General features: G+C 34.4%; 17 protein-coding genes, 2 long non-coding RNA genes and 1 pseudogene across 30 annotated transcripts in view; 8 read left to right on the top strand and 12 right to left on the bottom strand.

The window, feature by feature from the left end:
* Nucleotides 1-7,393, bottom strand: part of LOC118053928 (mediator of RNA polymerase II transcription subunit 15a) — a 16,592-nt gene extending 9,199 nt beyond the window's left edge. The window contains exon 1 of the mRNA XM_073406117.1: nucleotides 7,295-7,393. The gene's annotated coding sequence lies outside the window, so the exon portion shown is untranslated. The remainder of the gene's footprint in view (nucleotides 1-7,294) is intronic.
* Nucleotides 7,394-9,664: 2,271 nt separating this feature from the next.
* On the bottom strand, nucleotides 9,665-12,008 carry LOC118053987 (uncharacterized; annotated as a pseudogene).
* Nucleotides 12,009-12,664: 656 nt separating this feature from the next.
* LOC118053925 (uncharacterized) lies at nucleotides 12,665-18,034 on the top strand. Its single transcript, XM_035065326.2, has 6 exons — nucleotides 12,665-12,951; nucleotides 14,985-15,057; nucleotides 15,146-15,239; nucleotides 16,529-16,648; nucleotides 16,750-16,807; nucleotides 17,127-18,034. Exons 1-6 carry the CDS (start codon nucleotides 12,919-12,921, stop codon nucleotides 17,655-17,657), a joined length of 909 nt encoding a protein of 302 aa, XP_034921217.1. The 5' UTR covers nucleotides 12,665-12,918; the 3' UTR covers nucleotides 17,658-18,034.
* A 941-nt stretch (nucleotides 18,035-18,975) lies between these two features.
* Nucleotides 18,976-20,169, top strand: LOC118053986 (putative disease resistance RPP13-like protein 1). Its single transcript, XM_035065416.1, has one exon. It carries the CDS (start codon nucleotides 18,976-18,978, stop codon nucleotides 20,167-20,169), a length of 1,194 nt encoding a protein of 397 aa, XP_034921307.1.
* Nucleotides 20,170-20,310: 141 nt separating this feature from the next.
* On the top strand, nucleotides 20,311-22,626 carry LOC118053984 (putative disease resistance RPP13-like protein 1). Its single transcript, XM_035065415.1, has one exon. The coding sequence runs from the start codon at nucleotides 20,311-20,313 to the stop codon at nucleotides 22,624-22,626; it is 2,316 nt and encodes a 771-aa protein (XP_034921306.1).
* Nucleotides 22,627-23,359: 733 nt separating this feature from the next.
* On the bottom strand, nucleotides 23,360-25,407 carry LOC118053927 (cysteine proteinase inhibitor 12). The gene is made up of 4 exons (XM_035065327.2): nucleotides 25,226-25,407; nucleotides 24,934-25,153; nucleotides 24,226-24,371; nucleotides 23,360-23,732 (listed from the first exon to the last, which is right to left on the bottom strand). Exons 1-4 carry the CDS (start codon nucleotides 25,325-25,327, stop codon nucleotides 23,598-23,600), a joined length of 603 nt encoding a protein of 200 aa, XP_034921218.1. The 5' UTR covers nucleotides 25,328-25,407; the 3' UTR covers nucleotides 23,360-23,597.
* Nucleotides 25,408-26,316: 909 nt separating this feature from the next.
* LOC118053924 (cytochrome P450 71A16) lies at nucleotides 26,317-31,410 on the bottom strand. 2 transcript variants are annotated; one of them, XM_035065324.2, is made up of 7 exons: nucleotides 31,052-31,407; nucleotides 30,471-30,670; nucleotides 29,216-29,863; nucleotides 28,701-28,848; nucleotides 27,898-28,074; nucleotides 27,235-27,395; nucleotides 26,317-26,813 (listed from the first exon to the last, which is right to left on the bottom strand). In XM_035065324.2, the coding sequence occupies exons 1-7, from the start codon at nucleotides 31,284-31,286 to the stop codon at nucleotides 26,733-26,735; spliced, it is 1,650 nt and encodes a 549-aa protein (XP_034921215.1). In that variant the 5' UTR covers nucleotides 31,287-31,407; the 3' UTR covers nucleotides 26,317-26,732. The 2 variants fall into 2 exon arrangements, with proteins under 2 accessions (XP_034921215.1, XP_034921216.1); XM_035065325.2 differs by lacking the exons at nucleotides 26,317-26,813; nucleotides 27,235-27,395 and adding an exon at nucleotides 27,516-27,750 and having other exon boundaries at nucleotides 31,052-31,410.
* Nucleotides 31,411-33,178: 1,768 nt separating this feature from the next.
* On the top strand, nucleotides 33,179-35,934 carry LOC118053923 (65-kDa microtubule-associated protein 5). Its single transcript, XM_035065323.2, has 3 exons — nucleotides 33,179-33,474; nucleotides 33,947-34,030; nucleotides 34,791-35,934. The coding sequence occupies exons 1-3, from the start codon at nucleotides 33,397-33,399 to the stop codon at nucleotides 34,938-34,940; spliced, it is 312 nt and encodes a 103-aa protein (XP_034921214.1). The 5' UTR covers nucleotides 33,179-33,396; the 3' UTR covers nucleotides 34,941-35,934.
* Nucleotides 35,935-36,294: 360 nt separating this feature from the next.
* LOC118053983 (uncharacterized) lies at nucleotides 36,295-39,672 on the top strand. Of its 2 annotated transcripts, XR_012169008.1 has the most exons (6): nucleotides 36,295-36,400; nucleotides 36,766-36,858; nucleotides 37,851-37,938; nucleotides 38,197-38,718; nucleotides 38,809-38,884; nucleotides 39,333-39,672. It is a non-coding gene; the product is annotated as an uncharacterized lncRNA (long non-coding RNA). The 2 variants fall into 2 exon arrangements; XR_012169007.1 differs by having other exon boundaries at nucleotides 38,197-38,884.
* A 4,320-nt stretch (nucleotides 39,673-43,992) lies between these two features.
* LOC118053922 (WAT1-related protein At5g07050) lies at nucleotides 43,993-46,472 on the bottom strand. The gene is made up of 7 exons (XM_035065322.2): nucleotides 46,159-46,472; nucleotides 45,997-46,059; nucleotides 45,754-45,870; nucleotides 45,377-45,626; nucleotides 45,104-45,265; nucleotides 44,843-44,994; nucleotides 43,993-44,494 (listed from the first exon to the last, which is right to left on the bottom strand). The coding sequence occupies exons 1-7, from the start codon at nucleotides 46,359-46,361 to the stop codon at nucleotides 44,218-44,220; spliced, it is 1,224 nt and encodes a 407-aa protein (XP_034921213.1). The 5' UTR covers nucleotides 46,362-46,472; the 3' UTR covers nucleotides 43,993-44,217.
* Nucleotides 46,473-63,513: 17,041 nt separating this feature from the next.
* LOC118053921 (strigolactones hydrolase CXE15) lies at nucleotides 63,514-64,896 on the top strand. The gene has a single exon (XM_035065321.2). The coding sequence runs from the start codon at nucleotides 63,660-63,662 to the stop codon at nucleotides 64,680-64,682; it is 1,023 nt and encodes a 340-aa protein (XP_034921212.1). The 5' UTR covers nucleotides 63,514-63,659; the 3' UTR covers nucleotides 64,683-64,896.
* A 3,525-nt stretch (nucleotides 64,897-68,421) lies between these two features.
* Nucleotides 68,422-70,990, bottom strand: LOC140956046 (uncharacterized). Of its 2 annotated transcripts, none has more exons than XR_012171007.1 (2): nucleotides 70,867-70,990; nucleotides 68,422-68,660 (listed from the first exon to the last, which is right to left on the bottom strand). It is a non-coding gene; the product is annotated as an uncharacterized lncRNA (long non-coding RNA). The 2 variants fall into 2 exon arrangements; XR_012171008.1 differs by lacking the exon at nucleotides 70,867-70,990 and adding an exon at nucleotides 68,794-68,896.
* Nucleotides 70,991-71,507: 517 nt separating this feature from the next.
* Nucleotides 71,508-75,649, bottom strand: LOC118053919 (WAT1-related protein At3g28050). Its single transcript, XM_035065320.2, has 8 exons — nucleotides 75,338-75,649; nucleotides 75,184-75,249; nucleotides 74,981-75,094; nucleotides 73,571-73,805; nucleotides 73,333-73,491; nucleotides 73,076-73,227; nucleotides 72,826-72,992; nucleotides 71,508-71,897 (listed from the first exon to the last, which is right to left on the bottom strand). Exons 1-7 carry the CDS (start codon nucleotides 75,517-75,519, stop codon nucleotides 72,830-72,832), a joined length of 1,071 nt encoding a protein of 356 aa, XP_034921211.1. The 5' UTR covers nucleotides 75,520-75,649; the 3' UTR covers nucleotides 71,508-71,897; nucleotides 72,826-72,829.
* A 3,225-nt stretch (nucleotides 75,650-78,874) lies between these two features.
* Nucleotides 78,875-83,065, bottom strand: LOC118053918 (probable choline kinase 2). Of its 3 annotated transcripts, none has more exons than XR_012169722.1 (9): nucleotides 82,880-83,065; nucleotides 81,827-82,263; nucleotides 81,291-81,412; nucleotides 80,965-81,157; nucleotides 80,171-80,288; nucleotides 80,030-80,077; nucleotides 79,522-79,622; nucleotides 79,047-79,300; nucleotides 78,875-78,978 (listed from the first exon to the last, which is right to left on the bottom strand). XR_012169722.1 is itself a non-coding variant. In XM_073408776.1 (9 exons), the coding sequence occupies exons 3-9, from the start codon at nucleotides 82,178-82,180 to the stop codon at nucleotides 79,157-79,159; spliced, it is 1,080 nt and encodes a 359-aa protein (XP_073264877.1). In that variant the 5' UTR covers nucleotides 82,181-82,263; nucleotides 82,561-82,625; nucleotides 82,880-83,065; the 3' UTR covers nucleotides 78,875-79,156. The 3 variants fall into 3 exon arrangements, 2 of the variants coding, with proteins under 2 accessions (XP_073264877.1, XP_034921209.1); XM_073408776.1 differs by adding an exon at nucleotides 82,561-82,625 and having other exon boundaries at nucleotides 78,875-79,300; XM_035065318.2 differs by having other exon boundaries at nucleotides 78,875-79,300.
* A 1,841-nt stretch (nucleotides 83,066-84,906) lies between these two features.
* LOC118053982 (protein MIZU-KUSSEI 1) lies at nucleotides 84,907-85,668 on the bottom strand. Its single transcript, XM_035065414.2, has one exon. The coding sequence runs from the start codon at nucleotides 85,588-85,590 to the stop codon at nucleotides 84,907-84,909; it is 684 nt and encodes a 227-aa protein (XP_034921305.2). The 5' UTR covers nucleotides 85,591-85,668.
* Nucleotides 85,669-87,100: 1,432 nt separating this feature from the next.
* LOC118053917 (protein LNK3) lies at nucleotides 87,101-91,853 on the bottom strand. The gene is made up of 6 exons (XM_035065317.2): nucleotides 91,616-91,853; nucleotides 90,532-90,906; nucleotides 89,850-90,126; nucleotides 88,440-88,556; nucleotides 88,223-88,362; nucleotides 87,101-87,675 (listed from the first exon to the last, which is right to left on the bottom strand). Exons 2-6 carry the CDS (start codon nucleotides 90,894-90,896, stop codon nucleotides 87,390-87,392), a joined length of 1,185 nt encoding a protein of 394 aa, XP_034921208.1. The 5' UTR covers nucleotides 90,897-90,906; nucleotides 91,616-91,853; the 3' UTR covers nucleotides 87,101-87,389.
* A 3,746-nt stretch (nucleotides 91,854-95,599) lies between these two features.
* LOC118053915 (THO complex subunit 1) lies at nucleotides 95,600-106,013 on the bottom strand. Of its 3 annotated transcripts, none has more exons than XM_073409355.1 (22): nucleotides 105,771-106,006; nucleotides 105,357-105,440; nucleotides 105,164-105,238; nucleotides 104,966-105,059; nucleotides 104,825-104,869; nucleotides 103,666-103,811; nucleotides 103,454-103,525; nucleotides 102,877-102,949; nucleotides 102,724-102,789; nucleotides 102,566-102,612; nucleotides 101,911-101,979; nucleotides 101,688-101,813; nucleotides 101,530-101,595; nucleotides 101,362-101,403; nucleotides 99,672-99,788; nucleotides 99,475-99,557; nucleotides 98,711-98,777; nucleotides 98,307-98,378; nucleotides 98,132-98,182; nucleotides 96,951-97,010; nucleotides 96,716-96,865; nucleotides 95,600-96,201 (listed from the first exon to the last, which is right to left on the bottom strand). In XM_073409355.1, the coding sequence occupies exons 1-22, from the start codon at nucleotides 105,771-105,773 to the stop codon at nucleotides 95,938-95,940; spliced, it is 1,872 nt and encodes a 623-aa protein (XP_073265456.1). In that variant the 5' UTR covers nucleotides 105,774-106,006; the 3' UTR covers nucleotides 95,600-95,937. The 3 variants fall into 3 exon arrangements, with proteins under 3 accessions (XP_073265456.1, XP_034921207.1, XP_073265464.1); XM_073409363.1 differs by lacking the exon at nucleotides 95,600-96,201 and adding an exon at nucleotides 96,208-96,438 and having other exon boundaries at nucleotides 105,771-106,013; XM_035065316.2 differs by lacking the exon at nucleotides 104,825-104,869 and having other exon boundaries at nucleotides 105,771-106,004.
* Nucleotides 106,014-106,228: 215 nt separating this feature from the next.
* LOC118053980 (cytochrome b561 and DOMON domain-containing protein At5g47530) lies at nucleotides 106,229-107,410 on the top strand. The gene has a single exon (XM_035065413.1). It carries the CDS (start codon nucleotides 106,229-106,231, stop codon nucleotides 107,408-107,410), a length of 1,182 nt encoding a protein of 393 aa, XP_034921304.1.
* A 279-nt stretch (nucleotides 107,411-107,689) lies between these two features.
* On the bottom strand, nucleotides 107,690-111,387 carry LOC118053914 (GPI mannosyltransferase 1). 2 transcript variants are annotated; one of them, XM_035065315.2, is made up of 5 exons: nucleotides 110,970-111,387; nucleotides 110,579-110,761; nucleotides 109,215-109,756; nucleotides 108,616-108,926; nucleotides 107,690-107,965 (listed from the first exon to the last, which is right to left on the bottom strand). In XM_035065315.2, exons 1-5 carry the CDS (start codon nucleotides 111,238-111,240, stop codon nucleotides 107,815-107,817), a joined length of 1,458 nt encoding a protein of 485 aa, XP_034921206.2. In that variant the 5' UTR covers nucleotides 111,241-111,387; the 3' UTR covers nucleotides 107,690-107,814. The 2 variants fall into 2 exon arrangements, with proteins under 2 accessions (XP_034921206.2, XP_073265469.1); XM_073409368.1 differs by having other exon boundaries at nucleotides 107,727-107,972.
* Nucleotides 111,388-114,526: 3,139 nt separating this feature from the next.
* On the top strand, nucleotides 114,527-122,296 carry LOC118053913 (retinoblastoma-related protein). Of its 4 annotated transcripts, none has more exons than XM_035065314.2 (19): nucleotides 114,527-114,831; nucleotides 115,253-115,398; nucleotides 115,506-115,610; nucleotides 115,713-115,855; nucleotides 115,944-116,040; nucleotides 116,182-116,228; nucleotides 116,717-116,915; nucleotides 117,311-117,377; nucleotides 117,489-117,668; nucleotides 117,826-118,019; nucleotides 118,130-119,015; nucleotides 119,098-119,254; nucleotides 119,357-119,429; nucleotides 120,612-120,791; nucleotides 120,885-121,004; nucleotides 121,082-121,211; nucleotides 121,334-121,446; nucleotides 121,730-121,845; nucleotides 121,936-122,296. In XM_035065314.2, the coding sequence occupies exons 2-19, from the start codon at nucleotides 115,261-115,263 to the stop codon at nucleotides 122,081-122,083; spliced, it is 3,093 nt and encodes a 1,030-aa protein (XP_034921205.1). In that variant the 5' UTR covers nucleotides 114,527-114,831; nucleotides 115,253-115,260; the 3' UTR covers nucleotides 122,084-122,296. The 4 variants fall into 4 exon arrangements, with proteins under 4 accessions (XP_034921205.1, XP_034921203.1, XP_034921204.1 ...); XM_035065312.2 differs by having other exon boundaries at nucleotides 115,237-115,398; nucleotides 121,082-121,226; XM_035065313.2 differs by having other exon boundaries at nucleotides 114,528-114,831; nucleotides 115,271-115,398; nucleotides 121,082-121,226.
* Nucleotides 122,297-139,503: the final 17,207 nt, after the last annotated feature.

Here is a 139,503-nt window from a genome sequence, read left to right as displayed (position 1 = left end):
GGCAACTTTGAGTTGGTACATGAGATTGGATAACACAAAAATTCGCAACTGGAAAGATCTTGTGGATGCTTTCGTCAAGCAATACAAGTACAACATGGACATTGCGCCCGACAGAACCAGTTTGTCCAATATAGAGAAAAAGGATAAAAGAAGCATAAGGGAATATGCTCAAAGATGGCGAGAATTAGCTGCTCAAGTACATCCCCACTTCTGGACAAAGAGATGGTCTCTTTATTTGCCAACACACTTAAAGCACCATATTACGAACATATGATGGGTAGTTCAGCCCCAACAATTCACTGATGCTGTGATTGTGTGTGAACGCATAGAGCAAGGTGTCAAGAGTGGTAGAATTGCTTGCACCAACCGCGAAAAGAGGCGTCGAAAGAAAAGAGGTTCACCATGTTGAACATGGCTACAAGGGTAAAACAAATACATCCCAAAATTACCATACTCCATCCCGAATTGCCAACATCAAAAAACCTGAACCCCAAAACTTTCAAGCCAAAAGCCAAATTGGAAATTTCCAAAGGGTTCAAGAACAACTACCTCCACTACCGTTACCCTGAATGAGATGTATCAAAAGCTTTTGAGCATCGGGCAAATAGCTCCAGAACCTCTAACACCTCTGCAGCCACCTTATCCTAATTGGTACAAGCCAGAACTCAATTGTGAATACCATGCCGGTATTACTGGGCATAGCATCTATACCTGCAACGCCTTCAAGAGAAAGCTTCTGCAATTAATCAAGGCTGGTTGGATAGAATTGGAAGACGCCCCCAATGTGAACACGAACCCGCTGCCTAATCATGCTTGAAGCATATTAAGATGGAATGTTTGGGGAATTGGAAAGCATCAATGGTCCAGCATGATAGCTTGAATTTTTGACCGTGGTGTTATTCCGCATTGTCTTTGAGTCCTCTACGCAGAGCTTTTTCAGAGGAGTTTAGCCTATGAACAAATTCGCCAAAATAGAGGAATGAAGCCTGCCTTGTTATTTCCTTTTATTAATGCTTTTGAATAAGACTTTCTCTGTTAATGAGCTTCTCTTGTGAAATAAGATCATGTGTTTTCTTGTGTTCACATCACTCTTCTTTGTTGTTATTACATGTAAATAACATTTTGAGCGCAACTTTGCTCACAACACTACAACATGAAGAATCCTTTGGTGTTCCTTTCTTCCAAACCCATACATTAATCTCATATGTTTTCAAGGATATTTTTTTGGGACCTTCAAAGTGAGTACAAAAACAAAAATCGTGTTGATATTTGTCCAAAACAAATGCATTTTGAAAATTCAAGTGATTCCTGAAATAGGTACACATATACCTAGAAAACTTGAAAGAAAAAAAAAGACAATAAACACTATGAGGTGACTCAAAAGCTGAGTTTTATTTGACTGAATAAATCACTTTGCATATGCGCATGAAAGCAAGACCTATCGATCCTCACTGCAGTACATTTGAGATGAGGAAAGGCCATCTTTGATAATCCTTTCACAAGACTGAAATATATCATTTGCAGTCCCATGTTGAGCCCAGTAGTGTTTTTTTGGAAATAACCCTGGCTAGGATCACACCCCTACACTGGGGGGCAAGTGCAAAAAAATACATAATGATTGAAAGTGCCCAAATAACTCTTGGGGGCATGAAAAAGTCTTCAAACAATGAAAGTGCCCAAACAATACTGGGGGGCATAAAAGAAAATTCTCAATCATCAAAGGTGCCCATACAAAGCTAGGGGGCATGAAGAAAAATCCAAAGGATCCAAAAATTTTGAGCAAAAATTACAAGGCCAATGCAATGATGCTCAAAATCAAATGAAGAAAACAAAAACAAAGAGAAAGAGCCCAAGCCCAATACTGGGGGGCACCGTGGACCATTTTACAAATCAATTACAAGGTCCAGGAATGTATGAACAAAAGAGTTTGGGATATAAGCACTTGTGATCCTTAGTCTTAAAGTCCCTTAAACACCTTTTGAGCCTACATATATCATTTTCTTCATAGCCAAAAGCCCAAGCCTACATTACGTGCCTAATCAAGCCCTTTCTGATCAAAGGCAAGCAATCTGGATAGGTAGGCAGTGCTTTCTCGTGCGGGTCAAATCATTATTCATGCAAATAAAATAAATGCTTTGAATCAATTCGGTTCTCAATAACCCTCAAATTGACATTTAAACCTTTTGTGACCAACCAGATGTCACCTTCATCTTTAACCAAAAGCAAAAATCTTTCATCACTTCAAGAAACCTATCCATAGGAATCACTTGAATTTTTTAGAACAAGTTTATTTTGAACCAATGTCAAAATAATTTTTGTGATTGGAATAACTTGGAAAGTTCCAAAAATTTTGCATGAAAACATTTCATTGTACCAAAAAACCCAAACTTACTTTCACATATCCTCACCCCAAACCAAACCCAAGTTGAACACTTGGGGGGCATGATCAAGCTGGGGGGCAATCAAATACACATGGTAGGGCTGGCTCCATGATTCCTTTTCTAAAGAAAATGTCGGGCAAAATTGGCAACTCTTGAGATAAACGGTGAAGGACAAAGATGTATGATGACATCAAACTCTTCCCAGAGGTCAAGATCACAATATGTAACCCGAGTAAGCAAAAGTGGAAAAGCCATCGACGTTTACTACCAACACCACAACTTTTGAGAGAAAACAAAGACACCATGAAGAAATGGGGGCCTATATTTCTCAGGTAAGTATACATGCATATCAATCATAATGCATTTGCTTTTCAACATTGACAATCATTGTTTCAACATCAACTTTGGTAGTGCGTTTTCTAACCCTACCTCCTTTTGAGTGCGCCTTTGAGCCCTCACCTACATTTTGAGTGCGCCTTTGAGCCCTCATCCCTTTGGTAGTGCGTTTTCTAACCCTACCTCCTTGTGAGTGCGCCTTCGAGCCCTCACCTCCATTTTGAGTGCGCCTTTGAGCCCTCATCCCTTTGGTAGTGCGTTTTCTAACCCTACCTCCTTTTGAGTGCGCCTTCGAGCCCTCACCTCCATTTTGAGTGCGCCTTTGAGCCCTCATCCCTTTGGTAGTGCGTTTTCTAACCCTACCTCCTTGTGAGTGCGCCTTCGAGCCCTCACCTCCATTTTGAGTGCGCCTTTGAGCCCTCATCCTTTGGTAGTGCGTTTTCTAACCCTACCTCCTTTTGAGTGCGCCTTCGAGCCCTCACCTCCATTTTGAGTGCGCCTTTGAGCCCTCATCCCTTTGGTAGTGCGTTTCCTAACCCTACCTCCTTGTGAGTGCGCCTTCGAGCCCTCACCTCCATTTTGAGTGCGCCTTTGAGCCCTCATCCCTTCGGTAGTGCGTTTTCTAACCCTACCTCCTTTTGAGTGCGCCTTTGAGCCCTCACCTCCATTTTGAGTGCGCCTTTGAGCCCTCATCCCTTCGGTAGTGCGTTTTCTAACCCTACCTCCTTTTGAGTGCGCCTTTGAGCCCTCACCTCCATTTTGAGTGCGCCTTTGAGCCCTCATCCCTTCGGTAGTGCGTTTTCTAACCCTACCTCCTTTTGAGTGCGCCTTTGAGCCCTCACCTCCATTTTGAGTGCGCCTTTGAGCCCTCATCGCTTCGGTAGTGCGTTTTCTAACCCTACCTCCTTTTGAGTGCGCCTTTGAGCCCTCACCTCCATTTTGAGTGCGCCTTTGAGCCCTCATCCCTTCGGTAGTGCGTTTTCTAACCCTACCTCCATTTTGAGTGCGCCTTTGAGCCCTCACCTCCATTTTGAGTGCGCCTTTGAGCCCTCATCCCTTCGGTAGTGCGTTTTCTAACCCTACCTCCATTTTGAGTGCGCCTTTGAGCCCTCACCTCCATTTTGAGTGCGCCTTTGAGCCCTCATCCCTTCGGTAGTGCGTTTTCTAACCCTACCTCCTTTTGAGTGCGCCTTTGAGCCCTCACCTCCATTTTGAGTGCGCCTTTGAGCCCTCATCGCTTCGGTAGTGCGTTTTCTAACCCTACCTCCATTTTGAGCGCGCCTTTGAGCCCTCACCTCCATTTTGAGTGCGCCTTTGAGCCCTCATCCCTTCGGTAGTGCGTTTTCTAACCCTACCTCCTTTAGAGTGCACCTTTGAGCCCTCACCTCCATTTTGAGTGCGCCTTTGAGCCCTCATCCCTTCGGTAGTGCGTTTTCTAACCCTACCTCCTTTTGAGTGCGCCTTTGAGCCCTCACCTCCATTTTGAGTGCGCCTTTGAGCCTTCATCGCTTCGATAGTGCGTTTTCTAACCCTACCTCCATTTTGAGCGCGCCTTTGAGCCCTCACCTCCATTTTGAGTGCGCCTTTGAGCCCTCATCCCTTCGGTAGTGCGTTTTCTAACCCTACCTCCTTTTGAGTGCGCCTTTGAGCCCTCACCTCCATTTTGAGTGCGCCTTTGAGCCCTCATCCTTTCGGTAGTGCGTTTTCTAACCCTACCTCCGTTTGAGTGCGCCTTTGAGCCCTCACCTCCATTTTGAGTGCGCCTTTGAGCCCTCATCCCTTCGGTAGTGCGTTTTCTAACCCTACCTCCTTTTGAGTGCGCCTTTGAGCCCTCACCTCTATTTTGAGTGCGCCTTTGAGCCCTCATCCCTTCGGTAGTGCGTTTTCTAACCCTACCTCCGTTTGAGTGCGCCTTTGAGCCCTCACCTCCATTATTGAGTGCGCCTTTGAGCCCTCATCCCTTCGGTAGTGCGTTTTCTAACCCTACCTCCTTTTGAGTGCGCCTTGGAGCCCTCACCTCCATTTTGAGTGCGCCTTTGAGCCCTCATTCCTTTTGTAGTGCGTTTTCTAACCCTACCTCCTTTTGAGTGCGCCTTTGAGCCCTTACCTCCATTATTGAGTGCGCCTTTGAGCCCTCATCCCTTAGGTAGTGCGTTTTCTAACCCTACCTCCTTTTGAGTGTGCCTTTGAGCCCTCACCTCCATTTTGAGTGCGCCTTTGAGCCCTCATCCCTTTGGTAGTGCGTTTTCTAACCCTACCTCCTTTTGAGTGCGCCTTTGAGCCCTCATCCCTTTGGTAGTGTGTTTTCTAACCCTACCTCCTTTTAAGTGTGCCTTTGAGCCCTCAACTCATTCCAAGTGTGCCTTTGTGCCACCACCAGCCAGGTAGAGCGTTTTGTAACCCTACCTCCATTTTAAGTGCGCCTTTGAGCCCTCACCAACATTTTTCTGGGTAGGTCACCCATTACAATGAGACCACACTTCACATTCTTTCCTTTTTTTCGGGTAAAGGGGATTGGCGAAAGGAATCTCAGTTTAACCCAACCATACACAGGACTTTGGGTCCGGTTGAAGTTTTAGGTCAATCAAATTTTGAGACGACCAGTTTTGGAAGACCAATGTTTTTTTTCTTTACAACACTTACTATGCACAAATCTCTGCTCCGTAAGCATTGTAAAGAGGGGGGCAACTGTTGTAACCCATTTTTGGGTCCCCATAAAAAAAATAATAAATACAAAAAAAAAAAAAAAAAGAAAGAAATTTAAAAAAAAAAAAAAAAAAAAAAAAAAAAAGCTCAAAACAGTGCCGTTTTGAACGGCACTGTTCCCCTTTCTTCCCCGCCGAACACACAGCAGCAAAGAAGGAAAAAGAATGCATATTTAATGACGTCGGTCCCTCAAGCCCACCGACCGTCGGTCCCTCTAGCCCACCGACCGAAGACATTGGCCGACCACCTACCGCACCGCCGAAACTGAGGTAGGCACGCCTGGACAGCCGCGCCCGACCAGCCGCCGCATGACCCGTTCCTTGGCTCCACAATGAAAAAAACATGCTCACGGGCTCTATAAATAGAGGAGAGGAGACCCGAGAGAGGGGGAAGAGAAGAGGAAGGAGGACGGAGAGAGAGGGAACCGAAGAGGTAACAGAAGGGAGAAGAGAGTGAGAAGAGAGGAGAGAAGGCAGAGAAGAAGAAGGGAAGAAGCAGAGAAGAAAACAGGAAAAAAAAGAGGAGAGAGAGAGAAGGAAAACCGCCGGCCACCGCGAACCGCCAGCGCCGCCGCCGCCACCCCTGCTGCATCAGCTGCTGCCAGCATCAACACAGCTCCAGGTAACGTCCTACCTTTCCCGTCGTTTTTTTTGCTTCAGTTCATGCAGAACGTTTACGTTCTGCAGAATTAATTAGCTAGTTACTGTGCTATGCACAGTAACTGGCTAATTAATTCACTTTACTGTGCATTTGCTAATTAATTCTTTGGTCACTGTGTGTACAGTACCCCCGGTTACTATGTGCACAGTGACCAGCCCATGCATTTGGGCCAGGTTCGGCCCAGCCCATGTATTTGGGCCTGACCCGGCCCATTTCAAAGAAAAAAAATCAAAAATATTTGTTTCAGCATTTTATAATTTTTCCGTGTAGTTTTTATGTCGTTTTGATTAATATTGGGTGGTATTTTATGTTGTTAAAAATACAAAAATCTGATATTAAAAATACCCGGTTTTCATCAAAAAAAACTTCCAAAAATACAAAAAAAATTGAGAAAAAAGAAAAAAATGTTTTTTGTGCATACGGCCAAGTGTCTCAAAGCTAAAAATTCATATTGTATTTTTTTTCATACACAAAAAAATGTTTTAGCATGCATTTTGGCTTTAATAACCAGTTTATTAAAGTCAAGAGAATATTGGCCAATATTTCAAAAACAACAAAAATTTTTGTTTGGCTCTTAGTATCCGGGGTATGACTTTACACGTAATGCATATTCCGGATATTTAATTCTTTTTTTTGGACAATAAAACCTGGGGTATGACATTACACGTAATGCGTATTCCAGATATTTAATTCTTTTTTTGTTTGGACAATAGAACCCGGGGTATGACATTACATGTAATGCATATTTTGGACAATAGGAAACCACAACATGACTTAGATTTTATTAGACAAAACAATGCAGCCTACCTTAGGTAGGGCGTAGTTGGGGTGCTAATACCTTCCCTTTACGCAACCAGTCTCCGTACCCGATCTCTAAAGACCAGTTAAGGTTCCTAGTAACCAGAATACTAGGTGGCGACTCCCAGTCCATATTTTCACATGTAGAGACAAGAATTCCTTGTCTCTCCCTTTTTGTCAGGAATAAATATTCTGATTTTTTTTCCTTGAGGGTGGACGATCGCCGCGCCGCCGCACACGTGCGACAACAACCATGTAATTGGTGTGCAAATCATCATATTATTTCTTCCCAGTGAATTAAAATCAAGACCAATTTGAAGACGCTAAAACCACAACCAATTAAACCCCACGGTTTAACCGATACAAATATCAATAAAATCTCTTAATTATTGATAAAATGGCATCTCACTTACATATCATTGACAGCATCTCGACGAAATTCTGCTGATAAATCACTTCTCCAGTCACTGTCTTCCATATGTTGACACCTCCAACTCCAATTTTCCTAATCCATAACAGGAGGAAGCAAAAATCATCAAGATTCATACACTCATTTCAGATTTACAAATGAAAAATCCATAAGAATTGGTTGTTCTCAATAAATCAAGGCATAAAACAAATAAAAACATCAAACCATACATTTTTTTTCTTTGAAAAACACACTCACACGTATTATAAACGTCTTTTAGTGTCCTGTTACTTCCTACCCATACATTTTCACGTAATAAACCCTATAAAGCCCACAAAAACAGAATCATCCAAAACCTGAAAATCCATTTTTGAGGCATACCGTTTCCACGTGAAGAAAATGTCGTCTGTTTCGAAGCAACAGAAGCAATAAGATTTTGAAGATTTTCGCTTGAAAGCAGAAGAGCAGAGACGATATTGCAAGAGACTTGTGAGTCAAGGAAACGAAACAGTACTCACCTTTTCTTCTTCTTTTTTTCTCCCGCTCGCTGTGAAGTGTGAACTGTGAAGAGGAGGGAAAATGGCCGGCTTTTATAGCAGGAGCCAGTGAGGGTAAGCGTGTAGATATGGAAGCTTGGGCCCATTGATTAGGCTGTAACCTCTGTACTTATCCTTGCTCTTTTGTGCTGGAAATGGGATCACGCCAGGGGAGATTGAGATGACGGTGTTCATCCCTCTCGAAGCCAATTGTAACTTCCTTATTTAAATGTTAATATTCGTGTGAGATTAAGTCCTCTTTCAATTAAATTTTAGATGATTTAACGTTATTAATTACGTGTTACTTTTTAATTGCGAGAATTAATTAAGTAGTTAAGGAAAAATAAGTATTTGGTATCCAAATTGTTAGTATTTGTTTACTGAAATTTTTAGTTGTTCTACTATTTTATTTTATTTTATTTTAAAATTCTATCATAATCTCAATTCGAGCGGAAAAGGCATAATGCTAAGATATCTTTTCTTAAATAAACCATATATGTATTTGCTAGAAATTGCTTTTCTACTACTTTCCTTATATTTAAAATAATACAAAAAATAAATTCACTTATCATTTAAATTATTATGCAAAAAGAAATTAATTGTGCTTATCCTAACTCCTTCAGGCTTGAATTTGAATTACAATGAAAGAGATCGAGTTGATTATGTTAATTCATCATGAAGTATTTTATTTTTTATTTTTATTTATTTTATTGATCATTAAATGTGTATTTGCTAATACGGATCGCGTTGATTAATAAATTTCAACTTAATTTTTTGTACATCAAAACTATATTTTTATTCATGAGGTTTTAGATGATATATATATATATATATATATATATATATATATATATATATATATATTGGTATATTTATGAGGAATTTCTTTTTGCAACCTTCCATTATATTTGAGTTCAAGATGAGCAAATTCATTTAAGACACCTTGAGGATATATAACTTTTTTTTTTTTTTAATGGATAATATTGGATTAGTTTTTTTTGCATATGGAGTCTAAGGTTTTATTTGGAAACATAATTTTCACCGCAATTCCAAACAGACACTAAATCTACTCTTTGATCCGGTTAAATGCATGCTAAGATTAACCAAGACGGAAAAATCATGAGAGTTTCTTTCTGACTTGACCACGCGGAAGCACATCCTCCTAACCATCGACCTAATTCCCTCATGATTTGGACCATCTAAAGAATTGCAGTAACTTTCCAGTGGGTGCTAGATGGTAAGTCCATGATGAGCAGTCTAGAACAATCCATTACAGAAAAATATTGCCAGTTTTAGAATGCTCGACGAGGTTGGATTGGTTTCGAATCATGTGGGAGCACCACCCTTCAGCCACCAGCCCAATCCTGACTAATTAAGAGAATTATATATGGCAAGTTCTTGATGAGAATTGTCAGAAACAATTCAATGCAGAAAAAACCCAACTCAGAATGCTCTGTGTGATAGATTTGGATTTCTGATGCGAGGTTGGTGGTTGTGTAGTAATGGGGACTGTTCTGTGAATTGTTCTTTTGTTACTGCAGTTAGGGAGAAATGAATGCGAAGAAGGAGAAGAGGCTGCAATGATATGAACGCAACCATTGACGGTGGGTGGGTGGTATATGGCGAGTTTTTTATGAGAATTTTCAAAAATAATTCCACACAGAAAAGAAAAAAGAAAATCAGAACACTTGTGATTGAATTAATTTTATTTCGAATTAGCACGTATTTTCTTTCGTTTAATGGTTATATAATGAGCCAACTTTTGAATACCTATGGTTTGACAGGCTTGAATTTGTTCTGTCCATTAAACAAAAAAAAAAAAAAATCAACCCTAATCTTCAGTCTCCGGCAGTGGCAGCAGCCCTATTCAGAACACTGAAGTGAAATCTCGAGTGATCACCGTCCCAATAGAGTCCAGTTTCATCACCTTCAACCAGATTCCTCCTTTTAACGAAGAGCTCTGTCCAGCCATTATTGAAAACATTGCTTTTAGAAGTTCTCCATCTTTTGAAGACCAGCTGATGCATAGTTTCAGTATTCATATCCCGAGCCCAGATCTTCTAACCATTGCTCTCATTGTTTTCTTGATTCGCTCCATCAGCCTGTTTGATTTGATCTTCATTCAAAAGGCAGGGCATGTTTCTCCGCTGAATCAACAGACACAGGTAGCCAGCATAGATAGCTCAAGTCACTTGGTTTCATCTTCTTCTTGATCTTGAATGGATCATGATGATAAGAACTTAGTTGAGTCGATACCCTACTAGACGCCTCCTCTAGCAAATCCCCAAGGCTATAATTCTGCAGACTCTTTGTTTCTTGAATCAGGACCAGAAGAATTATTGGGAATCATCAAAAAGCTTTAATTCCTTTGAAACCCTCCCTGGAATTCTTGAATCAGCAATGGCACTAACTGTGGCGCTTGTTTCTGGCTTCTTGACCCAGCTAGGGTTCTCGCTGAAAGGTGGCAGCAACCCAAGTAACACTACTTCATTACTTCTCGAATCACGACCGGCAGAGTTAACCTCCTGTTAACCCAATTGTCATTAGAAAGCCTTGGTTCCTTCAAAACCCTCCCTGGAGTTCTTGAAGAAACAATGGAACCAACTGCGCTGCTTGATTGTGACCGTAACCCGGTAAAAACTTCACTCTCGGCTTCTTGATGGTCACGTTCTTTTCTTTTATTCGAATCCTGTATTTTCTTGGCAGCAAAACGAGAACGAGAAACACAAAATCGTTGCTTTTTCTCCATTGAAGCAACAGGAAAAACAACGTTACACGGATAAGAACTGATCTTTTCTCCTCGAATGTTTGAGTTTGTGGGTGCGAGTATATAATGAAGTTATCCAGTGTGGTATCCAGATTGAAGAAATCAATATGGAAATCAAAGTCGAAATGTTTTCAGACAATTCAACGGTAACTAACGTTTCGGTTTCCTCGCGCTCTTTCCCTACTCTCTGAATGAACTGTCCATTAATTGGGTTCCCCTGCATCGCGCCATATGCTCTGCTCATCTTAGGTTTGGTCCTCTCCTAGAAATCGTCCACTCGCTAATAGTTCACTAATATCAACAGGGCAGATTGTAAGATTTTGAAGAAACAACCGTTCAGATATCTGGAAAAAGCTGCCAAATTAATATACCTTTGTTTGGAATTTATTTGAAGAAAAAATATGGGGAAAATTGAAGTCATGGGTGTTAGCAGAATTGACATGAAAAGGGATCTGAGTCAACCTCCAGATTAACCGTTTTAATTAAAACGGCAATGTTCTATTCTTTTTCTTCTTCTTTTCAATTATAACGAGTTTGAGTTTGAATTAGATTTGGCTTGGTTAATTAAATAACTAAAAATCATGCCAGATTGAACAGGCTTGATTATATTAATATTTTTTTGCATCCTTTACCTCTTTAGTTCACTACATCTCGCATGAAGATCAAACTCGAGTGAGAATCTTTCAACTATTTCAGAAACTCACTAGTTAATTAATTTAATTAATGAGAAAAAAAAGAGGCAATGTCGACGAAGAAACACCAAAGTTGCGAAATACGCCATTAATGTCCTCAAGCCTTGAGGAAGAAGTGGAAGCAGAATTTCTAAATCCACCATTAAGAGCATTCAAACTCTCCAATCTTAGCCTTTCAGTGGAAGGTTGTGTGTTCGTCATGGTCTGCTTCGACGACCACCCACCAAGGCCAAAACGATGGATAAGATGATGGCTTGTGATTCAAGGAATCCATCCTCACCCCCAAGTGACCTATTAAATGATCCATAATAAGGGTGTGTTGCAAGGCTTCAATATGGAAAGCATGGAAAATGCCCAGAAGCATCCGCATCCAGCCCTTGATCCTTGCAGATGAAAACCCTAGATTCGTCTGGTTTCAGATTCTCATCTGTTGACTCATTTGCATGAGAAGAGACTCCATTACTAGGGCAAAAAATATTGAGATCTAGCTTTGATCCACGAATAGAATCATCACTAGAAGGCTTCAAATCGAGCAAGAGACGGGAACATAAAGCTGATAAATTCTAGATTCTGATAAATATATGGACACGTTCTTAAAACTAGGGTTATTACCATAAATGCATTATTTATAATAGAAAATATATATACTAAGATATTCCAATTACTCAGTCCTTCTTTTTGTTAAAAAAATCTTTAACAATATATATGATTACTTAATGGCATTATAATCATAGTATCTTCAAGTTACACAATATTAAATATCTTTATTTATTTTATCTTATTATTCAATAACTTAACTAATTATTCATAATATTGTACTAGTTATTAATAATATTGTACAATTATAGTTCACAAAGTATTAATTTTTTATATTTATAAAAATAAATACTATTCATTTTATAAATAAAAAAGATTATAAAATTTAAGATAAATTTATCTAGTGAACTATAATTTTTTTTTTATCTTTTTATAGTTTAGTTTACTGCTCTATAATTATCTTTCTTCTTGTAAAAATTCTCTGTTATTTGACTCTAATTGGATCAACATAGGATGTGAATAACAGTCGGAGGACTAAAGTAAGCATTATAAAACTATAAGGGCTTAAATCTCATCTCTCTCCTCTGCGCTACCCGATATACCTTTCCTTTGCCTTTCATCAAAATAAATTAATCAAAAGAAAAGGTCAAAAAAAAAAAAATGTTTACTTTTCCCTCCCAATCACATCTCCCCATGTCAAGATGAAACAGTTTGGAGCAATAGAAAGTCAAATAAATGATGTTATTTCAGACACGTGGCGTTTTCGTGTTTGTCCGTCGTACACTACAAACACCAACCACGTTACCTTATCCTCCAATTTATTATTTTGCCTTCTATTTTTCATCACGCACGGACGGATATTCCATGGAAATAAGACAGCTGTTTTTATAAGGTTTCGGATCTAAACAGAGATCGATTCTACTTAACCTTGGAGTAGTTGTTTGTAAGATCATGTCAGCTCAATCATGAGAGAAATGATTTTGCTTTGAATTAAAAAGAATCATTTCCACTCTTTCTCCCTCCCTCTCTTTCTCTCTCTCTTTGTGTTTTTTTGGCTGTTTTTGTTATTATTTAATGCTTCAAATCTGACAAAGCCATGAGGAAGAAGCTTGATACTCGTTTTCCAGCTGTAAGTTCCTAACTTTGCTCCTTTTGTGATCTGGGTTTTGCTGTATTTGTTTAGTAGTTGAGCAAACGAAAGGAAAGTTTGACACTTTTAGATTGATTTATTGGTTGTTCTTTTTTATGCTGGTTTGACTATTGGCTATTAAGTATTATTTTTTCTCTTCTTTGCTGTTTTTGTGATCTGGGTTTTGCTTTGTTTGTTTAGCAGTTGGGAAAATGAAGGGAAAGTTTGAAGTTTTTTGAATGATAGATTGATTGGTTAGATGTTTTGTAGATGTGTTTTTGAACAGTTTGGTTTTGTTTTAGAGTTGGAATCAGCTTAAAGACAGATAATATTTGTGGATTTATGATCTGGGTCTGGTTTTGTTCTTGATTTGGGATTGTTTTACTGAAAGTGTCATGATTTTAGGTGAAGTTGGCTGGTGGATACTTTGTTTTCTTGAGGGATTAGTTTTCTTTATGATTAATGAGAATAATTAGTTTGTAACTGTGTCGATTATGGAGCTATTACGTTGATATATGGCGTGGGATGTGTTTTCTTGATGGTTTAGCTGATTGTATGATTGAGTGATCAGTTGATGGGTTTTTGTTTTTCTGGGTGTGTTATGAGGTGTCTGGCTTAGTAAATGCTAGGTGTAGATAGTGTTGAGCAGGTTCTTCCTTCGGTTTTGGTTGTGGTCAATGTTTTCTTTTATTTGTGGCATAGACCTGACATGTGGGCTTGTGAGATTGTGTTTCAAACTAGTGGGTTGGGATTTTGTTATTGCAAGGGACGTGGGTTTTGGATTTTGTTTTCTAGATTTTGCTGTTGGTTGTGGTTGTTGGTTACTGTTAAAAATAATCATTCGGTATATATGTATTTTGGACCTTAGGATGATTTAAGATCCACATTTTATTTAGATTTGGTCTACAATTATCTTTGTTTCTGTGATTAGGGCCATTTCTACATGTTCATCTTCTTTTGCCTCAAATGGCTAGCATGCCTTTCATATTAATACGGAAATGGGGATTTTGGATCTGGTCGAAATGTGTGTTTTGAGTTTCCTGTTTTCAAGCACACTTGATCAATTATAATGTATTCTTTTAGCACGGGGCTCCATTGTAGTTTATGCTTCTTTGTCCTTGCCCTTGCAAACCCTTGCTATAGTGGCCAGCACTTGCCTCGTATACTGACACCCAACACCTGCATGCATTTGATGAAGGAAAATCTGTTCATATCTCTAAACCTTTCTTCCCAGATATCATTTGCCCTTTTCTCTTGACAATTCCAAACATCTCTACATCATCATGTAAGAATATTTTAATAAATTGTGCTTTTCAGTGCACCCACTAGGTTAGTCTGCTCTAGTCACTTCCATCAAAGATTGCAGAATGGCCAACAAATTAGAGTATGGCAGAACTTTTCACTTGTGGCTCTTAATTTCCCCCCTTTCACAAAATTTTATCAGAAGCATAACATTTTGTCACAAAATCAAGAAGGTCTATTGGATCCGGTTTCAATTGATTGTCAGGCTCCGCATGGCAGTTTGAAGAACTTGGAACAAGCTGTGGCATGGGCCTTGTGATATTGAGGTGTTTATAGACAAAGTTGCCTTTTTGTGGAGCATTTAGTTGGTGATGTTAGTTTTCTCTTGAGATGGCATATAGAACGTAATCAAACCTCAATTTCACTTTTCACACCAATTACTAGTCATCAACTCCAATTAGAATAAATAGTTTCAAGAAATTTGAAAGTGTAGTGCAGCTATTCAGAAAAGGGAAAAAAACACTATTTCTTTGAGATGTTGATGCTTTTAAGTCATGCTGGAATCTAGGCAGCTCGTGCAGAAATTATTTTTTTCCCTTATGAGAGTTGCTTAGATTAATTTTTGCTTCTTCAACTCGAGATTCATATAACCGATTAAAACTGTGTGTGCTATTGTTGATGTTTCCATTATTGGAAAATTGACAGAAAATTCTATTTGAATTTAAAGTTAATGCTTTGTTGAAATTTTTTCAAATAGTGTTTTTATATAATGGACGAATTTTATCTGGCAGGCTCGCATAAAAAAAATTATGCAAGCTGATGAGGATGTTGGGAAGATAGCACTGGCAGTGCCTGTTTTAGTTTGTAAGTAGCTGTGACTATTTATGATTTAGCCTTCAATCTTTCTCAAAAAATGTTTGCTTGCTTATGCTTTACTTGGATATAAATGCAGCCAAAGCGTTGGAGTTGTTTCTTCAAGACCTTTGTGACCGTACATATGAGATCACCCTTCAGCGAGGAGCAAAGACTATGAATTCACTGCATCTGTAAGTCTGAAATTGCTCTTATTCATTTAAGAGTCGTGCTTGTATGAGCTAATGGACGAGTTCATGCAACCTGATATGTTCACCATGTTGATTTGCATTATGCGCATGGATTCTCCATCCATCTATTTTCATTGGGGTTTAAGTTAAATGGTAAATTTTAGTTCAGCTACGATGATTTTTTTTTAATGCCAAGGGAAGGAGAAGAAAGCAAAGGGATAGCCTTTTTTCTGGTGGTTTAGTGGGCTTAGGTGATGAGACTGTTCCAGGCCCACCATTGAATTTTCTCTATTTTTTAGTGTAGGAAAAACCACCCAATTGTTTGAAACCACGCTGGGTTGATCAGTTCACGGTTCAATCACCAGGTGCGGTGTTTTCACCAATATCTATGGCCAAGGAGGGTTTTGGGGCTGAACCAGAATGGTTGTCCAACTGTCTTGTTGATTCTCTTTTTAAACCATAAATTTTAGCTTACCGCTGGATGAGTCTGTTCATGAGACCAAGTGAATTCTGCATGGTTTTTGTTTTTTGGGAAAGTATTATGTGCATGAGTTAATGGAACAGTATGAGATAAATAAAATGAAATGTCTGCTTCCAGATTTACTTTATTTTTACAAGTTTTCATAGTGCATGTAGCTTGGCAATCAGTGCGTGTTCCAGGCCCAGCATTGAATTTTCGCAACTTTTTTTAGTCTGAAAACAAACCACCCTGTTGAAAACACTTATGGGTTTGTATTATCCGAACAGAAGTTTTTTGAAATTCTGAGAGAAAATAAAATCATCTGATTTCCATCTATAATAGGTGTAGAATATATGGTTTGTCCTCCTAAAATGCTCTGATCAGAATGATTGTCTTTGATTTGTTTACTGTACTTTGGTTGGAGCAAGTCTTTAGCACCACCATATACATGTGCTCGCATGCATGTGTGTTTGTAGTTAGGAGTTGCTACCACCACCAGAAACTTCTTTTGCAACCTTCATTGTGGAGACTAATTATGATTGAGTTTAATAGTCCTCAATTTGCTCTTATCAACCATGTATGCTTTGTTGAGCAACATATGTGAAGCTGATTGCATTTGTTTCTCCTCTCTTCTCACTTTTCAATGGCAGCTCTCCTGTTGGTTTAGAGTGTGTGTTTCAGTTTTTATTTTTTAGGGTGGTTGGGGTGGGTTGTCATTCTTTGTTGCATGGTCAATTTTCTCGTTTGTAATTTTTCTTCTTATGTTTCCCCAGCCCCTTCTTACCTTTTTATTTTAGATATGATCTAATTGAATTGCTTGTTTAAACTGCAGAAAACACTGTGTACAGAGCTATAACGTGTTTGATTTTCTAAGAGAAATTGTCAGCAAGGTTCCTGACTATAGTCATGGTCACTCTGATGCTGCTGCAGATCATAGACCTCTTCAAAAGAGGTGGTTATAGAGATCATTTTATTTATTTTTCATTTCCTTTTTTTTTATGTGGATCTTGGATTGACAAATTAGGTTTGCTCACTTGCATGTAATTCTTCCAGAAAGCCCACTGTAGATGAATGCAATGACAGTGATGAGGAGCTGAAGAGAAGCAGGATGGTAGGGTACCCCTTAAAATATTTCTTGTATAAACATTTTTCTGCTCTGTTTTCAATCATCAATCTGTTGGTTTTTTTGTTCTTTCTAAGTTATTTGCAAGGGTAGTAACATTATGCTCAATCATAGTTCAACTCCAATTTAATCATTTAGAGTGTGAGTTTTGCAGTGAATTCACACAATTAGTTCTACTGGCTACTATTTTTCATCCCAGAAGGCACCGGAAACATAGGAAGATGTTATGTTCAGCAGTTTAAGTTTGGTACATCTTGTTCTTTATTGGAGTGGGATTTAAAGAGATTTTTTGACATTGTTCTTGCAGCATGAGACGAGCCATGCTGGCGGCAGTGGCAGAGGGAGAGGTCGAGGACGGGGGAGGGGTCGTGGACGAGGTGCTCGACATATAGAAAGAGAGCCTTCTAGTCGTGACCTTGAACCTGAATCCTCCCCAACCGTTTCGCAGAGTGTTAAAAATAACTCAAATCCTGAAGTAGTGGTGGACAATGGTTCAGAGTCAAAGGAGTCTGTGAAGGAAAATAACATAGCCAGTGATGCTGCCAGTCAAGCAGAACGAAACTTTGATCTTAATGCAGAGGTTAATGATAGTGAGGATGCAAAGGCTGCAGCAGCACCAGCCGCCACCGCCGCTGCAGCAGCACCAGCTGCTGCCACCACTTCGGCCACCACTGCAGCCCCTAGCTTATCAGCAGAGCCTGCTGCAGAAACTAATCATGAAGAATATCCGGGTTGGTCACTTTCTGAGATGGACAAGATGGCTATTGACCCTCTTCAGCTTGCACAACTCAGCACAAGATTAGATGAGGAGGAGGAAGATTATGATGAAGAAGGATGATCATGCTATTAGCTGAGGCTCTTAGAAAAGATTGGTGGTCAGGATCCAATTAATGAGCATGGATACTAGGAGAGGAAAGAAACAGCTGGGTAAGAACCCCTAGGTGGAGAACGGAAATATGCTCAATCCTTTCTCCATATAGAAACGCCGATTCTGAACCTCTCCTTTTCTTCTGTGTGAATCTTTATGCATCTTCTGTCATGCCATTCTCTAACAACTTCCAGTAGTAGTAGATTTGCTGACAATATGAGATTGTTAGTTTGTGTAACTTAACTATCTGATACAGGAAGGATGGGATAGCCGTAGTAGAAGTTGCCATTTGAGAATGCTGTGTGTGAACTCTTTTCTGTTTTAGTTCAGCCATATTCCATCAGAAAGTCTAGCTGTAGTTGGTTTGATACTTTTCACGTTACACCGAACAGCCCCTTTACTGGTTTACCGGATCTGCACACTTACGAGTGACATATAATAGTAATAGATGCAAAGATCGGATCTTGTTCGATCTGCATCTGCACGCTTTCTATTAGTGAAAGGCTCTAACCCAACTGTCGAAAGCTGTCGAATTCAAATTGATAACATGCTAAGACTCGAATAGATAGAACCGCACTACCCCTTTACTGCTCTATATTTCAAATCCCACATTGGTAACGAAGGCTATACAAGGCCCCTGCTACAAGTGATGTATCGCGGAGCCATCTAGGTTGCGCTGGCTTATGACCCAAGTTGGGGGATTAAAGTGGTGGAACGTTGGCTGAACTAGAGGGTGTGGTTCGCCGGCACTCAATTCAGGACCTGTCCTGCTTGCAGAGCCAGGTGCCGTTGAATTGTGACATTAATTCATGTTTTTCGTGCATCGTCTTTGCATACTAAGAATGATTCCTTTTGTAGTCACGAAGGTGTAACTCAATTAATAAAAATTTAAGTTTGCTTATCAGTCGTTGAATGAATGTAAAATTAGTTAAGATATATGCAATCTAACCCGAATATTTATATTAATTAAAAAAATAAAGTAAAGAGAATGATTCCCGGTCAAGGTTGTTACATTGTTTATACGTGTTTCCTAACCGTAACCATGTGATTTCTTCATTGAATTGAAGTTTAATGGCTTTGTCAGTTTTATATGGTGCAGTTCAATGCCAATCTTCAAGGTGACTATTATATTTTCGAAGTCAACTAATTAGCACATTAATAATTAAGGAAAATTGTTAAATCAAACTCTCGATCATCTCATCCTTTCTCCTTCTCTACGATTCCTTTGCTTTTGCTTAATTTCACCATCTTTCTCTCTACGCTTGCACCCTTTTTGAAGATATATTCCATGGAAGCTGTGATCGGGGGAGGTATGCTCAACGGTGCTGTTGACCTTTTGATCCAGCACCTGGCTTCTCCTGAGGTACGAACCTTCTTCAAATGTCATAAGCTCGATGATGGATTGTTGGTGAAGCTGATAGGGACACTGAATGCTGTTAGTGAGTTGCTTGGTGACGCTGAGGAGAAGCAGCTGATCAAGCCAGATGTGAAGAATTGGCTCGATGAGGTTAAGGATGCTGTCTATGAAACCGAAGACTTGTTGGATGAGATTGGTTATGAAGCTCAGCGATTAAAGTTTGAAGGCGACTCTCAAACCAGCATGGATCACGTGTGGAACTTTTTGTCTTCCAAACTCAATCTTCTTAGCAAGAAGGAGAAGGAGACGGAAGAGAAGTTAAAGAAGATTTTTGAGAAACTTGAGCGTGCAGTAAGACACAAGGGTGATCTTCGTCCGATACAAGGTATTGCTGGAGGAAAACCATTGACAGAGAAAAAAGGTCCTCTGCTGGATGAATTTCATGTTTATGGAAGGGATGCTGATAAGGAAGCTATAATGGAGCTCTTGAAAATGGACCGTGAAAATGGCCCAAAATTAGTTGCAATTCCTGTAGTGGGTCTTGGTGGGGTTGGAAAAACCACTCTTGCTCATACTGTCTACAATGACAGGAGAGTAGAGCAAATGTTCCAGCTGAAAGCATGGGTTTGGGTTGCTGAACAATTCGATGTGTCCAGGGTAATTAAGGACATGCTTAAGGAGGTCAATGCAAAGATTATTGCTAACAAGGAAGCAGATGAGCTTCTAAAGGAGGCGTTGGAGGGGAAAAAGGTTTTCCTTGTTCTAGATAATGTTTGCAGCATTGATTATAATGAGTGGCACAAGTTATTGCTATCTTTGCAGGATGTGGAGAAAGGAAGCAAGATCATTGTAACAACGCACAGTGAAAATGTGGCAAAAGCCATCGAAACTGTCATCCCCCCTCATCCCGTGGATGGAATTACAGATGAGGAGTGCTGGTTTTTGTTTGCTAACCATGCATTTGGTGGCGTAAATTCCACTGCAGAGTCACAAGTGGAAGAACTTGGTAGAGAAATAGTGAGCAAGTGCAAAGGACTTCCTTTGGCTGCAAGAACACTTGGGGGTGTTTTTCATTCTAAAACAGATTATAAGGAATGGGAGATGATAGCAAAGAGCAGCATGTAGAGTCTGTCAAATGAAACAATTCCTCCAGCTCTAAAACTGAGCTATTATCATCTGCCTTCCGATGAAAAACGGTGCTTCTCCTACTGTGCTCTTATCCCCAAGGGAAGCACATTTCGAAAGGATCAATTAATCATGTTATGGATGGCAGAGGGCTTCCTCGGAAAGGAGGACATGGAAGATAGAGGCAACGAGTACTTCGATGATCTTGTATCAAGATCATTATTTCAACAATCAAGAGATGATCCATCAAGTTTCATCATGCATGACCTCATAAATGACTTGGCTCAGTATGTGTCTGGAGAGTTTTGCTTCAAGGTAGGGGAATTTGGTTCGTCTAAGGCTCCGAAAAAGACTCGTCATTTCTCACATCAACTTAGAGATTATAATCATGTCTTGAAGATTTTTGGGGATATTCATGAAGTCCCACCTTTGCGCACCTTTGTATCCATGTCAGATGAAAGTAAATTCCACATAGATTTGGATGAAAACGTATTGCATGATTTATTGCCAATGTTGAATCGTCTACGGGTGCTGTCTTTGTCTCGACAGTACTGGGAGTTGTACACCCTTGAGAAAATTGTACGGATAACTCCATTGCTGGATTCAATTGGCAACTTGAAACATCTGCGGTACCTGGACCTTTCTGCAATGAGCATGGCGAGGCTACCCGAAAAGGTCAGCGCCTTGTACTATTTGCAAACATTAATCTTGAGAGGGTGTCGTCATCTCATTGTGCTGCCAACCAACATGTCAAACTTGATAAACTTACAACATCTCATTATAGAAGGGACATACTTGAGAGAGATGCCATCACAAATGAGTAAGTTAATAATGCTTGAAAAATTGACAGATTTCTTTCTAGGAAAACAGAGAGGATCCAATTTGAAAGAGCTCGGGAAGCTTGTGAATCTACGTGGAACACTCAGTATATGGGATCTCCAAAACATTGTGAGTGTTCAAGATGCTTTGGAAGCTGGTTTAAAGAGCAAGAAGCACCTTGAGAAGTTGCGTTTTTCATGGGATGGTCGCACTGGTGACTCACAGCGGGAGAGAGTCATATTTGAAAAACTAGAGCCTCATTCAAATGTGAAGAGTCTTGTCATTTGTGGTTATGGAGGTAGACTGTTTCCAGATTGGGTAGGAGACTCTGCCTTCTCAAATATAGCAACATTGACACTTAATCAATGTAAAAATTGCACCTCCTTACCACCACTTGGGCAGTTATCATCTCTCAAGCAGCTCTGTGTCATGTCCCTCGACAGAATCGTGGCTGTTGGTTCTGAGTTCTATGGACGTTGCCCGTCCATGAAGAAACCATTTGCCTCTCTCCAAAAGTTAGAGTTCCTATTCATGCCGCGATGGCGTGAATGGATTCCTTATACAGATAGTGATGACGAAGGAGGAGGCGCTTTCCCACTTCTCAAGGAGCTTTGGATACAAGATTGTCCGAACTTAACAAACGCTTTGCCTATTCTTCCTTCCTTATCAACACTTGGAATTGAAAATTGTCCATTGCTTCTTGTTTCAATTCCAGAGAATCCCATCTTCACTACAATGAAATTGAATGGAAATTCTCGTTACATGTTTATAAAAAAATCGTCTCCAGGGTTGGTTAGTCTTGAGGGAGATTTCCTGCTCAAAGGAATGGAGCAAATAGGTGACATCTCCACATTTTTACAGGCAATTGAAGTCGAGAAATGTGATTCACTCAAGTGCTTAAACCTGGAGCTGTTCCCCAACTTACGAAGTCTTGAGATCAAAAGGTGCGCAAATCTTGAATCACTATGTGCAGATGAGGAATGTCCTGTGGATTTCACTTCTCTCGCTTCTCTGAAAATAATACAATGTCCTAATCTAGTACACTTTCCTGAATTACGTGCTCCGGAATTGAGAAAGCTTCAGTTACTTGAGTGCATAAACTTGGAGTCGTTGCCTAAGCACATGCATTTCCTCTTCCCTTCCCTTGTGGATCTGTGTCTATATGCTTGCTCAAAACTTGAGTTGTTTCCAGAAGGGGGTTTTCCCTCCAAATTAGAGTCGCTAGAGATCATTGAGTGCCACAAACTCATTCCTCATCGCATGCAATGGCATTTGCAATCACTCCCTTCTCTTTCAAATCTTAAAATTGGTCCAATACAAGATGCGGAATTCTTCCCAGAGAAGATGATGATGCTGCCCCCAAGTCTTACATCGCTTACAATATGGGGTCTTCGAAATCTGAAATCCCTGGATTCAAATGAGCTTCAACACCTCACCTCTCTGAGAAAATTGGAGATTGTGGCTTGCTCTGAGCTTGAATCCATGCCAGAAGAGGGGCTTCCCTCCTCCCTTTCTTCTCTTGCAATCTGGGGATGCCCTTTGCTAGAATTAAGGTTGAAAAAAGGGGAAGATTTGGACAAGATTTCCCACATCCCCAACGTAGAGATTAATGGGTGCAAGACCATCTTCCCAGCTTGAGCAAAAAGACTCGGTGAGCAAGAGTCTGTCTTCTTTCATTCATGCAGCATTCTTTGTATTATCAATCACAATTCAATATCTTTTCCTTTCCTTCGTCCAGCATCCTTTTCAATATGTTCTCTCATTCTTCCTGTTGCGTTGGTATGATACGAATTTCTTCCGACAGTGATGATCGAACAGAATTGGCGTCATGGCTCCTCCTCAAGAACAGGAATTCACGAGACTTGAAGTAGAGCTACTCCTTGATGATTACTCTCCAGATTCCGAGATGGAAGAACTTCACGTAATGGGCCATCACTACAACGAGATTTTAGCTGGGTCTGCAAGTCAAAAATGAAAGATTTTCATTATAAAAAAAGGAGATAAGAAAGATAGTCTTTAGCAGATTTCTCTGTAGAACAAGGCCTGCCTTGCGCTGAATTAGCAAATGCAGGCATCAGATATTGAATGTTTCTTCATGGAGAAAAATATATAAATAAAGAGTTAATGGTATTTTTGGTACGAGAATTTTATTTTTGTTTTTTGTTTTTTCTATTTGAGTATATGCTAACTTTTAGGGTTTTTTATTTGAGTGTGAATTTTAATTTTTTCTAATAAAGTATTTATATTTAGATTATTTTATTACTAATGTGGTTGCTAAATTGATACGTCAATGTATTGTCCCCCTGTTTTTGTTGAAACCTGGTTCAGTTTAGATCTTAAGTCAACCCGATAGATAAGGTTTCAAAAGTGGTAAAAACAACTTAGATCATCATTTTTATATATCTTCCTGACAAAATCGGGAAGTGAAAGTAAAATTGATATTACATGTAGAAAGTAAAGTCTACATGTCAAGAACAGTAATGCATATATACAACACATAAAATAGATAATATTAGCATCAACATTCAGTGCATTCAGCCATTCGCAACATAGGAAGCAAGAGTTGCATGGGTATTCCTAGTTTATTGCCATTTTAACAAGTCATGGAGTTAGACATGTGGCTCCATCCGATTGAGATGGTAGCTGCCCTCACTGTTCTTGTGCACCACTACCTTGAGCTTCTCTTCAGCGCTTCCTCTCTTCACCTTGAGAAGCATATCAAATTTCGCAGAATCATCCTCTACCTGTTGATTGACAAGTATAATATTCATCAATTCATGTTTATACTCTTTGTTTGTGTTTGAATATGATACTTCACCCATGGCCATGGCTATTATGTATCTCTGCTCTTAAGAAAACAAAAGTGGATAGATCATTTACCAAGGAAGCAGGGAATAAAATACCACCTGACTACTATCATGCTCAAATCTACAAACTAATGGCTTTGTGTACCAGGCACATTTAATCGAGATTAAACGTAAATTGGATCAACACAACAATTCTAACCCCGCCCATATTAGCCAGACATTGACTGGTTGTTGTTGAATTGAGTAGAGTCTCTCATTGTCATAAAGTTGTTCTGCAAATGTTTTAAGGCTCTCTTTCTACATGTAAATATAGATGAAAGCATGGGCTGCATTGAACAGATACCACAGTTCGAAAAGCCATATCCCAGTTCAAACCCAACAGATAGCAAACAGGCAAAACAAAATTGATAGAGGAACAAAAAGAACTGACCTCAGCATTTGCATCAACGACTTCTTGAAGTTCATAAGGGAATAATGAGTTGGACCTCTGCTGGATGGACTTCAGAGCATGATTTGCCGCATCTTGGACTGAAGGATCATGCACTGGCACTGATTGCCATCCTGGACCATGGCCATCTGTTTACAAATCCAATAATCAGCACAATACTACCACTCAAAATGCAGAAGAACTCTAAAGCTTAGTGTTCCAATCCAATGTGATATCGAAAAAACATGACTAGTAAAACATTGAAAATCCATTTGCCTACATTCTAAAAAGAAATTGCCTCACAACATGCCATATCCGTATAATATAAACACAGCAACACTCACTAGCAATAACACTCCTCCTCCACAAATTACACCCAACAAATAGATTTTCACGCACATTCAACCATGATTTCGAAATTCCTATAACAAGTACCAAGCACCAATCGCTCTACATATTAAGCCCAGTAATGAAACACAGAGCACTCACTCTACTATCCTTCTAGTGAATTCAAAAGCAAACATCATGATGCGTTACAAATATGCTCAAAATAGACGAAAACGAAAACGAAAAAAAGCAACTTTCCTTGACAAACACAAACTCCAAGCATCCAACATAAACAAACTTTGTTAAAATCGGCAAACAACATAGCTTTTTAAACAGTTGGTCACATTCATAATAGCTTGAACCAAATGGTGATCATTAATCAACCTCTCTTAACACCGAGATCGGAAGAGGTAAACACAGGAACATCCCCAGCATGCTTAAATTCCTTCAATTCCATAAAATTAAGCCATGGCTTAACCCAAACTTCAGCTTCATAAATCTTCTTCTTCCCCGCTTCAATCGCTTCAATTGTAAGATGATGCATCGTGCCTGCCACCACTTGCTCTTTCGCCTTCACTACCCTCGCAAACTCCAATATCGCATTCTATAATTAAAATCAAATCCATTAATTTAAAATCCGAGATTATCATATTACTATTACGTTCACTTTACTTACCTCTTTCTTATTGTGTTCGTCGACAGCAAAGCGAGCGAGGTTTTCAATCTCGACGCTATTTTGGGAGGCTTCGGAGTCTTTAACGCCGCCGAGGGTGGCCATTTTGTCGTCGGAGAAATGATCTGGGGTGGGTGTAGTGGTGACGGTAAACGTGAGTGAGGGTAATAAAAAAGGAGATATGATAAAAAGATCATGGGCTTTATATTTATAGATTTGAAAGGACACGGTAGAGGGTGGAGATTTTGACGCGTGTCGATACGTGGTCATCTATAGGTTTCTTGGGATGCGTGGCGTTCGAATATATCCTCTGCGTCGCGAGTAAGTTAAGCTTGCAGGGGACTAGTGGGGTCCATTTAGATATTTTTTAATAAAGAAATTCAAAAGGGAGAAAGAGGGATGATGCTCCGTATGTACATTAATTACCTAGGCACAGTTACTTTTTGCAGCGAAAAAACGCCTTCCGAATTTTTTAAGAAACAATTAATTTTTTTTATTTAAAATTTATTTATTTATTATTATTAAAAATAAAATTAAAAAAAATAAATTTTAGAAAGTAACTACTACTATAATAGTAAATAAGTTTTAAATAAAAAATAATGAATAAATTTACAGTAAACAATATTTTTAAAAAAGAATTTAATAGTTTAATATGCATTTATAGTTTTCAATTAGGAATATATATGAATACTAGTAGTTACCCTATAAAACCCAGCAAATTCAAGTAATGTCAGTTTCCAGGTTTTTTTTAAAAAAAATATTATCGAAAACACCAATTTAATTTATATATTTTTAGTTTTTTAGTTGTTTTAGTAATAGTAATTGGGTTGATCCGTCTAGCAACTATGGTCAAAATTGTAGACAACCCCATCCAGTGGAGAGTCCCTATTCAACTCTGCAGTGTAAAAACAAGATAAAAAGATAAAAAAAACTGATGACAAGATCTGCTTACAACCAGAAATTAAGAAAATAAAATGTCTCTCCTCCGGAGGCATCACCAGCCTCTGTACGCAGGTTAGGAGCTGTGAAGATCTTAGGCCGCAATACATATTTAACGATACCGCCCTACAAATTATGCAGGAAGGACAGAGCAATACCAAATCATTAGCATGCAAAACATTTATTCAACCAACCAACATGCTAAAAGCCTTATACAGTTATACAGTATTCTGTAAGCGTCAAGATACAACATAAACTCCCACTTTTGAGAGAGTAAAAAACGTTCAAAATCGGAGGGAAGAATACGAGGAACATACGGGGAAGAAAACCATATGGCTCGATAGCAAATAGAGGCTCAGAGTGCTTCAGAGACATGGGAGAAATAGCATGCCGCTTTGACAGCACTTGAACTATTTAAAACAGGGAGAAGAAAAAACAAGAGACCACAAAACATACTCATGTAACATCCTCTCCCCTCGTAGCTAATGACCGAAAAACAGGAAATACAACAATTGGAGTTGTAACAAGAAGGACAAGTATTCACACCACAACCTTCACATTTTTTCGTCTTTCAGCTGTTTCTTCTCACAAACACTATCTGTGGTCCAGTTGTTGATTTGGGGTTGTTTGCCAACTGGGGTTCGAGCCTTACCTGTGATTTGGTATCAAAATAAGAAAAGAATTTTAGATCAAAGATCATGTGCACAGAAAATGAGAACATCAAAGCAAGAGAAATTATTATTCCCATCAAATATGTCTACAAACTAAATAACATTTCAAATCTAGGGAACTCGGTTAAAAAAGACTAGTCAAACAAACCAAATGCATCGATTTTACACAACTTTTTGCTTGCTACAGAATCTTTAACATTTGGGAACCAAGTTACTACAGCCTTGATTATGGTGTCAACTGAACTACCGGATGGCCTAATCATCCATGTATATAATAGATGGTAACCCAAGGTTAACATATTGGAATACCAAATTGAAACAGCATGCTATCAATGACAACAAAAGGGTGAAGGAGAGTTTTTCTTCTATGAAATTGAAGAATAATTGCAGTTTAGCACAAACCTCATAACGTTGAAGCAATGAAGCAAACAAAGTGGCAACTCCATGGATTGCAAATTTCTGACCCACACAGGCCCGCATACCAGAACCAAAGGGAAGAAACGCTGCATTATCATTTGGATCATTCAAAATGAATGAACACTGAATTGGATCCACAGCTTCATCTGCAGCATATAGAACAGTTGGTGCCAAAGTATATTTAATAGATTTGATGTTATTTAAAACACAACATTCCATGCAATGTTTGCAAATACTGCCTTCAACAATATTTGACACAGGTGAAAGAAGAGAGTCTAAGGGCCATTCTACTCCATTACTTTCTACTAACAAGTGTCACAGCTGAATGGCTCTGCAAAGTGCAGTTGTCTCACTTTTTATGAGCAGTTAAAAAGGTTTAGATGGCAAAATATGAAGGATGCTACAGTAAATTTTCTAATCCAACCATGTCTCTTCTGTGAGCTAGACAGGAGCAGGTAAATCACCTAATCTGACCCGTACGCCTACGGGTACATGGCTCACCTATAACAAGTTAACTACAATTAACAAAAAACTTCAGAAATCAATGAACAGTGATTATCAAAGATATTACAGGAGTACTTGAAATGAGGTACATGGAACTCCTTTATATTGGGAGCAATTGTATTTGGAAATAGATAGAAGTGACACCTGTAAATGATGTATCCTGCACCAAATCATAATCCTTTCTGGCTTTTGACAAAAATCGATATGGATTAAATTTGCTAGCATCACTGCCCCAACTAGAATCATCCATCTGCAGCAACTGTGCAGGTACAACAAGTACCGCTCCAGCTGGTATGACTAGACCACTTTTAAAAGTCAAATCTTGCAGTCAAAAGAAGGAAAGAGAAAGAATCAGTAACGATGTAAGATAAAAATCTTTCAAAAACCAGAATAGGAAAGAATGCCCAGGAGTAGAAATCAATGCTGTATGGTAAATTAAGCTCTACAGATACAGATAGGTTAAGATGAAACTACAGCAACACAAGACCAATGAAATATTGGTTGAATTCAGCCACAACACTATCATCTCCAATGAAAGAATAAACACTATTAAGTCGTGTTGATAGCATTGCAAGTGGAGTGATAAGAGCAACAACCACTGTTTACTTTCCTTTTAATCCCTAGCCTGATATAAATGGTATGTCAATTTACAGTCAATGCATGAACATCTTTAGATAGACTTACTATAGCTCGCTCACGTAATTTTAAAAAATGATTTTCTGAATTCATGAATATAGATAGAAATGAGTAAAGGACCCACCACCCCAGCTTTAAGACATTTGGGTTAAAGCCTGCCTAGTTGATGTTGAGATGTACAAGCAGGAAGAAGCAAAGGGCTTAAACAATTAGGTTTGAAACAGGCAGCTCATCATGATACTGCAAGCAAGCTAGAAATCTAAGAAAAAAAACAAAAACCTGCACTGGCAAACAAGAAGGCAATCTCTTACCATCTTTCAAAGAGCACCTCTGCAGCAATGGTCCTGCTGGCAGAAGACGGGCTGATTCATAAATAGTTGCCAATAACAAAAGCATCTTCTCAACATTTTGATCTTCTTTCACAGACCCCTGCTTTCCCTTTATTATCTCAGAGTATATCTGTAAAATTTCAAAATTTGAATTACATGTATATTGTTGTATAGACCTCAAAGGAAATCACAGTCTATCCTCTAGGGGTGAAGAAGATGGAACAGTCAAACTATGAAAGCTTAACAATTTTCCATCAACCTATTCAGTGATACCAAAGATGTGCAAGAAGCAGGAATCAAGCACATGTGCACTGCAGAAAGCATCCAACAGTAATGAGAAATCCTATTTAATTCAGACGAGTTCCCCTAGCCTTACATGAAATTCGAGGAAAAATAAAAATGGCAGAGAATTCAAAAAATAGTGACCAAAGGCAGAAATCAAGGTCCACGTAATTGGGTCTACTTTGCCCACCTTAATAAAAGAAGAAGGTCCATACCTTATCCTGTATCTCCACATCTGTAACAAGCCTCTCCAGGATACTACCAATCAAACTTGCTGTGGCTATGCATCCATGAAACATCACGCCCATAATGTTTCCACATGGTTCTTCTCTTTCATTAAGATGGCTATCAAGCTCCGGTGTGAATAATTTATCTTGCATCTCAACACCATTAGAAGGTGGTGCACCAGATGCAGCCTTTATTCCAACCTTTTCTATTCCAATGTGAGAGTTTTGATCCGTATGGGAAAATAGTCCATAATTTTTCCCACATTGTTGAACAATGTCAAGAGTTAAGCATTTCAACTTTGTGCACAATGACTGGTACCTCCAAAATCCCCGTTTCCAGAAAGGTGTAACTCTATATGAAGCCCAAAAAGAGGCATCTTTAGCAATCTTCATCAGAAGCTCCTCATAAAAAGTTGCCTTGGACCAAGCCAGGAATGTATCCCCAAAAAGCGTGGTTCCCAAAATGGTAAAAGCCATATGCTGTGAAACTGATTTACAATCAACACTTCCTTTGCTCATAACAGCATCATCTACTCTTTCCATGATACAGTCCACAACATTTTTAGGGATTACATTTGCTCTTCCAAGCATTTTACCATTCAATTCCAATGCCAGTGATTCCCTCCTCTTTTGTGCCTGCAGATGGAAAGAAGTTGTGCATGGGAGCTATTGGAAGCTAATATATGTAAATTGGTCACAAAGTTTTTTTTTTAAAAAAAAAAAAATAGAGGAAAAGAATATTCTATGATTAGTATCTTCCAGTATCCATTGACGGCCATCTTGATTAACAATAAAGATGTTGAGTTGTTTCTCTTTTCTTTGTGCTCTTTTCAACCAGAAAGAAAGAGACAGAACCTAGGGGCTCTTGCCCCTCCTAAGTGAAAAAGAGCCCCCTCACTGCAACTTTTTAATCCATATTCTCTCTAAGCCCCCACAAGACCCATCACACTTTCCCTAATTCCAAAAGCTACCAGTTTCTTAACATGTCATTTTCTGAACTATAAAGTGCATGCCTCATCGTGTTGCATACAATGCAGTCACTAGCAACACATGAGTTGTTCCCTGCAAGATTTGAGTTTTTGTTTCTTTTGTTGTTGCCTATCAACATTTTGTATTGCAAGAGAAATCACTAGTAAAACTCAGCCTTTACATACATTCTTCAAAGTTCAGTAACCTTGCAAATCTTATGCCAATACTGAAACATAATTAAACTCAAGGGCAAGCAGCAAAGAAAAACTTATACCTGGTCATACGAACAGAAGAAGAGACTCGATCGTCCAAAGGCCAAACGAAATGCCTTCCCAATGAAAGGCAATTTATCTTCAGCCTTCAAAAGCATCTCTTTGATTACGGTTGGATCTTTTATAGATACCAAAAGCTGAGTTGGTCCCAGCCACAACTTGAAAACTGATCCATATTTATCATGCGCCACCGATAAAAGATCTAACAGCCAAAAATATAAGAAAAAAATCATTCTCTAAACAAATTATATCATTGAATCAAAGAATTGCAAGCTACCATAGCTTCGAAAAAAGCAAAAATCAATCTCAAATTCAATCATAGCAAGCACAAGGGAACAGAAACTAGACATGGCTAACTCGTTCTCTCACGAATTAAAAGAAAGCCCAAATTTCCCTTCATTTCCTCACCAACCAGACAGAAACCAAAAGGCAAGATCAAACTTCAGTCAACACCATTACCCAGCTACTCACTAAACTTCAAAATTTAAACCCACATAAACAAATAGGCAAAATTAAGATTTTCCTTCATTTTCTCATAAACCAAACAGAAACCAAAACACCGAAATCAACAAGCCACACTCACCGATGAAATTCTCGCGAGAACCGAGGTTCCCGTGTCCGAAAAAGGAGTTGCAAGGCGGACCGGGGATCTGACTAGCTTTAGACCACAATCTAAAGAGCTTAAAAACCTTTTCAAGCGAGAAAACAGTAATCGTAATCAACGCAACCCATAGAATCGCATTGAGTTCCTTCTTCGCATACTCTTTGGTCGATTTCGAGGAAACGAAATCATTAACTGAGTTCAAAACAGAATTCATTTTCTCATCGAGAGAGAGAGAGAGAGCACTCGAGATTAGAGAAATTCTTTGACTTTTCTTTATTTTTTTAATGGATTCTGGGAGTGACAGACTGCTTTACTTTCGAGTCGTAATTATTGTTGTTTTGTTGGCGTCACTGTCTGTATTATTTTTGGGATTCTATGTCTTTCTTTTCTTTTCTTTTCTTTATGTCCGCGGTTACATAAGGACACGTGTATGTTTTAGGGTCCATCAGCTGTGATGGAACTGTTCAATGGCGGGCGAGTCCCTATCTCGATGTTCAGGCTAAACTACATGACCAGTAGTTTTACTTAAAATATATATATATATATATATATATATATATATATATATATATATTACTTTTATATTATATTGATTGGACTTTACAACTTAACTGGGAAAATTAACTATTTAGATCATAAACTATACTAGGTTTTTTTAAAATAAATTAAAATTATTTTTTATTTAATAATATAATATAAAAACACATTTGTTAAAATTAAATATTAATTAAATATCAAAATATTTATTTAAGAGTATAATATTTTTATAGAATTATCCTCTTTAAGTTACTACTAGGTTTAGAAATCGCCAAAAACCTCTAATGTGTTTATCCTTTTGCATGTCTACAAAAGGTAAGAAAATTAATAAATGCATCCCAGAACAAATAGCGTAAAAACATAACTATGTTAAAAACTATTGATTAAATATTAAATGTCTGATTTTATATATGTGCTGTTGGCTATTCTTTTTTCTTTCTTTTTTTTAAAGTCCACGTTATTGGATATTTATTTTTATATTTTGTAATTCTATAATTTTTTTAAAAAAATAAATGAAATGTCGTTAATTAAAATAAATAATATATCATTTGTTGATAAGATTTTCGAGATATTTTACAACTTAGATTCATTTTTATTATAGGTAGGATGAGAATAATTTTACATCAAATGAGAATAGTACTTTGATTTGGTTAATTTTTATTATAAAAAGATTGAATAAATATATTCTTGAATTGAGATTCAATTCACAAATCAATCCTTCAAGTTATTTAGATTTCATCAAGACAATATTAAAACTAATTTAAATTAAAATTTAATTCAAGCCAAGTTTTTATTCATAAATTTATTAAATTAACATGTCTAGTCGAACTAAATTTAATAAATTTAATATTTAATACCAAATTAAACATGCAAATAATAGATATGTAGTTCTAGGTTAAGTATAACAATAGATGTTTTTAATAACACATTAAAATTTTAAAAATTGATTATAAAATAAATATGCATTACCAATGATATTTAAAAAATAATAAAAATATCGAGTTCAATGAGAGACCAAAAAAACCTTTCATCCACCCTTGTACTTGACTTATATGAAATTGAATTGAGTTTCTATCAGATAAAATCTTGTTTATTTTTGTGTTTTAAAAATATTTTTGAAAAAATATGAAATTTTTTTATTTTTTTCTTTGCTTTATTTTAATATTTTTTGGGTGTTTTTAAATTATTTTGATACGTTGCTGTTAAAAATAATTTTTTAAAAATAAAAAAAATATTATTTTTATATATTTTCGAATAAAAAACACTTTGTAAACACAATTGCAACAAAACTTTTACATTGTCATCGGGTATTAAGTTTGTTTGATGATGTGGTTACGGTTGTTTTTTAAATAATTTTTTGTGCTAAAATGTATGCTAATAATATATTTTTTTATTTTTTTAAAAATTATTTTTGACATAAGCATATTAAAATAATTTTAAAAAATAAAAATATATTAATTTGAAATTAAAAAAAAAATTAAAAAAAATAATTTTTTTAAAAATATCTTTAAAACATAGAAATAAACAGGCTGTAGGGTAAAAGAAAATAATAATAATAAAAAAAATAAAATAAAATAAAATTTAGCGCGAAACTAAATCCGAAAAGATCCGTACATCTGAATCAACAACACAAAAATAAGCAAATTCCCTGGGATCCTCTCTCCAAAATCCAGCAGCAAATCATAAAAGGCAAGAACAACGCAGACACCCGTAACACTCTCCCCGTCTCTGTATCGGTTTCTAGGGTTTCGAGTTTTTCCAAAGAATCGCACCGTTCTTTTTCCAAAATGACAGTTATGCCCCCACCTCCTCCTACCGTCTCTCCTCCTTCCACCACCTGCGCCTCCCTCCTCCACGAATTGCAGGTTCATAACTTATTTCGCTTATTTTTGAGCTAGTGATTGAGAAAAAATGATTTCTATTTTATTTTATTGTAAAAAATAATGGAATCACTGATTTGAGAAGTTTGTTTTTGTGTTTTTCTTCTTAATTCATTTATTTTACTGATTTTAATTGGTGGTTGGTGGTGTGGAACTCAAGTAATTGAATTTGAATTTTTAATTGTATTTTTTTATAAAAAAAAACAATGGAATCTCTGATTTTAGAAGTTTGTTTTTGTGTTTTTCTCCTTAATTTATTTATTTTACTGATTTTCATCAGTGGTTGGTAGTGTGAAATTCAAGGAATTGAATTTTAATTGAGTGAAATGGAAGAGATCAGACACTTGTTTTGGTGAAATAGACGAGTTAAAGAATATATTTTGATCTATCTGATTTTGTAGTTTTTGAGATTTATTGGTTTGTTTTTTGATTAACTTGTGTTTATGCTCGTATGTAGATAATTAGGGATGAAATCGGGGAGAGTGATGGCGAAAGGGACAAGATACTCTGCAGCTTGAGCATGAATACCTTAATTAATCCGGTAGTAGTTCAGTAATAAAAATTTAAAATTAAAAAAATTATTTTTTTTATAATTATAATTTTAAAATATATGATTGTTAATATAATAATTATTAAAAATTTATATGATTATTAAATTTAGGGTATTAAATCGCATATTTATGTTAATAAAAAAAAAATCTTAATCCTAAAAATAAAAAAATAAATGACACGTTGCTGTCACGTGTCATTTATTAAAATAATAATAAGAAAACAATAGAGTGCGCATCATCCGCTCTTTAAAATAAATAAATAAGCCAGACGCTAGGGCCCGGGACCCCGGGCTTTCCCTGAAAAGTTGAACAGAGATAAAATACTCTTATGAATATTTATTTTTTATACATCACAGAGAAGATTGTTTCAATATTTCTTGCTTCGGTCTTTAATCAATTCTTATTCAATTTACGAGTTCCTATATTTTTTAATCCATTTTATTAAAAAGACATAATCTTTCTATTTTTTAATTAAAATTTTTTATGATACTAGAAATTGAGTTCCTCATGCCATTGTCTTCTTCTTTCACGTTAAAAATTAACTTGATATGCCTTCTGCAACATAGCGTGGGTGTACTTCATTCTATCTTTTCAAATTCTTACTAAATAGTAAACTGAACGTGTTCGATTGTTACTTACTGTTCTATGCATTCGTCTTGTCCAATCTTTCTGCATGTGGGGTTAATTTGAGCACCCTTTTCTTCATATAGTGTTTTGATTGGGTTATTTATTCATTTCTGTTTCGAGAAGGGAAGGGGCACACTAAAGCAGCAGATATCTGCCGTGAACACTGTTTTGGATGAATTGAGGTTGAAGAAGCAAGAAAGGATTAAAGTTTTCTACGAGAAACAGTCGCAAATAGCTCAAATTTGTGCAGAAATAGTAGGCAATGATCGGTAAATCAATTCTGCTGACACGTTGAAGAGATTGGAGAAACTAAAGTCACACCTTAAGGAACGACGTGATAATCACTGAAAAGTTTACCTGAAGGTCCTGCTGTTCTTCCTTTTCTAATTCTAGTTGTTGTTTTGGTAGCTTGAAAGTAGAAAAGATGTTACTTGAAATGCTAAAAAATGTAGATAAACCGCCTATAACCTATGTAGCTAGATGTATGACCACACCTCTTTTTGTCTGTATTGTGATATGCATAAATATGTGCCATGTAAATCATCTAAACTCATGTAGTTTGGAGATTGATGCCAAAGCTTGAAAATGGACTGGATTGAGGTTCTAGTTTCAAGAAATTGCGTATATGAGTTTACAGGGGTTGCTACAATTCTGATGCTTGAGCATCAGTGCAATGCCTGTGGTCTGCTAGCCATTGGATTTGAAATTAGTGGGTCTCCTTTTACTATTTGTTTAATCCAATTACCCAAATAGCCATAGGCTTTGTGCTGATGTTCAAAGCATCGACATCCTAGACTCTCCTGAGTTTACAGTGACTGGTTAGTGTTTGTAATCCTGGACTTATACTTTAGGAGGACAGGTAGAAACCTTGAAGGTTATGAGCCAGAACACATAGAAACCTCTGTTTTTTTTCGTTTTTTGCATGGGGTTCTAAAAGTCTGGAAAGTCATGTTAGGAGAATATTCATTTTGCACGAAAAACAACGTACCCTTAGTGAATTCTTTGACAAATTTGTTTGCAGAACGTGTAAATTGGAGCTTCTTCACTAATTAATTATTTGGTTTGCTTTATATTTTTGTGAATGTCAACTTCTTTACTAGTCCTGAATCCTTGACAACCTAGACAGATTTAGTGCTTTCAAGTGTGTTGCTGCTGCATATGAATATGATGATACAGTTGGCCTTGTTGGAAGTTTGAACTAAACGTCCCCCCACCCCCCTCCCCCGCTTATGTATTGTTTCATGGTTTGATTGTATTTTTTTTTGCACCGGATTTGTCTTATTTTAGCTTCAAGGTCTGGGAAGAGCAATGGGACCTCATGAACAGCCCAGTTGAGGAGAGAAAATTGGACCAAGTCACTATATTAATCTCATCCTCGGTGGATGATGTATCAAGAAAAGGGTGCCTTGCTGTTGATGTCATTGAGCAGGTTGCTTCTTTTTTTTTTTCTTTCTTACTGCCTAAATTAAGGAATCTTATATTTCATTTAAGGTTAATCCTTTTCCTTATGAAAAAAAATATAAATAGTTAGTTATATCATTGTCAGACTGAAGTTGAAGTTGAGAGATTAAGTGTTCTCAAAATCCATGGCAAAAGATGTACAAAGCACTCAATTTTAGATTGAATTTTGGTGTTTAAGAAGCAAATTGAGCCGGAGGAAGTCTACAGAGGAGCTCATATGGATGTAGATAGTGATGCTGCAAGGCAGATTCTCATCAGCCTCATAGAATCTGGTTTCAACCAAAACTGCTCTTGTTTTCATTTGACTAACATGCATGATGACTAACGGTATTGGGTTTACATGTTAGCCCTTTGAGTTTTGAGTTAGACCTTCAATTGCTCTGGTTATTTTGGTAGCATTTTATGAAACTTGAGTTTACCTTTTGCTGCAAACATGCCGACTTTTTTCCTCTAGCCAAATAACATGCCCTTCGTCTTTCTCAACTCTAACTGTTTCTGTCACCATTTGGATATGCATATTTTAATGCAGTTCTTGTTCGTTGAATGCTTAATTTGTGCCTTACAAGAATATTATTTGGTATTTTTTTAGAGTTATTGGTACTGATTTTTTCTTAAGGTCTAATATTTGTTTTTTCAGTTTGTTGATTAGGTTTGAAGTGATTTATTGATTCTGTTTGAATTCGATTCTAAGACTACAAACATCTACAAAATGGCTGATGAATATGAAAAGGTAATTACTAAAAGAAATTAATTTTAGTTGTCTGATTGGTGATAGACATCATTTCTTTTGTTGTCATTTTACATCCCAGCATAGTAGCAAAAATTCACAGATCAAATTGAGTCGTGTCAGGTTTCTTTTTATTTATGGGCTCAGAGGTTAGGCTTGTGGTAAGTTTTGGGAGGATTTTCAAGGCAGGTGTCCCTTGCAATGTCAATTCTCCGGAGTTTCACAAGACCATACTATTTGTCATGGTGGCATCTGGGTTTTGGAGTTTGGTATTGAACCCTTCTACATAAATGGAGTAGACATGTTTCTCGAAATTTAGTTGTTAGAAGCACTGAATTATATAATTAAATAGCTATGTATGTTCTGCTCCTATATCCTATTGTTCATGTTGGCATCATACATGACTTTTCTGATGCCTCCTCTCTGATGGCAAGTTACTGACATTCTGACACGTCTCTGATAATTATTAATAAAAATGCTCAACTTCATCTTGAAATATATTTCTGTTCCTTTAGCATATGCGAGGTTTTCATTTATTGTTTTGCCCATAAGTGTTGCCGATTCTCTGTTAAGTTTCATGATATATACACACACTAGAGTTCAAATCATGCAAGTGACTTTGATTATGTTTATGGATGGCATTATAGGACTACGATTGCAATAACTTGCAGGTTGCAGAAATGCTTCTTATTTGAATGGGAAAAATATAAAAAGCTAGTTTTTTTCTTTTCTTTTCTCCTCATTATGAGGATGCAATGAGGCAACTTTCTTAAGTATTTTCAACAGTAATCTTTTGCCTTTCTCCCCGCTCTCCCAACCCTGTCTTTAATTTATCACACCAAGTCAATTTGGCTGTCTGGCATACTTCCAAAGGAACTGAGAACTATTGCTTGTTCCACTGGTTGGAAATCATTGAATATTACTCTCCTGTAGAGGAAAAATTGTTTTGAAATGGTTGCTGCTGCTGATGTTTACAATTTTTCTTTCATTGCCAGGATGATAATCGGTATGGTGCAGGAAGAGGAGCACACAAAAATCTTAGACGTGCTGAGAAAGAACTGATTCTGGCCAGCAAAACACCATGTGAGTTTATTTAATATAATGGAAATTATGTGAAAAAATAAGATGTAGAAGCGTAGAAATTCACCGAAATGATTATAGTGCAGTTTCAACATTTGTTATAAAAACATAGTTTCAACTTCTCTAGTTTACTATGCTTGTAAATGAAATGGAGCTGTACTATGGGAAGAAAAATATTTTCTGGTACTGGAAATGCCAACAGCTTCTAAATTGTTATTATTCTGAAGCATGTTTCTGAAGCGAACTTTTCACCCATTGTAGGAATTTGCTTTTTCTGCACCTTATCTTTCTTTGTATAGGCAGAGTACAGGTAAGTGTCTTCTACATAGTAAAATTTGTCTGGCAAATGGCAATTGTTATAAATGCAAACCCTGTATGTGAGATTTGAGTGGGGGAAGGCAAACAGATCACTGATTGCTACCATGTTAATGCCATAACTTTGACTATTAAAATTGGGTTACTAATAGAAATTGACAAACATGAGCATACAAAACAGCTATTCGTTGCATGCAATACAATAAAATAAAATGTCAAAACTTTTTTCGTTTCCCTATAAAAATGCTGAACCATAAGTTCCGGGTTTGTAGAATGCAGGTTGAAAAAACCATGTTTGTCTTTGCTGCAAAATTCTTTATATTGTGATCAAATAGATTGTTATGTTTCGAGAATTGCGCTGGAACTTGTAAACTTGAATATTTTTGCTGTCTAGCTGTGGTTGAAAATTTGAGTTCTATAGTTGAAGCCTGGGAAATGGAGAGAAATATCCACTTCTTATGTGACAAGGTGATTCACGAGCTTCTCTTTGCAGTTTGGTCTAGTAATAAGTTACTTGAACACAATTTTACTCCCTCTTAATTGGTTTTCAAAATCCAGGCTCCCCTCTTACATGCCTTAAGAGGAATATACCGTGCTAAGGCAGGAGAGGGAAGAGGAGAAGCGTCGATCTCGGGTATGCTATATTTTCTACTCCTGCTTCGCTTTTCATTTGTGCCTGTATTTTCTAATCTTGCTCTAACCATGATGTTGGGCTCAATCAGTAAATTCCTCGGGTTTGGATCATGGAGGGTTCAATCCAAATCTAGCAAAACAGTGAAAAGAACTTGGACCAGGATGTTCAAACTACTTCTATCTTGGCATCTGAGATGCTTGAGAGACTTTTAAACACCCAAACTTCCTCCATGGAAAATTCAGATGCTCCATCTTCAGTCATTCATCACAGTTCTTACAATTATGTGTGTGGCTAACGCAGAAAGCATCTATTGCTTGGTTCATACAACACATGAACTGCTTAATTAGTCATTTATCCTGTTAAAATTAATCAATGGCCGTTGGCTTACAAGGCAAGGAGTTAGCCAAAAGTTAACGTGTCTTCGTTTTTGTTGTGATTCATTTTTCAGGAGAAGAAACGTTTGCAAGAACAGTTTGCTGCTGAACAAGACACACTTTATGGTTCAAGGTTAGTCGTAAAGAAGCCCTTAGGTCTGAGCACCGGTGCCAGCACCATGGTCTGAGCACCGACAGCACGACATGGGGGCACTCCGTTTGGCTGCCATGCAATCTCAACTGGAAAGGAACGTAGAGAGAGCAGGGCTCCTGATGCAATCTCATGCTATATAAATTGAACCTTGGTATTAAATCCTGTCCAGCCTATCCAATTGATCTAGAAAACCTCTAATTCGAAACTTCATTCTGATCGGAGTCTTAATTTAAACTAAAAAATGCATTAATTTGGTTAAATTAACGTTGTAGATCTCATGAGTTGACTTGGTTAGATTCACTCCGTAGTTGAAAAGATATGAACAATTATTGAATTGGTGATAAAATCAAATCCTTGATCGCGAACAATGACTCGATTTATAATAAAAATAATAGATTTTTTTGTTCAATTCTTTACTTTAACATCATAAAAAATAATTATCAGATTCTATTAAGTCTAATTTATAGTAATGATTTATTAAAAAATAGCTCTACTTATTAACTTATCAAATGATTGAAAAGGCTGGAGCAATTTTCTTGCTTGGTTGAATACTTGAATAAAACAAAATTGTTTTGATAACAAGTAAATTGATGTAACAATCCAGCAGTCGGAGAGTTACAACTATGAATTACTTTTATATATCAAGAGAAGGGATGAGCCTTGAACTCAGTTCTCATTAGAATGGCCAAAGAACGAAGAAGCTGTGCAGGGTGCATGCTAAGCTCTTACTATCCAACAACGCGGTGAAAAACTCAAAATGACAGGGACAGGAAAGAAAACCAGGAGAGAGTTAGGTATTTCAAATCAAATGGAAGCGAGAGATCAACAAGTCCTTGTCACAACGATCGAGTTCCCGAGTTTCGATTCTTTTGCGTGCTCATGTTGTTAAAGGGGAGAAGAAACAAAAAAACTCGGAGAAAAAGGGAGTTAGTGTGCCTGGTCAGATCCATGAACGCAACCTGCAATTCGACACTCACACCCCCTTTTCAGTGTTAAAAAGCATATTATTGCTAATCCTACGCAATGAGCAAACCACTGGGAGTTACCAACACTTAGTTAATATTGCAATGTGTATGGAACCAGCTTGCTTGGCCTTGTCTCTTTTGTCACAGACGAATTATGAATAAAGGATTGTTACAGTGGAATCTTAACTAGGCTAAGAGCTCCTCCATGGAATTGACAGCACGAGCTAGCAGGTACAAGTTCCCTCATGTGCTGTACTGTGACATCATTTGCTAGATGGATCGTGGAAGAACTTGCAGGCAGCATTATCAAAATTAACTGGATTCCTTTTAGATTAGCTTTCTCCCTCCTCTCCATTATTATGCATAGAATATGGCCAGTAAATTCGAGGGAGATTCACTTTGTGATCAGATCTTGTTATTTTATAAGAACAAAGAGATTCCTTAATTGATAGTTATGAATAAGTGAAAGTGTTGTAGTGGAAAAATGAAGGAAGACACCAAGTTTTAGTTAGATGCTAGCCAACCCAAGAAACATTTCTTTACATTAATAAATCATCTTCAAGTGTTTTTACAAGCAAGCAAGAAAGGGCCATTTAAGCATCACTTTCTCTAACCATATAATAGCATATATAAATTCAAAACAAAACAAATCAAACAATGATACCATACTAGCTAGCATAAAAAATCATTTTTCTTCTTAATTATTTAATTGGAAAATGCAATTGAAATTGTATTTTAGTTATTCAATCAGCATCGAAGCACCCTTCTTTAAAAAAACGACATAATTTTTTTTAAATTGTTTCAATATGTTTATATTAAAAATTAAACTAAATCAAAAACAAATTAAGTTGATTATCTCCCTAGATGGGGTGGCCCTGCAAATAGTAAAGAAACAGAAAAAAGTATATGAAGAATTATGAGGAGAATCGTTGTCATCACATGATGATGGACACTCGACTCAAGTGATTTCTGGGGTAGATTACATTATTTCAAGTGGGTTTATCGACCATCTATTTGATGAAAACGACTTCCACTACGCAATATGCCATGGTGTTTCCTACTTGGCCATCACGAAAGAAAGTTTGGGATTCTCTCTGTTGTTCTTGATAATGCGAAAGGACTATGGCTGGGGAGGAACGAGATCTCTCATCAGAGACTTGGGTTTCTCTCGAATCAAGCTCCGAAATCCTCCATTGGAGAATGAAATATATGCAGTGACCCATTTCCACCGTCAGCTAGCTAGCAAGCTTCACGCATAGCAGGAATAAAATCACAAGTTGACTTGTTAGTATTATGCGGCAAAGAATCTGTGATACAACGTACAGCCATTTTATGACATTACATTTATGGAATATGGAATAATATTGAATGAATACTTTGATATATATTTCTTTTTTCTTGTTTTAATTAGCAAGAATCTGTCTCATTGCTTCATCAGTACGTGTGATACATGTGTTTTAGGTAGGGCTAAAACCTATCTTCATGTCCACATAAGAGCTCGGTTTTTTCCATTGTATCTTCCTCGACAAGGAGTTTTTTTTTTAGATGAAAACTTCTTGCTGAGGAAAAGTTCGTTGCAAGAAAACATTCTATTAACAAAATATAATTTATAATTAAGGTCTAATTAAGCTTCTAGGTTAAGGTTTTAATGGAAGAATTTTTTCCTAAAAAATATTATCCGTTGATGCCTAGCTTCATGTCAAGCTCACATGGTGAGAAAACTGAATTGAAAGCTAGGGCTCCTGAGATTCAAAGAAGGTTTTGATGGACTTTGATTCTTTAGTTTTTTATAGCAAATGTCAAATCAGTTCTCGAATTATTTAATGATTCTCAATTTTAGTTTATTATAACTTTTAGATTTTTTTTATTGATTCTTTAATTAATTTTTTTTTAATTATATCCTTTCATCTAATTTTTTTACAATTTTTTGGAAAAAAAATTGTAAAAAAATTTTAAAGATCAAACCCATCAAAAGGGAAGGATTTCCAAAGTTAAATTTTTGGTCCACTAAATTACTCTCTGCACTTGTAAGGAAATCACAAGGTAAAATTGTCTTATAGAGAGTTTGAGCTAAAAACAAATACTCTCTTAATTAAGAAGCCTAATTTTACATTAGTGATTATCAATTTAATTTATAACGTAACGTAGGTAATATTACTTCTCTATCCTACTAACTACAAAATTTAATCCTCTTAATATCTGATTTGATTATGATTCTAGAGTTCTATCTAGGTAAAAAAAATTAAAAAAAAATTGTGTGTGCCTTACAATTAATTCCTCCTGCAGCATGCACACTCAAGAAAGTTCATATATGAATAAATGACCCTGATTTTCGAAGACTTTCTCTAGAAGAATTGTTTTTGTTCTTGGTATTGCAGTAATTTTTGTTTTTGAGTGCATATCAAAAATGTGTTTTATTTGAAAAAAAATATCAAAATAATGTATTTTTAGTGATTTTATTTTTAGTGTTAATGTAAATAATATAAAAATTATTATTATTATTATTATTATTATTATTATTATTATGTATTTTCAAGCGAAAAACACTCTATACCATAATACCAAACATACATTCAAGTATAAGGGAAAAAAAACACTATTGCAGCAACACAAATATTTTTGCGTTACAAGCTATTTCTTAAGGTGTTTCAAATTATTCTTCGCTTGAAAAATGATTAAATTTATATCTTTTAAGGTGTTTATAGATAATCTTGATATATGAATGTGCTGATAATAAAAATAAAATATTAAATAAATATTATTTTAATATATTTTTTATTAAAAAATACTTTACGATGCAATACCAAAAATAGATCAAGACTTTTTTTTTTTTTTTATAACCCGAGGTGTCCGGGCCAGCTTGCGCTCACCACAACTAATCCCCGGGTCCACTGAACATGCTGCAAGCCTAGTGAACAGGTAAGACACCATGGGGATGACAAGGCACATAAAAAAAGTTAAACCCAGAACATTCTCAAAAACAAGCTTTAGAGTTCACCAATGAGCTCAGGTGTAAAACAGATCAAGACTTATGATGCCCAGTGGGGAGGCAAACACCAATAAATAGCGATACATAGGCCCCAGGCAACCTCCACTAGCTGGCCAATGTTTATCTAACATAACATTTTGATCAAGAACCCTCGTTTCGATCCATTTCCATAGAATGGAATCTGTGGTAGTGATTTTCTTGTCAGCAACCACAATATCCTTGTACTCTAATGCTAGGAAATTGGAGAAATATATTTAAGATATATGGAGAAGAAACTAAAGCAATACTGATAGATCAAAGATCTTTAATTATACTTTTCAATATTGGTGTCCAAATTGTATCTCACCATGGCATCATCGATCAAGACATGCGATCCTATGCTTTCTTTCATGTCGAATCAGATGCAAAAACATGGCTGCAATTAAGATTCTGAGGGCATATATATAGCCAGCCAAGAACTGATCAACTAGCTATCCCTCCATGAATACGTATAATAATAAGTCAACCACTGGTATTCGTTCTTTAAGCAGTGGTATCTACATCAGATGTATCTGCAACTCTGCCTCGTTTATGATCATCAGTGAGACACGGTGACAAGATCTTTGTAGCAGAGATTTAGTTTGTGATTCATGGAAAAGAGTTATCTTACTCATATCATATTCATATGATCATTATAAATACTAGCATTAATTATCATACAATATCATATAAAAACAAGGTAAAAAAGAAGAAGAAACACAACAAAACCCCCATATTTGTATCACTTTAAAAAAGATCATAACAAAAATGGGGGATTCAAAAAGGACAAAAAAATAACGCCAACCCCCGGCCATTTATCAAATCATATAGCATCAGGCTCTTGGCTCCTGGTTCTCCTTGATCGGAAGGCCTGGTAGGGCCATGGGCATGCTCATGGCCGTTGCAGAGAAATTGCTGATGGCGGGTTCTGCTTTTTGCAACTTAGCTTCATTTGCTTCGATATCTTCTATCACTAGCATTGAATTGCCATTTCCTTGAACACCCTTTACTGGTTCTGGTATCTCCTCAGGGTCGATCTCCATTTTCTCCTTGTGCTTCCCCCACAGGACTGAGTACAGGCCTATGACTATCAACACTGAACCAACAATACTGCACCATACCAAAGTACAGCTCCAGGTAATTAGTTGTAAGTAAATTAATTAAGGGAAACCATTTAAATAATCTAAGAATTCAATGATATTGATAAATAATCATGTGGTGATATAATTAATACTAAATTGGTATTGATAAAATAAAGAATTTTGTACTTCATGATAGATTCCATCGCGAGACTTGTGAGTAAAAAGTGATCACAACAATATGCTAATTCCCTAGATAAATTAAGATGCTATGCTAGTTTGGATACTACCAAGGAATAAAGGGTATGTAGATGCATGCATGCATGATAATAATAATAATTAAAAAAAAATATTAAGTGAAAGGAGGAAAATATATTACCCTCCAAGGAATATCTTTTCTGCCAAGATGAAGGAGCCCATGATGGCTACGATGATCATCATCAACGGGCTAAAGGCAGTAGCAAAAACTGGACCTTTCTTCTTTATCACTATTCCTTGGACATAGTATGAGATGCTCGATGTCACAATCCCCTAAACATTGGAAAAGAAGTAAGAAAAACAGCGCAAAACCTCGTCAATATTTCCTAAACAAATCTCAAAGACAAAAAGTGTGTGTGTGTGTCTAGAGAGAGAGTATTACAGCATAGGCAGCAGCAAGTAGGTTCATGTCCCAGCCAATTGCCCAAACAGAGGGCTTGTGCTCCATCACAAATGTCACGGCAATAGCTTGCAGGGTTCCAATGAAGCACATAAGTGATGTGAGAGAAAGCTGGTGGTTCTTGTATGTCTTCAATGCTTTGGTCTATCATGTGATCATATAGATAGATTACTTTAATGAATCTGTAGAGAAGAAGAAGAAGAAAATCACAGGACCCTTGCGGATCTTCTTTTCAGTTCTTGCATCATCACTTACTTGCAAAACAAACAAGGAGGACCAGGCAAGAGTAGCAATGATAAGAAAAATGGAGCCCTTCAACCAGTCTTTGTCGGTTGTTCCTGTCGTATCAGTCACAAAGGATTTACGTGGATGGATATGCTTAGACCACAGCATCTCTACAATAGGACCCTTGTATAAGGTCATCAACATTGCCCCAGCAACTGTCACTGCAGTTCCCACCATCTTTGCTTGGCATCTCACCTTCTTTATGTCCAGTTTCTCCATCCTATGTACACAACAACAAATCCAGAATCTCCTTACTTAGAGAGAATCCTAACATCAATTTAACAGTACTGCCGGACAAGAATCCTAATAAAGTCATAGCAGGAAGCTTGCTGGTTTGATATGCTCACCGGAATATGACAGCCATGACAAATGTCATAGCAGGAAGCATGTTGCTCATTGCACAGGAGAAAGTTGGGGACGTGAACTTCAGCCCAGCATAGTAAAAGTTCTGGTCTATCACAGGTCTATCAAATGAAAACAAAACTTATTAATTAAAAAATGATTAATATTGATGACCTTGCCGTGATTAATATTGGATTGAAACCATGCCATGATTAATATTGAACAAGAAATGTTTAGCAAGGACTAACCCAAGAAGGGCGAGGACAAATATCTGTATGAAAACAGGGAAGGTGATCCTCGGTTGCATTTTCCTGAAATGCAACAGGTATTTCGTAAGGATAAAGGAAGAAACTCGAAAGTAATGCTCAAATACTGAACAAAAACCATGTATGAGTGCTCTTGATTTAAACCTCTCAAAAATCAGAGCAAATGGAGCTATGACTGCGGTGGCAATGGCATGGCGATAAACCACGAGGACATAGTGGCTCATACCACGGTTAAGTGACACTTTTGTAATAATATTCATGCCGGCATAACCGAACTGTAAAGAGATCATGGCAAAGTAGGGTTTTGAACTCTCAAGGAACTTGCTGCAACACCCTAGGTTCTTCATTTTCCTTGGACACAGATGGGATTCTTTTAGCTTTAGCAGAAAGGAAGGAGGAGATCGAGGAAGGACAACTCGAGAAGGTTGTGTTTCTCCCTAGGAAAACACTAGCTAGCAAGTCACGTATTTATATTAGAGTGGAGGGAACTTTCTCTTTTGCAAGAGCATGGATGTGGAAATAGTGCATTTAATTTGAAAAATAATAAAATAAAAATAATTCTAAAATAAATTTGGTTTAATATCCGGATTAACTCTGAGTTAACCAAGATGTTTTAAACATCTAAAACTATTAGTGAAAGAAAAAAAAAAACTAGATTTTTTCATTAAATAAAATCATAATCATCCATTAATTTTTGTTAAAATACTTGATGTTTTTGGCTCCGAGAGGGAAAGGGCTAAGGTGGGGTACGCGTGGCAGCAGTGAGTAGTGAGTATCTGAGTCACCTTCCTAAATGGTTGGTGATGTAAGGCCACAGTGCCTTATAATTGGAGGGCAATTTTTCTTTTTTGATAGATTGTTAGAAAAGAAGAAATAATAATATATATATATATATATATATATGGGAAAGTGGGGGTGGGCTACCTCGAAACCCATGTAAATTTTCCCTAGGCTATGTCATGGGCATTGAACATCAAATCAAGACCGTTGGATCAATGGACCTCCCAAAGTACATCATGCAACATTCATTGTTCATGGCAAATCAAGAAGTAGTTAATAAATATAAGATTCATGGTTATCAACATGGGAATCTAGTTATTCATGCATCATATGTGTGACGACGAGTCTTGAATTAAAATATTCTTTGCCTAACTTGATATGCCTTTTTTTTTTTTAATTTTTAAATCATAGTTATAAAACACACTCTTATTTATATTTTGATTCAAGATTCTCATTGTGAATTTAACATATCAAACCAAAAATCGGCTAATAGTTACAAACTTATTATTATTTTTTAATTAAAATAACATTATTTTAGATAGAAGTTAATAAATAAATAAATAAATTATTTGCTGAGCCAATCTTCAAGTGGTTAAAAAACAAATCCAACTTATATTAGATTTATGATTAATTGACCTCATTAGTTCATGAAATTGTGTCGGATTTGATAACTGTAATTTAAATGCATTGAAGTGGCTTCAATGAATCGAATATAAGTCAGTAAAATACCACTGCCTAGCTAGAGCAGAAATTGATTCTCAAAGCGGTGATCAGAATTACATTGATGTTTTTATATAGAGATAACCCTAATACATCCCCTCTGTTTCTTCTACCATACAGCAGCTAGTTCACATGAAAGCAATATTTACATCTAAACATTAAATCTTATAGTATTGAAGGAATATTTCAGCAATTAAGATTTGAATTTTTCATTAAAAGATTTCATATTCGTTAATACAATAATATTTACGGAATTACCTGATTATACTTCTGTACTTTGTACCAAGCCTCATCATCAGCTGAAGATCTGGATTATAAGTTTAACAGTTCATTCTAAAGGTAAATGGAACAGTATTATTTTAAATAAAATTAAAAAAAATTAACTAGATTGTCTCTAGGTTTTGACTAGATTAATCAAAATCTCAATCCAAAAAATTCCAATCCCGTCAAGATCCAGTAGATCTTGATGAACATGGTCAGATTTCATATATAGCTATGATCGAGACTAATCAATACAATATTTTGGGTGATAAAATAAAGTAGGAGAACATCTGCGTGCAACACTGTGAGCCTGATATTACCGGGGATCCCTCCTCCTAGTTACTTTTTTGAAGACACCATATATTCCCATGAATCTGACATGATATCAGTAGATGGAAGAGAAATGGAGAGCCAATTTGCAATTTTTTCTTCTTCAATATCCTCTCGTAGACTGTGTAACGAATGCATATATTCTGACGGCTACAACTAGTTTTGTACTGTTGATTTCGTATCAGCAATGTTTGTCCTAATTCGATTCACCAAAGAAAAATGATTTCTTCCCCCTCCCCCTAAACTTCTGAATACAATAATGCTTTGCCAGGTTAACCCCCTTTTCATAATTCCTTGGTGGCACTTCTTAATCTAGCTCAATATATATCTTCAAATTATATATATATAATGGAGATTTTGCATGTAGAAGGAAGCAGCCTAGAGTGGATTTTTTGTATTTAAATGGTCGACATAAAGGTAATCCAGAGTTTTTGGACTTAGTGTATATGTAGTTCCCTTTTTGTTGAAAACAATACATATGATTGTTCTAGCTTTAGCATATGCTTAGATTTATTTGTCTTAGCTACGCTTAATTTTTTATCTAATCTAAAAAAGATATTAAAATAGTGATAAATTAAATGAATTTGAGATAACTTAACTAACCTGCGATCCGAGATAACTTCAAAGATAAATAAAGGATAAAAAAAAATAAAAAGTTTAAGGCCCAATAGTCTAATTTAAAATAAAAAAAAAATAAGATCAAAGTTAAAAATTGAGGATCACTTTGTAATTTTATAAGACCAACACACCTTTTGAGGTAGCAGGTAGAGAAAAAACAAGGGCAGAGAAAAATCTTTGTTGGAGCTTCTCTATTTCATATATAGGATGCTGACATGCGCTAACCCACCATGTGAAGGGTGGTGTGCTACTTCAGACAACGCCCTGAAAAGCTACCAACGACCACTGGAAAGTGCTGCAAGTGTCAAATATATTTTTTTGAATTATAAAAAGACCAAAACACTCTTAACCCTACGAGATAATTGTAAAAAAAACCAAGGTTAAAAACACCCTTTGATCTTAGGCAAGAAAAAGTTAACCCTAGATGCTATGCGGTAATTAAATTGTATAAAAAATATGAAATCCAAAAATACCCCTTAGACATTAGTTGTGCTGTTATTAATTTTTTTCAAGGGCATGGTGTAATTATACTGTGTAATATGTGAAAATATAATTTTACCTCTTAATATGTGTTTATTTATTTGGTTTCTAAAGGGAAAAATAATCATTTTACTATGGATTACAATGTTTATTATCCATAGTAAAACACTGATAATTTTTAACTTTATGTATAATAATTCATCTGGCATATATTTATAATTGTTTGTTAAATAAATGTTTTTTCTTTATATAATGCCTTTTATTTTCTAATATATATATATATATATATATATATTAACCCATTATGAATGAAAGTTAAAAGATATCTCAATGAGACTTCCTTATCGATTGGACCCTATTAACTCTAATATTGACTTTTTTATCATTAAAATATATTCAATTGATGATTTTTTTTCATCATAATTTAGTGATTCTTTTTCTCTTTTCTTACACCGAGGAATTGAAAAATAAACGAAATAAATTTTTAAATCAAAACTAAATTTTCAAAAACTACAAAGAATGCGGTTTCCCCATGTTTTTATATTTTGGCTCTTTTTTATTAGAAGTTTTCTTTTCTTAACAAATTCTTAGAAATTAATTATTAATCGGGTCATAAAAAAAATTTAAGAATAAAATTGAAAAAAAAAAAAGAATTGTGTTACCGTGGACTGCTAACATCATTGCATTTTTAGTATATTTTGTAATTGCAATTATAATTTAATTTACGGGATATATCTGTACGTATTAATATAAATGTTAGTAGAATCTTTTGAGATATTAGTTTAAGCATGCATGTAGGCCACTGCATCCACTCAATCAATGTATCTACTTTTAAGTCAATATTCACGACTTGGAATTAATTATGGGTCGATCGAATATAAAATTAAAAAGTATCCAAACACAAGAGAGTAGAAGGAGAAGGTTTCTTTTAAAGGTTTTTTCTTCGAGAGTGAAGAGAAGAGAAGCAATCCACACACACACACAATTATATATCAGTACTTGATCTTTATTTTCTATTATACATCCTGGAAGAAGAAATATATCCATGATCTGAACCACTTGATAATTTTATTTTTTATTTTAAATTTCTGTGTCAACAAAAAGCCCTAAAAATGGTATCCAGAAATGCTGACGAAAACGCCTTCGGTGCAAAAAGGAGAAACTCCCCGCATCTCAACTTGGTCTCCTAAACAATCTAGAGTGGAGCACCAAAATCACAATGGGCGTCTAATCATCTAAAACGATTCCTCACCTTCGCCAAAGCTAGCATGCAGGACAGTCCGATCCCACAACAAATGGAATGGGAATTCAATTATGAGATCTTCAAGGGCCGTCGTGTGCTCTTACATGTGATTCATCTAATCATACCAATATATATATATATATATATATATATATATATATATATATATATATATATATATATATATAAAGAGAGAGAGAGAGAGAGAGAGAGAGAGAGAGAACATGTATACAGCTCCACTCCATTTGTGAGCTGACTCGAAATTCAGCAGATTTGCCTCTTATCTCGGCTAAATGTTAGAAAAAAGTGAGCATAAAAAATATTCCAATCAACCCGTTGTTAATTTTAAAAAAATAAACTATATCATTTTAATTTTTATAAAAATATATTTTTTATTAATTTAAGTTAATCTATCCAACCTGTGACAAGTAAACTCCTGTTTTAATAACTATATAAGCTTTATACACATTTTTCATGCATTGGTATAATTCTTGCTTAAAATTTTCAAAATAAAAATTCTCTTGTCGATCGACAAAGGTATGTTCCATAGGAATTTAAGAGTGAAAAGCTCAATTCCACGATATAAATGGAGAAAAGCAAAACATGGTGCACGTGTCTGGTCGTTTTTATACCAAGTTGGGATCTTGAATTAAAAGGAAAAATTAGGGTTGGAACTTTGTTTTGGACAATTGTAGTAATTAAGAGAATAAATAGCTATCGGCTGCACGACCTTGCCAAGGGGCGAGGAGCTAGCCTGCAGAAAATGTTCCATGACAGGACTCGAGTGCGAGTGCAAGTGCAAGTGCAAATGCAGGGAGTAGTGGGAGCTATGGCATGTCCCACTAGGCATATGTGTTGGGACTTCTGAGACCGTCGTGAAAGAGAGAAGGTATTCATTCGTGTTCTTTCCCCGTCTTTCTTTTCCTTTATTTAATTCCTTTTCTAATTAACTTCAATATTTTTTCCTATTTTTTCAACCTCCATCTCTCTCCCTCATAGATATTTCAGATTGATAAGTCTATCTTGTTTAACCATAAACATGTAATTATGATGATTACTATATAACTATCTTAACTTTCAAAAACTTAAATTGTTACATGGGATTTCAAGAATAATTTTATATTATTCTCTAACATACTTTCTCAAATGAAAACTACTTGGATTTTAAACTTGCATAAATTTACGCTACTTTATACTTAATCTTTATTTAAAAAATAAATACAAATAATAAGATTTGAACTAATAATCACTTAGTTAATAAAATTTTAATACATTGTCAAAGAACATCCATCTCATCCAAAAAATCTTAAATTATTAAGCGAGGTTCAAGAATAATTTTATGCTTGAAAGATGGAGGAGAGATTAGGTGATTGTGTGAGAGAAACAAGTTTAGAAGGGGATAGAAAGAGAGGATAAAGGGTTGGCAGCAAAAGAAGTTAAAGAGAGAAAGAAACCATGAGTTGAGAAGGAAGAAAAAAGTTGATTAAGAAATTTGCAAGGAAATTAGCCATTGCTCATCCAAACTTGCGGGGTGAGTTATTCTTCTATAAACTATTATCATTAATTAGTGTTTAATTATGGAAATTGAATAAATCTTTAATTATTTAAGTTAGGGTTTGTTGATGAAATTTAAAGGAAATGGAAATTAAGTGTAGAATTATAAAATAAGAGTTTAATGACAATGAAATATATGAAAATGCATGAAGCACAAATGCAAATATTTGAATTTGAGCTAGATGATTTGCTGATCAATTTCTAATCCGTGTTTAATTTTGGTTTTTTAGAGACATCTGGGTCATATGTGCATGCTATAGCTCATTACCAAGGAGGGCTAGCATAGCATAATTTGAAATCTTTTCTTCTCACAATCATAGCATGAACGTTCGTCATGAGTAACCAACCACTCCTTCAAGGAATCAGCTTCTCTTTGAAATTTACACATGTGTACATTACATTGTGCTTAATTTTTATTAATTAAAATGAAAAAAAGTAAAATTTGAACTCATGATCACTTGATCAACAAAACTCTAATAACCTTATCAAATAATCATCTTAATTCAAAAACTTAAACTTTTAAATAAAATACTAGTATTAATTTTATCAAATAATAACCTTATCAACAAAACTCTAATAACCTTATCAAATAATCATCTTAATTTTATATTACTCTTTATCAACTACTAATGTTAGCATGAACTTGCATTACAAAACTTTGATGGCAATCATTAACTTTTGATCAAATATCACATAAAATTAATAATCAATAACTTTAAATGTCCTTATTTTTCCTAACCTTTTGGTCAAAGCTACCTTTCACCTTATAAAGAAATCAAAAGGCTTGGACCCAGTACGAGTCCTTGATAAGGTTGCAATTTATGTAAGAAGAACCTGCTTTCGAAGCTGCACTCAAGAAATTTATGGAAGTCTATTTTGTTCTCATGTGATCAAGATGAATATGCTTTTAATTTGTCATAGCTACATAGTTTGATTGGTTTTGAATGTTCAAAACCTTTTTCTTTTGCAATGAAAGGTACAGCAGCAATGTGCGTTGATTGGTATTATGAGAGGAATAGGGGTTTCGGAGTGTCGCTCAATTAGTCTTCCATGTCCACCCAGCTGAATGCTGACGATTAATTAAAGAAGGAAAGAGACAACAGATATGAGTTTCTAAATTTATCTGAAATACGTACCCAGTGGGTTTTAATAAACAATTGATCGATCATCATCAACAACCAAATCATGGCCATATATTCCACAATAATTGCCGGAGACACTCGTTCGCTGTGGCAGCTGATGGTGTCTGGTCCATGAAAGGAATTTCATTGCAAAGTTGACATATCTTAATTGGTTTTTTTTTTTTTTTTCTATGGTTTTCCTCGTCTTAATATATATATATATATATATTCTATGGTTTTCCTCTTCTTAATTGTTTTTTTTTTTTCAAAAAGTCTAAATTCATTAATGGAAAGTAGCCAAGCAGGATAGCCCATTATTTCATGCACCTTAAAAAGCATGAAGCATAGCACAAAAACACCATACCCCAAAACAAAAGGAGACACAGCAACTCTTAATACAATCATAAGCCATAGCCATGCGTTCTGCTTATTCACTTCCAATTCCCTTGCTCTGCATCCATGAATTTGCAGACACTCGACACAGAATGTAAGAGTTGGTGGGAGAAAAAGAGCGAAAACATATTCAAGATATACTCTGATTTAAATTATTGGCATGGAAAGAAATTATGGATGGGAAAGTGATCGTGTTTTTGGTACAACAAAGTGGGCCTAGTTACACTATATCAAACTAATTTAATGTACTCAATCTTAGTTGAAGAACCTAAATTGTTTTTTCTTCTACTAAAGTTAGTGAAAGAGATGAACACCAAATTGGTCAATCAACGTAATCGAGTGATTAACTGATCAACTAGGTTAATCATGGACTAAAGACATTGTCAAAATATATGGTAACACTTATCTAAAAACAAAAAGAATATAGTCATAATCCTTTCAATATATTGACTTATTTAATAAAAAAAATAGGAATCTAGTCATGTACTCTTCCTCATTTTTTTATCCAGTAATTAATTGATCAACCAGGTTAATCATGGACCGAAGACATTGCCAAAATATATGGCAACACTTATCTAGAAACAAAAGAAATCTAGTCATAGCCCTTTTAATATATCGACTTATTTCAAAAAAAAAAAAAGAATCTATTCATGTCCTCTTCCTTGTTTTTTTGTCCTATATATTTTTTTTTTTTATCAAAATCTTCCAACACGTCCTACATGTTAATTGACTACCCATTAATTGCTTTGCAATGAAAAGTATCTCTTCCCACTACATGTATTTTTTATATATATTGATAACTCTTTACGCTAGTTTTTTGTTCTTTGTGATTAGTCTTGCCCCTTTTGTTAATTTTGTGAGAAAATATTCATTAGATTACGAACCTGTTTGTTTGCTGGAAAGTAAATTCAAAGAAAAGTGAATTCCGAAAAAGTATTTTTTGATGTTTAATAGTGTAATGAAAAATAAGTTGGAAAACATTTTCCTGTGTTTGGTTATGTCATGAAAAATGAGCTGAAAAATAACTTATTAATATTTTATTTTTCTTAAATTTATTAAAATAACGAGGAACAAATCTTATAAATTAAAAAGTTGAATGAAAATAAAATTGAAAAAAATATAATTTCATAACTTATCTCAAATAAAATAAATAATAATCAAAATAATAAAGATCGATCAAATTAAAAAAATAAAAAAAATTGGAAGATGAAGAAATTAAAATAATAATAATTAACATTTCATAAATTATTTCAAATAAAATAAGTAACAATAAAAAGAATGAGGACCAAATTTGATAGATAAAAAACTTTAATTAAAAAATGATAAGGGAAAATCAAATAGCAATTATAAAAATAAGGACCAAAGTTAATATAAAAATTAAATTCTAAGGGATGAAATTGAAAAATAAATATTCAAAACATAATATATATATATATATATATATATATATATATATATATATAGCAATCAAAAGTTTGAGGACCAAATTTGATATAATCAGCAAATAATATGTTATTTCTAAATTTTTTACAATTTTCGGAAAGTGTTTTCCGCCCAAAATAAAAGGAAAACACTTTCTTCTAAACTAAGCTAAATTTTCCTTTGACTGAAAAGTGTTTTCCGTTGACTAACTTTTCTAATAACAAACAAACACAGCAAAATTTAAAAAATAATTTTCTGAAAACCACTTTTCGATAAACAAACACAACCTACCATTAATATGAATGGATCATGGCATCAAAATCTTTGTTTTTTCTGGAGTCAAGCTTGCATTGCATGATCACGGGCAACAATGAGTGTTATTTATAAATAATTATATAGCTTAATTTGTTCTATGCGTGGAGGTCCTTCCACTAGCCAGTCCTACAGTCCATTCTCTCCACTAGCGAAGATTAATATTTATTTAAGTAAACTCTCCTTTTCACCAGTGTTTGCTAGAACAAGCTTTCCAACCTAACCAAACCAAACCTCATTTATTATAATTCACTCATCTAATCCATAAATTTGTTGTCTTGCATAGATCCAAGATTAATTAAAGTTTCTTTTAATCACACCTAAAGCTCTCTCATAATTTAGAGAAAAAGGAAGATGGGGAAATGCCCTAGATGGGTGACATTGGCCCTTTAAGCAAAGCAAGCACAGGTTTGTATTGGCTTTTGCAACTCTAATAGTACCGAAAAAGCCTATTTCCTTGACCAAAAAGACTTCAATTATGGAACATGTACAGAGTCACTCGCACTCAAAAAGTTCAGTCAAAGATTCATTTTTTTGCTTCAACACACGCATGAATCCCTAGCTATTTGAGATCAACAGCACACTCTTTGCTATGCTTTACAGCTTTTCTTTTGGAGTTCTTGTCTCCAGATTTCAAAAAACCATGATACGAATAGAAAACGCATGAATGATGGGAAAAGAAAATGCACCCACTTTTTAATTTATTGTATAGTATATTGGAAAGTTTTTGATCTCGTAAGGAAATTGTTTAGGTAAGTTATACACTTGTAGAGGGAACCAATGATCTATAATATCTTTTTAGCTAGGAAATTGAACCTTTAAAAACATAAAAGAAACAAACGGGCAAAAGGCAATGGCGTTTTAATTCAGTTGGCCTCGATATTAAACAAATGGAAATTAAACCTTTAAATTAAGGGAGTTCCTCGATTTCATGCATGGGACCCGTTCAATAAATTCATTCCATCAAATTATTTTTAATATATTCTATATATTTGATTAGATTTCTAAGATTTAGAGATCGAAAATAACTTATTTCATTAATTTTGATAATATTTTTTGAAAGAAAAGGTAAACGTCAAAATCCAAAAAAAAATTGAAATCGTCACAAACCTCAAAAGACAAATCGAGTTTGATTAGTTAACTCTTTTTTTTAATAATAATCCAAGACTTATTAAATATATATTCATGCCAATAATGCATGCAGGATGAATATTCTCCACTACGTAGTCTCCAATTAGAGAAAGTTTCCTATCAATTCCCAAGGTTCCGTATACCCAAAGAATCTTATTCTTAGTGATGTATAGTTGATGATTATTTTTAGTTTGATTTGATTTTTATATAAAAAAAAATAATAATTAAACTGAATATTTTATTTTAAAAAACTAAAACTAGTTTAAACCAATGAGTTTTGATTTGATTTTTTAGAACAAAAACTGATTCAAACTAATTTGACTCGATTTTAGCTTGGTTTTTTTTTGTTTGGGTTCGGTTTTTTTGGTTTCAAGCTTATAAAACCAAAACCGAACCGGTAGGTTTTTTAAAAATTTCAATTGGTTTTTTTTCAAGGTTCAGTTTTTTCAGTTATTTTTTTCTAGTTTTCTCAATTTAATTGATTTTTCAGTTTTTTTGCTCATTCCAAGATAAAATATATGTTTCTATGCATCATGGATAATAATTTCCCACTAATTTAATCCTTCTTCCATACAAAACCCTAAAGCCAATAGGTGATTGAATATATGCCTAATCCATGAGTGAAAACCACACCCATTAATCCAAACTCGTAAAAATTTAATTATTACTGAAAGATGTCACACTCATTCTTTTAGGAGCATGATTCATCCAAGTAACCAATCGTCTTTAAGAAACAATTTAATGCTCAACCCAATTTAACCATCATTATCTTGCCTATATATATCAAGCCAATAGAAGGCAGAGAATTAGTGGCTTAATTGCTTGAGTAATATATCTTATAATGCTAGAGAAGAATACACATAATTATCACCTCCTTCATTAACTTTTGGTTAGTGGCTTGAATGTTACCCCCATTAGTAGAAAGCTTCTTTTAAGGTAGAATTTGGACCATTTTTACTGTTGCGTGAACATGTAAATAGTAATAACTATATATAATGACCTGGATTCAAACTTTATCTATATAGAACATGATCTTTTAATGACATCAAATTATGATGTAATAAGAAATCTTAGGTAATTTCTTTGTTTTTGTTGTAGTAGATTAATTTTTTATTTTATTTTTTTCTTAAGTTTGTTTTTTTTTTTTTTTATGTCACTATATTTTGTTTTGGCTATTAATTTTATGGTCTTTTCAATATATTCTCGATGATTGTACATAAAAAAGTAATAACTATATAATGAAGGAAGTCAATTTAATTTATTTTATCTTGATATAAATTTATTTTAAAACACTTCTAAAAATATATTTATTTTTATGTTTTTATTCTTTTCTCTTAAATTTATAATGATAAATAGTTTGTTGCAAATAAAACCAACCTACTATTTTATAATCTATGATCTTTGTTTTGAATTAATCAGCATGGTCAACATTAACTCGGATGTAACTAGGTGAGACAACCTTTACAAGAAGAAAACTTGGACAAAGACATGATCTGAAATTTTATTTATTGAAAAGTGCTTGTAGGATAATTGATTGATTTGCATATTTGACTCCTTGTGCAGGCAAATATTACTGTAATTAATCTTAGTGATGTACCAACGTGGATTAGTAACAGATTGAGGTGATATATTTTATTATTATTATTTATATAAATCTTCAATAGTTTGTACATATTTTAACTAATTTTATAAATTTTAAATTTAATTATTATTAAAATTTTTAGTGGTCCATTATTTATAAAACTTGAAATAATAATTTTTAAAAAATAAATTTAAAATTTGATTAATTAAGTTATATCTCTTTAACTTATAATAGGAAAGGTGATATATCACAACTTTTGGTGGAGGTGGAAAGACAATGTGACAGACTGAATCTCATCCGATCAAAACCCGCACTCATATTATAAGCTCAAAGAACTTGAAAGTGACTCTAACATGGCAAATAAATTAATGCTTCAGTCTTTTCAGAATTAAAGGGCAAATAATGAACACCTACCCATTGAAAAAAAAAATACATAAATAAATAAAATGTGTGTGTACGTATGCATCATGAATTTATTTTCTTGAATAGTGATTGAAAAAAAGAATTACGTAAATTGTGTTTCGCTACAGAGAGTTCTTAAAATAAAATGGTAAAGACGAAGAAATGGAAATAATTAAGGACGAAAAAGCAAAGGAAACTTAAAAGAGAGGGTAAAACTGAAGAGAAATCTCTCATAGAAGTTTATCCATGAGAACCAGACTGAAAATAAGTATAGTTGTTAAACAGCTAGAATATTAGAATATTATTGAAGAGTTTTAAAATATAATAATTGTTATTTTCTAAAGTATTTTTTATTTAAAAATATATTAAAATAATTTTTTTAAAAAAAAATTAATTTTGATATTAACACATTAAAATAATTTAAAAACACTAAAACAAATTAATTTAAAATAAATATAAAAATAAACAGACAACTTAAAATTTGACACCAATTGAATTTTAATTGAATTTTTAATGAAATGAAATATGAAATAGATTTGGTGAAATATGATTAACTTGATAATTTTTTTAATAATCTAATTAATAGATTTAGTTGTTGTTATAGTTGTTAAACACCAGCTAGAATACTATTGGAGAGTTTAGAAATATGATAGTTGTTGTTTTTTAAATATTTTTTTATTTAAAAATATATTAAAATAATATTTTTTTTTATTTATTAAAAATTATTTTTAATATTACCACATCAAAATGATTTAAAAACACTAAAAAAATTAATTTAAAATAAAAAAATATTTTTTAAAGAAAAACATTTTTGAAATATAAAAATAAACATGCAACTTAAAATTTGACTCGAATTGTATTTTTAATCAAATGAAATAAGATATAGATTCGGTGAAATAGGATTATCTCATAAATTTTTTAATAATCTAATTAACAGATTTAATTTTTTTAATAAAAGAAATAAATTTATGATCACCCGTAATTGAACTCGATGATCAAATAACCATAGCCGTATCCTTGTGAGGTCTGATAAATATGTTCATGAGTGGCCATTCTATCTCTCCTTTGAAGAGATAGGCCACCCAGCTGTGTAGCAAGCCCATTGCAGCACCAGATGAGGTGCCCAGTTGCGAACAAAGCCCATTCAGTACCAGATCAGAGCCCAGTTGTGGAAAAAGCCCATTTTGTACCATTTCAGAAGCGGCATGGGTTGTTTTCTAAATTGATGTTTTGACATATGGAATCCCAAATAATTTATCGGTTCAAAATCAGAGCATCAAATAAATTTTTCTTAAGCATTTCTTATTGCAATAACTATGAAAAAGAAAGTTTTCTAACTCAAAATCTCTCGAAAAGAAGAGATATTAATATAAAGTTGAGCTATAGTTTATTTACAGGGATATAAAGGGAAATCATCTGCATTTGTTAGCTAGTCACAGTTAATCAAGGCACCATATATATAAGCTCTTCTTTTTTGCATCATGAGTGGTTCCAAGAAATTTTAACCAAAATTTATTCAATATATTTTAAAATTCCTTATAAAATTGCAGCTCAATCTAATGGTCAGATTGAAAATTATACCAAATAATATAAAATTGGTTAAATTATATTTTTTCATCAAATTTCTGAATTTCTTCAAAATTTTTGAAATTTTAACCCAAGCTAAAAGCCTAAAACATCATATTAGAAGTCTTCATGTAAATTTTCAGAAGTTTTTGATAACTTCATTAAAAATTATGAATTTATTTTATATAAAACTAGTAAAAAAATATTTATAAAATTTTGATGTGGGCTATAGCCAACACAAGCCTTTACCATTCCTTCACTCTTGGTCGTGGCCATAAGATGGACTCAAATCATGCAGAATGAAAGGAATAAAAATTAGTACAAAAAAATTTTAAAAAATAATGCTGAGACCATAAAACTAAGAGCCCGTTAGGAAACACGGTATAAATTATATTCTTTTAAATTTTAAATTTTTTTGTTAAAATTTTAAATTTTTTTCTTAGCAACCACGAATTTGCCCTGTTATATCATTGATGCTAAAACAAACTTATGTTTGATACTTAAAGTTTTCATTTATGTTTTATTTAATTCCTCTTATTTTATAAATTTATATTTCAATTGGAATTTTTTTTTTCCTTTCATGTTTTAGTCTCTGGGTGTTGAGAAGAGAGAGAAAGTTGTCAAAAACAATTTCAAGAAGATAAAAAATAATCGGATAATCATTGCGGTTTTTTAAAAAATAGTCATTGTATTAGTGAGTTCATTTTTACAAGTAAAGTTCAATGATAATGATGTTATACTTTAGCCATGCTATAAAAAAAGTAGATGAGGATACATAATGATGTTATAATTTTTTTTGTTTAAGTTATGTGGGCTGCTTAGTTTTTGTGGCCGACATTTATTCACTCCTCTAATTGGATTTAGCCATATGCATGGATCAAATGAAGTTTTATATTTTTGTATTTGAAAATGTGATAATAATTATAAATTAAAATATTTTTTTATTTAAAAATATATTAAAGTAATATTATTTTTAAAAATTATTTTAACATTAACACATTAAAATAATTTGAAAATATAAAAATAATAATTTTTATTAATTTTTTTTTTTTATGGAATGTGATTTAAGTCGTGTTTTTAAATGGGGTCTTAATTTGATGGGGTTGGGCGATTGTGATGGTTTTGTCCCTTTTTTTATTTCTCGACTTTGATTTTTAGGATTAGCTTCTAAGAAGATTCACTAATTTTTTAAAAATACTCAGGAATTCCTTTATCATCTAGAGAAATATAAAGTGAGGACTCGAAGTTAAGATATTTTTTAGGATAATAAACTAAAATCACATAAGAAATGTGAAATAATATAATTTAAAAAATAAAAAAACAAATCCGACAGAAAATACTATTTATGTTTATATATATATATATATATGAAGTCCATATATGCAGCTAATATATATATATAGCAGGACATAAAAGTATAAAAATAGGGATTAAAATTTGTCTCCTTCGACCCTCTCATGCATGTAGGATGTCTCAAGCTGGAAAAACACTTTGGGAGACGAGGCTTCCATTTCATGTCCTTTTTTTATTTACTCGAGGATTATCTTTATCATTTTATTTTATTAACTCTTAATTGATGTGTGCTCGTTTCTTTATGTAGTGATGCTGTGTTTTAAAATTGCGTTTAGCTTGGAAAAATATTATTTTATATATATATATATATATATATTATATATATATTTATTTATTTATTTATTCAAGCCAAACATAATTTAAAAAAACGTAGATAAATTTGGGACCCGAGAGTCTCATCAGCATGAATCACCATAGAAGAATACTATTCAAAATTAATATTTAAGTTGACTTGAACACTTTAGAACTTTGAATTCCAAGCATTTAATTAGCACATTGTCTTTATCTTGTGCATGTTTGGTAAGGACTTTACCTCTCCTCTTTCTTAACAAATTCGGCCAAGTTTCCACACAGCTCAGAGAAGTGGAGTGTGGGGCTCCCATGTCTGCTTCTTGACCTTTGACTCTCCCTAGCTCTTTTCATCTCCACCTCTAGCATTAATTTCCCACAAATTAATTAATTAAATTACAATGCACAAAATGAGAGCCTTACACTACAATTGCCAAGAAACTACTTAATTTGGCATTGAAGGCAACGAGACATGATGTGGAAAGTTGGTATACACGACATAAATTGTTACAAAAAACGACGTAGAATTTTCCATGCTATTGTTGACAATTGTATTGTAAATATATTTCTTTAATTTGTTTATTGTTTGTTGATATATGAATTATAAAGGAAACTACAGATGAAACTATTGATAGTTTTTTCTATCCATAGATTGCTTTTATGACATAATAATTTCTTTGATAAACACCAATTAAAATATTTACTCGGTAAATATCGAGGGATTTAAAATAAAAACAATTAAAAAAAAGAAGCAAAATGTACAATGAAATGCTATTTATAGAGATAAAAGTATTTACTCAGTATATATCAGCTTTGCAACCTCTTTTATTTTATCACAAAATCAATCTTCCATCATAAATCCGGCTATCCCAATACTCAATCTATCAACATCTCTTTTTTAATTCAAATTTTATTGAGAATTGTCCACATCAAATAAATAAAACTATTTATTTTTTATTTGAACTTAATTTTTAAATGTTAATTTTTATTGCATATTTTTTTTGTTTGAGTGTTAACTTATTTTATAACTTTTTCTTATAAAAATTTATTGTATGAATATATGATTTGTACATGTTAGGATTTGTTTGAGATTTTAATAAATTGTATTTGTTTGTAAATTGATGAAATTTATTTTAAATTTGTGACTTAAATGTTTTGTAATAAAATAAAATAATAATTTATTTATTGAGTTTATTTTATATTTACTAACAGAATACTATCTAACTACCAACAAAATATTCTATAGTAAATTGAAAGATCATGATAGTGAAAGTTTTTGCATATTAATAAATGTCTTGTCTCTGTGTGGAATATAAAAAAGTGCTGGTCAATATCTACATCTATACAAGATTAGAAATTTATGATAAGTTTATTTCTCATAACATAATTTAAGAAATTTAATTATCATAGTATATAATATAAATGGTTGTTAACAACCAAACCTACCTTCTCGTAACTAGTACTAAATGATATATTTTTTTATAAATATAAAAAAAAACATGGATTAGGCAGGACGTAATGTTATTGGTTGTTAATTACTAATTGATGTATAATTTAATATAAGGTTTGACAAATGTGAAAGGGTGAGAAGCACTTACACGTCTCATGTGACCCGGTACCGTTTTTGTGAGTGGAATTGATTTTGCAGCCGAGATCTATGATGGAATCATCATATTCACGATTTTTTGGGTTCATCGTGCCACTAAATTAAGTTTTTTTTTCATCATCAACATAAATTTGATCCATGCTTGTAAGAATTTCCCACAGTGTAGCTAGCAGGGGAGATTAATTTCTTCTATTATAAAAAAAAAAAAGGAAAAAAAAGAAGCAGGGGAGATTTCTTTATATTATGTACTGATACATGTGTGAGATAAATTCAAGTCCCACATGAAAATTGGTTTGGTTGGTCACTCGTTAAAAAGTATATTCAACTCTTCTTGGTCAAAATTGCCTCGAACTTTCTCCATTTCCCACACCTCCCAAACCACTATATAAGGGGTAGCCAAGGGCGTCCAAAAAGCTCACACACGCACTCAAGAAAAATACTTACACAGCTATAGTATAGAAGTTGATTCATTAGCTTGTAACCATGGTCTATCAGAAGAAAATTGTGGAGGAGGTGTCTGGCTGGCTAAGAATCTTCGATGATGGCTGGGTGGACCGGACATGGACCGGACCACCTGAGGTCAAGTTCATGGCAGAGCCAGTGCCTCCCCATGAGGAATTCATAGAGGGTGTTGCCATACGTGATGTGACAATTGATGAAAACTCCGGCCTTAGTGTTAGGATTTATCTACCCCAACATGAACCTGATCACCATACAGATAATAGCGATAAGCTTCCTTTAATTGTCCATTTTCATGGGGGTGGTTTTTGCATTAGCCAAGCTGACTGGTACATGTATTATTACATATACTCTAGGCTTGCTAGGTCAGCTCCGGCCATTGTTGTCTCGGTCTACTTAAGGCTGGCCCCCGAGCATCGCCTCCCAGCTGCAATTGATGATGGGTTCTCTGCCCTAATGTGGCTACGTGCATTAGCACAAGGACAGGGGTCTTATGAGCCATGGCTTAATAATCATGGAGATTTCAACAGGGTTTTTCTTATTGGAGACAGCTCAGGGGGGAACTTGGTGCACCATGTGGCTGCACGCGCTGGTCAAGTGGATTTGAGTCCAATGAGACTTGCCGGAGGCATTCCGGTCCATCCAGGATTTGTCCGGTCAGAGAGGAGCAAGTCCGAGATGGAGCAACCAGAGTCACCTTTCTTAACCCTAGACATGGTGGACAGGTTCTTGAAGTTAGCATTGCCAAAAGGGTGCACCAAGGACCACCCTTTTACATGCCCCATGGGGCATGCAGCACCGCCACTGGGCAGCCTTAATCTGCCACCGTTCTTGCTTTGCGTGGCGGAGGCCGACTTGATCAGGGACACTGAGATGGAGTACTATGAGGCCATGAAGAAAGCTAACAAGGATGTGGAGTTGCTAATTAATCCTGGAGTGGGTCACAGTTTTTATCTTAACAAGATTGCTGTTGACATGGATCCACATACAGCAGCTCAAACTACTGGCCTTCTGGAAGGGATAGTAGAGTTCATCAAGAAGCACTAAAATTAATATTATGTTAGCTCATTTAGTTTATAATTATATGTTTAAATAAGTGATCGTAGGCAAGGCATGCAGAGCTGGGATTCTACAGATCATTTTCTCCCATGTCCCTTGTTAATCAACCTTGTTTCTATTCGCTTCTTCTATGTAATTATCAATATCGATATTGCTGCAAGTAACATATTGAATTATAAAGAGATCAGCTTCAATTTCATAATGAATTAAATTACATATAAAAATAGTCAGAGGCCCTTGCTTTGCTTGATTTCTTCGAGAATTTTAACAACAATATCTTTAGAGATAATTGCATCATATGGATTTGTAGTATTGTTTGTTGTCGATAATGCCTCTAATTTGACGTGATATTCTTTTTTTTCTCCTTTGATTAAGTTTGCTATAGCACCTACTTTTATAACTATTTTTATAAATCAATGCTAAATATTTCATGTGTCAATGCTTGTTTGATGGCATTTATTACTTTATCTTTTTAATCTTTCCTTCATTGTTAACTTATTATATAAAATTTAAAAAGTTTTATTCATTATTGACATGTGAAATAAAAAAATAATAAAAAAGACTCAATGTTTCATTATACAAAAACACATGTTATTATAGATTCCTATAATTAAATTATGATTTTTTTTCTTCTCACAAAAAACCATTACAATAGTTAATACGAGTCGAACAGTCTTTCAACAAGACTCATAATTGATTATTATTAGGTTCGTTGGGATTTATAGGTGTCTTCCAAATTTTTTTTATCACAATAGAATTACTAAATCAACCTTAAAAACAAGATTTAATTAGCTGAAATACATAAATATTTTTGTATTTTTATCTTTTTAAAAATATAATAAAAATACTAAAATACTCTCATAAACAAATTTCTTTAATTGGCGTTCAGAGGCTTTATTTTGCTTCTTTTTTTTTCATGATCTTTTATTAAAAGTGATGATTTGTTAATTTAAAAATATAAATATTATTTTAAAAAATAATTAACAAGCATGCACGCATAGCTAACAAACACCAATTTGCAGGATAGCGTTGTTAATTTAAAAACACATCTCACATTGTAATTTCCTTTACATATAACATAACATGATTAATTAATAATTAAATTCAGTGAATACGTAGCTATAACTATATGATTTATATTAATTTTTAAGATACTTTTAAATTTAAAATTTATATAAATTTATATTACATTATGTTTAGTTTTTTTGATTAATTAAAATGAATGAAGTAAAATTCAAGCTCGTACGTTATCACTTAATCAACATAAATTTGATATCATATTAAAAAATAAACTCAATCAAAAGACTTAAATTATTATATGATTTCTTCAAAATATGATTTATAATATTGCATGATATATAATTGACTCCAATTATGACAATGACATGTGGATTGACCCAACAATCCAAACTGCACCTAGCAACTATGTGAGAGATAAAACTAACTGGCAGGCTTTTGACCACAAATTTTTTTATTGTTTTTTATTTGTGTGTGTGTGTGTGTTGAAGTGCTGTAGTACCAGCTTGGCTGCATCGATCCAAGTGGAGTATGAAAGCAAAATAATTAAAAGGATGCGTAATGTGTAAAGCGTGGGTGTGGTTCTTTTCAGACTCCAACAAAGATGCATGTATAAACTACACAGCTTTTTGATGGAGCAAGCAAATTTCACATGGAGATTGACTAGAAACTCCAATCAAATGCAGATATTGAAGAAGAGTACTGTCGTGACTCTTGCTATGAATCGTGTATTTTAGTCATGGTGAGAGGCAAACACAGCCTTGGAGGGTATGTATGTGGGTCAGGTCTTGGCTATGTATCCAAACTCCAAAATAATTACTAATAAATAAATAAATAAATAAAAACGTGAAGTTTGTTCTTCAACTCCATTTGATCTTGAAGTGATACGGGCCTCTTTCGCCATGATGGCGCGAGTACTTGTGTTCTTGGCGAGCCCTTCAAGTCGTTCTTCTATCAACAGATCATTGGGCTCTATTTTTTTTTTTTTTTATGATTCTGGGTGTCCGGGTCAACTTACGCGCACCACAACTAATCTCAGGACCTACTGAACATCCTGCAAGCTCAGTAGGCAGGTAAGACACCGCGGGGGTGACAGACTGGTACTTTTGATGATCGAACCCAGAACATTCGCAAAAGCAAGCCTTGTAGTTGACCGATAGGCTTGACTCTCATTTCTTATATATATAAGAAATGGTATTATTAAAAATTACTAGTACTCCGAGAGCAGCTAGGCTCAGCTATAAATATACATTACCCAACTCTAATTTGATAGACAATATTGAAATAAAAGCTTTTTGTTCTTGTAGATACAGGTATATTCTTGAACCCATACGTGTTTTTTCTTGTTCTCTCTCTTATACACAGTATTCATTGTTATTGCTGCAAGTTTTGAGAGTTCATGCTTTAAACAGGGCAAATTAAATTTATTTTAGATAGAAGGTTTTTTATTCTAATTACTGGTTATAAGTTTGAAAAGTTAAAATATAATTGATATTTTTTAAAAAAATAAATAGGTATTATAATTTTTTTTATTTTTTTTATTAAATTATTTTAATTTCATGATCTAGACTGCAAATTTATTAAGATGTACTAAATTAGCTCGACTTTGATTATCAGGGTTATAAGTTTATTATGCTAATTTTGTATTTTAAGTCATTTTTTATTTTATTTTGTTATTTTATATTTAATGGATTGTGAGTTGAGATTATATTATTTATTCTCTTTAAAAAAAAAAAAAATTTGCATATTATCCTCACCACTTCTTTTTTTAAATGATCTATTTATTTATATTTTCTATTTTTTTTCGTGTAATTAAATGAAAATCAATTAAGTCTTGAGCTAGTCCTCCTTGCAACCACATGCGGTAGCTTTTAATTCTTTTTTTATTATTTTTTTTAATACAAGTCTTTATGGTTTTTATTTAAGCCTTTGAACTTTAGATTGTTACATTTAGGTATTTAAAATGTTCAAAACATTTCAATAAAGATGCTTTCATAAATATTAATCCAATCATTATATAAGATGCTATTAGCTCAGATGAGGGTGAAACTAACAATCAACTTGATAAGATGATTATAAGTTTATAGATATTGTAATAACAAATATATAAATCTTAAAATAGTAGAAAATCTTAATGAGTAGACTTGAAAAACAAAAGGATTTAAATTAAAATAACCAATATCTCATACATTTAGATATTTTAATCGAGTCTAAGAGATTTAATTAGTTTAATAAAAAAAATTTGTTTCCCATATCATCTTTAATTGTAAAATTACATGAGATATTGAAAGAAAGTAATTTTATATCAATTTGGATATAGATCATTTATTTAATCTGATTTTTTAAAAAATAAATAATCCTGATACTCAAAATTAACCTGATATGAGGACATTTCTACAATTAAAAAAGAAAGAAATATTTTAATTAACAAACAATTAGAGATTCCTTATGGCTGTTATAATGTGATTTGCTGATGATGCTTTGCAATTAGTGCACAGTAATTTTAATCTGTCGTAATTAAGAGTATGAAAATCAAGGACCACGTACCTGGATTAATAACCAGCACAAATTTTAGGAGCCGCTGCCCAGCAACAATCCCAGGAGCAAGATTAAAGACATTTGATTCAAGGTGAAAGAATCTCCACATAAGAAATGTGTTCTTAGCACCACGCAAATAAACCCGAAATCAAGAACTCCGGATCCCATAAAAAAATTATACAAGACGTAAACCTTGATGGGTGTGTTGATATTATAACACTAATCCTCAGCTCGGGTTAAAAAAAAAATTGAAGGCAGAAGCTAAAGCTAGGAATAATTAAGCTTGAAAAATTGAAAGTGGAAGAAGAACACCTTTCATGGCTGCATCACCTGACATGGAAGGCCAAGGGCACAACCTCAGCCAAAGGAGTGGTGACAGGCGTGGGGCCCTCCGATGGAGCTGGAGAATTCCTGCACAATGGACAAGTAGCACTCATCTTAAGCCATCCATCAATACAATCAACATGGAAACAGTGATGACAATCTGGAAGACACCGTATGGTATCCTTGGGCTGGTAATCGGACAAGCATATGGAGCATGGACCGTCATTGGGTTTGGGGAGTCGCCGGCTTTCACCCAACACCATCTTCGTATACGAGTCTATAATGGGCTCAGCAAGACCCACCACCACCGTCATTGGCTCTATTGGATTGCCGGCAGTGAAGTGCCGGCCATGCCCATAGCTGTTGGTGCTGTCACTACCGCCACCATTATTATTGCTGCCACTGCTATTACCATTACCTTTAATCCTTGTGCAAGCGTGAGCATTATAGTGGAAATGAGGACGAGAATGCCAATGGCAATGGCGATACCATAACCAAGGCCACTGCCCGCAGCGGCCGACGCTGACACTGGTGGAGCAACCGTGGACATGAGGGACTGAAGAAAGAGATAGAACAAGAAGTGGAAAAAAGCGTTGGATTTGAAAAGAGGGGTGATAAGAAGGGCCACCGGGTCCGCGGGAAAAAAATTAATAGAATGGGAACTTTGGAGTTAATGTTCAACGACTACTGCATTAAAGAAAAGTTTTAAAAAAGCAGGCCAACATTTATGATAGTCATTTGAATTCTTTTTTGATTCTTTTGTAATTGTTAATTGATCAAGACTCAAGATCGAATAAGTTATATTCTCGAGGTTCTTGTGCTTATTTTGGAGTCCCTTTTTTATGACGATCCGAAGTTTGTGTCCTTTCGACTTTCTAGATAACACATGAAACAAAAAAAATGAAAAAAAAAATAGCGTGATTGAAGAAGATGGCCTTGAAAAATGAATGCTAGATCTTAGATCTTAGGAAGTATTTGCATTTTGTTAGACCCTGTTGACAAGGTATAGTGTTTTTAAATAAATAAATAAATAATTATATGAGTCAGGTTATTAACTTAACTGGAGTTGATAAGATCGTGTAATCTAATAATATAATTAACAAAAATTAATTACATTAGATGAATGGAACAAAAAACATTTACTAATAATTAACTATAAAAAATGAGTTGATAATATCAAACCTAGAATAAAAAAGAAAAATTCATTGGAGATTTCTTGTTGTTTATTCATGGACACTGATCCGCTATCAAAAGAGTTTGCTAAGACAATTCAAATATTTCTAAGAAAAAAGTGTTGCTACAACAATAACCTAAAAAGCAAACCAAACAAAACATCAAGAAATAACATTTTTATGTCTACATTCGATCACTTGAAAAAAAGAAGATAACCTAATCAAACAAAAAACAAAGAGATAAAATAAAGAAAGTAGAAAGCATATAAAACAAATAATAATGAAGCCTATTCTCCAACTAAATGATAGTTTAATTATGAAATCCAAAAAACTTGAAAGAAGACAGATTATGGGAAAACATGAAGATAACTAGCCTCAACAGAATAGATATCTGTCTGCCCGGCAGTATCTTTCTCAACATACCCTGTCCTACCACGAGTCCACGGTGGGAATGTGCCGGCGACTTTGGTTTTCTCCCCAGCCAACCACCCCAAACTCACCATCCCAGCCTACTTCACAACAAGCAAGACATCATTTCTCTTTTATATAGCAATGCTGTACGTTTACAAGCCTTAATGCACAAATACATCTTAGGGCTATAAGCCTATACTGTTAATCAGCCATTCCAAAAATATAAAAAATAAAATAAACCAGCTAGACTCTCTTTTCAACTAAATTATAAAATCAATAAATAAAGTAAATTATTCGAAGAAATTAGCAAAACTATAATCTCCAAAGATAGGATTTTACAATCAAATAATGCGTGCACAACTTAAGCTTTGATTTTTTTTTCCATTTCAAGGTCATTACAAGAAGAGAAAAGGAACCCTTTTATCCTGGCTTTAGTATCTTGCCACAAATTTTCAATCAACAAAACCATAAAAAATTCCACATCCCAAGATCCTGAAGTCCGTCAAAGTGAGATTTTCCCCCTTTTCTTGCGTTATGAAATCATATAATTCAAGAAGAACAAACAAACAAAAAGTCTCCAGACATGACAATATACACAATCTAACTTCTTGACATAGCCTATAGACTCTTGAGTTACCAAGACTGAGTTAGCATAAGAATATAAGATAAGATAAGATAACCAACAACAGTTGTAATTATTGTGAACTGACCTCTTTTTCTGGGGCACATTCTTCAGTATTACAGTCAGATTCATCAGAGGAAGCTCTGATGATGAGAAGCTTCAAGTTTCTCTTACTTCCATTTGTGTATTTCTTGAAAAGTCTTTTCGAAGTGAGTGTGCGAGTGTTTGCTGATAACATTGCCTGTGAGGCACAAGTCACTTCCTTTTTATCAAATTGAAGGATACCAGGTTAAAGGGTCAGCAGATATGACCTCAAAAAGAACAACACTCTAGTTGGTACTCAGTGCTCAAGAACTCGTGGCTCTCGGGATCTTGAAGGGGTTTCAGGGCTGGAGTTGAGTGAGAGAAATGAGAGACAGGGAGAGAGATTGTGGTGGGGTGTAAGAGATGTTCATGGGGATGGGTCTTTTGTGGTGGACTTTGATTGGTTACCTGGAACATGTTCTTTCTGGGGTTGGATTCTCTAAAGATGCATACACGATCAGATCAATCATATCATGACAAATAGAAGGTTAAGATTTTGGAGACAATATCAGATTATTATTTTTTTAGTATATAATAATCCAAGTTTGGATGATTTACTTAACTGAGAAAAGATTTAGCATGTAAGAATTTATCCTAAAATACTCAAAAAAGTAATAATAAAGAAAATCGACACCTGCATGCCACTGAGAAAGACACTTCAATATTGAACGGAAATTCCAATGCAAGCTGCAATACAATCTTTTAAAATTACAATCAACAGCTTAAAAAAACTCCCAAAGAACAGGGCAAGGCTCTGCCTGCTGATGCTAAGCGACCTAAACGAAGACATGAAGATTTTCCATTCATTTATCATCGCTAAAGATTAATCAATGATGGAATTGCTTTATTTTACCCTATTCCACCCCCTCCACTGCAACCTCCCTCTCCATGGCTGTCCATTTCCTTGAGCTGTTACAGTCAGATGATGTAAGAAGTAGCAAGAAAGACTATTTCCTTGTCAAACTGAACTGTTTCTTCAACTTCTTGAACAGACCAGATTTTTTCGAGGGTGTCTAGTGTTTAAATTTCATGTGCCTGCCAAAAAAATCTCGTAAATGCAGATACAAATGCCCGTGATGCCAGCCTGAGAGGCGGGGGTGTTAATCGTTGATGTAAGTAAGGTTGTCAGTTTCATTTTGTTTTGTCTGAAACAGCCGAAACATTTTATATTAATTGAAAAGGGAGAATAAAATAGAATAATTTTCATCGAATTTTAAATCTTGGTTTGCATTCTGGATTTTTCGACTAAATTCTGTCCGGAATGTTCCGGTTTCATTTCACATGTTCCGTTTCGGTTTTGAAAAGTCATTGAATCAAATTAAACATGGTTTAATTTAACCATCTAATTATAAAAGGATCTTTTTCATTACTATTTTCAATAACAATGATACTAATAATATTATTAAAAATTATTATTATTATTTTCATTAACAATGATATTAATTTTTTAAAATTAGATTTATCACTAATACATATGATTTATATTCATGTTTTTTTTTTTTTTTTAAGTTTATACTTTGTAGGAATTTGAGCAAAACAATAGATGCTTTAGGTCCTATTAGCCTTGATAACATTGACCTAGCTTTATATTTAAAATATTTGTGTTAAAACATTTTAATTTTATAATATTTTGATATTTTTATTTAAGTTGGAATTACTTTAAGTTAAAGATCTATTTAATCTTGATTATTTAGAAATATTTTAAATTTTAAAATTATATTGTTTGACATTGTGTTTGTATTGCATAATTTATAATTAATTTATTTTAAATTTGAATTATGTTTGTTGAATATATATATATATATATATATATATATATATATAAACAGTACAATCCTAAAATGACACATTGAAATATTTTGAAACTGAGACAGTTTTATTTTAATTAAAAAAACAAAACACCTATTAAAATAAAATTTACAACCTTGGAATGTAAAAAGACGAACCTTTGCATTGATATTACCTTGCTACGCACAATCATTGCTTCTATTTTGCAGAAAAGGGACTTTTTGAGAGGATGAGGCAGAGCCACAATTTTCCTTGTCTTCTTCAACTTTCTTGACCTCTTCTTGGGCCTTCCCCCAAATCACTGCATAAAATCCTATGGCTATTATAGCAGCTCCAAGCACACTGCAATGGCAGAAAAGACAGATGATTTCAAACTAAACAACCCAGCTACTCATAAATATAATCCAAGATCAAAAGGGCCTCACATTCCAAGATCCAGAGCATCCCCAAAGCAGACGACACTTGCTGCAGCTGCGATGACAATCCCCAAGGGTGCAAATATAGCAACAAACACAGGACCTGTCTTGTGTAGACACCATGCTGTAACACCAACTTCGAATGCATTGCCCAAGATTCCCTGCTCGTTAAAAACGTTAACTCGCTGGTTGCATATTGTAACAATATTAAGCAAAGATTTGAAGTCTAAAGAAGCTGGAATCCAAGATGGGTTTTCTTTACACACCGAGAAGAGAACAGCAATCAATCTTATATTAGAGTTTAAGCTCCAAGCAGAGGGGTCCCTTTCCATGACCACAGCAACTATTGAAGACAATATGGTCGAAAAGAAGAAGTGAAAGAAGACCACAATCAACTTTGCTGGGTACTTTTTAAGGATCAATGCCTGAAACATGAAATATATATGGGAAATTAGAGTTTATTGATTTTTTCTTGAACTTTTAACTGGCTTCTTTTATCTTCACCTGTACTATAAGCCATGAAGAAGCCGTGGCACAGTCAACTGCCATGAGCAATCCTCCAAGAACCCAATTTGACTGCTGCAAGAGAACCTGGTGAGATGACTTTGTAACAGAGGGTAGTGCCTTCAGAAGTAGGGGACCCTTGTAGCAAGTAACAATAAATGCCCCTCCAATTGATACTATGGTTCCCATAGATTTAGCTACGGTGCTGTAACTTTTCCAGTCAACGTTTTCCATCCTGAAACAACCCAGCAAAAGCATTTTAGCCCTATCATTTACAGTACTTGAAGCAGAGTATAGCATGGTTAAAATTAGAGTTCTCAAGCATTAAAGTTATAGATTTAAGCTATTGTTGAAAAATTTTGAGAAAACTCTAGTGTTTTATTAAAATCTAAATAATAATATTCTTCTCAAAATAAATTAAACATTTCTATTTATTTATACTAGTATTAAAATCATTTATTATAAATGATTCATGCTACAACCCTTCAACCTTTGAATATAAAAAAACTTCAAGATAATCTTTGAAAATACTTTTAGAAGAATTGTAAAAATTTATCCTGTTCTTTGTCTTTGTTTCTAAAATTTTTATCCATAACTGAAAAATTATCGTTTCCATTAGCTTTTTCAACTTAAGGTTAAAAAGACTAAAACAGTTTGTCAGCAACCTTTTTGATAACATTATCTTCAATATAATTAAATAACTTTGAAATTTTACTTTCACCAAACTCCTTCATGTTTTTCCTCCTTGTTTTTTTAAGAAGGTTGAACATAAGTCAAATAATAATACTTTATTTACCTATCTATATAATATTAAATATCTTCATAATCATCTTCTATAAACTCTAAAATTAATTATTGTCTTAAATCTTACTAAGATAAAATTAAAGACATACCAACACGAGTTTTAAAGTCTAGAGATTCAAACCATCATTCTCTAGCATCACAAGAAAGTTTGTGTACAATAAGCTCTACTTTTTTATGATAAGAAATTTTTTAAAATAAAAATAAGCTTTCAACTTTGTCAACCACCTAATAAACCTTTATTTTAAAAATCTCTCATCATAAGAAAGGAATCTCATCAAATTCAGGAATAGATCTGAGCTTTGACCTGCCTCGAGGTAAGGTTTCTAAGCAAGTTTCTCTTTTTTTCACAATCATTGTTTGTGTTATCCATTAGCCGAGTTGGATTGTTATGCTTGCTCGAGATATATATTATATATTTAACTTTTATTAAACTTTTCAAAGCCTAAATATCTTAATTATTAAATAATACATTGAGCATTTATTATGAATAATAATAATCTCCTCACGTCAGCACTGCTTATTTAATTCACAAATCTTTGAGAAAGATTTTGAGCTAAAAAACAGAAGGAAAACAATCAAGTCAAGCAACAAAGAAGTACATATAACCTGAAAATAATGGCAAGTATGAAGGTAAGACCAGGGACAAGGTTGAGCATAGCAGTGCCAAGTGTAGGAGAGCTGAGGTTAATGCCAGCATAGCAGAAGCTCTGTCCCAAGCAACTGAGAAAAACTAGGGCAAATCAAACCCAGAAAAAGAAAACGCAAGAAAGCTACGGAGTCAGAGGTCAATTGTAAAGAGAAGTGCAAACCCAAAAAGACCAAGCAAGAAGAATCCAGAGACAATTGACGGGGTGAGTGGAGGCCTCTCTGATGATCTGCCAGATAAAAGAGAAGAATAGCAGAGTTATGTCAGGTGTACATGATTCCTTCACGGCGGGGGTGCTGAGAGACGGAGATGAGAACCTGTGAAAGAGAGAAGAAGAAGGGAGGAGGATGAGGCAGGCGATGGCATTAGAGTAGAGGACAAAGACGAAACTACTGATGCCATTTGACATGGCTGCTTTTCCTAGTATCATACGCCCAGCTTGTGCACACTCTGCCATTACCATCCCCACAATAGGCAGGACTGCAGCTTTCCTCGCCATCTTCACTCTCTTTGTTTCTTAATTATCTGCTCTGTTGCGAGATTCAAAGTTGAAAATTCAGACCCTGAAACTAGGACGAGACACAATTATGGGTATTATGGCATGTCATAGTTGGTTTTGGTTGGTGGGAGCGTTATTTACTCCTATTTGAATCTTTGGCTAGTTGCTTCTTCCGTGACCATAGTTATTAGATCCCTTCGCAGAGTCGACGTGACAAGATTCGGGTCACTTCGGTTGAACCATTCTTTCTTTTTTTAAAAAAAAATATATCTAAAATAATATTGCTTTTTTAGAGAAAAGAAAAAATTTCTAGGTTTTGGTTTTGGTCGTTGGCAGCGTTATTTACTTCTATTTGAATCTCTGTTAGTTGCTTCTACCGTGACCATAGTTAATTAGATGCTCGACTAGGAGTTGACCGGACTTAGGTTATGGTCTCTTGGGTTGAACCAATTCTCTTTTAAAAAAATAATCTGAACTGATGTTTTTTTTTTTAAAAAAAATTTAATTTAATTTTTTCTATTGATCTAGCTCGCGCTACACCCCAAGTCAATATATTAAGAGTGTATTTGAGATTGTGATAATAATAGCGGTTCAAAATGTTTTTCGCTTAGAAATACATCAAAGAAAAAAAGTTTTTTTATTTTTAAAAATTATTTTTGATATCAGCATATCAAAACGATTTGAAACCATAAAAAAAATTTCATTTCAAGTAAAAAAAACAAATTCAAAATTTAAGGGAACGCAGTTTGCACTGTGTTCTCAAACACACCTTAACCTATCATGCTAAGCAAGGTGTTATAACTATAGTTATCAAACCCAACTGGAGGTTGACTTAGCTAAATGGCTGATTGGGGGTAAACTCAGAAATATTTTTTAAAAAAAATTGAGGTTTTAATATCCCACCTAAAAAATTTAAGAAACAATTTATATAGAAGTAGGCTATACATGCTGTAAATCATAAAATTTAAAATATTTTTTTTTCCACGTTGAAAATATATTATCTTTTTTCTTTTAAATTGAAGTATTTAAGCTAAAATGGTTTCTTAACCCACGTTGGAAAAACATATTTTTTTATGAACATAAAGTATATATTTTAATGAGTTTCCAATCTCACATTAAAAAAATAAAAAATTCTTCTAATGTTTATATAGTGAACTTTGGTATGAGTTAGTAACTAACAAGAAAAGGATAGTAGGCTCACACGTATAAGATAAATTAGTAATTTTGTATGTCAGTCATAAAACCATAATAACCTCATAAAGGGTAAATCAAAATAAATTATAAAGCTCAATATCCAATAAAATCAATGTTAAAGGATGAAATTAAAAAAAAATGTTTGAAAAAAAGGAAAAAAAATTGACTCGTTAAAAGATGAAATTGGAAAAAAAAAATCGTTTGAAAAAAGGAAAAAAATAAATTGAATCAACTCAGGTTAACCTTTAAACCACGACCTGGATCATAAGACGGGGATAACCCAATAAAAAATAAAATGAAACATTATAAAGTTAATTTCTTAATTAACTCAATGTTGAAAACAAAATAAAAAAAAAAATCAATTAAAAAAGAATATAAAAAGTAACTCAAGTTAACACAGGTTAACTATTCACACCCATGACTCAATTTATAAGTCATGAGACAGGAGATAATCTTATAGAAAGAAAATTAAAACAAATCTTGAAGTCTAATTCCTAATCAACCCAATATTTAAGGATGAATTTGAAAGAAAAAAAATTGAGTCAATTAAGTTCAACCCATTAAACCTATATGATCTAATAATAAAACGAAAATAATATTATAAAAGTAAATTGAAAAAAATTGATAAAGTTCCAAACCTCACTGAATTTAATACTAAAAGATGTAATTTAAATTAAAAAATATATTATTACAGTAAATGGTAAGGTAAATCCCCTCCTCTTTTGATTTTTTTTAATTGTTAATTACCGCAGCAGTTGAACATTTTATTCACGGGATTAATTATGATATTCTTGAAAAAAATTCTCCTCGTTAGGGAAAAAAAAAATCAACCCGGAAGGAATTCTTGTATTTTAGAAATTTAAGTTTGAATAAATCACCTTCATGATTTTGAGATAACATTCCGAGGTAAGTAAACTATAGTAGAGTTTGTGGAAATACGACAAGCATCCAAACACTCCTCCAAATGACCTTTGTAAATCGAAAAATCTGCTTCTTAAATATGAACATAATTATAAAATTTTGGTTTAGCTTGAAATGTTAATCTAAAACCTTATTTAAATCGAGTTTTACTTCAAACCATTTTTTTTCTTCAACTAAATGCTTTTTTTTTCCTGATCATAGCTTTGGTTAATTCACAAATCAGGAGTTAACTTCTCTGACACATAACTCAAACTAGCTGTTATAACTATGATTAAAAAAAAAAACCATAAATCTTAATAAATGATTAATCAACAATCCAAATATTTTTGTGTTTCTCATCAATCACATCCAACCATCCTCTTTTAGATTGTTTTTTTTTTTTTTAAGTTGACATAATTAAATTTAGGTAAAACATGTTAAGATGAATTTTAATAATTTTATTTTTTTTCAAAATGAAACTTTGTTATTTAAAAAAAAATCTAAACAATGTCAATTTAGTGGGTTTTTTTTTTCATTTTAATTTTTTAAATAAAAAATCTACTAAAACAACATTGTTTTAGAGTTAATTCAAATGACCTAGCAACCTAACCTTTAAAATATGTTTGTTTTTATATTTAAAAAATACTTTTAAAAAATTATTAATTTTTTTATTTTAAATTAATTTTTTATAATTTTAAACACGTTGATATTAAAAATAAATTTATTTTAAAAAAACATTATTTTAATATATTTTAAAATAAGCAATCTAAAACAAACCATTTCTATAGATATCATAAAAACTATCCATCCTATGATATAGATAATATCAAATTTACGCTACTAGTAGTGCTTTCAAAACAAAACTTTGGAATTGTGCTCTTTTTTTTTTTTAATTTTATTATTACCCATGTGTGAGCAAGAAGAAACCACGAATCAATTGCTCATTCACTGCAATAATGTTGTACAGAGGAAGTGATATGGGTATGTCTCTGAAGAGGGTAGGAGAGGTGTATTTATGGAGAATTGGCAATAAAAGCAGACTGCCTCCAAGACAGACCCCTTTCGACTTTCCAACTTATGACTTTATGCATCAAAAAACGTCAAAGACACTTGCCTTACCAACTGTATGTTACTTTCACGGTTTCACATGGTAAACTAAAATTTACTTCCGGAATCTTGACTAGTTTATTCTACAAGAATTCAATTGTGCCTTTGTTTTTCTCAGCACCGATACCTTCATTCATTATAAAGATGTAAAACAGTCAATAAAAATTGTTCCAGCCTAGTTAAAGGACCATATTCATCCATAAAACTGGGGTGGAGTTAGGTGTTCAATTGCACTCCTTCACTGACAGAAAGAATAAATACAGCCATTCTCTCCTGACCCAACATGCCATACCACCATATTTGACAACATAGTAGAAGTACCGATCAAAGATGAAAATATTCTAAGATGAGACACCAAAAGACTATAACACAATCTAGAGTTGTCAGTTCCTGTACACAGCTAAATGTATGTAATACAGTACGGAGCGAGTAGCAGTTAGATAGTATAATTACCATCAGTCAAAGCTGCATCAGGGGTGGTTCCTGAAGAACCCAATAAAGCAGGCTTCCTTAAACAGTACTGTTCAAACCTCTGCCTTGCATATTCCATGTAGTCAAAGTCAATTTCGTTTACATGTTCCTGTAAAATTAAAAACAGTTTCAGAGGACATCAGTGGTGAATATACAGAATGCATGTGTACAATTCCCAGAATTTCTGAATGGCATGCACTGTATGCAGCATAAGCAATGCAGTTAAAACTAAAATCTAATTCCTGTACATAGTTCAAGCCATCATACATATCTGAAGTTGTTGTAAGAAAGTCTAGGTTCTGATTAACAACTGAAGATCAGAAAGCATACCGATATTATCCCCCATAATCCCCAAAAAAGATGGCTCGCAAGCTTATACTTCTCAACATTTTCAAGTAGCTGCTCCAATTCAATGTCACTCGGTAGACCATCTGCATCAAAAACCAATGGTTTGCCAAACCAGTGATAATAAAACAATTTTTAATTTGAGGTTTTCAGATGAGTTTCAGTTGACACGCGACGCTCAGTCATGACTGCTTGATTTAATACAAATGAATCCACTTTTGACCTCCACTAAGAGTGAGAAATTAAGAATTCAATAAATCATTAATGAAATATTCTTAGGAGATGTAGAGTTTCTTGATATTCGACATGCAAATGCAATTTCGGTTCTCATTGATGAAGATTACCAAGCAATAATAGATTTGTTTTCTGAACTTGTTTAGAACGACATTTTCAACAACTAATCTATTTGTATCTCACATGACATCCCTGAAGTTAAAAAAGCTAACAGTGGGAGAACAAAAAAAAAATGGTAATCATTGTAAAAGATTAATACCTGAGGAACTCAGATATATGTGAAGAAATCTTTGACGCTCCTCCAAACCTATTGTCAGGCTCAGAGATCAAGAAAACGCCTTGACAATAAAGGAAAATGAAAGCAAAGAAACATTAAGGACATTAGTGTAAGGTCACGCACCAGGGTATTTACTATAGTCCAAAATATGGGGTGTATCTGTATGATAGTCAGCAGTCATCTCACAGAAGTGGTTTGCTATATCAAAGGCAATAGGGTTGTAACTTGCATACTCATAGTCCTGGGAAAAGAACAGGCATAAATCAACGAAAAATAATTAATCCTGCATTATGTAAAAGAAAATCATGAAAGAATCAATTCAAACCACTTAATTTGCGCAATTGAAGATAAGGAAAATTTCTATATTATCTCAATCTATCTATTATATATATATATATATATATATATAAAAACTTTATTAATAGACTAGAAAAAATGTAAAAGGGAGGATAACATCTTGAATCCGCTAATAATTACGTACAACCATTGATGTCCCAATGCAACAAAGAACAAGTTAAGCCCAAGTCAACTTCCATCCATAAACAGTCTTCAATACATGATGACTTCACAATTCACAAACTTTTGATCTATCATCCAGAAGTTGGAGGAACAAGGATAACCTAAGCATCTAGGTCATTTGAAATCTCTTCAAATTCATTTTACTACGCATTAAGAAGAATAAGTTTGCAATGCATTAAAAAGAGAAAGTCACACTTTAGCACATAGAAAGCACACAGAGAAAGCATCAAGAACAGCTACAGGATCAAAGGATAGGAATAATACACATCAAAACCAGAAATCTACAGCAAAAGGGAAAAGTAAGAATACCCAAAAGATCTTATTGGATCTTTATAAAGAATGCCATCAGGTAACATATTCATAAAATGCTTTATCTATCAAATAAAAAGAGAACTTACAATTATAGTTATTGATCTTGTCTCTTCATCAATCATTACATTGCCATATTGTAAATCATTATGGCAAAACCCTATACTTTGATCTCCTGAGAATTCCTTTTCAATTAAGGAAATTTCATCCTCAATGGAATCCAAGCGAAAGTCTTTAGCTTCTTCTGGAGTACACAAACTCTTAGCTGTTTTGAGCCAATTTCTGAAGAAACAACAGAGAAAATAACTAATTGAAGCTATTAAAAGCAAAGAATATATAAAGAGGGTGACATATGCAACCTTCATTTTCCTTTATAACGAAAAAGGAGTTAGAAAAGAAAATAAAAGAAAACAACCGCAATCTGTGCCACAGAGAGACATCCTTTGGACCTGGCATCTCAAGACCGTGAAACTCCTTCATTTTAGCTGCTATAAGAGCAGATATATCTGGATCATGCAAATCAGAAGCTGATAGTGTCTGAAATTCATATGGAAATGTAGGAAATGTTTGGTTAAGGAGGGGAAAAGTTATGATCAAACACATTAACTTCCGATTTATATTAAAAGGCAAACTATGGTTTATTAACCAGCACTTGTTCCTCCTGTTTTTCCTGGTAGAAGATACACGATTTCAATAATTAATTTAGCATGTCTGTATTTGAGCAGTAGACACCAACACAATATTTTCAAACAAATATTAGAAGTGCAAATTGAAGTTGAATAAACTATCAAAAAACACTAATAATAAAATTGAAGTTGTATTAGATTCCTTTAAGACCGATCATTTGATTAACTCAACTGCCAATCTCTTAAATCAAGAGAATTTTATAAAACAGCATGCATTCAAGATTCATGATAGCAAAGATACAGAAATAGGTGAACGTCAAAGTACCCGTGCATGGATGAACTCTTCAATCCGTCCATTTGAGAACCGCCCAAGTAAACGAGGTCCCTGCCCTTGCTTCGACATGAACTCAAACGTAAGAATCTCAGTGTCTCGATCAAAAAACACCTCCACTCCTTCACCATAGATCCTGACTACAACCTTACACGACATATTATGTGCCTTTGTCGGCCACTTTATTTGGAAAACCTCATTGGTCATTGCACCCTTTAAAGGGATCACCTGCAATGAATTTGCATCATCAATATCTTCCCACTTGGATGCCAACGATTTCAACATCTCCTTTGCCTCTCCTGGTATCCTATATTCTTTATTGTTTACAGGATTTTCTACAGGACCCATTGCCAAAAATCTCCACACAAAAGACCCTAACCAAATAAAAACCACTCCAGCAAACCAAGTTTATTAACGGGAAAACGTCTGATCTGAAAACACAAAGAAAGAAACAACCCAAATTACCAAGGGCAATTAACTTCCTTTTCAAGACCCATGTTCATGAAATCGTCCCCACCACACATATAATGTATAAAACATTATTTAACATTAAAAAAAAAAAAAAAAAAAACAACAACAACAAAAGAGGATAAACTTTTCAATCAGACTTCTCTTCACACATGCACGAGCCAACAGCACACGAATTCAAGAAAATTTGATCCACATTAAACTTAAAAAACCAAATTGAGAAGGCATAAAAAATGATGTTTTTTCATGTCAAACGTTACTTTGAAGCGCGGCATGACCTCCTAGACAAACGCACTTAGGTCTCTGTTGATGCACAAGCTGTAGACTAGAAAAACAAATACAAAATTCCATGTTTAAGCCTATAAACAATATAATTACCAGACTTTCAACAGATTATAATCTCTTCTTTACAACCAGAAAATCAATGTTTCAATCAACTTGTCTTTAAAATCATCAATCAATCAATCAATTAAACCCTCTTTTTAGTAATCTAATCGTTGCTACACCATACTATAATTCGTGCAAAGATTGTTTAACAGATAATTAAAAAAATAGCAAATCAACTAAAACAGAATTCACCTTTTAATCGATTATTTTTCTTTCTATGGTAAGTTAATGCATACGAACAGTAGACAATCGCAGTGGAGAGAACCGGAGAGGAAGAAAAATGATGTGTTTCGTGCTCTAATATTTCAGTTATAAATAAATCAGTAGAATTGAGCAGAATTGCGGAAGAATTACAGGGGAGGGAGGGATAATGGTTTATAAAATATAAAAAGAAAATGTTTAAGGGAAGATTGAATTTGAGCCATTGGATTATTTCGAGTCCCGAGACAACCAGGGTACTGTTTTGGATTTTTTAATATAAAAAATATTTTTTTAAGGTATTTTTTTTTATAGATTCATGCGTGTAGGTATAAAAAATAAAAAAATAATAATAAATATTATTTTAATATATTTTTAAATTATACAGTTCACCTGAAGATCAAATACATATTAATGATTAATGATATGGAATTAGGTTTTAAGTTATATTTGTTTGTGCATTTAACCTTAATTATTATTTTTTTCAGACACATTTATGTAATGTTTGGTTATCTATATATATATATATAATCACAGCTCATTGCCCTAATTTTTCTCTTTTTTTTTCTTCTCTTTCTTTATCTTCCCGTGTCTAACATTGTTCAGCTATTTGCCTTTTACTTTATGCTTTAACTAAATTTTCTTTATTTTTTCTATTTATTTCATTATTTAATTTTAATTTTATTTTTTTATAATTAGTTATTAAAAATATTAGAATTTATGATAATTTAGGGGTTTTAATATGAATATATTTAAATATTTTTAAAATAAATATTTAAATCTGCTAATTTAATCAATTAAGTGTTTCTTTTCTTATTATAAAAAAATAAATTAATATTCATGCAAAATCACTATTCTTTGCATTCTCTTGCATTGACATAGTAGTTTATTTAAAATTTAATATTTTTCACATGATTTGTTTGTAAGTAATATCAAGTAGAAAGCATAGTTTTCAAGCATTGTTTCTCTTATACATATACTAGGACATTGTTCCTCAATTAAATATCTAGAAATGATTAAGTATAATTTAATCAACATATTTATGATATACATATAGATATGAATTGAAATAAGTTTTGATTTTGATGAATTGACATGTATTTTTAAATTAATTTTACTTGATATGAATTAATATATATGTTTTGAATTGATTTCTAATGCATGTTATATAATATAATATTTGTTAATAATTTACCCTGTCATTTAAAAAAATCTGACTCCGCATTACTGGCTAGGAGTCAAGTCACTCAAGGTCTAGATATCATTCTCCAAAGCTTAGTTGAGTTTTGTAATTATATTTAGATCAAGTATCATGTAAATGTTGATATTTGTGTTAATAGAAGCTTTTGTTAGTAAAATTATTAAATCTAAGTAGTGGGTCATGAATATTTGAACATCAAATCTTTATACATTGATTCAAATCAGAAAATTAAGATCATATCAGTTAGTCTAAAGTTGCTTTGAGAGATGCATGCATGCCCCCATTAATCCAGAGCCTCTGCAAGAGTTGGGAATTTTAACACACACGATTAATTTAATTTGAGAGCTACTCTGTATATATATACTTTTCTTCCATTGTTCTTGACATTTACTCTCATGAAATGATGATCAGTTAATGTGTTACGTACAATCAAGTTTTACATGGTTGTTTCTGCCTTTTTTCAAAGGGCATGACAGGATCTCTACTGGGATTTCACATCCCCTCAACCCTAAAATTAAGTCCCTAAAAGTATTAATGTAACAAAAAGAAGAAAAAAAAAAAGATAATCACCCAAATTAAACAAAGTGATCAGCCCTTCGTCCCCCAGAAACCAGGCCACCCTCCAATCGGATAGCAGAAGATTTTGTCTTGCCCTTGATTCTCTTGCTCTCGAACTTTTCCCGTAACCTCCATCAACAGTTTCATAACTTACCAATTCATTTGCACCAAAGATCAACTCTATAAACCTTCAGCAGAAGGATCAGAAGGTATTAATCTCAATCGTTAGAATTATTACAGAAACATTGCCTTACCTTTCTGATCAAATCCTGACGAAGAATAAGCTTAGTTCTGGTCCATTGTTTCCGTCAGGATTCAACATATAATAGGTCTCTGAGTCTTTGGACCCTGCCACACGTTCAAAGAATGCCCGCATGTACGTTAATTCTCCATCTGCAGGCTGATCTGCTCCATCTCCTGTAGGTATTACACCAGCTCCCATTGAAACAACACGCAAGGTTTGCATTACATTTAAATCTTCATCGGTTGGCTCTCTCTTGACCGCATAACCACACTTTCTACCATTACAAAACAATGTCCATATCGGCTCGTCCTCAATCTTGGTCTTATCATTTGCCTTCTTCTCACATTCTAAGGCAATCCTAACAAGCCCCACTCCCATGTCTTGAAGGAGTTTTCCTGTGGGAATTGTGAGTTCAAGCAGTAAAATTGGTAGGGACCCGGGGCTTTCTTGGATGGCAAGGCTAACCCTGGCTTTCCGGTGCCCAAACAGGGTTCCGGTCATGCGGGTCCCACCAACGTGCCCGTCATGGAGGCGGTTTCCGTGGAGCGAGACGGGGATCTTGCATGCTGGAGTGATGATAGGGAATGACCGGAAAACAGCCCGGACACGGCGGAATATCTTATTGTGCTTTGATGAACCTTTCTTGCCATTTGGTTGATGGAGGGAGATAGCAGGCTGGATTGGAGACATTGGGTTCGTCATTCCAGAAGATGGGGAGGTTGGGGGTGATGGAAAGGTCGATGGCGACGGGGACCGAGTCTGTACTGGAGTGAGAGGATATGGTGGGGTTGATGGCGGGGTTGGCATGATGGAGGCTTGTAAGTCCTTGGTGGGCTTAATTTGGTAGGCTTAGTGGCGGTGACGGTGGTGAAGAATAGAGTTGAGGCATGCACGTTCAACTAAGGTAGTTTGTTCTTGATTTTCTATATATTTCCGTAAGGAAGAGTTGAGACTTTCTTCAGTTTTTGTTGTTATATTACAATTGATTTATGGTTAAGAATTTCTAGTTCTGTAATTACCCTAAAGATAGTTTGATAGTTGTAGTTCTTGGGATCGACTGCTGGCAAAGATCTGATGCTTCCTTGAAGCCATTGAATAAATAGGCTAATCTGGTAGTTCTTTTAGCTGAACAACTTGAAAACTTTGCTGCTTTTGCCAGCGAAATTATCATATAATGAATGATGAAGTGGTTAAAACTTTTACTTGTTTGTTGATTTTACCAAATATATCTCTAATTCTACCCTAACCTAATTTAAAATAAATAAATAAATAAGAAGTTAATTACATCCATGTTAGATAGGATAGTTGCCAAATTCGAGGAAGAACTCGAAAAAAAAAAATTAGGTTCATGGTTTCTCGATAAATTTAGATCAATTATTTTTATTAAAAAATATTATTTTATTTTTTTCTAAAATAAATTATTATAATTAACATTGTCATCAAGTATAAATTGAGTTTTGTCAAGTTACTACATGTGACTAAATTATTATTCAGTTTAAAATTTAATTTACATTAGATTTCAAATCTTAAAATTTTTAAATCAAATATCGGAAGTCTTGAAGATTTAAATATTTACCAAAAAAATGTTTTGAACTGGACAGTGTTATCTTGAAGATTTTGTTGTGTATGCAGAAACACTTGGAATGCTTAATTAAAGCAAAATCTGGCCTGTTAAAAGCAGAAAAATAATAATAATAAGACGAGGAAGAGAGAATTTGAACTGAGTTTAGCTGTTTGAGTCTGAAGGCTATATTTTAAAAATAATAAAAATAAAAATAAAAATTGCAGTACCCTTACTCTGTTGCTTTTTATCATCTATACAGTTACCCTCAGGAATCTTGTTTTTATTTTTATTATTTTTGGTTTGGCTGGCCTTATGGCTGACAATTGCATTAATAAATTCACAAAAAACAGAAGTCAAAATAAATTTAAAACGTAAAAAGAAAAAAGAAAGACAATGTCCTTGATGGAAAAAAGCTTTTGAAATGTCTATTCTTTTCGTATTGTTTTACTGAGTCGGAGGGAAAAAAACAAGAGGATTCCGGCCGTGAACAAATCAATGTCCTTTCTTTAAAAAATCTTGAATTCGAACATCTCATGAAAGCCAATACAACTTGATTTAAGTTGAAGACACAGATGGATACTTACAGCATGCAGTGAAGAAGACGGACAAGTCTCAAAGACATGGATCAGTAATTTGCTAGACTGAGAGTAAACAAGAACAACAAATGCATTAGCTTGTATGTCACTGCTTACTGAATCCATCTGTATATGCACCTACCAAAACTGAGCTGAGTGGATGCAGCAAGTTATCCGACCTAGCACCTAACCATGCATACTAATTATACATAAATCCCTGGTATATACATATGAGATAAGCACTTCAAGAGGATCTTTCAAGCTTTTTTAGATGAGTACAATACTTATTTAAGGATTGTTGGCTTCGTCCTACTTTTGAAAAACATTACTATAAACTTAGAAAATCTTCTCTCAGGATTTCTTCACATATGCTTGCCTGGATTTGCTCTTATCTGTCGATATCCATGACCAAGGATTGGAACCTCAGCATCACCTCGGAAACTTGGATAGGAAGGGAGATCGTGGCCTTGAGGCTCGTTCCAGCGGCAATTTAGGGGTTTTGTTTCTCTGGAAATTCCTTGCTTGGAATTTACTGGTGCGGAGACAGGAAAATCTCGTATGTTTAGGTCCATCTTACAGAACATGAGATTTGCAATGGCTCTGTCAATGGCGTTGGTCTCCATTTCGATTGTCGTCTTTCCACCAGACCTGAACATGAAGCTCACTTTCTTATCAAGATGGCTCGATTACCAATGCATTATACAAGGACATATGCAGTGAAGTAAATGGAACTCAACAGATGCTTGATCACCCAAATACCACTGATGTGATGCATTTGTTTTTGTTTGCAGAGATTTAAATGGGAGTTGGCACTTTATGTAATTACTTCCAGATGCTATTAATGTTGAATCCTAATTGATATGAGAGCAACATGAAAGTGGTATATGTGAAGATAGCTAATGTCAACCATTTACCAAAAAAGTTCAGGGTACGCTTACCGATTAACAGCTGATACATATATAACAAATTCTCAGGATCAGTTGGAGACTAACAGAGATAAGAGCTCTGGTCATCAACCCATTTCCAGATATACTTCTATTTTGATTGTCAGTACTTGACAGCAAATCAGTTTACGAGAACAACCTTAAAATATTGAGGCCTTAAATTATAATGAGATAAGCATTCTAATTAAAAAAAAAAAAAGTGGGATAAGCATAGAAAGATTATAAGCATTAGGCAAATATTGTGCAAGTACCCCATTTTCTCATCTTCACCAGTACCCGGTGTTTCCATGGACAGGTCTCCATTTTGGTCCTGTTTTATTGGATGTTGCTTTGAATTGCTGGCCAGCCGGTACAAGGCATCACGAAAGCAAATTCTAGTCTTATCATTTAACTGAAAAGAAAAAAAAAATCATTAGGATTTGGTTTTGCTTGTTAAAAAAAGGGGGCTCTTAGGATGTTGTGTTATACCTGGGCCATAACCATTTCAAGCTCCTGTAGCGCAGATTGTTGAAGAGATGTTTCCTCGTCAACAAGTCCAATCATACTATCATGCTCAGAAGGGACCAAGACATTAACCAGCGATGCCTAGAAAAAACATTACCATGATTAGTTGAACTTGCAAGTCTCACAAACTAAAAATCTTCATTGGATAGGCATCTGTCCATGCATTTCTCTCTACTCTCTCGCTATTCGTCACAGGCAGTATGTGTATATAGATGAAAGCAGAATGCTACCTAAGATCTACTGTTATGCAAAAAAGGGACAACCGACATATAAGGTTATTAATTTTCCAGACTACACCAGAAAAAGTTTTTAGAAATTCAACCCATTGTTCAATGGCATGGGTGTTTGGAGTCGATGTAGGCTAAGCATGTTTTGAGAAAGGAGTTTCTTGAAGGAAATATAAGCCAAGTGTATAAATATAGCTAGTACCAGTATATGAGCAAACAAAACATGATGAAACAAATGTTGACTCATACAAAAAATTGATGAAATAAAATTTCCAAAAGAATATAGAAAGCATGCTATGGTCATAACCAATTAGTATTTATATCACAATTAGCTGAGATGATGGCAGGCCTAAGACACTGAGGCCTTGACTGGCCCCATTCTCATCTGATGGGCATAATTTGCAGGTGATTGTGTCTAATTTTCATGTCTGGAGACACACTGGTGTGACAACAAACAACAAAATCTAGGTCAGGTCTAAACAAGGCTGGAGCCTAATTCCACGTGCCTGTGGTTTCTTTGATGATGTTTCGTCCAAATATGTCCATGATAGGTGCATGAAATTAGACTCCACCCTTGTGCCTGTGGTTTCTTTGATGATGTCTCGTCCAAATATGTCCATGATAGGTGCATGAAATTAGACTCCACCCTTGTGAATTTAAACGCCCCCTATGTTCAGGATACAACAAACAAATTTTACATAGAATGTATCCCAGCAACAAGCAGAGCTGAATTCTCTGTGTTGCCAAAGACGAAAGTAAAAGAAGTCATTCTCCTAGAATGATTAAAATGGATATCTTCATAAGCAAGAAATGAAAGAACCTAGTCAATATTATTGTTAAGATAGGCGAAGGAAAAGGGAAAAAAAAAAAAAAAACAATATTTTTTCTAAACCCAAATCAAAAAGCTCATACAGAACTATGGATTAAATTGTGCTAGGTCCACAGAGAATAAAAAAATGTGCATATGCATGTATACCTACAACAATAAAACCCTCTCTTCATCCAAGAAACAAGTACAGGCACAGGGCTAGGGTCTTTAAAGCTTATCAAAGATTTAGTATGAACCATGAATTTCATTATAGGAAATTTGTGAAAAAGATATGGCCAATCATTGAATTAAAGGTAATAAAGAGATGGAAAATCTCACCTTTACCAGTGCCAAATCCTTTTGGTCTGAGTTGCATTGATTGAAGTGTGAAGCAGCAACTTCACCTTCCTCCCAACTTAATGATGGAGAAAATGCATGTGTTTTGAGATACTTTGAGCTTCCCATGCCATGTGCATCATTCGAGATACTTTGCAAATCTGACATTGTGTCTGTGAAGCGATTGTCAGCAGATGCCATGCCACATTCTGCTTCAGCAGAAAAGCAAAACGAGCCGTTAAGATTTTCATTCCTGGGTAGATCCTCGAGAAAGGAACTCCTGCAACAAATGGAAATGAGAAAATATTAATAAGATTAACAAGGAAGCATCATATTTCATAGAAATAACAACCACATGTAGGGAGATGTTGGGCACCCCATGGATATTGAATGGCTCTATTATGTCACATGTAGCTCTGCAGGCACAAGAGATTGCCATATAATGAAGGTGGCACAAAGATAGGTGCCATCACCGCAAATACTGGTATAATCCATTTGTAGGAACCAGGAATTCTAACCATTTTGTCATGATGGATAGTAGTGTTTTAGCGCACACAACTAAGGGAGCATTCGATTTCCATGGGGTGTCCGAGCATGCTGCTAATCAATATGACAAGCTACAGCACATTTGATTCTACATGATTTCTTAAAGGCATTAAATTAATCCCAGAAGTTACGCTTGTACAGGAAAAATTCATCCAGCTGTTCGATTTCTGAAAGATCATCAAGCTGGTAATCTGGCTGGTCACATGAAAGAGCAGTCTGGGGAAGTGACTCTTCAGATAATCTTCCACTGATGCTTGAACCACTTGACTGATCTTTACCATTGTAGAAACTTTCAACTTCTTTGCTCAAAATTTCACCATTGAATTTGAGTTCTTCCCCAGTCAATTTTGAATCCATAAGAAAGCGTTTGTTAGAAAACTCGTGACTTTCTGATGCATCTGCACACCATTTCGACCAACTCTCTGGTGATGGAAGCCTATCATATACTTCTCGATCCTCTGGAACCACAAAATCATCAATACCACTTCCAGAATACCACTCCATGAGATTTTATCTGCATAAAAAAGAAAAGAAAACAATCCTCATTTGTCAAAAAAGGTACCATAAAGATAAAAAAAAATCTAATAAAAGTAGAAAAGCCAAACAATACAAACAGTTCATATCTAATTCAATATCAAAGAGTACACCTAATTTTATTACTAAATCCAAGATTTTGAACACAATCACAAACAATTGCGAAGAACTTGTTTTATCAAACAATACAAGCCTGAATCTTTAACTTCATCAGTTAAGTGGAGCTGCAGGTTCTACCTTAAAACTAGAAATAAGCAAGTGAACTGCAACTAATGATTTTGATTATTCCAGTTCCTTTCACTTCCCACCAACCAAAAACTTAAAAACTGATAGAATATCAACACATAGACAAAGTATCATAATTTATCAACCAAACAGAACAACCAAGACCACATAGCATAAAAATCAACCCAAAGACCTCAAAAAAAAAAAATCATAATCCACCAACAAATTGAAGAGGCTTAAAGTAATTATACTAAAGAATTCAAACTTCAAATCATGAGTAAGAATCATATAAATACAATCAACAAAACAAAGAGAAAAATTTTGAAAATCAAACAAAAGTAATCACCCACAAACACATATTCATCATAACATGCATAAATATCTCACAAGCCAAAGACTAGAACTTTGACACTATAAACCGAACTAAATATACACAACAAGCATCAAAAGAAGAAGAAGAAAACCTTGAGATTGTTGGGTGGTGCGTTTTGATTAAGAGAATGACCAAGACCCAGTTGCTAATATAGAGAAATGAAGCAGCCCAGATGATAAGAACAGCAAAGAAACGATAAAAAAAATACAAACTTTGATGGAGTTTTTTGTTGCCTTGGAAAAAGATTAGTGCTTTTCGCTAGATGTAAAACAGAGGCGGCCCTGTTTTCCTTTGCAGCACCTTATAGTAATATAGTTTGCAGAGTAGGGAGAGAGAAAGTGAGGCTAACTTGTGTAGAGAGAGAAAGTGAGTAGTGGCTGAAAACTTAAGTTGAGATTTGTGGCTGAGAACCTCCATCAAAATCTGTACTCTCATTGGTCCACGTATCAGAATCTGGACCCACCAAATTAGAAATCATGGTCCTGGTGTTCTGCTTGTGATGCGTCCAAGTAAAGTAATCCCCTTTGAAGACTTTTCCTTTCTCGAGCAAAAATAGTTAAATACCCTTCTTTTTTAATAAGAGGCCAAAGCTCTCTACCTGCAATGGTGGACGTGGCTAGCTTGGTCGTTTGCGTGGATGGCTTCCAGTGACCCCACGTATCGCTTCCCTGATGGGCTTTTGGGGGTACACGTGGCAACATGCAATGTCTTTGATCTTGACACGTTGCATTGAGCAGGGATCTAGTACAGTGTTAGCTGGTGTCAAGGATGGGTGAGTTGCCTTTAGTACAAGAAGACAAGAGCCACAGAGTTTCTGCAGTTTGTGTGGTTCCGAGGTTTTGACAAACTCCGGGGACTTGTATGATGATGATGATGCAAATTGTCCCAGGTTGTTGTAAGAAAATTGGGATTGGACCGAAATGGCACCGACTAATATTTATTTGTTGGTGTCCAGGTGAAATGTTCCTCCAAAACCTCATGTTCATTTATTGTGCTGCGGTTGAGCATTTATCCTTCTCGCTACCACTTTGTGATGCTATCCATATTTGGATTCTTGAAATTTATTTCTCCAATATAGTAATTAGGGTTCGTGTTTTATTGCTCAATATTAGAGTAATTCTTTTCATCACGGTAAATTTAAAAATTAAGTTTTTCTTTAATTATGACAAACATGTTTTCAACACATATATAATAATAAAATTTTAGAATACATGTTAAATATATATTCAAAACTACAATTGATATTAGATTAAAAGTTGTATCATGCATACTAATAATATAAAATATATATGTTTGAATTAAAACTTGAAAGAATATTTGTTTATTGAAATACTTTAAAATAATAAAATTTTTATTGTTGTCAAAAATAAATTATTTATCTTTAAAGGTTCATTGCTCCTTATTTTGTGCCAGTAGAATGTTTGTAATAATCTTCACAACAACTAGAATAATTTCTATTATTAACAATTTTGATTAACCACCATAAATCCATAATTAAACCTGAATTTTTTAGTCCTAAATCTAAAGTTTTTTAGCTGAAAAAATTATTCAAGTTTGTGAAAAATGTTTCTAGAATAGACTATTAAGGTCTTTACATTCATCATTTTTTAACAAAATGAATCTAAACTCTAGATTTTGAAAGAAAACAAAAGTTTAAAGTGAAAAGAAAGATATTAAAACTAAGGCGAGGAAGAATGTGTAAAATCTAAAAAAAAAATCTTTATGTAAAACTCTTATTTCACCATCCTTTATTAAAGAAGTTATAAATTAAAGAATTAAGCCTAGTAACAATCATAATTAGTTCGCATCATTATCAACTTTGATTAGCCACCATAAATTCATAATTAAACTTGGATATTTTGGCTATAAATCTAAATTTTATTGAGTGATCGGTACTGCTCGGAGACTAATCACCTAAAAAACATGGAACCCACCACCCAAATACCTTGGGTGCTAGCATGTCTGGCACTCATGCTGAGCTCCAAGCTAACATCTTTTATGGCCTCGGGCACGCGCTCGAGCTTAACTACCACAGGCTCAAACAATATGTCTGAGCTCATTTTTCATTCATAATATGCTCATGTAACTTGTCTGAACCCAGCATTTTTTTGGGATATTGTTTAATTAATTCAATATTTTTATCTTATTAATGCTTGTATAAGGGATATTTATCCATTATCAATGCATATGTAAGAGATATTATTAAGGTAAAATTACACTTCATCACCTTCTCTCCATAAAAAAAAAATAACTTATTGACTATAAATACCTCATGAATCCTCTAAAATTAAGATTTACAATCTCTTTATTCTCAATATTTTTTGCATACATATTTTTAATATTTATCCATCTAAAATATCATTTTACTTTTTCTCTTTACAAAAATACTTATTTAAGTATCTAAGAATCTTTATATTTACCAAAAGATGATATTTTACAAGTTTCAGTTTCTAGCCATCTCGGCTTACTAGGCATCAACAACTTATTATCAGTTATTTTAATTCACTAGACACTATTTACCAGCCACTTTATCTATAAAAAAATAATCAAAACTGTTATAATTAAAAAAATCAGTCCACTGTATAACCCATAAACCTTATTTCTAACTTATCTAGATTTTTTAGGATATCATTAAGAATTGTGCATGACACAATCGAATTGTCTTCCGATCTCTACAGTCCACATGAATTTAAAGGCTTGAGATCGGTGACATTGCTAGACTTGTCTTTTTCTGGAAAAAATGCAGCAAATTCCGAGTTTAATAAATTGTCCACAAACAAAACCATATCAAAGTTTAAAGAAAAACATATGGATAAACACTATATCCTCCTCCATTCCTTATAGTCCACTCAAAATCAAAACAACATGGGATGTTTAAGTTGATATTACTTGCCTTTTGTCCTCACCATGAAAATGCATGCGATTTTGAGCTAGACAAGTCGTCATAAATTGTTATCATGTCCAAAATTAAAGAAGAAAGACATCAATTTCACCCAAAAAATCATCAGCATGATGTTGCTTTGGGTTTCGTATCTATAAATGGACTAGCTCTAAATCTTCCACCTCACTGAATTTGGTATTGGTAAAAGCATTTAGCTTAATTGATAGCCACATCTTTTCTCTATTGCAACATATATATATATAAAATTAAATTTGAATTCGAATCTCCCTTTTTCTATGATTATTACTTGATTTCATGCATACAGGTCCTTGTAAATTGGGATACCAATGGAAACATTCTGGGGATCAATATTAAAGAAAAATCAGAGAGAGAGGACGAAAACATTGCATGATTTCCAACCATATAAAACAATGAACTATAATCAAAATTGTACTCTCCATAAAAGAAAGGAAGAACGTTTTTGAGTTCAAATCCTTCACTTATTCAACAAAGTTAATTTCAGAATCCTGCCTTAACATTTAGAACCCTGGAGCAATCTCCAAACAAAACATCTTTCATGGAAATAAAGCTTGGACTAAAAAAGATTGCTTTAAAGTAGGATAGATAATTTTCTTGATTTCTTGTAATTGGCCTACATGTTTGATGAGGTCCAATTAAAACCCCGCAAGAATCATCTCTTTTTCTATAGCTGTTGAATAGATTGGAGGATGGGAAAACTGGATTTGAGAAGCACAAACATATGCAAAACAAGTTTTCTTATTAGACGTAGGAGCTTCCAAGTAGTATAAGAGGAATGAAGTTTTAGATGTTGTATTGTGTGATTATAGAAAAAAAAAAAAAAATGCTAGAGACTAACGTAAATCATTCTTAGAGCTTTCCATAACAATTTAATTTTTTAAATTTAGATAATTATTTAATTAATAATCAAACAAACACAGTTTGAGTCTCAAAATCTAGTTTCAAACCCTTCCATGTATTAGAGAGTAATACAGAATAATCCTTAAAGACTCGCCTAGCAACTTTAAATATGTAGTACTAAAACGAAGAGCAATATTTGGTACCTGATGCAGAGATCAAACAGACAGCAGGATCCCCGTTCATGTCCAGATACCCTATTTTTCGTGTTAAATCGCTAAAGAGAAGTTCCCCTGACAAATAATACCTCTACAGGCATTAAAAAAAATCAATTTTTATTTGATGAATTCACTCGGAAAAATCAAAGGACAGGACCAATAGCATTTTGGAGGCCACATTAAAATTTATAATTTGGCTATTTCCCTTTTCTTTTTGCAAAGGAAAGAAAGCTTTGTAAGAACAAATGAGAATTGTTGCAGCTGAACTAATCAGACTAAACAAAACTGATGGGGCGATAGGGGTCTGAACTACTGCTAAGTGTAATGATTCAACGTAAATACAAAGCCCACTGTATTTAGATCAGAGTCTATTGGTACTTTCTTTTGCAAAAGCAACTTAGATACCCAGTATTGCGGGAGTGAAAACCCGCCCCATGATCAGCCAACTGCTTCTAAATCTACCTCTGCATCTGTCTCTCCATCTATCATCCCTGCCTCTGCTTCAGCGTCTGCTTCTAACTGGCCTGCCTCTTGACCACCATCCGTGTCGGAGCCTTGCTTTTGATGTTCATCTGGTGTTGGAGTGCCGCTTTGTGAAACACTGCCAGTTGTGGCTGTGACATCAGTGTCCATTGGTGCAGCAGAGGCTTCAAGATCAATTCTAATTCCTTCACCGTCAATCTCGCTTGCAGGTGTTGATATCTAGCAAAAGACACTTGCTTAAAGACCAGAAAACAGTGTCCTAACACATTTGTAGAGATTACCAGTGTTTGAGACTGCCTGTAATTCTCTGTATTATTTGAGCTTTCTACAGTCCTAGTTTGTTCCAAAAACCTCATCTCATGTCATCAAAGAGTAGGCCAAGTGCCAGAATCTGATTAATAAGATTCCCTTGCAACATGAGACACCCTATTGTGGCAGTAAGCAACGTGCTGAAAACTAGAACAGTCAACCCATTTCTGTCAATCAGCCTATTGCAGGTTATAAATAGGAATTTATAATTTCATTAGGAAGCTGCAATTTTTTAGACAGACAGACGCTCAAGCTTCAAGCAGTTAAAACAATCTATTTGGAATCCCAACAACTCAAATCAATTCTCTCAAATGATTGCAAGCCAAAACACCTTTTATTTCTATTAAGATAAACTAGTTCAAATAAATTGTTACAAATTCACATTTCCATATGGAACTTGAGAGCTTATGTTAAAGACAGATACCTGATTATCTTCCACTTGATGTAAAGCACCCTTTGGCTCATCCTTTTTGGCACGTTTAGACCTGTCATTAGGTTTAGCTTGGTATTTGGACCGGACATCCGGTGGCAAGAGTTCTAAAGGAACAACTCCTTCAATACCATGGTCAGTAAACTGCAACAAAATTCACATAGATTCTGTTAGCCAATAGATTTTATGAAAAAAAAAAATACATTAGAAAAATTGGTTGCAATTATACTCGAGAGAAACCATCCAAATCCTGCCGAGCAGAGAAACGAAGACCTTTCCAGCAATAAACCTGGGACAACAGAAGTAATTATAATTTTTGCGGCCAGTAATCCACACTAATCGTCACAACAATTCAGCTTGCAGCAACACAGTTTACCTTTAAAAGGAGCTAAAATGAGCAGTGAAGTGTGTGCTTATTGCTAGCAGATCACACTAAGTTCCTACTTTGACATAAAATTCAACACATCACAACTTGGGCAAGTATAAGAATTTTGGGTCATCCATGACTTTATCTCATCATTCCCGGCCATATCTCAAAAAATAGATATTATATGATTTATTAAAATGACTAACCTTGGAGCCACATGCAACTCAATTGACCATAAAGCTCAGAGCAGATGTGGATGATCCAATGTTTAAACAGATTCCATGCAAATGTATTTACTTTTATTAAGCTGGATGATTGATACCAACAAAACAGCTCTTCACTAAATTATTGGAGCATTTATACTCGAGTCCATGTATTCACTTTTAACGGGAAACTAAAAAGATGTGTTAGTCACAAGACCATGAGTGTCCTAATTGTCAGGCGCAACAGGCAAGACACCAATCATGATACCACTCCTTGGATCCTTTAGCAGCACAGGCAAATGTCCCTCCAAGATATGAATTAACTGACCATAATCAAATAAGGTTCAAATCAAAATACCGCAAATCTTTTATCCCTCCCTCCCTCCCTCCCTCTTTTCATTTTTCAATCCATGATAGACCTCTCTAGCTACCCATTATTGTCTTCTAGTTTAGGTGGTCAGTATTCCTCAAAGACATCCCTTTAACATCCTAATACCCTTATTTATATCCCATTATGCAATTTATATTTTGTCTTTCATGCTCCCCAGAATTTATAGAATAGTTTACTTTTCAATCGTTTCCATATCAAACTTCTATACCGATTCCCTTAATCTTCAAGAAATTTATTTTTTCAGCCCCAAGAACAATATATTCCAAAATTAATTACCACGTTACAAGTGATATTAGATAGTAACATTTAATATTATTACTAGTAGCTAACCACAATGATAGAAAAAGTAAAATGACTCAGTACCACCATAAATATGGAATAAAAAGTTCTGTTTTATCCAAAGAAAAAAAAATGATGCTCTAACATCAATTCTATGAGCTAAAACACACCCGGTTATTCTTGTGGTGATATTCAGCATCTATTCCAGCTGATGGATCCATCTATAAATTCAGTAAAGAAACAAACTTAATCAGATAGCTGACATGTCAAAATCTGTATAAAAGAAAAGTAAAAATAAATATCAGGTTATTAATTTAACTTGGAAAGGCATATTAGGGTGCTTACATCTTCTGCCAATGGTTTCCAGTAATCTGTGATAGCAGGAGTTCGAACACGTTGAGGATCAGTCAATGCATTCTGGAGAAGTTAAAAAAAAGAACCTGTATTAAGTTGATGATCTAGAAGTATTAAACGAGCACAATATCAAATAACACCACAAAAGAACAACAGGAAAGAAAAACTATAAATTATTTGGGCAATCACATCATTATGAGCTTTTTTGGCATTTTGACCACAAATATCCATATAATTTATCATGCCATAAATTAAAAAATTCAGTAATGCATTATACCGAGAACACAATGCAATGAGTTTCGCTGTTAAATGAAACATGACAGGACAAGGAGATGATCATATGACAAATCATTTGCATATTGTAAACATCAACTCAATCAGTGAATAAGACCAACCGGATTCTGATCTGCCCACTTCCACAATTGAGAGAGTTCTTTATTTCCTAGCCTCCACCTTGGCCTACTGGGGATTAAGAAGCACACATGTTTCAGAATAATAGATGAAAACTTTGAGCAGAAATGTAAAATAACCATCAGGGGTGAAGAAGTATACAATGGGGAAAAAAAATTACAGGAGTCCTAAATTTGATTTTCAAATAATGAGTTGGAGGGCCATCAATGTAATTAATGCCATTGCAGGGCTCAATGTGTTTCACTGTGCACACATTTCCCCTCATTTTCTTGGTCAAAAGACAAACTTCTGGTTGAGATTATGAGTAGGCAATTATAGAACTACATTTCCACTGTTTTTTCTTTAAAAAAAAACATTGTAATCCACAAAAGAAAGCTAGGTGTAAATAAGTAGGATTAGAGGTGTTTACAACTTTATCAACCATAAAAAAATTCAATGTAGACCACTGCAAAATGACTTTCATATGGAACCACATATCAGAGCTTGTGAATTCATATTAGCTGTTTAGTTTTCAAAGTTATAAGCTTTAGCTAATTATTTCATTAGTGATGCAGATGCGGCTTTATAACCAATTATATGTATCCAATAAAAAATAGCCCATGCATAAACACTTGAATATTCGAAGGGCAGCAGAATGCTAATCAAGTGGCTTGCTATCCTATTGTCTTCGGCATCCTTCTTAGAGCACATTCCTAAAAGTATATAGTGTCAAGCATGAAAGGAAAAATGAGGCAGCCAACTTGCATACCGTTTTTTACCTCCATCTTGGACTGTTTTATTCTCTATTGGCTGTTTTTCAAATGGAGGGCAACCATCACGTTTCCACCACAACTAAAAGAATGAAAACGGTTATTATTCTAAACAAAGGTCATCTCACAACATAAGCTACAGATATGCATATCTGATATCTATAAAGGGAGAGAGACATGATAAGCATATTCTTACCCAATTCTTTTCACGTTCTAGTATATGCTCAACCATGTGAAGAAAATCTTTCCCTTTAGGTGGAGTCATTTCAAGTAATTTTTTAACATGCTCCTCGCAAGATCTTATTTCTTCTTTCTGGAACAAGCAGAGCGAAGAGAGTCATAACAATCATGTCATTCTATCCATCCCATATATGCATTATTCTCAAGTAAAAAATAATACATAATTCTAGTCAAGTAGACAAGAATACAAATGAGATAACATTGTACAAGGAGGGTGGAGTTCTTGATGAAGCAGTTCCTTTTCTCTCAAAGGGAAAATAAAGAGCACAAGGAGAAGAGGGACAGAAAGCAGGATGATCTTATATACAGACTGCAGAACAATGCAGGTTCTTCGGAGCACACGGTGCAGTAGTGTTGTGCACCAATTATGTACAAGTAAAGAGCAGAAAGAATCAGCAAGAGGTTTGTGGGGAGAACCAGGCATTCTTAATGCAAGAGAATGCATGTGGCAGGAACGTGCCTATATTGCAAGCACATAAAGTTGAAATCGAGCAGGTTGCCTCAAAGCTTGTGTCACCAATCTGTTTCAATTGAAGGCATCAACCCAAGTTTTCTCAAGATGTGCCAAGCCATTCTCTTATTTCATACAATTTATTGCTACTCTTACCTTAGGAGTTTTCTTCAAGCACAGCTTGTGCACTTTTATATAACAAATTTGGAGTCCCCTCTCTTCTTTCTCTCTCTTTCTTTAAATTATTAATCATAATTGAGAATGAGACACACGCTCCTCTCTTTATATGCCATGCGAAGGTAATGTCACTCTCAATTTTGTTCTTACAAACATGAAGTGCATGGAGAAGTTTGCTTGCAAACCACCTGTTACATCGCCATGGAAGCATTCTTGCTTTTATTGTGATTAGTAGAACGTAAATGCTCAGCTTGATTAGTTATGTTAATTATGCTATTTAACTATCATGGTAAGATTGTCATTTCACATTCTCATTATCATCCTTGATGTGTAATCAAGAGTTACTAAGATTGTTGTTATGGTTGCACTAATCATTCTCTTTGTTTGGTTTTGAATTATCAAAGCAATGTGGATTTCAAAGTACATATTGTCTGTAAAGAAATATACAAGCAGGAATTTAATGCTGGTAATATGTTTTTGTTTCCCTTAAAAAGGTTCCTAAAAAGGGAGCAATGGATAGAGAAAAACATTCATATTTCACGTAAGTCTCCCTAATTACCCATTTTATCAAGTACATGCACAATGCAATGCCTTTACACATCTAGAATCTGCCACATGTAAGCTTTAATAACTTCACAAAAACCAAGATAAAGAAAAAATGGATACTTTCCAGAATTTCATCCTTGCCAAACAGTTCAAACATATGCTATGAGAAGAGTAACACATGCATGAAGCCCTCAATGTTTCAACTTTTTTGGGACGTTGATGCTAGAAATCTCAAGAGAATTTGATGAAATGCAACAGCATCAAACTCATGCTTTCAGAATGTTCTGGAAACCTAATATTCAAACAAGTGCATATATCAGAACTTCAATGATGAAAATAAATAGTGGGCACAACACAAGCATGAATCAATCTTGCATGCGTGAGCACACAAACATCCAATTCATGTGCATGTGTGCAAATAATTTGCATATTGTTGTATAACTTACAAAATCAATAATGAAACAGCACTAACCATGCTTTCAGATGTTAAATCTTTGTCATTCTTTCCAGGAGCCTGCAAAAAAAAAAAGAGTTCATCAATTAGTGAAGAATACAAAGTGTAGAAAAAGAAGACAACAGATTAAATAAAGAAATGAGAAGCACACAAAAGGCTTTAATTAGATAATCCAGCAATAATTACCTTAAGGTAGTCAAACAGTATGAGACACTGCACAAGCACATGGCGGCGAAAACTTGGATCTTTTAACTGGAAAATTAAATAAAAAAAAGTGATAAGCTAAACATTAGATCAGGATGTTCTTTATAAATTGTTCAGCAGTGGTTTCCAACACCAGTCACCTCTAAACCCATCAGTTTACTGCTTGTGAGATACTTTATGTTAAATGCTGCTGCCTCTTCCTCCAAATTGTTAGCATCTCCTTCTTCCTCACTCAAAGGCTGAGCTTCGAAGGTATTCAAGACAACCTATATATCTCAAAAATTAAAAAATCTTCATTGTAAAGGTAATAAATTTGGTAGAATAAAAGACAAAACATAAAACTCATTGAAAGATAAAAGTCACCATCAAACTCGATGAGAATTTTTGCCACTTGATAGGAGAAAGAGTAAGGGAAGGGTCACAGAAGTACTCCTGAAAATACAAGCAGACAAATTCATCGGAGTAATTAGATCAAGTAGCAGTGAAACAGAAGAAAACATCACTTAGAGAGAAAGGAAAACAGCTATCAAACTCCTAATGATAAAATAAAATAGGTCATCTTTTTAGGGGCACCAAAATCCTAATAGTTCTAAGCAAGAGAAAAAAAGGAAAGTCAAATAAGAAAAGCAAACCGAACATAGTAGAGAACTCTTAATTAATTTTCTAATTTCCTCAATAAACCACAAATCTTTAATAATATTAAGATTCCTACATAAGAAAATTCTTAAATAGACAAGATTTATAAGAAAAACTAAGATATACAGAATAAAAGGTCAAATTAAAATAATTTAAAATTTTCTGTTTTCCTTGCATATTTTATTTCTTTTCCCCATAAGAAGGAGCTAAATGCATGATTGTGTTTCCTCTTTGAATCAATTATCATGGATAAGTAGTTTCTCACATAAATACCACCAGATTTTGTAATAGAGTTTTTGACAGAGTATGTTACGCATGTGTTTTGGTAAAAGAGAATGCAATCCTTTTCTAAACTAACATCGATTGTAGAGGCAAGGTCTACCTGTAAACTCCACAAGGTTTTATAGAAGTTGAAGTCAAGAGAAATGGCTGCAAAAAAGGGACAAAGAGTAGCACATACAATCCCACAATAAAGTTAGAGGTAACGGACAGCACAAGTCAATACAAAGTTCACTGAAGTTTTCTGTAGCTAAGATGTACCAGCTGGTGGCTCTTTCTCATATTTAGTCTCATTTGATGTGTTGAAAACTCCTTTAATGTTTACAGCTGCAGCCATTAAGCAAACCAAAGTAACATATTAATCCAACAAAAGCAATCTCTATCAAAATACAATAGCTGAAAATAAATACATACCTGAGCGCTCAGATAGTGGAAAAAAGTGTGCCAGAAACATAAGAATTCGTCCACAAAACACGACATCATTTGCCTGTAAAGTTAATATGTTAGAATCAAACATTAAGGATACAGTAGGTAGTAGCCCCTATCAAATTTTCCTTTAACTGAAAAAAAAAGAAAGAAAAAGGGAGAAGGGAAAACAATTAAAAGAAGAATTTATAATTGTATTATTTTAATTCAGACAAAGGCAAATCTGACTTTTGGTTCAAATTGCTATGGATGAGCATTCTTCTGTTTGCTTCATTATGAAATTCCAACCTACAAAGATCATCTAAAATAACTTAACCCCACCAAGAATAAAGAACTGAATCAAGAGCTAAATCCACATTTAACGTTACCTGAAAATCACTGTTGGACACATTCTTTTAAGTAAAATAAAGAGAACAGTTGTAAATCTTCATCCAAGATTCATAATAAACAGCTTTTACTCTCTAACGTGATCAGGCCAAACGAATACAAATTCTTTTGTTGGTATAAGTTTGCATGCAAGAATTATGCTTATGTATGCATTATATATATTGATGGACCAAACTACCTTTGAAAGGCGACGGAGAAGTTGATTGCATGTTCTCAACATTACAAGTTTTCCACGAGCAAAAAGTTCTTGCTATATGCAAAGCAACCATCAAAACAAACACAACTGTTAGTCGCGATAGAATATGCGGGACTGGTGTTGGAGAGTCTAGTCAATATCATGGTATGGATAAGAAGATAAACAAAAATTTGGAACAATTTGAAAGCATATACCTTTCCAAGTATATCTTGCTTACTCTCTATGTAACCAAAAATATCCTTGCAATTTCTCATTGTAGACATTTCTGTCAAATCTTCCAACAACTGGAATATCATACCACCCTCAATATGTTCTCTCTCACATAGATATAGAACAACATCTGGCAGCACAAAAAAGAAGTTTGAACTTTGAAATGTAATAATGAGATAATAAGATATGTGCAAAAGATAAACAACTTGGTGCTGCCACAAGAATCAGAGACCCAATAAAAAGTAATGAAACATCTACATCATTGGTTCAAGCTCTATTCAAGTCCACCAAAAGAAGTCCTTCAGATTGATTAAAATATACAATTATAAATAAAAAGACTAAGCCATCACCAGGTAGGATACTTGGTCACTCACTACAGAAATCATTTACAAATTCAGACAACTTCTAGGAGTCTCGTCCCGGAGAAAGAATAGTTTGCTAAAGAGGGAGTTTCTAAAACATTTGTACTTCAGGAGTCTATAGCTCTTGCATCAATCCTTTCACAATCCAAGCAATAGTTAGAGAACTGAATGAGACAAGTCAAATTAACTCAAAGTTGATCTGAACATCACAAAGATGACAGTTTTAAGGATTTGCAAAACTCTTTCAAGCTCCATCATCGAAACCTAGTGTGGGAGAATTTTGTACAAGTTTTGTTTACCAAATTACATTTTAAAATCATTAAATTTCTATAAAGAAACGACAAAAATTTCTATCAACCACCACTCCGATAGATTCATACATTTGTATACTGTGTAGATATTTGTTAAGCTATGTGACTACTCTTGTTTGGTTTGGCTGTTCAAAGACAATCCAAAATGAAACACCAAATTTGTATGCCAGCTGGACATAGATCAATTCCTGAATAAAGTACAGCGAATTCCACAATTTCTTACAAGTCTAAGAGGGAAAGAACTGATAAGAGAAAAAAACCTCTTGCAGAACTAAGCAATTCTATTTTGCATGAATTCTCTCAATCAACTAAACCAGAGCAAGCCAACACAATAAGAAAGCTCTCACAAATCCAATTTTCAGGTATTTATGTAATATTCTGCATCCAAAGGGGAATGCTCAATCCTCCAGCTCAAAAAGATTTCCTACTACTGAAAAAAGTGAGACCAAAAAGGCAAAGAAATCACATACTTTTTATTAATATCCATCTTCCACGACTTTGATCCTTGTAAAATACTTTACCAAATTAAGAACAACATAATTCAGAATCTCGGGCATGCCTGTGCACACTCACGCATAGAGGAACTAAATAACAATTAGCTTGACATGTACCTAGTAAACGAGGAATTTGACCCTGAGAGTTTTCTTCATCATCAATTGACTTCCCAGACAGCATAATTTCCTCCCCCGACTGTGCAGCAGAAGACTGCAGCAAAAACAAAGGCAAAATCTCTCAGTTCAACAAACAGAAACAAGCAACAAGAAATGAAAATCACAATTATGCCTATATCTGTATATAAAAGAACATACTACAAGCTCCTGAAGCAACGTCCGCAGCATATTCTCCAACAATTGATTCTCATCTTGCACCAATTTAGTTTGCTTCTAAAATCATCATTCAATTAAGAATTAATACGCATTCACGCGTCAAAACCAAAAACAAAAAGATTCCAAATTTATTAGTCTATCCATATTGAAATAAATAAAAAGACTGATAAATCACCTGAGGTTTAATAAATTCCTGAACAGTCTTAAGAGCAAAAGTTTCAACTGGCCCAGGCTGCAATATAGCCCTCCTGAATTCTTCCTAAGAAGCATAAAAATAAAACCACCATAAATCATTATTCAAATAGAAAACAAAAAGGAAACGACAGTATAATATTTATTAAAAATCAACAAGAGTGAGTAAAGTCCTCAAAATTTTGAAATTTTGAAAACCTGTAACTAAAATTAACGACTTAAATCACAATTAGGTTACCGATTATTCTCTATTTGACCATTTAAATTGCGATCAAAAGTTGATTAAATTTCAAAAAAATATGAAACTGAAACCCTAACAAAAATGTCAAAAACTACACCAAAAAGAAATTAAAAATGCACAGATTTAATGACAGGAAAAAGAAGAAGAAATCGTTACCATGTTGAAGAGTTTAACTACACTGAAAGCCTAAAAATCACGAACCGCACTGTACTTAGTACTGGCAAGTGACTTTGGTGCGGTGAGTGCAGCTGAAGGAAAGAGAGGGAAGCAGCTGTGTCAAGGGAGCAGCAGCCCAAGAAGAAAGAAGATCGAACTCTTGAGTCCGTACAAAGACAGGCCAGCTCGTTAGTCTTGGGCTTTGTCTTGGTACAGGGCTTTGTCTTGGTATTGGTCTTGTAAATGTCATACAAGACTGGTCCGTATTGTTGTTTTCCCTCTTTCATTAGGACTTTTATAGATTCCGAGTCACAAACGGATGCCAAGATCCCTATATATATTCACTCAGCCAGCCTCACAATTCTCAATCCAAAAACTTCCATCGATTCCTTTGCCGTGTTCTGTAGTCTCTGCTCATCAGCGATCTCTCTTCTCCCAAGCCCCTTTTCTGCACAAACATGGCTCGTTATGTGATTTTTTCGATGACCATCTTTCTTGCTTTTTGTATGCTGTCATGCAAAGCACAGCAACAACCATGCGCAACCTACAAATTTTCGAACAACAAACAGTTCTCTTCTTGCATTGATTTGCCTGTTTTGAGTTCCTCTCTTCACTGGAACTACCATCCATCATCCAACAGAGTTGATGTTGCCTTCAGGCATACTGGTGTGACTGATCGCAGATGGATTGCTTGGGCTATCAATCCAACTTCAGGAGGGATGATTGGTTCGCAAGCGATCGTTTCTTTTCCGAGAACGGATGGAGGGCTTGCAGTTTATACTTCGCCGATAACAAGTTATGGAACGCAATTGGAACAAGGAAATCTTAGCTTTCCTGTCTTGGACTTGTCTGCTTCCAATCAGAACAATGAGATGATAATCTATGCAAGCTTGGAGCTCCATGGAAACATCAGTACAGTCAATCATCTCTGGCAAGTAGGTCCAATGTCTGAAAACACTCCAATGATGCATAGTGTTGCTCCATCCAGTCCCAATGTTAAATCCATGGGGAGTTTGGACTTCCTTTCCGGAAGGATTACAACGACAAGAAGTTCTTCAAGCACACTGAGAAATATCCATGGAATATTGAACACGGTAAGCTGGGGTATTCTAATGCCTATCGGGGCCGTCATTGCAAGATACTTGAAAAGGTTCGAAGCTGCAGACCCTTTATGGTTCTATTTGCATGTTAGCTGTCAGCTGCTGGCCTATATTCTTGGTGGTCTAGCTGGATTTGGGAGTGGGATATTTCTTGGCGCAAGGTCTCATGGAATTGAACATAGCTCTCACAAAATCATCGGCATTGTCCTCTTCTGCCTTGCAACAGCACAGGTGTTTGGTGGTCTGGTCAGACCTGACAAAGACAGCAAGTATCGCCCCTTCTTCAACTGGTTTCACTTGCTTGCGGGTTGCTCAACACTTATCCTAGGCATTCTCAACATATACAAAGGATTTGACATATTGCACGCTGCAAAATTTTGGAGGCTGGCCTACAGTGGTGTAATACTAACTTTGCTATTGGCCACGCTACTTTTGGAAATATACACAAGGTGGTGCATGCCAGTAGCTAAGCGTTCTATGTCAGATACGGTGGACAACAACACATCCACTGTCGTTGCAGTAGCTGCAATGGAGGTTTAGATTTGGGATGCGCAATGCTGCATTGGGACTTGCGATTAATTGAAAGAGAAACTTGTCTGCAGCTGATCAAGGTGCACCACAGGTGTAGGAGGTTTTGATGGAAAATATTTGATTTACAGCTCATTTTTATATTGAATAATGATTAATAATAATTGAATCCCTTTATTCTGATTCTATTTGGAATCACTATATGTTTTTTCCAACTCTGCTATCCCATGCTGTCCTGATCTTCTATGGAGGACATCTTCATCAATTTCCTGATCTTCTATGCAGCACATCTTCGTCAATGTGATCTTCTAATCTTTATCATTTGAAATACAAAAATAACCGTGCTCTAATATCTCATATTGTGATGCAGTTCTCTAGTCCAGCAAGAATAGTTGTTCTTCGTTCAAATTGAAAATTTACAAGGCCGTGTGATACCAGGATAAAAACTCTATTTCTCCCAACGTCTCTCCAAATTTTTTCTTGTCATGCTTGATCCATACTTTTCTCCTTGTGCTGTTGATTTGAAAATTTGTTCCACTTTGCTCAGTACTAACGAAACTGTTTATCCTGTTTGCTACAAGGATGTCCCAAAAATTACGCCAGAGACCAAAAAAAAAAAAAAACCATAAAACACATTTGGTTAGAAAAGTTAATATAAAATAAATTTATATATGATTTTTGAATGAATTTTTATACTTAAAAATATTTATTCTACATCCATTGTTTTGTTTCTAATCAAACACCGTTACCAGTTTAATTCAGCAAAGGTGAGCAAAATTTTCAAATCAACATGTTCCATCGAACATTGACACACACACACACACACATATATATATAGCATAAAACTTCAAAAGAAAAGGAAACAAAATGTTTTCCCACACAACATACAAAGAACAAACAATTGAGACAGTGAATACGCCCAAAATCATCTCTCCAAAATTTTGTAAGCGTTAATTTGCGTTGGCACTATTTGGCGTTGCCATGAAAACAATTAACATCTCAAGCACTCATACAATGTAAGAAAGACACTAACTCCATCGGATGATCTTTGCTAGGGTCATATATATCGGTCAAATTCTAGCAAGTGAAACATCATTAAAAGGCAAGATTGATGTCAATTTTCCTCTTACTTTGGAACTATACAAGCATCTTAAAGCAATATCAGATCGAAGCATCTAAAAGGATCCAGAATGTCGATTAATCATAGGTTCACTCACTCAGATTTATCTCTATTCCCTGAAGTTGCTCGCGCTAACTGTTTGAATACGGGAGAGTATTTGTGGTGCCGGATGAACATGATCAGAAGAAAAGAATTGGCAGCCAGAAACACTAAGCCTGCCAACCAAAGCTGGAGGAAAACATTTTTCCCCTTAAATTCAAGTAAATAACCCCACAACAACCAATGGGTCTGAGCTCCCATCCATAGAAGTACACAACTTAAGCCTTCCCACTTCAGCTTCATTTTGCTCCATGGCAGTATTAGAGGCAACAAGCAAAAAAACCATACAAAGTACTGTGCGGTAATTACCTGTCAACCAACATAAATGTGGATTAAATCAAATATGGAACCGTATTTTTTTCTTTAAATACTAATAAAAACATGATTCTAAGAAAATTTGATGAGTGTTGTTGTCACCAGAAACTTGATTTACCCCACAAAGAGGGCTATGAAGACAAACAAATACATAAACGGAAAGCTTGTTCGACAAACAATTAAAAGAAACAAAGCGTGCAAATCATGTGTTCTGGTACTTAATGGATGATAAACATAGCAAATGAAAGTTCAATAAAGTTGCAATAAGTGACTAAAACGAACCTTATTGAATGCCACAAAAGCCACTGTCTGCAAGAAAAGGCAGAACGGAAGGTCTTGAGCAAAGCGAATAATAAGAACCAGCTGCACTATCAATTGGGGCAAAAAAGAGATGAGCTTCTCCACTACTGAAAATTCATGTTCAACATGGAGATATATGTGGTAGAAATAGATGGAAAAATTATGTCTTGGATCTGTACGAGTGAGATGGTACAGCAACGCCTCATTTAAAAACTCCCATCTGTATAAATAGAAGAAAAGACCAGTACATAGCATGAAAACAGATCCCGAGACCATTGCAAACATAATTCTCCCTCTTGTAAATATGGTTTTCAATGCAGTCAATACACCATATACTTCAGATACTTCTTTGCGACCGTGAGACGCGTTATCTTGACTAGATTTCCAATTCACAAGACATGGCTTCTGACCAGATTGGAAGGAATGCGGATCAAGAACCAGAACTATAGGAAGAGCATAGATTATGGGATAAATTCTGAAATGGACAACCAATCCATACCAAAATGCAGCTTGGACAATATTACCTGCATGACAGAAAATAGCACGGTATCAAGAGAATTGGATATCTAGATGTGCATGCACTGTGCAAATACCAATCACAGAAAACATCACGAAACATTGCCTCACCCTCCCTTATGTGCAGGAAAAAAAGAAATGGAGAGGAGCCAACTACCCTAACAATCTAATTTTTCCATATGCCAACATTAAAGCATTTATATCTTAAGACTCTAGGGAGGGGGGGGGGGCTGGGTAAAGAATGGTCATGTTAGCAGTTGACAAAAAATGAGAAGTTAGCACTTCAGAGTGAGCAGAGCAAACCCTAAAACACTACAAAGAATCTAGCAAAACAGACAACATATCACTATCAATTGGCATTTTCTTTAGCATCTATATGTGTACATTAAAGCATTTATATCTTAAAAAACCTTCACTTCTGAAAAATAAGAGCTGGGTAAAGAATCGTCGTGTTAGCTGCTGAAAAAGGAAAAGTTAGCACTTCAGAGTGAGCAGAGCACTCCCTAAAAAGAATCTAGCAAACCAAACCACATATCACTATTATTTGGCATTTTGATTAGTTTTCGTAACCTATTGTCCCTAATCTCTCCAATAGTAGTTAGAACAATCAAGCCATCAAAAGTAGGCGACAAGGAGTTGTCTCTCAAATTTCATACCTCAAATTGAATCACAATTTCACGAAACAGCTTGATAGATAGACGCTAGTTGAATTGAACCCACTAGTATCAGCTAGAAACACATACAATAAACAGATTACATCTATCCCAAGAGAAACCACTATACATTATCCATTTTTCAACAAGAATACATAGAAAGAAGTAGAAATATACCATTGATAAGACAGATAATGATCCATAAAATCATGGCACACACGATAGGCTCGCAGTTCCCACGGGTTCCAATGGTGAAGGTAAATGGATTCAGCAGCCATACCATTACAGAATACAAACACATATCCTCAGGGACCTCACGTTTCTTCAAAATGTACTGAATAAATGACCCCACAAATAAATCTGTAAAATCAAATAACATAAAGCTATAATTTAAAAAGAACCCAACGTTTAAAACCAAAATCCAGGCTAGAAAAACACGCGAGATCATCTCAAAGTTTGAATCTTTTGCATAAAACTATTAACTAAAACGAACCCAGCTTTCGAGACCAAAATCCAATCAACAAAACCACGGTAAACCAATTCAAAGTTTGAGACTTTTTCACTTTACCTGCAGCAGAGAAGATGAATTTGCCCCAAGAACGATGAATAAAAGAATTGGGTGTCAATAAAAAGGCAAGCAAAGGTGAGTATCTATAGGTAGTTCTTTTATAAGGAGATTCACCATTAGCCATTAATGAAGCAGCATCAGAAAATACAAGGTAATCTACATCGGTATACCTAACTTCCATGTGGGTATCTTGCCACTCTCCGTACACAATTAGAATAACACGAAAAATGGCTGAGAGGAGAAGCAGGGTACGGATTTTTAGCCATTTCATTGCTGAAATAGAAGACAAGAAAGATGATCTATAGGGTCAGATGGAAAATATAGAAGTTGAGTGGTGAAATGGTGTACGCTGTCACTGAAGGTAGCAGGAGAGGTCTATAATATTGGGTGGTGTGTGGATCTTGAAAGCCTCATGTCATGTGTCACTACAGTAACACAATTCTCAAAGAAAGCGATGCTTGTTTTTATATTTTAAAAATATTTAAAAAAAAATTAATTTTTTTTCTTTAAATTTCTTTTTATTTTTCATGTTGTTTTGATATATTAAAGTTAAGAATAAATTTTAAAAAATATTTTTTTTAATATTTTTTCAATTGATCCTTTAAAAAAAATTACAATTTAATTATAATTGAAAACCAATTAGTTTTGATTTATTATAATAGGGTGGGATTGAAAGAAGGTAAACCAAAATGAAATTAGTGCAAAACATGAATAGTGTATGATAAATTTTGAAAAAAGCATTTTTACCCTCAAGCTTCAAAAATAATGTGAATTATACAATTTTAATAACTCAATATTTCTTAGATTTAATTGTAAACCCTGATTAAAAAAACATCAATAACATTATTGGAGAATGGTAATAAGTATGTAAAGAAAATAAATGGTAAAAATACAAAATAAATATATTTGAGATAAGAAAATTATGTTGAGAATTTAGTAAAAATAATTGATACGATTTATGCAAGAATAAAATAAGAAAATTTGATTTTTGATGAAAATCACAAATTAACTAGTTTTACGTTGTAGCACGTAACTTTTAATTTGATTGTCAGATTAAGTTGAAATTTTGTGTGGAGCCTTCTAAAATATTTTTTTTTATTTAGATTAAAGTTTCAGAATTTTTGGAATTTAATAAGATTTTTTTTCAAAATAAATATAGTAAATGAATAAAAAAAATAGCACAAATGAGTGTCTTGAAATTTCTTTGAGGACCAAATTGAAAATTGGCCCAAAACAGCCCTCCATATAAGCTGCCAGCAGCACAAACAAAAAATAATAAAAAAATGTGAGTTTTTCATTGTGCATTGTTCATCCTCTCGTATGGACTGTGCAAAAATTTTTATCTTTTTAATTTGATCCTCAAATCTTCTTCTTTTTTGCGATTTTAGTTATAATTAGAAACCAATTGATTTTTGATTTATTATGAAATGATGGAATTGAAAGAAGATGGACTCGAATAAAAAAGGATGCAAAACATGGATGGCATGTCGTAAGTTTTTTAAAATATATTTTGGCCCTCCATATAAGCTGCCAACACTGCAAACAAAAAATTGATTAATTAAATTAATGTTGTATGGAAAATATGATGAATTAAATTTAAATTGGAGGAATTCAATTTAATTAGAAAATGATGAGATTGGAAGAAATTGAAGTATTGTAGTACCAAAAAGAAGGAAAGCTTGGGGACTAAATAAACTAATGTATGGTAAGTAAGGACTGGAATGCAATTAGTGAAATTTGCAATATAGAACCCCATTTTTCATGGGTGGCCTGTGGGGATTGAAAAGAAAAGGGTGGGGGGGGGGCGTTATGGATTTGTTCTTGAAACTTCTCCATTTTTCTTTATTGATTCTTGAAAAATTCTATATGTAAGTGCAAGCAGCATGGAGCTATTAGTCAAGCCAAATAAATGCATGACACCTTGTCATAAAGAGATTAGTTGAAAGCATGTGTTAATTTTAATTAGAAATTCTACATTTTATATTCTAATGTCAGTAGATGGACTAATACTTACTAGCTGGGCTGATAAACTAATGGTCTTATTGAGAGACTAGTGTTTGATATTTTGGGTGGAAAGGTTTGCGTCCATATTGAGGGAATAGTGCTTGATAATTGGGTGGATGAATTAGTGTCCCTCATAAGGAACTAGTGCCCTAATTGGGTGGAAAGGTTAATGTCTTTGTTGAGAGACTAGTGCCTAGTATTTGGATGGATGAGCTAGCATCCTCAATAGGGTTGTAGTACCCAAGTGAAAAAGCTAGAAATGAAATTGTTATGAATAGCATTAAAAAAAACTTTTTTTTTTTTTTTTTCTGGTGCTACATTAAGTAATAGCATTCTATAATGTTCGCTCATATGACTAACAATGTTAGAGCGATAAAAAAACCCTTAAATTTTAATATTTAATTGAAAAATTGTTGTGAATAAAATAATAGGGATGCTATATTAATTTTTGTATAAAAATTTATTTTTATTATTTTTTCAGCCTATAATTGAGAGAGGGGAGAGAAAGGTCGTTGTATTTAAGTGGTAAAAAAAAAAATATATTATTGACACCAATTCAAGTCGCTAAACACCAACAATATTTATGCCAAATTGTTATATTTGATGAGGAGTGTTCGTGTTATATTTTTTTTACCTTAGAAAACTATGAAGAAAAAAATAGATGTGAACTTAGGTTGATTTATGGATTTGGGTTGATTTTGATTTCAAGATGTTTTTTTTTTTTGGGCTTTTTAAGGCCATTGATAAGTCTACTATGGTTCCTAAAGTGTTTTACAAGTGTTTTGGGTCAAAAAATGAGTTGAAAAACTGGTTTTTAGATAAAAAAAACTTAATCGTTGATGTTAATGATCTTTATATGTTTAACCATTCTATTTCGGTTTTTATTTCTATCTCCAAAAATAAATAAATACATTGATATCAATTTAAATCTCGGTCGTTTTACAAAAAATAAAAAATAAAATAACAGTTAATAATAATTATAATCTGTTTGTTTTATTGTTTTAAAAGTATGTTTTTAAAGAATTAATTAATTTTTATTTTTTTTATTTTAAATTAATATTTTTTTAATGTTTTAAATTATTTTGATGTGTTAATATTAAAAATAATTTTTAAAATATATTATTTTAATATATTTTTAATAAAAAATACTTTAAAAAATAATCACCACCAAACACTAAAATATCATTTAATAACAATTAAAAAAAAAACAGAACGAGAGATCACAGTGCAATCTCACTAACCTTCTGGCACAAAACGACAAGCAGAACAAAAACAAAAGCCTTAAAATGGCCCCACAAGCCACAAGCCACACGGGTGGGCCGTTCACAATTCCCCAAAAAACAAATAAAAAACCCTAACAGGCACCTCTATCTTCCATTAACTCCGTTACCCTACCGTAACGGCGAATCTTCACCTCGAAGCGAATCTCGTAACGGTGGGAAAATTTTGGCGGTAAAACAACCTAACTATCATAACGTGTCAAGTCCCCATTGGTTCTTCATGTATGTATATGACCATGTCATGTATGTATGTTAAAAAGCCTTATTAGATTTTCCCGCGCTAGTGATAGAAAGAGAAAGGGAGATAGAGAGAGAGAGCTGACTGATAAGGGTTTCCCCAAGAAGAGGTCTCTCAGAGAGAGAGAGAGAGAGAGAGAGAGAATTATAGAGAGAGAAAGAAGGAGGGAAATTTTTAATTTTTAGGGTTTCACGAGTTAAACAAAGTCTTTTGTGGTTGTTTGAATTCGATCCGGTAAAAACGGTGGCTTTTTTTTCTTTTCTTGTGGAATTGAAAGGTAGAAGGTTTTGTTGTTGGATCTGCAGATCAGTGAGATTTGAAAGATCTGGAGATAAGTATTGTAAGTTTTCTTTTATCTTGTTTAAATTTGATTTTCTTTTGGGTTAATATATGTTTTTTTGTGTGTTCTTAATTGTTTGGTGATATTGAATTTGATCTAAATTGGTTTCTTGACATTATTTAAAAGTTGTTTTTTATTTTTCTTAAAAATTTTCTTGATTTGTTTTTGGGTTAAAGAGAGCTGGAATAGTTGTTCCTAAATGCTACTAATCATGTTTTAGAAGTTAATTTTTGTTTTTTTGAAATTTGGGGTTTAAGTTGGAACTGATTTAGAATTGAATTATTGGGTTTGGTAGATTTCTAGTTGATTTGTTGTGTTGACTAAGGAATTAGCTAAATTTCGGATCTATTCGGTTCAGTTTTTATTGAATGGAAAAGGAGCTAAATTTTTTATAATCAAGTGTAGTGTTTGTGTTAATTAGGGTTTTGAATGAGTCCAGCTGCTCTGAAGAATATGGAAGAAAACAAAACTACAGTTATGACAACCAGTCATTCAAGTAATGATGGAGGGGAAACTGTGAAAGGGTATAGTGATGCGGTTGAAGTTCGATTTTCTGACTTTTGCAAGGTATAAGATCCTTAGCATGCCTTTTTTTTGAGGGTGTCATGTTTGTTTTTAGTTATTTATTCACTTAAGTTTGTTGATTTGGAATTTAAAATGGGATCTGATGGCAGAGTGGATTAGCATTGGATGAGAACACTTGTACACAGGCTATTAAGCTTTTCAAAGACACGAAACATCTTTTGATGACAAATGTTTCATCTATTGGGAATGGCACGGTACATGTTTTATCTTCTTATTTATATTATTTATGCATTTTTGCTGTTGTTTTTCATGATAAAAGGCTGAAGGTCTAATTGGTTTCAAATTTGATGTGTTAGTCGGAAGAAGCAGAGAGGTTTTGGTTTGCATTTGTTTCGTACTCTGTTAAGAGGTTGAGCGAGAAGAATAGAGACGATGCTCAGCAGAAGTCTGATGATCCTGGGCTTACTTTATGCCAAATATTGAGATTAGCAAAGCTGAAGTGCGTTCCTTTTTTAATCCATCTGAATTTAACTAGGTTTTTATTCTGAATTTTTCTAATTTTAATCATCTTGATTAATATCTTGCAGCATCGTGGACTTCTTTAAAGAGCTACCCCATTTTATTGTCAAGGCTGGTCCAATCTTAAGCAATATATATGGTGCAGACTGGGAGAACAGACTTGAGGTATTGATATGGTTGAGATTTTATCATATCATTAAGAAGGGTTTATTTAACATTCCCTTTTATTTGTATTGTCTTGTGTATTTGTCTAAGACAGAACTCATCGTTTTATGTTTGTTTCTCTGTTTGTTTCTCTTCTACCAGGCAAAGGAGCTGCAAGCCAATTTTGTGCACTTGAGCATTTTAAGCAGGTGGCTGTTGTTCCAATTGCATTCACGACTGTGTTTGATGGTTTATAGATCTGTCTTGTTTGTGGACTGTAGTGCAGGAACTATTTGGTTAAAAAAATAGTACAGGAACTATGTTTACAGGAAACTTGCGGTATTTGCTGGTTTATTTTGCTTTTCTTTTGATATCTCTAAGATAATAGTACCTTTTTGTATCCCTGTTTGTTTTTGCGTTTCAAAAGCACTTTTAAAAAAAATTAATTTTTTTTCTTTGCTTTAAATTAATATTTTTTTCAGTGTTTTCAGATTATTTTGATATGCTAATATAAAAAATGATTTTAAAAAAACAAAAAAACAATAGTTTATAAAAATTATCATTTCAAGCGAAAAGCACTTTGAAAAGCAACCGCTACCTCACATCAAAATAATCTGAAACTGCTTTTCTGATTGCAATTTTGCTTCATATCACTATTGAACCTGAATAGCATTATATCTTTTTTTCATGGTACAAGGCACTACAAGCGTGCATGCAGGGAACTTTTCTTGACAAGTGATGCAAGTTCTGATAAACAGCCAGCAATATCCAATGAAGCAACACATGTATCAGACCACCATCGTTTCGGGTGGTTGCTGTTTCTGGCTCTCCGGGTACATGCATTCAGCCGTTTTAAAGATCTGGTCACTTGCACAAATGGTCTGGTTTCTGTACTGGTGAGTTATGTTACTATACTTCATCAACAAATACTAGATTGCTAGCTTGATAAAAACAAGAGGCTCAAGCATTACTTATTTTTTTTGAGAAAAAAGTGTGTTGCTCCTTTATAGTTTATACAATACAAGAGAAGAATTTTTAGAAATGTTGGGAATAATAATCCTTTTGTCTTTTGTCTGTTAAAAGGAATAGTGGAAAGAAACACTGCAAATGAAATAATACATACAAAATGTTTCCGGATTTGATAGTCATGTCTTGTATTTAGTGCTTCATTACATGAAACTGTTCCAGTAGTAACTTTTAAAACTTGCACATTTTTTTGTCTTCTTTTATAAGATCATGAAGTATTTCATATCAATTAACATTTTCCTTCAATTTCACAAATATTCATCAGGCTGTTCTGATTATACATGTTCCAGTTCGCTTCAGAAATTTTAGTTTCAATGACTCTCAATGGTTTGGTAATGATCTGGCTCTTCTGACAGTTTTGGTAGATCTTCTCCTCAATTTCTGGGAGAAACTATATTTGAAACTTGTTGATTGGAGTCCTGTTCTTTTTATGTGTTTTTCAGTTAGGAAAGGAGACAAAGGTGTTGATTTGCTCGCTTCACTCTGCAATAAATATGACACGTCAGAAGAAGTGTTGAGGAAATCGATGGAAACTACCAATAATTTAATAGCCAATATCTTGAAGAAGAAGCCCCATTCGGCCTCTGAGTATAAAAATGAAAACCTAGTGAATATCAATCCAGGTGTGTTTGAAATGTTTCCATCTAGATTGTGACAACTCCCCCTCTCCCCCTCTCCCCTGAAAATCTTGTTGTCTTGGATACAGATCTATATCATCACAACTCTCTCTCTCTCTCTGTATGTCTCTCTCCTCTGAGATTCAAGTTCTCTTGGATGCAGATGGTTTGATCTATTATGAAGATTTGATGGAGGAATCATCCCTGCAATCCAGTTTGAATATTCTAGAGAAGGATTATGATGATGCAATTCGTAACAAGGCTGAACTGGATGAGAGGGTGTTTATTAATGAGGAAGACAGCTTACTTGGTTCAGGGAGCGTATCTGCAGGTTCCTTGAATATAACTGGTGCCAAGGTGAATTTTGATGCAGAATGCATATATAAACACATATTGTTAAAATAATTTATGATATTCCCCTGTTCTGTCAAATTTGATCTCATAGGATCATCTATTTGTTTGTGTAGAGAAAATTTGATTTAATATCCTCACCATCAAAGACAATCACAAGTCCACTATCTCCTCATCGTTCTCCTGCATCTCATGCAAATGGAATACCTGGTAGTGCAAACTCGAAGATGGCAGCCACACCTGTAAGCACTGCAATGACAACTGCAAAGTGGCTTCGGACCATCATTTCCCCACTTCCATCAAAACCCTCAGCACAGTTGGAGCGCTTCCTGGTGTCATGTGATAAGGATGTAACTAATGATGTCATTCGTAGAGCACAGATAATATTGGAGGCTATATTTCCAAGTAGTTCTCTTGGAGAACGCTGTGTGACTGGAAGTCTGCAAAGTTCAAACCTAATGGACAACATATGGGCAGAACAAAGAAGATTGGAGGCACTCAAGTTATATTACAGGGTTTTGGAATCAATGTGCACAGCAGAGGCCCAAATACTGCATGCAACTAACTTGACCTCTTTATTAACTAATGAGAGGTTCCATAGATGCATGCTAGCGTGTTCTGCTGAGCTAGTTGTGGCAACTTATAAGACAGTGACAATGTTGTTTCCTGCAGTTTTGGAGAGAACAGGCATTACAGCTTTTGATCTTAGCAAGGTGATAGAGAGTTTCATTAGGCATGAGGAGTCCCTCCCACGGGAGTTGAGACGGCATTTGAACTCCTTGGAAGAGCGACTTTTGGATAGCATGGTGTGGGAAAAAGGATCCTCACTCTACAATTCTTTGACAGTTGCAAGAACAGCTCTTTCTGCAGAGATAAATCGACTTGGATTATTAGCAGAACCAATGCCATCATTGGATGCAATTGCCATGCATATTAATTTTTCATCTGGATGCTTGCCTCCTGTGCCTTCTTTGCAAAAGCACGAGACTTCTCCAGGATCAGGTGAAGTCTTCTCATCTTTTTTCTTTTACTGGGAGAGTTTTAGAAATATCACTTATACATGGGTCGTGTATCAATTTTTCAGGTCAGAATGGAGATCTCAGGTCTCCAAAGAGACCTTGCACAGACTTCCGAAGTGTGTTGGTAGAGCGAAATTCCTTCACATCACCAGTGAAGGACCGCCTATTGGGTAATCTTAAATCAAAGCTACCACCTCCTCCTTTGCAGTCTGCCTTTGCCAGGTAAGGTTTGGTAGTTTTAGGGGATACAAAGTGGTATATATGCAGTCTATCTGTGTTTTCTATTTTCCAATTTTGAGTTCTGTGCCTTTCTAATTGTTACAGTCCAACTCGTCCAAACCCTGGAGGAGGAGGGGAAACATGTGCAGAAACTGGGATCAATGTATTTTTTACGAAGGTAGTAAACACTGTTTTCATTTGTAATTTTCATTGTTTGACCTGCTTGAAAAAATAAGATAAGTTTCAAGGTTCCAAATGTGTGTAATTTTGAAAGGCATTTTAGGTTCCAAATGTGTATAATTTTGAATTTGCTGGCCCTTCTTTCTGTTCATTTGTTATGAAGAGCTGTGTAGGGAGGTGTCTTTAGAGCCACTATTCTAGGATGCCAGGTGAAGAAGTATTCTCGGTCAGTTATTTAACATGTCTTTATCCTCAGAACTGTCACACTTTCAATTTCCAATGTGTGATTGATAGGGTACAGGCGCAGAGAAGAAATTAGGGAAAGATTGATGATAAAAAGAAGGGAATAGAGAGAGAGAGAGAGAGAGAGAGAGAGAGAGAGGAGTTGTGTTATTTCACTTCAATGAATTCAACAAACTGTACCAGAACATGCACTCTAATACATTGGTATTAACTCTGTCAAAAAGTTGCTAGTTCACTAAAAATGTGCTAACAAATAGTACATGCTACTCCAAATTTACTTCTTTCTCTTCCTTCTACATGGCTATCAGATTTACCTCCAGTAGTCACTACTGATTAATGTGAATTCATATCTTGATCAATTTTGACTTTTACCTGCAACATTCAATGAATTTAAGGCTTATAACAAAGCTGGGATTAGCTGATCTCCTTGTTGTTTATGGCCAAGCCATGTTTCAAGAGCTGAAAACTTGGTTCAAAAAAGCATCTAGGAAACTTGAACTCAGCTGGATTGGCTATTTCATAGATTGTGGAGGCATCTCATGGCTTCAAACTCAAATTAGAGTAGTTCAACTTACTTTTTTCATTGTGACATTTTCACATATTTCAATTTTTTGAGATGTATATGCAGTATAAAGTTTGAATTAATGGATTTGCCAAAGTGATGATTGCCATCAACCTTAACCTCTTTTGTTAAGGGTATTGATGACATTTGTTGGATATTAAGGTCGTGGTTACTATTGCCCCTATGTTAGGATTGTTAAGTTCCACTCTAGTGCCTTCAAGGTGTAAATTACTAATATATTGCTCCGAAGTAGTTCTTCTTGATGGCCATTTTGCCACTTGGCATCACTTTGGAATTTGATTACAATAATTCTGTTGCTTTATTATCACTCTAGGTTGTCACTCTTACATGTTGCATATTTCTTGTCCTTCCTAGATTAATAAGTTGGCTGCTGTCAGAATTAATGGTATGATTGAAAAGCTACAACCGTCTCAGCAGCATATTAGAGAAAATGTCTATCGTCTTTTTCAACTTATACTAAGCCACCAGACATCTCTCTTCTTCAACCGTCATATTGACCAGATCATTCTTTGCTGTTTCTATGGAGTTGCAAAGGTTTGTTGCTAGTAACTCATGAGAGTTTGTTACCTGCCATGTAATTGTCCATTTATTTCTACTTCTCTTACCCCATCATGTTTTTGCCTGCAGATTTCTAAATTGAATCTGACCTTCAGGGAAATTATATACAATTATAGGAGGCAGCCACATTGTAAAACACTAGTTTTCCGCAGTGTGTTTGTGGATTGGTCATCTGCACGCCATAATGGGGTATGTTGACTTTTCTCCACTCCTGTTGTAGTAATGTATTGTGGGGATGTTTAATCTTTTGAATTGTCTGAAAACAGAGAACGGGGCAGGATCATGTGGATATTATTACATTTTACAATGAAATTTTTATCCCGGCTGCAAAGCCTTTGCTGGTGGACGTTGGTTCTGCTGGAACAACTGTGAAAGCCAGCAATGTTCCTGAAGTTGGTAATAATAAAGATGGTATAGTTTTTTTTAAAAAAACTTTTCTGTTTCTATAGTTGCAGTTCTTTGCATTTGCAGCTAAGCCATTGCTTAACATGCCTCTCTTTTCTCTCCTGCCCAACAAGGTCAATGTCCTGCATCACCGAAAGTATCACCTTTTCCAAGTCTCCCTGATATGTCTCCTAAGAAAGTATCGTCAGTGCATAATGTGTATGTCTCTCCATTGCGGTCATCCAAGGTACTTCTCAATTTTCCAACCATTTCAATTCTACTTTTGTCTCTATCTCCTTGCTAAAGGATTACCCAACAATGCATATGAGACCAACCTGTCAGTACAAATGAAGCAAGCACGTGGGGAAAGTTTGATGACTCCCTATTAATTTTTCCACCGACTTGGAAGTTATATGGCCTATGTGAAGCTTGCTTTCTTGAATGTCAAGACAGACTAATATTGAACTTTGATAATTCCCTTTTCCCTTTGCATCCATGTAATCTGTATTTTTTTTTTCCACTGACTCTAGATGGATGCTTTAATCTCAAATAGCTCTAAAAGCTATTATGCTTGTGTTGGAGAGAGCACCCATGCTTACCAGAGCCCTTCAAAAGACCTAAATGCTATCAATAACCGCCTGAACGGGTATGCTTTCCTTATTGCAACAACGTTTACAATACGAGATTATTTCTTCTTTGTTCTTTTTAACCGATGCTTTTATATCATCCTCATCAGTAATCGGAAGGCCAGAGGAACCCTCAACTTGGATAATGATGTTGGGTTGGTTAGTGATTCTATGGTGGCCAACAGCCTCGGCCTTCAAAATGGGAACTGTGCATCTACATCGGGTGCAGCTTTGAAATCTGAGCAGTCTGACTCCTAATTCAAACCGTGGCATACTTTGTACATCCTAGTTCTCCATCCATTTCTTCGTATGCTTATTTATACTTAGAAGTTTGTGACTCGGGGCAATGTACGAGCAGCGAGTTGTATAATGCATGCCATCACCCCCATGTCTTTTTGTATGTTTGTTAGCGCACCTAGTTATTGAATAGAATAGGTTCCAACTAATCTAATAAAATTTACTATTTTTGCTGCTGCTTGTATAACATCTGGTTGATTTCGTAATGTTCAGATAGAAAGATCTCTCCCCGCCGGATGTATCATCTCTGAACTGTGCAGTTACTGTAAACACTGACACCCTTCAACGGTTAACTCTTGTTTTATTTCATTTTTTTAATGGTAATAGGGAAATATTATTCATGAAAGCTAGCCATTTAGAGGGTGGCTAAGAAAGAAAAACAAAGTGAGTTAAAGTAAAGCTGTAGCTTAGGATAAGGTAAAGAAGAAATTTACAATAGCGAACAATCTATCTAAGAACATAAGCTATCATGACGAACATGGTCGGAGATCATTTGCGAATTTATTCTGTATCTCTTCGCAAATCATTACTATCAATATTCCATTCCAAATGTTTTAATTAGATGAGCGAGCTCCTTGAAAAATCAACTTGTTAATCAGAGAATTATAAGACTTTACTGTAAATTTTCCATTCCTATCAATATTCCAGATTTTAACATCCTTCCTTTGTGCAAGTTGAACACCATTGAACTGTCATTGTAGAGAATTAATCTGCTCCCGCTCAGAAGCCCTCACATTCCTTCGTCAAATTAATTAAGTTCCAAGTCTAGGCACCATGTGTCAATTATTCTTCCATATTATTTGCAGTCGGTTTAGTGGATAACTCAAAATGGCCTTGCTACTAGAGTATCATCAGCATATTGCAAGCGGGTGATAAAATCTCCATTAATTCCTCAATTGGATGCCTCTAAACATACCACTAGCTGATTGATACTTACTGACAAATACCATGACCGCCACAGAACTCTCCAGTTGGAGAACCATCGACAAGAACTGAAGCTGTGAACTAGCAAGACACTCATAAACAAGTCTTCTCCATTTATTACCAAATCCCATATATCCCATCACTTCATGAAGGGACTCCTACAAGACTGTATCAAAAGCTCTGTGAAAATCTACTTTGAACATCATACCCGTTTCCCCACTCCTCTCTAGGTCATAAACAACTTCATTAGCTATCATAAACCCATTAATAATCTGTCTACCTGCTATGAATGCCGTTTGACTATCACTAATAAGGTCTCGGATGACATGCTTCATCCTATTGGAGAGTACCTTTGACACTATTTTGTATATCCCATGAAACACGCTAATCGGTCTATTTATAGCCGGAGAGTCCTTGAGATACCTTAGTCCTTGGAATCAAGGTTACATAGGCAAGGTTTACACCTTTGGAAGCCTCTCTGTTCTGAGAAATTGAGCCACTAAATCCATCACATCATGACAGATCAAGCTCCAAGCCTTCTTGTAGAATTTGAAATTGAAGCCCTCTGGTCCTGGAGATTTTGTAACATCACGGTCACATGCCGCTTCTCTTACTTCTTCCATTGATACTTCCCGTTCTAGCCATTTGGAAATATATCTCATACATGAACTTGACATGATTAAATTTCTCATTGCAGTAATTACTGGGATAGCGTATAAACATGAAGAACTCACTGAGGGTGTCTACAATGGAGGCTGAGAAAAGAAAAAGTTTTGAAGACTTGTTTGAAGAAGAAGAAGACGTGGGGCTTGCTTGCCCTCCTTTCGATGAAGAAGATTTCATGGCTGCTGAAGCTTCCTATTCCGACTTGTCTGAAGAAGTGTTTTTCAGTAGAATCGACAATGATCATAAAAGTAAGTCATACCTGGCTAGCTAGCTACCTGGTTGCTTGATCTGATCATATTTGATAATGGTTTTTGTTTCAACTAATTTGATTTGATTCGTTTAATAGGTTCAGAATCACATGAGTCTTTGGACTTAACAATTACAGGGCAAAACCTCCTCGTCCATAAACTATCCTCCTCCATCATGAACATGGCCTTCTTTGTGAATTCTAACCATGATGATTTAACAACACATATTAAGTTTTATAATTTTAAAAAATCCACCATAGCCTTAATTTTACCAACAAAATCTTTTCTAGTCTAATTTTGCAAAGAAATACCCATTTTTTTCTCAAGAAAAAATGAGAGACATGCTCAACATCGTTTGATTGAATGTTGACACAGTTTTTTATTGTTTAAAGAAACCCTCAACTTCAATTGGTATTTTTTCACAAAAAAAAAACATGAGATAACATCCAGTTTTTTACAAAGATTTTGAATAACTGTTCTGAATTCAAGTTGATTATATTTCGCTTTTTTTTTTAGAGAAAGTGATCAAACAATTCTCAATCATGATCTTTGCGGATCAGATATCAATTTTATCTTTATATTTTTTATTTAATTAAAAGCTTCCATCTATTGTAAGGCTTTCCATTGTTAAATCCTTATCGCATCTAAATTGTACTTTTTCTCGTTTTTCTTTGTAAGAAATGAAATCATTTGCAAGAACGTAACCTTTTTTAATTAAATAATCATAGCAGAAGTTGCAATTAAGAGATCAAAATATATAGTCTGGAGATAAAATTGACATGATAAACAGTTTGGGTGCAACATCAACACTATTCAAATAGTATGGGGGTATATTTTGATGTATGTCAAAAAAACAAAATAGATATCTAAAAGTTTTTGATTTATTTATTTAACTGTTGAATCAATCTGTTATAGAGATAAAGATGCTAAAAAATATGGTTATAAAATAGAGGAATTTGATGAAAAATTGTTTTTCACAAGGGACCACCACTGTAATAAAAAAAAAAAAAAAAAAAAACGAAGGACACCCAAACCTGCTAACCCTAACATAATCTATCCATTATGAATTCGGAAACAGAGTTTTCTTCGCACAGAAGCTATATATTCTTGAGCCTGCTTAACATTTGTAATATCATTCGCTCCCTGCATCAATCTTAACCTACCTGCAAGTTTACTGTAAGTATTCTTCTCTACTTCTCTATCTCTTCTTGTTAGGTTTCTCATCAATAACTATTCACATGCTATGATTACCATGTCAAGTTCTACAAACTAACCATTGAGATTCATGCATGCCGACTATACAACATATTCTTCAGATCTTAAGATCTGTCGACAAACATGAACTATTTGATAAAAACATATGATTAGGAGCTTAATTTGGTACGTATATATTGGAAGGGTTACATTGACTAAGGTTACACGTTAAGGCTTAGGAAGTAGGGTCGAATTAATCTTGACGGGACATGTGCGAAAATATTGTTGCTTCAAAGTAGTTTTATACAAGAAATCATATCTTACCCTATTCTTGGATGAATAGATATGTTGTGTAATAAATGGAAGCTTTGAATATTATTTCAAAACAGAACTTGAAGAGTATTTGAAAAGAAATCTTTTATATGATCTTGAAATGATTAAATTTATCATTGCAGTGATTGCTGGGATAGAATTTAAACATGAAGAACTCACAGACTGTGCCTACGATGAGGGCCGAGAAAGGAAAAAGATTTCAAGACTTGGTGGAAGAAGAAGAAGAATACGTGGGGCTTGCTTTCCCTCCTTTCGATGAACAAGATTTCATGGCTGCTGAAGCGTCCTACTTTGACTTGTCTGAAGACTTGTTTTTCAGCAGTGTCCACGATGATCGTAAAAGTAAGCCATACATGTCCAGCTAGCTTCCTGGTGTGCCTGATATTTTATATATAATGGTTTTTGTTTCAACTAATTTGATTTGACTCGTTTTAACCAGGTGCGGCAAGAGTTGAAGGATCTTCAGGAAACCCCAGTGCAGTACAGATCAAGCAGAAAAGGCATGGTAAAGGCAAGGACATGAAGGTTTTAGAGGAGTTCTACAGGCACAAGAACATTAATGCTTGTAAAGATACAAATACCGAAACAAAAGCTAAAATCATCGAGTCTGAGAAGACATCGACAAAAGCTGCAATCGGTGATGGAGTACTCTCCCAAGAGGAGAAGATTAATTTGGCCAAAAGGAAATTTCACGAAAGATACGAGCAAGTTGCGAAGGGTTGGTGACTTTTAAATTTCTCACGTCTTTATTCTAGTTTCCTTACATGCAACGCACCTTGTTTTTGTCCTGTAAGATCTCAATATATATTATTCTCATGTTTTTGCTTTCCTTGCGATCGCAGAGAAAAAGAGGAAGCAGATTCAAGTTCTTAGCATATCAGAATTGCCTCAAGTTCCTCGAGAGAAATGCAAACCTGTTACGTATCGCGGTGGTTTTACACCCAAGTTCAAGAGTTTTTCTGGTTGCCACTAGCCTGCTACAAGTCGCAGCAAGAAGCAAACAACAGCAACGACAAATCGACTCATGAAATGGAAGGGTGTCGTCACCTGATCAATCAAGAAAAGATGCAACTATTTCAGATTTCTTGATTTCTTGTAAAGGGATTCAGAGTTATTTCTTCATTATTAGGATTTCGATTTTCCCATACGATTAATTTTTTATGTTCGTTTGTTTAATATTGCACGATATTGTACCTTTCTCATTTTATCAACAAAAAATCAGCAGTATTTTCTTCACATGGTATTAGAGGTAGGTTTTCTTCCTATTAAAAAAATAATGCAACGAAAATAAAGTTCTAGATTGAAGAAAAAATAAAAATTTCTAAACTAAACAAGAAAAGAAAATAAAATAAAGAAACCCTCTTGCATCAATTTGCTATTTTTTTAACTTATTAAGAAGCATAAATGTCCCCAAAACCCAAATTATTGATTATTAGAGGCACTTTAGTGATAATTTTAAGAAAACGGTTCATTAAAACGTCAAAATAGTATGAGTATAAAATTGACATGATAATCAATTTGGGTGCAAAGTTAATACCATTCAAATAGTATGGGGGTATATTTTGATGTTTCCAAAATAGAAAATAATAATAAAAAAAAAACCTAGCTATCTAAATATTTTTGGAATTTTTTATTTATTAAATTAATCTATTATAGGCATAAAAACAATAAGAAAATAGAGATATAGAGATAAAGACAATAATGATATAGACAAAACTTAAAATCAAGGTATGGGTATTTGATTATAGCTTATTTGGTATTATAATAATGATTGTTTTTTAAAGTATATTTTATTTGTAGATGTATTAAAATAATATTTTTTTTATATGAGTATATCAAAACGATTTGAAAAATATAAAAAAATTATTTTGAAGCAAATAAAAAAAATACTTTTTTAATAGATACTTTTAAAACGTGTAGGCATAAGGTCTAAGAAGTGTTTTCTAAATATTCAAGTTCTTTCTACAAAAGCTATCCTTATACCCTACTTAATTACTACTTAGTATACTTACTTTTCCTTTTATTATCATTCGCTGCTTCCTAGATTAATTTTTATCCACCTCCAGATTTATTGCAAGTATTCTTCTCTATCCACCAATCCCTATTTTTGGATTAGTGGATATGTTGTTCATATGGAAGCTTTGATTTATTTCCAAAACAGAACTTACAAGAGTATTTGAAAAGAGATCTTATGTATGATCTGACATGATTACTTTTCTCAGTGCAGCAATTGTTGGGTTAATATATAAAAATGAAGAATTCACAGACTGTGTCTCCATTAATAGGGGATGAGAAAAGAGAATATTGTCAAGACTTTATAGAGGAGGAGGAGGAAGAAGAAGAAGATGTGTGGCTTGCTTGCCCACCTTTCGACATCTCATATTTTCCAGGTTGATTGAATGTTGTTATGATCATCATGGGAACTTTGTGGCTCTGGCTTCTTTTATGCAGGGGCTGGAGTTTTAAAACCATTAAAAGTCTATGGAATACAAAGTTCATGGCTTAACGAAGGCATGAACTTGGGGATAAGAGAAACCTCTATCTGTACTCAATGACTGCAATCATGGTTGTTAAAAATGCGTTTTAACTCGTAAAATTGTCCGATTTTACGATTTAAAACACCAAAAACGTTTAGAATCGGGGTTAAAACTCAAAAACTAGCAAAATCAGGTTGACTCGGTCAAACTCGCATAAAAACGGTCTGACTCTGATAAAACGTTAAAATCGGACCGTGTTAACGAGTTAAGAAAAATTTTCACTTTCTCGGTTTCTCCACTGTTTCACCGTGACTTTGACAAAAGCACAGAGTAACTACAACTCTCACACAGTCACTGAGTCACACTCTCCCAGACTCCCTTTCTCCCCTTTTCCCTTTCCCCTTTCCCCAACAAATTCAAAAATCACTCCCCCGATCCGGAGCGTCTCGCCAAGGACAAAGGTAAGAATTGATTCCCAATCCCAAGCTTTGTTTTTTCTGTGTAATGGTGCTGATTAGAGATAAATTATCTAGGAATTATGTGCTACATTATCTAGGATTATCTAGATTCTAGGCTTCTGGGCATTCTACATTTCTACTATACTTTGTTTGCTGCTGGAGTGCTGGGTATTTTTTCGGAAGGGGAGTTGTGCTGCATTATCTAGGATTATCTAGGATTCTGGATCTGTGTTTGATCTTACTGCTTTGGTGTTGCAGATTCTGCAATTTTGTATAGACAACGAAGCATTCCAGCCAAGAAAAGTCTGTTGCATTCTTGTATGAACGTGGAAACTCCTTGTAAGTTCACTGCCAAGGCACTTCCATGGATCTGGTTTTCTTTTTCCATCAGTAGCTTTTTTCCTGTTTGTGTTTTTAATTTATCCAGTCAAGTTCATTGTTTTACTAGCTAGTAGGGCCTTGAAATATTATATTATCGTTGAAATTTGAGAGTCCAAGACGTGTTGATGAAATGCATGTATCTGTTGATAAGCAAGATATCTCTACTATTAATTATATTAAAATTTTCAAGGCATCCCATTTTCTCATCCTTCGAGAAGTTGAAATCCCGACTGCTAGCCCTTGCAGTTTCATCTTTACCACTAACTATTTATGGCATTTTTTTATTAATTTCAATGCAAAAAAGAGGATCACAATACTGCATTTTCCTTTACCTCTGCTACTTTAAGAGTAATTTCAATCCTGTTATGATCATCTTTCGAATCATGCGGTACTTTGTGCTGACCTTTATTCCCCATGAAGAACTGGCTTTTCTATGGCACTATGAACTAATTTTAATGTTTTTATATTTTATAAGAATCTTATATGGTATTAATTTGAATTTCTTACATAGGTTCATACAAAACGAAGAAATCGTTTGCACCAGAAAAAAATGAATGACTTGGTATTTGTAATGTGCAATCTGAAATTAAATGATAACCAAGTCAAAAGGCAAGCTAATGATTTTGGTGAAGTTTTTGATCATCTCTCATCTGATGATGATTGGATAACCGAGGGAGAGAAACATGATGGTTCATCCAACTTTGACTTGCTTGGTGTCATTGATAGTGCAACACGAAGGAAAAACGGCAAAGAAGATGAAAGTGATGATGAAGAAAATCTTAATGATGCTGGGATGGAGTGTCATGGAACTGAAGATGATTTAGAGATTCAGAATGATGTCAATCCAAATCATTCAAGGAGCTTGGAGTTAAATATTGTTGACAATATTGGTGTTGGTCCTGGTACTAGTAGTAGCACTAATGTTCCTAATATCGGTGTTGGTACTAGTAGTAGTAGTAATAATCCTTTAGATGGTAATGATTTTGATGACTGTTTTAGGAATAATGAGGGAGACAAAGGTAATGAGGGTGTGTTTAGTTTACATGACACACCTACAGACTGTTTGTTTTAGATGTGTTAACTTTTAGTTATTGAAATACTATGGACATGTATGAATTATGTATTTTAAGATATTTGGATATTTGTATTGTTTATTTTACTTTTATTTGAATTATGTATTTTAAGATGTTTGGATATTTGTATTGTTTATTTTACTTGTATTGTATTTGAATTATGTATTTTAAGATGTTTGGATGTTTATTTTATGATTTTACAATTTTAGTTAAAATATTTTACTTGCGATTTTACGATTTTTTTATGATTTTTAGTTAAAAAATTTTACTTTCGATTTTACGATTTTACAATTCGAGTTTATATTGTATGTTCCGTGTCGTGTCAAAAAAGCGTTTTTGACAACCTTGACTGCAATCTCTGGTTTTGTTTTATTTTGACTGCCAAATCTTGGCTCTGTGGTATCTTCTGTAGCCCGTCTGGGTTGCTCTGTGCCACCTTCTTAGGCTTTATTCTTTTGCTTATATATATATATATATAAAAAAAAAAACAAGGCGATTGATTCTTGGGAGGAATCATGGTGAATCTTGTCATCTAAGCATTGAGGATTGAGATACAAATCCCCTAATTTCAAATCCTTTGCAAATTTGAGGCGGATGAGAATGAAAGAAAAATGATTTATTATAAGTCAAAACCCTAAAAAATTAATAACATTATAAAATATGAAAAGACTGTCAAAATACTTAATTTTATTTCTTCACATCTCCATTTGCCAAAACACAACCTTTTATATATATATATATAAACTAGAAAAGCATCATAATAAAGAATATGTGAATAAAAATAGAAAGAAATAAAATTAACTAAGAAAATTATTTGTTTTTCTAAAAAAGTTCTTGTATCAATCTCTCTAGTTAGAAGAAACTTGTCCTCGAGTTTAGTCTTCAATTAAAAATTATTTTTCATCAAGAATATCTTTTTATGTGGAGTCATCTTATCGTAGATTTTTAACACCTTTGTATAAACCATTTCATTATGAGTTTTTAACGTAATGCCTTTCTACATGCTGTTCTATTATAGATTCATAACACAACACCTTCATATAGATCATTTTATGATGGATCTCACCTCTAGGATTTCGGATTATGATGTGGATGAAAATAACATGTTAGTTTCTAGATATTTTTTTCTCAAGAAAAACCTACTTATTTTCTTTTATACAATCTTGTCATGTTTTGTACCTTCTTCCAGCCATGGTTGTTATACAAAACATAGCAGAGCAAAGAACCATCAATTATTATGCTCTGATACTGATTATAGATAGATATGAGCAAAGGGAAAGGGATTTTTTATAGCCATGGCTGATTGATCCAAGCTGATTTCTAAGAGACCGATCATCTCCTCCTTCAAACAACCATGACAATGGCACCACCTATTAACCAAAGCCGAAGTCACCGCCAACATCAACACCCACTTCTTGCTGTGGTATCTCTTTGATACGTGCCTTTCGTCAACAGTCATTTATTTATTTTTACCTACGTAATCAGCTGATTTCCAATCCAGCTGTATTTGATTAAAAATGAGGTGATTCCCTAACCATATATATATAAAAAACTTTGTCCAAAGTTTCCAAGGCAAAGAAGTTGAATAAGATCTGTTGATTCTGTCTCAGCTGCACAAAACAGTCATGATGTTTGCTCCTCCAATGAAAGAGGGTGTCGGTTGAGCATAAAGTCTTTTGTACATGGATGATTTTGTACAACTAACCATTAAAACTTGTTTTTTTGACAGTGCGCCACTGCTACTCCATTCCAAATGTTTTAAGTAGATGAGCGAGCTTCTTGAAAAATCAACTTGTTAATCAGAGAACTACAAGACTTTACTGTAAATTTTCCATTCCTATCAATATTCTAGATTTTAACATCTTTCCCCTGTGCAAGTTGAACACCATTCAACTGTCGGTGTAGAGAACTAATCTGCTCCCACTCCGAAGCCCTCATATTCCTTCGTCAAATTAGGTTACAAGTCTAGGCACCATGTGTCAATTATTATTCCATATCAGAAATATTTGCAGTCGGTTTAGTGGATAACTTGAAATGGCCTTGCTACTAGAGTATCATCAGCATATTGCAAATGGGTGATAAAATCTCCATTAATTCCTCAATTGGATGCCTCTAAACATACCACTAGTTGATTGATACTTACTGAAACAACACTGATAGACCCTTCACTGCTATGTTGAATTAGAACGGAGACAATGGGTCGCCCTGACAAATACCATGACCGCCACAGAACTCTCAGGTTGGAGAACCATCGACAAGAACTGAAGCTGTGAACTAGAAAGACACTCATAAATAAGTCTTCTCCATTTATTACCAAATCCCATATATCCCATCACTTCATGAAGGTCCTCCTACAAGACTGTATCAAAAGTTCTGTGAAAATCTACTTTGAACATCATACCCGTTTCTCCACTAGTCTCTAGGTCATAAACAACTTCATTGGCTATCATAAACCCATTAATAATCTGAGAGACATGCTCAACATCGTTTGATTGAACGTTGACACAGCTTCTTATTGTTTAAAGAAACCCTCAACTTCAATTGGTATTTTTTTACGGAAAAAAAACTTGAGATGACATCCAGTTTTTTACTAAGATTTTGAATAATTGTCCTGAATTCAAGTTGATCATATTTCGCTTCTTTCTTAAAGAAAGACAATCAAACAATTCTCAATCATACTCCTTGCAGATCAGATATCAATTTTATCCTTATATTTTTTATTTAATTAAGAGCTTCCATCTATTGTAAGGCTTTCCATTGCTACATCCTTCTCGCATCTACAATGTACTTTTTCCCATTTTTCTTTGTAAGAAATGAAATCATTTGCAAGAACCTAACCTTTTTTTAATTAAATAATCATAGCAGAAGTTGCAATTAAGAGATCAAAATATATAGTCTGGAGATAAAATTGACATGATAAACAGTTTGGGTGCAACATCAACACTATTCAAATAGTATGGGGGTATATTTTGATGTATGTCAAAAAAACAAAATAGATATCTAAAAGTTTTTGATTTATTTATTTAACTGTTGAATCAATCTGTTATAGAGATAAAGATGCTAAAAAATATGGTTATAAAATAGAGGAATTTGATGAAAAATCGTTTTTCACAAGGGACCACCACTGTAATAAAATTAAAAAAAAAAAAACGAAGGACACCCAATAAACCCGCTAACCCTAACATAATCTATCCATTATGAATTCGGAAACAGAGTTTTCTACGCACAGAAGCTATATATTCTTTAGCCTGCTTAACATTTGTAATATCATTCGCTCCCAGCATCAATCTTAACCTACCTGCAAGTTTACTGTAAGTATTCTTCTCTACTTCTCTATCTCTTCTTGTTAGGTTTCTCAATAACTATTCACATGCTATGATTCCCATGTCAAGTTCTACAAACTAACCATTGAGATTCATGCATGCCACTATACAACATATTCTTCAGATCTTAAGATCTGTCGACAAACATGAAACTATTTGATAAAAACATATGATTAGGAGCTTAATTTGGTACGTATTGGAAGGGTTACATTGACTAAGGCTACACGTTAAGGCTTAGGAAGTAGGGTCGAATTAATCTTGACGGGACATGTGGGAAAATATTGTTGCTTCAAAGTAGTTTTATACAAGAAATCATATCTTACCCTATTCTTGGATAAAAACATGTTGGCCTATTCTTGGATGAATAGATATGTTGTGTAATAAATGGAAGCTTTGAATATTATTTCAAAACAGAACTTGAAGAGTATTTGAAAAGAAATCTTTTATATGATCTTGAAATGATTAAATTTATCATTGCAGTGATTGCTGGGATAGAATATAAACATGAAGAACTCACAGACTGTGCCTACGATGAGGGCCGAGAAAGGAAAAAGATTTCAAGACTTGGTGGAAGAAGAAGAAGAATACGTGGGGCTTGCTTTCCCTCCTTTCGATGAACAAGATTTCATGGCTGCTGAAGCGTCCTACTTTGACTTGTCTGAAGACTTGTTTTTCAGCAGTGTCCACGATGATCGTAAAAGTAAGCCATACATGTCCAGCTAGCTTCCTGGTGTGCTTGATATTTTATAATGGTTTTTGTTTCAACTAATTTGATTTGACTCGTTTTAACCAGGTGCGGCAAGAGTTGAAGGATCTTCAGGAAACCCCAGTGCAGTACAGATCAAGCAGAAAAGGCACGGTAAAGGCAAGGACATGAAGGTTTTAGAGGAGTTCTACAGGCACAAGAACATTAATGCTTGTAAAGATACAAATACCGAAACAAAAGCTAAAATCATCGAGTCTGAGAAGACATCGACAAAAGCTGCAATCGGTGATGGAGTACTCTCCCAAGAGGAGAAGATTAATTTGGCCAAAAGGAAATTTCACGAAAGATACGAGCAAGTTGCGAAGGGTTGGTGACTTTTAAATTTCTCACGTCTTTATTCTCGTTTCCTTACATGCAATGCACCTTGTTTTTGTCCTGTAAGATCTCATCAATATATATTATTCTCATGTTTTTGCTTTCCTTGCGATCGCAGAGAAAAAGAGGAAGCAGATTCAAGTTCTTAGCATATCAGAATTGCCTCAAGTTCCTCGAGAGAAATGCAAACCTGTTACGTATCGCGGTGGTTTTACACCCAAGTTCAAGAGTCTTGCTGGTTGCCGCTAGCCTGCTACAAGTCGCAGCAAGAAGCAAACAACAGCAAAGACAAATCGACTCATGAAATGGAAGGGTGTCGTCGCCTGATCAATCAAGAAAAGATGCAACTATTTCAGATTTCTTGATTTCTTGTAAAGGGATTCAGAGTAATTTCTTCATTATTAGGATTTCGATTTTCCCATACGATTATTTTTTTATGTTCGTTTGTTTAATATTGCACGATATTGTACCTTTCTCATTTTATCAATAAAAAATCAGCAGTATTTTCTTCGCATGGTATTAGAGGTAGGTTTTCTTCCTATTAAAAAAATAATGCAACGAAAATAATGTTCTAGATCGAAGAAAAAATAAAATTTTTTAAACTAAACAAGAAAAGAAAATAAAATAAAGAAACGCTCTTGCATCAATTTTCTATTTCTTTTTTACTTATTAAGAAGCATAAATATCCCCAAAACCCAAATTATTGATTATTAGAGGCACTTCAGTGATAGTTTTAAGAAAACGGTTCATTAAAACATCAAAATAGTATGGGTATAAAATTGACATGATAATTAATTTGGGTGCAAAGTTAATACCATTCAAATAGTATAGGGGTATATTTTGATGTTTCCAAAAAAGAAAATAATAATAATAAAAAAACCTATCTATCTAAATATTTTTGGAATTTTTTTATTTATTAAATTAATCTATTATAGGCATAAAAACAATAAGAAAATAGATATATAGAGATAAAGAAACTAATGTTATAGACAAAACTCAAAATCAAGGTATGGCTATTTGATTATAGCTTATTTGGTATTATAATAATAATTGTTTTTTAAAGTATTTTTTTATTTGTAGATATATTAAAATAATATTTTTTTTTATATGAGTACATTAAAACGGTTTGAAAAATATAAAAAATTTATTTTGAAGCAAATAAAAAAATTACTTTTTTAATAGATACTTTTAAAACGTATAGGCATCAGCTCTAAGTAAGAAGTGTTTTCTAAATATTCAAGTTCTTTCTACAAAAGCTATCCTTATACCCTACTTAATTACTACTTAGTATGCTTGCCCACCTTTCGATGAAGAAGATTTCATGGCTGCTAAAGCTTCCTATTCCGACTTGTCTGAAGAAGCGTTTTTCAGTAGAATCAGCAATGATCAGAAAAGTAAGTCATACCTGTCTAGCTACCTACCTGGTGTGCTTGATCTGATCATATTTGATGATGGTTTTTGTTTCAAATAATTTGATTTGATTCGTTTTAATCAGGTTCAGAAATACCAGTTGAAGGATCTTCGGGAAACCTCAATGCAGTACAGATCAAGCAGAAAAGGCATGGTAACGGCAAGGACATGAAGGTTTTAGAGGAGGTCTGCAGGTACAAGGACATTAATGCTTGTAAAGATACAAAGATAGAAACAAAAGCTAAAATCATCGAGTCTGAGAAGACATCGACAAAAGCTGCAATCGGTGATGGAGTCTCCCAAGATGAGAAGATTAATTTGGCACAAAAGAAAATTTCACGAAAGATTCGAGCAAATTGCGAAGGGTTGGTGACTTTTAAATTTCTCACATCTTTATTTTCGTGGAATGTGTTGAATAGACCATGGGAATTCCATAAGCTCATCATCACTGCCTCCAGATTTTCTTATGCTGTGGGATATCGGTAATTGTATGGCAGATGCTCTTGCAAAAGAAGGTCTTAACAGAATTGGTTCTGACATCTCATATTTTCCAGGTTGATTGAATGTTGTTATGATCATCGTGGGAACTTTGTGGCTCTGGCTTCTTTTATGCAGGGGCTGGAGTTTTAAAACCATTAAAAGTCTATGGGATACAGAGTTCATGGCTCAACGAAGTCATGAACTTGGGGATTAGATAAACCTCTATCTGTACTCAATGACTTCAATCTCTGGTTTTGTTTTATTTTGACTGCCAAATCTTGGCCCTGTGGTATCTTCTGTCGCCCGTCTGGGTTGCTCTGTGCCACCTTCTTAGGCCTTATTCTTCTGCATATATACAAAAAAAAAAAAAAAAAAACAAGGTGATTGATTCTTGGAAGGAATCATGGCGAATCTTGTCATGTAAGCTGGTCATTTCACAGAGTCCTGTGAGTAACAGAAGAGGCATGTTTTAGGCAAGAATCAAATAAGGGAAGGCGTCTGATGAGCAATGCCTTCCCCTTAAGCAGCTGGTCCTGTCAGAATATTTCCAGACAGACCCAAGGTTCTGACAGATGAAAGCCTCCCCAGACATGAAAAATTGTTGTCATTTAAGTTTATAGCAAGGACCTCGATCCGGTTCTCTCAACTTTGATGACGAGACTTCCCAACTTACAACAACATACACCATCCATTTATCGGTACAAAGTCTACAACACGTACATCGACATTTTGAAATATGAGAATAGAAGATACACGAAACCTTGATTCTCAGAGCAACCAACTAAACTATTCTAAAAAATAAGTCGACACTCTTCCATTCTTTGAAAGGCAGAAACAAGGATGCATCGAGATACAAATCCCGGCCCTAATGTCAAATCCTTTGCAAATTTGACGCGGACGAGTGTGAAAGATAATGGATTTATTACAAGTCAAAACCTTCAAGAATTAATAACATTATAAATATGAAAAGACTCTCAAAATACTTAATTTTATTTCTTTATATCTTTATTTGCCAAAACACAACCTTTTATTTATATATATATATATATATATATATATATATAAAACTAGAAAAGCATTATAATAAAGAATATGAGAATAAAAATAGAAAGAAATAAAATTAACTAAGGAAAATATTTGTTTTTTTTTTTTTTTTATAAAAACTCTTGCATCAATCTCTCTAATTAGAAGAAACTTGCCCTCGAGTTTAGTCTTTCGTTAGATATTGTTCTCCATCAATAATATCTTTTTGTATGCGAGTCACCTTATCGTAGATCTTTAACACCTTTATATGAACCATCTCATTATGAGTTTTCAACGCAATGCCTTTCTGTAGGCTGTTCTATTGTAGAATCATAACACAACACCTTTGTAGAGGTCATTTAATCATGGATCTCACCTTTAGGATTTCAAATGATGATGTGGATGGAAATAACAAATTGGTTTCTGAATGTTTTTTTCTCGAGGGAAACCTCTTCATTCTCTTTTATACAATCTTGTCATGTTTTGTAACTTCTTCTAGCCATGATTGCTATATAAAACACAGCAGAGCAAATAACCATCAAGGATTATTATGCTTTGATATCAATTGATATAGATATGAGCAAAAGGAAAGGGATTTTTTCTAGCCATGGTTGATTGATCCAAGCTGATCTCTAAGAGACTAATCATCTCTTCCTTCAAACAACCATGAGAACGGCACCCACCTATTAACCAAAGCCGAAGTCACCACCAACATCAACACCCACTTCTTGATGTGGTATCTCTTTGATATGTGCCTTTCGTCAACAATCATTGAATTTTTTTTTTTATCTCGGAGAGTTGGAATTATTCGAGGAGCCTTTGACTCGGTCAATTTAATTGTTTTTTTTTCTTTTCCCAACAACACTCATTTACCAAAGCCAACAAAGCCAACAACCAATTACTAGTCATTGTTGGGAAAACTAGGAACAAATAACCGGACACCAATCTACCCGGATCAATACAGCGGAATACAAGTTCCATTTCTTTTCCCTCTTTGTGCAGTAAAAAAATAATCAAACAAGGACCAAATATAATGCAAATAATCACACAAATCAACACCAAGATTTTTACGTGGAAAACCCGATGCGGGAAAAACCACGGGACCGTAGTCCACCTTAAAACTTCCACTATTAACAAATAATGGGTTCACAAATGTTCTTCCTTAAATTTAACTAAGGGATACAACATATATATCATCAAGAATAACTTATTCTCGGGTTACAACAAGATTAAAGGAGAATTATTTGAGAAAAACTCACAATACTGACATCCCTGTTTTCTGTCAAAACAGCAAGCTTCCACACAACCAATCTTCGATCCAATCATCTAGAATGAAGAGTAACGTGTCAAGAAGCTTCTGTCAAAATCTTAGCCCGATCCAATGGTGAATGAGCTGGGAATCGAAGGAAGAACACAAGTTGCTCTGTTGCCTCTTCTTCCTTTCTTTCTCCCTTTTTCTCTTCTCCTCTCTTATATTTCTCTCATCTGCCGAACCATCTTTTTAATTAAGAGAGGCAGCCAACCACCTCTCCTTTTAATTAATGTGGTGGTCCCCCCATCACATGGTGGGGGACCACACACAACAAATCTCCCCCTCATGCACCATGTGAGGAATTCGCCATACTGGCAATCAACATGTAAGGTTCAATTTAGGAGGCTTTGACAAGCCTGCTTCCCTTCTGCAAAACTCAAACTTCTTTCTCGGTAGAGGTTTGGTCATCATGTCTGACATGTTGTCATCAGTATGGATCTTCTCAATAATAAATGACTTCATCTCCATAGCATCTCGAATCCATTGATATCTAACCTCAATGTGCTTTGATCGAGAGTGAAAAGTAGGATGCTTACTGAGATGGATTGCACTTTGACTATCACAGTGCAACACAAAGCTCTCTTGAACTAGGCCAAGTTCATGTAAGAACTTTTTCATCCTTAAGAACTCTTTGCCCCCTTCAGTAAGAGCAATATATTCAGCTAAGGTTGTTAAAATCGTGATTTTAACACGGCACGGAAAGCCGTTCACAAACTCGGATCGTAAAAACGGATCGTAAAATCGTAAGGAATTTTAAAATACATTAAAAAAAATTTATGCTTTAAATAAAAATTCATACATAACAATTCGTCCAATTAATTCAGTCCTATAATACTGAAATAACATTAAATTCAGTCAAATTCAATAATTTTCAGTCCAATTTTCACCCCATTAATTCAGTCTTATAATACTGAAATAACATTAAATTCAGTCCAATTCAACATTTTTCAGTCTAATTTTCACCCCATTAATATTCAACATTTTTTCAGTCCAATTTT

The sequence above is a fragment of the Populus alba genome, chromosome 1 (genome assembly GCF_005239225.2).
Source record: "Populus alba chromosome 1, ASM523922v2, whole genome shotgun sequence".
NCBI lineage: Eukaryota > Viridiplantae > Streptophyta > Magnoliopsida > Malpighiales > Salicaceae > Populus > Populus alba.
The sequence above is the reverse complement of the archived record's forward strand: the minus strand, read 5'-3'. Positions and strand labels throughout refer to the sequence as shown.

Excerpts from the sequence above, each read along its gene's own strand:
- LOC118053925 (XM_035065326.2), top strand. The coding sequence starts at position 12,919 with ATGAGGAAGAAGCTTGATACTCGTTTTCCAGCT. Across the intron at positions 12,952-14,984 it reads TTGATACTCGTTTTCCAGCT|GCTCGCATAAAAAAAATTAT; the intron begins GTAAGTTCCTAA and ends TTTATCTGGCAG. Across the intron at positions 16,808-17,126 it reads AGCTGAAGAGAAGCAGGATG|CATGAGACGAGCCATGCTGG; the intron begins GTAGGGTACCCC and ends TTGTTCTTGCAG.
- LOC118053986 (XM_035065416.1), top strand. The coding sequence starts at position 18,976 with ATGGAAGCTGTGATCGGGGGAGGTATGCTCAACGGTGCTGTTGACCTT.
- LOC118053984 (XM_035065415.1), top strand. The coding sequence starts at position 20,311 with ATGGCAGAGGGCTTCCTCGGAAAGGAGGACATGGAAGATAGAGGCAAC.
- LOC118053927 (XM_035065327.2), bottom strand. The coding sequence starts at position 25,327 with ATGGCCACCCTCGGCGGCGTTAAAGACTCCGAAGCCTCCCAAAATAGC. Across the intron at positions 25,154-25,225 it reads ACGAACACAATAAGAAAGAG|AATGCGATATTGGAGTTTGC; the intron begins GTAAGTAAAGTG and ends TTTTAATTATAG. Across the intron at positions 24,372-24,933 it reads CGATCTCGGTGTTAAGAGAG|ATGGCCATGGTCCAGGATGG; the intron begins GTTGATTAATGA and ends ATTTGTAAACAG.
- LOC118053924 (XM_035065324.2), bottom strand. The coding sequence starts at position 31,286 with ATGAATTCTGTTTTGAACTCAGTTAATGATTTCGTTTCCTCGAAATCG. Across the intron at positions 28,849-29,215 it reads ATGTGGAGATACAGGATAAG|ATATACTCTGAGATAATAAA; the intron begins GTATGGACCTTC and ends GAAATTTTACAG. Across the intron at positions 26,814-27,234 it reads CATTGCTTCAACGTTATGAG|GTAAGGCTCGAACCCCAGTT; the intron begins GTTTGTGCTAAA and ends ACCAAATCACAG.
- LOC118053923 (XM_035065323.2), top strand. The coding sequence starts at position 33,397 with ATGACAGTTATGCCCCCACCTCCTCCTACCGTCTCTCCTCCTTCCACC. Across the intron at positions 33,475-33,946 it reads CCCTCCTCCACGAATTGCAG|ATAATTAGGGATGAAATCGG; the intron begins GTTCATAACTTA and ends GCTCGTATGTAG. Across the intron at positions 34,031-34,790 it reads TGAATACCTTAATTAATCCG|GGAAGGGGCACACTAAAGCA; the intron begins GTAGTAGTTCAG and ends TGTTTCGAGAAG.
- LOC118053922 (XM_035065322.2), bottom strand. The coding sequence starts at position 46,361 with ATGAAGAACCTAGGGTGTTGCAGCAAGTTCCTTGAGAGTTCAAAACCC. Across the intron at positions 45,871-45,996 it reads TTTGTCCTCGCCCTTCTTGG|ACCTGTGATAGACCAGAACT; the intron begins GTTAGTCCTTGC and ends TTCATTTGATAG. Across the intron at positions 44,495-44,842 it reads GAAAAGATATTCCTTGGAGG|TATTGTTGGTTCAGTGTTGA; the intron begins GTAATATATTTT and ends GGTATGGTGCAG.
- LOC118053921 (XM_035065321.2), top strand. The coding sequence starts at position 63,660 with ATGGTCTATCAGAAGAAAATTGTGGAGGAGGTGTCTGGCTGGCTAAGA.
- LOC118053919 (XM_035065320.2), bottom strand. The coding sequence starts at position 75,519 with ATGGCGAGGAAAGCTGCAGTCCTGCCTATTGTGGGGATGGTAATGGCA. Across the intron at positions 75,095-75,183 it reads TTCTTGCTTGGTCTTTTTGG|TTGCTTGGGACAGAGCTTCT; the intron begins GTTTGCACTTCT and ends AGTTTTTCTCAG. Across the intron at positions 73,806-74,980 it reads ATACTTGCCATTATTTTCAG|GATGGAAAACGTTGACTGGA; the intron begins GTTATATGTACT and ends GGGTTGTTTCAG.
- LOC118053918 (XM_073408776.1), bottom strand. The coding sequence starts at position 82,180 with ATGGGTCCTGTAGAAAATCCTGTAAACAATAAAGAATATAGGATACCA. Across the intron at positions 80,289-80,964 it reads CAAGATCAATAACTATAATT|GACTATGAGTATGCAAGTTA; the intron begins GTAAGTTCTCTT and ends TTCTTTTCCCAG. Across the intron at positions 80,078-80,170 it reads GGACTATAGTAAATACCCTG|GTTTGGAGGAGCGTCAAAGA; the intron begins GTGCGTGACCTT and ends GCCTGACAATAG.
- LOC118053982 (XM_035065414.2), bottom strand. The coding sequence starts at position 85,590 with ATGACGAACCCAATGTCTCCAATCCAGCCTGCTATCTCCCTCCATCAA.
- LOC118053917 (XM_035065317.2), bottom strand. The coding sequence starts at position 90,896 with ATGGAGTGGTATTCTGGAAGTGGTATTGATGATTTTGTGGTTCCAGAG. Across the intron at positions 88,557-89,849 it reads AGGATTTGGCACTGGTAAAG|GCATCGCTGGTTAATGTCTT; the intron begins GTGAGATTTTCC and ends TGTTTTTTCTAG. Across the intron at positions 87,676-88,222 it reads GGTGAAGATGAGAAAATGGG|GTCTGGTGGAAAGACGACAA; the intron begins GTACTTGCACAA and ends CTTCATGTTCAG.
- LOC118053915 (XM_073409355.1), bottom strand. Across the intron at positions 103,812-104,824 it reads AAGATGGATATTAATAAAAA|ATGTTGTTCTATATCTATGT; the intron begins GTATGTGATTTC and ends TTGTGCTGCCAG. Across the intron at positions 102,950-103,453 it reads TTCTCCGTCGCCTTTCAAAG|GCAAATGATGTCGTGTTTTG; the intron begins GTAGTTTGGTCC and ends TTAACTTTACAG.
- LOC118053980 (XM_035065413.1), top strand. The coding sequence starts at position 106,229 with ATGGCTCGTTATGTGATTTTTTCGATGACCATCTTTCTTGCTTTTTGT.
- LOC118053914 (XM_035065315.2), bottom strand. The coding sequence starts at position 111,240 with ATGAAATGGCTAAAAATCCGTACCCTGCTTCTCCTCTCAGCCATTTTT. Across the intron at positions 108,927-109,214 it reads CTTTTGTGGCATTCAATAAG|GTAATTACCGCACAGTACTT; the intron begins GTTCGTTTTAGT and ends GTTGGTTGACAG. Across the intron at positions 107,966-108,615 it reads GGGAATAGAGATAAATCTGA|GATAAACAGTTTCGTTAGTA; the intron begins GTGAGTGAACCT and ends TGTAGCAAACAG.
- LOC118053913 (XM_035065312.2), top strand. The coding sequence starts at position 115,261 with ATGAGTCCAGCTGCTCTGAAGAATATGGAAGAAAACAAAACTACAGTT. Across the intron at positions 115,399-115,505 it reads GATTTTCTGACTTTTGCAAG|AGTGGATTAGCATTGGATGA; the intron begins GTATAAGATCCT and ends ATCTGATGGCAG. Across the intron at positions 117,669-117,825 it reads CCTAGTGAATATCAATCCAG|ATGGTTTGATCTATTATGAA; the intron begins GTGTGTTTGAAA and ends TCTTGGATGCAG.